Below are 144,179 nucleotides of genomic sequence, written 5' to 3'. Positions count from 1 at the left end.
AGGCGTAACTTAAATCCAATCCATATATATATATATATATAAAATTTGGAATTTAGATTCTTCAGTTTTTGCACCTAATAATTCATTTGTAATAAAAAATTAAAAAATTATATAGGACACGTGGTACAAAATTGAATTTTTGCACGAAATCTAATTTAAAATATAATTGAATTTAGACTTTTTAATTTTTGCACCTAATAATTCATTTGACACAAAAATTTTAAAATTAGATGGGGTACATGGAGCAAAATTAGACTCCAATTTAGAATCTAATTGAATTCTCTACTTTGGCTTTAAATATATATATATATATATATATATATATATATATATATATATATTTGATAGGGTGCATTGACTCTTGGGTTTTTGCATCTAATAATTCAATTGTCACAAAAATTAAAAAATTAGATCGAACACGAGGCACAAAATTGAACTCCAATTGAAATTCAATTTAGAATTTAATTGAATTTAGACTATTTAATTTTTGCATCTAATAATTCACTTGACACAGAAATTTTAAAATTAAATGGGACACATGGCGCAAAATTAAACTTCAATTTAGAATTTAATTTGATTTTCTCTATGCTTTGGCTTTAAATAAACTAGCTTGTAACCCTATACATATGCATAAATTTACTTAAAAGATATATATTAAGATGTATAATATAATTCTTACGTATATAATTTATATATTATAGATAGTCATTTATATTTATATATATATATATATATATTTTTTTTTAACTCTTTAAAAAGTCTTGTAAGAATATTATTAGGTAGAAAATATAAATTATACATTTAAATTTTTTTTTTTTATGTTCATTAATTCTAGACTCTTTGGTTTTTGTATGCAATAACTCACTTGGATGGATATTTATGATGTAGTCCCTTATTTGATTTTAAAATTAAGAAATAAAACTCTTTCGAAAAATAAATGATTTAGGATACATGGCGCAAAATTGAACTTCAATTGTAGAATCTATATGGGTAAAATTTAAGTATATTACTTAGCTGCTGTTCCTTAGGTTCCCCTTTTAAGATTTTGCCAAATAGTTTTTTTATCACGGGACAAATCTTAAGAGAATCTATATAGTTTTTTTATCACGGGACAAAAGTATATTTTATAGGGTGCATTCTTCTTTAAAAAAAAAATTGATATGATGCACAAGTATAAAGATATTTAATTAATCTCAAATGGTCTAAAAGATTAAAAACAAAAAGGCAACCATGAGTCGCACTTTTTGATTGTTCAGTCACAATGGTATATAACAAATAATATATTGTTTCTTTCAAATATAATCAAACACAAAGTGTTGGCATAAGTGATTCTCAAACTAAAAAAAGAAAAAAGGGTGTTGGCATTAGCTTCGTTGCTCTGCTTGTCAATATCTCATCGATGTACTTTATAATTATGCCAAAAAAGCTAATATTCTATTTCTTTCTAATGTAGGTATTGGCATAAGCTTCATAGTTGTGCTTGTTTGTAGCTCTTGGTTGTATTTGATAGTTAAGAAAAGACAGTTGATCAAGCTTAAACAAAGGTTCTTTGAACAGAATGGGGGTTTAATTTTACAACAGAAACTCTCTAAACAAGAAAATTCAGCTAAAACAACCAAAATCTTCACCATGAAAGAGCTGAAAAAGGCTACCAACAATTATGATGAAACTCTAATCATTGGCTGGGGGGGGGGGGGGGTTTGGTACAGTTTATAAAGGAATGTTACCAAATAATATGATTGTGGCCATCAAGAAGTCAAAAATAGGAGATGAAAGCCAAATTGAGCAATTCATCAATGAGGTAGTTGTACTTTCCCAAATAAATCATAGGAATGTGGTTAAATTATTAGGCTGTTGTTTGGAGACACAAGTTCCTTTACTAGTTTATGAATTCATACCCAATGGTACTCTCTTTGAGCACATTTATCATGAAAGTAAGGTGTCCACCATATCATGAGAAACTCGTCTTAGGATAGTTGTAGAAACAACAGAAGCACTATCATATTTGCACTCTGTAGCCTCTCCACCTATAATCCATAGAAATGTCAAGTCTTCAAACATATTGTTGGATAGCACATACACAACAAAAGTATTAGATTTTGGAGCTTCAAAATTGGTTCCACTAGACCAAACACAATTAGCTACAATGGTGCGAGGAACTTTGGGACACTTGGATCCTGAATACATGCAAACAAGTCAATTGACAAAAAAGAGTGATGTTTATAGCTTTGGAGTGGTCCTCATAGAGCTATTAACTAGAAAAAAAAAAAAAGCTCTTTCATTTGATAGGCTTGAGGAAGAGAGAAGTCTAGCCACATATTTTCTCTCATTTTCCAAGGATAATGGATTGTTTGAAGTTCTTGAAAAACATATAGCAAATGGAGAAAATGTTGAGCAACTAAAGGAAGCTGCAAATCTTGCAAAGATGTGCTTAAGATTGAAAGGGGAGGATAGGCCTACTATGAAGGAAGTAGCAACAAAATTGGAGGATTTAAGAAAGATGGAGAAGCATTTCAGAGACAATGCTGATTCTAACTTAGAAGAAATTAAATTCTTGCACACCAAGACATCAGATTCTCACAATTATGATGTTGATAATCAAAGTGCTGATGTGAATGATATCGTGAGGGATGTAGCATTATTGGATTTTAACGATGGGAGATAATCTTATCTTGATAGCATATCCTTGGTAGATATAACACAATGTGGTTATTGTATACTTTCTTGTATTTGCATCCGAAATGTTTTTAGGAGCTTGATCCTAAATCAAAACTTCTGCCAATAATAATGAAGGTTACAAATAAATGTCATGCTTATTTCTTTCATATTTTCCCTTATATTTTGTTTTTTCATTTATGAATATAAATTAGATTTACATTTTACGGAACAGTGGATAACAACCCCCCCCCCCCCTTTAATAAAAAAATGTAGCTATTGTACTGTAACTCTCCACTTAAGAATCTCTATGCTTGTGTTCACCGCAGGATTGAGATCACTTGATGCTATAACTATCAAGGGTTGAGATTGAGAATTAAAAACATAACTTTCAATCTCAGCCCTTAAATAAAAAAAAATGAAAAAAGTAACAAAAAAAAATTGTGTGGTGAGAGTTGAGGTGAATTGCACTTGGTACACTCGATCCAAATCCATTCGCCTCATCCCATTCATATTATTATTATTATTACAAGCAAATGGTTGTCTGAAGGACTAATCATAGATTTATTTAGATAATAGTCATCTCATAGCCGTGATGGTGATTATGTACAGTGACGTTTTGCATTTTGGGGTTTATGCTAGTTGTAAATTTCATAGGGGTTTGTGTTTGGTGGCAGTGGTCATGGACGTGGAGTCATTCATGGACTTGGGGGCAATGACCCCTTTTTTATTTTATTTTTTATTTAAAGAATTGAAGTGTGTGTGTGTGTGTGTATAGGTACTATTTTGTTCAATAAAATTATATTTTTCGCCCTAAATAATATCATTGATCATTATAAGAGAAATGCTACAACTATAAACTTTTTTACAAACATTGAGGTAGCAAATTCTTACTAGTTTGCATCTTGGCTTACTACTTACATCACTATTTTACTTACTAATAACCACTCATCACAACAACAATTTGTAAAAAAGCTTGTAGATCTAGTATTTTCCTCCTTTTAAAGGCCATAAAACAATTTATAAATCTAAAATCTAAAACAAAATATATGAGCCCAAAAAATTAGCAAAATAACAAAAATTACCGATAGCAAATCTAAAAAAATTAAGACCAATCAACCAATTTTACCAAAAACAAACAACTTGGACCTTTAAAAAATTTTAAACAAAATAATTTTGTCCTTACCAACAAAAGCCACACTCTACACACACATAAAAATAATAATTATAAAAGAAAAATCTTGTCGGCTAAGCAGTAGAGCCGAAAACCAAGCCATCACATGCATCCAACAACAGAGCCGCCCTCCTAACTACAAGTCTTGGATTCGTCCTTGGTAGTGGTAGTTTAAAAGCTTTTATAGTTGTAGTGCTAAAAAATTTAGTTTTTAATAACTTAAAAGATACTTTATCTATTTATACATACGACTTTGCAATACACTCAACATCAAATGTTTTTTTTTTTATCACTTCATTTATAATACACCTATTTCATTGTGTGTGCGTGTGAGAGAGAGAGAGAGAGAGGGAGGAGACATTTTTTAATTAGAAAAAGTCACCACCACCAAACAAACAATAATTTTTTTAGGGAAGTGTTTTGCTATATATAGGGTTATGTGGCAGCAAAAAAAAAAAAAGAAAAAAAGAAAAAAGAAAAAAGCAACATGTGCCTAAGGGTCATGTGCAATGCACATGACTAGGAGGAACCTTAGACACTTGTCACTTTCTTTTTGCTGCCCAAGGATTAAAATAAGCATTGAAGAGTATATTTTAGGCATGTAAAGAATTAAAAGACATGGTAAATATGTGTGTGCTGTGTGATAAACCCTAATCTAAGATCATGTGAACACGTTATCTGAATTGAAACCTTCAACGTGCAAAACTAAGAACAACCTAGATCTCTCATACTAACACTGAAGAATAGATAAAGAACTTGAAATAAAAACATGCTTGTGCTTGAATCTAAATAAACTAAGGCATAATGAAAAGAAGGTTTAGAAACCTTACTTGCATGCACTAGCACTTCTGAGCACTCCAGGCAAAAAAGTTACTCTAAAGAGGGATTCATGAATAGGAAGTTGGTAACTTAAGACTAGGGAGACCAAGCTATCTCTTCTAGTGAGTTGAGACTAGGAGGTCTAAGACACCAAAGACACCATCCTATTACTAACTCTAGAGAGAGAGAGAGAGAGAGAGAGAGAGAGAGAGAGAGAGAGAGAGAGAGAGAGAGAGAGAGAGAGAAATTTCAGGTTTTTCTTTAAAATTTTGGGGTGCTTTCAACTTATACTATAGAGAGGTATTTATATTGAAGGTTAGGTGTGGGCGCAAGCACCCGCGATGAGTAGTTTCGTCATGGGAAGTACGCCTCGGCCAAGTGGACCGGGCGGAGGATGAAAATGGAGTCCCACCTAGACTAGGTCTAGAAACCATATATATAACACCTTTATGTGAAGGATTAATCTTACCAGAACACGTGTTCGAAGTTTAGGTATGGGGATGGGAAGGTGTCAGACACCCAACCCCACCTAACCCGTAGGTTAGCCTTCACTCATTGTGTTTCAAATCCTAATCTCATCAAAAGGTTCTCTAATAGGTCATTCTACACACACATGCACACACACATGCATCTAAACACACAAACATGGCATCTCATTCATAGCATTTATGGCACAAGGTCCAAATAGTCATCTAGCATGGCATTGACATTATATCAATCCAAAGGCAACAAGTATATCACAAGGCAGCAAGTATATCACAAGGCAGCAACATCAACAAAGTAGTAGCATGTAATCATGCCCACCCGACCCGTAGGTTGACCTCTACTCATTGTGTTTTAAATCCTAATCCTATTAAAAGGTCTTCTTATATGTTATCCTACACACACACACACACACACACACACACACACTAACAAGCATCTAAACACACAAACTTGGCATCTCAATCATTACATTCATGGCACAAGGTCCTAATAGTCATCTAGCATGGCATTGACATTATATCCATTCAAAGGCATCAAGTATATCACAAGGCAACAACATCAACAAAGTAGTAGCATATAATCATTCCCACCCGACTCGTAGGCTAGCCTCCACTCATTGTGTTCAAAATCCTAATTCCATCAAAGGGTCCTCCAATAGGTTATTCTACACACACACACACACACACACACATTAACAAGCATCTAAACACACAAACATGGCATCTCAATCATAACATTCATGGCACAAGGTCCTAATATTCATCTAGCATGGTAGTGACATTATATCCATCCAAAGACAGGAAGTATATCACAAGACAGCAACATCAACAAAACAATAGCATATAATCATGACATTTAATCAAGCATGTTCAATCACTCAAGCATAGCATCATAGCATTCATCAATCAAAGAAACTAACCATTATGTTCAAAAATGCATATTTATATACATGACTTACCTTCACTTACCTCACTACACCATAATACCTTAGCACATATACATCAATGCATGTTCATGTTATTCATCTAAAGCATACAAACCCTAATCCTTAAATGTTAAGTTTTTTTTATTTTTTTTTTATATAATATTTATGTTGGTTGTATTCTAAGACAAATTTTTTCTAATTTCATTAATTTATTTCCTTATATTTTGTGGGATTTAATTGTAATGAGTTTAGTACAGTTGAATTCACGACTAGCTCGCTACTACTTTGGGATTGCAAAACTTGCTAAAGGCCATGTGAGGAGCATATGTGGAAGTTCAAGAGTTAAGATGTCTTGTGAGTAACTTGGGACTTGGACAACCCATGAGACACTCTGACAACTGGGATTTTAAGTATTACTCTCCTATCCTTCACCCACACCATATATACTCTCATTACCTACAAAATTGTAAGTGATTTTTAGAGTCTGTGAGCGCACTGTCTTGCACTACTCACGTGTGGTTCATGTCCCCCATGGGAAGTATACCTCAACTGAATGGATAGGAGGCGGAGATTTAGCAGTTGCCACCTGGTTAGGTCTAGGAACGAAATTGGGCATTTGGGCCCTTACTTACATACATAGGTCTACATACCAGATTATAGGTTTGGAGTTTAGGTACGGCTTAGGAAGGTGTTAGGTACCTAAGACCACCTGGCTTGTGGGCTAGCCTCCATTATGTGTTGATAGACCATATTTAGATAAAAAAAACTATTAAAAGAGCCAAAATCCCTAACCCTAACCCTAAACATACATCATGCACTTAATAAAATAATACACACAACATGTCAAAGATTACATCATAACATATAAAGAAAAAAATAAAATAAAACCACAATTAAATAGATTATATTAAAAAGAAAAACTAACTTCAAAACAAACCTGCAAGGAAAGATATCAAATAAAACATATTATGGCAAAATGACTAAAACAAACATGAAAAAAAAAAATTAAACATAATTAATTAACCTAAAACTGTGCCAAACAGAATCAAACAACATGTCAAAAACAATTCATTAAATAAAAACAAGAAATTTGCCCTAATATGAGTTTGGGGTGCGTACATATACTCAACCATGCGTATGCATGGTCGAAACCTTGCGCATGCATCGTTAATACAGAAATTGCATAAAATCACATTTTTACATATTGAAACAATCATTGAAGATTAACACATAAATCAAATGAACATGTTTGAAACCCTAAGAAAGGGATGGTTTTGTGTTTGAGAGAGAGATGAAAAAGTGCAATGTCATCCATTCTGTAATCATCCACCCACTAGTGGAGTTAGGCAGGGGCCAGCCCTAAGTTTTTAAAATTTCCATTAAAGATGCTAATAAAGCTATATTATTTGTAAATATTTTATAAATATTCTACTGCCCCCCTAGGATTTTGAGAGAGAGAGAGAGAGAGAGAGAGAGAGAGAGAGAGAGAGAGAGAGAGAGAGAAATACTATTAGTTATGTTAATTCTCTCTAAAAACTTGGATTCCCTGAAATTAAATAATTGATTCAAAAAGGCCCCCAAAAAAAAAAAATACGAGCAAAACAAAACATCTAGCCCATTCTTGAGCCCATAACCCCTCCAAATTCAACTAATAAATCCATTTTTAACAACTTCTAGAATTCCCAAATCAACAATTTCAAAATAAATAAAAAAACAAAAAAACAAACAAACGAAGGAGACAATATAATTTGATGTTATTGATTATTTTTTTGATTTAAAGAGTCATCCCATCTCAAACGGCCTTTTAATATATATCTTTGTTGTTTACCAAAAAACATAAACCCCAAATCTCATTAGGGAAAAAAAAAATCCCTTACGTCATTGTAGTCTTCAAAGCTTGGAGTCCTCGATAGTTGGCCCCCACAACTCTCCAGTTCCCCACCCCGAATTTCTCTCTCTTTCTCTCTCTCTCAAGAGTGCAAGTTTCTTTTGTTCCTTGAGAATATGGGAAATCCAAACTGAAAAATGACTAAAATGGTATAATGTTTTAATAAACATGTATTATATCGTAGTATAACTTGCATTTTAATGTTTTAAAAACTTAAATTTTCTATTATTTTATATGTTGAGATTAGACTTGTAAAGGCAACATTTGATACACGGCTCAAAGGATTTGGACAATGGCCTAATAAGCCCACAATAATATATTTGTTAGAGAATGGGTTTGTTACTGAACATTCAGTGAGTTAAATGTTAACCACAATAGGATAGGGGGCAAATGAAATGACTAAGACAAACAAATTTGAAAAGAAAAGCACTCCTCGGTTAAGCCTGAGGAAGGTATGTTCTTATATATATGTGTTTCTTTCTGACTTATATAAATGTTCAAATTCATGGATACAAAGTGGTTTTCTCTCTTTCTTTCTTCCTCCCATGCATATGGATCTTCCTTTTCCTTTTATATCCAGCCATAAATCATCTTAATCTTACACTTGGAGGGCTGAGATTGTACTCTTAGGAATCCTGTCCCATTCGGAACATACTAGTAAGCTTTACCCTGCAATCTTAGCTGTGCTACCACTGTTCATGGTCATTTTCTCATTAATGCGGCCAAAGGAGTAGTTGTCTTGTATTTAATGCAGAGGGGATGGCTTCTATGCCCTTCTTTCTTCATCCTTCTCGTATTTCGATTTGTACCAAGTCTGCTTTCTTTCCTTTGGATGTTTTACTTTATGCGCCTTGCATAACTAGTGCTCGTCCCCGAGGTTCGGGGCTCACATTTCAGCCTTACATAATTCTTATGTGTCTCCTAATTTTCTGATTCGCCTTCCCTAAAATTCCTAGATCGGTAGATCCTCCTTCTCATTCTCTTATTTTTAATCTCCTTTAAATTCCCTCCTCTCTAGAATAATTAGATCTGTGTACATTTGATTACAAGTTCATTAGTAGAAACTTTGGAGAATAGAATTTGTATTTTTTTTTTTCTGAGTTCTAGAGCAGCTCACAACTCAACTTAACTTACCTAAAGCTCAAAACGGCAAAAATCTTATTTATGTGGACATGTTTTGTTCCTTTGGCTTCTTGGGGTTTGTAATTGATATTTAACATTGTATATATTATTAGCTTTTCATTTTGCTAGCAATTTGGGAACTTAATAAGAAACTAAAAATTGATTATCGATTCGTTCATCAATTAGTCTTCTTATTTTATGATTTTCAGTATATATATATATTGTGTGTCATTGACAGGCTATCAATGAATCAAATCTTGTCCGTAATTGGCTTTAATGAAATGATGGAGGCATTCATTGCTTGAACTGGGGATGAAACAGCCTAATGATTATCTTAAGGGCCTGGAGAACTAAAAAAAAAAAAGTAATTAAATTTACTATTTTGGTTGGGAAAGTAATAGCATTTAAAGCTGCTCACTCTTAGTGTTGTACGATGGTTACTCACACCATCAGAGCTCACTCCTGTAAATATTGCACTTGCACGATAGGCTTGTTTTGTTGAATTTTCTGTGTAGTTTCGAGAGATACTTATATGATGATATAGGTTTGATTTTACATTTATGTAATTCAAGAAAGTGGTTTAGGTGGCCTCAAGATTGGTGGTTTGATTTGCATGGTGGAAAATTTGATACGCAAAGTCGAAAACAGAACCACCGTCTGGCATTCATTACCAATCTGAGTGGCTTTGTATTTATCTTCACATGATTGAGAGTTGAGTTATTTGCTTCAAAGTTGGCTATATAATATGCATATGGGTGCATATGGGTGTTAGTGGACGCTAAATTGAAAAAAATTTCTAAGGTTTTGCTTATCCTTCCAAGTAGTTGCAAATCTATGTTTATTCTCTATGTGGTTGAATGCCTTGCTAATCAATTTGCTCAAAATTTTATGAATTTTGGCTAACCATTTGTGGCAACACATCCTCTGGAGATAACAAAGGTATAAATTATATATCTTGATAATCATCTCAGCCATTTTTCTTATTTGTTATTTTTGAATAATTCATCAATATTTTATAGGTTGTTTTATCTATTGAATACATGGTTGTTGATGCTTCTAATTGTATAGTTTATGCTCAGGAATTTTCATTTTTCCTTGGAGGGAAATGCACTTAAGACCATTGAGCTGACATATCAGCTGGCACATGACTTGCAGGAGAAGAATGAGGACTTGTTTGCTCTAGAAAATTGTATGCAGAGTAGCAACAATATTTCCTAGAGAGTGAATTTATAAATTATTGCTTCCTTGCTGGTATTTATCTGGTTTTTCATTGGACAATTTGTTATTGCTATAAGGACTTTATGGCCCTGCTTGCATATGAAGGGTTGAATAAATTCCCAATGGTTCATCTGCTTAGCTTGTACTAGCAAATAGTTGCTGAAATTTTGAATTGGCAATTCTTGGTGGTGATATATACATGCTAGCCGGATAGAAAAACCAAAGATAATAATACATATGTCTTTGTTGAGCTTCCTTGAGCTATGAAACTGAAGCTTTGTATCTCCCCAAAAAACAATCACATAGACGATAGGTAAGTATTTGTATTTGATTATTCATTTCATTGTTCAACTTCTAGCTGCTAAGGTGAAGTTAAATTGGGTGATATACAACTGGATTCATTTGCCTATAAATTAATGTCTTTTATTTGAGGAGGATATATCAGTGTTTCATTTGCATATAGTAAAATTAATCTCTTTTGTTTTTTGAGAATTAATGTCTCTTTTGATTTGACTAGTGTAAATCTCTATGTACTTTAAAAATCAAATGATTTATATCCATGTTTTGTGATATAAATAAAATCTAAAATTATCTTAATTATTACTCTTTTTCCACGGCAAGCCCGTGCCTTGCACGTGCTGCCCTAACTAGTTTACAAATAAAATGTGACGCTCATTTACCTTATCTGTATTTTGACCCCACAGGTAGAATCACAGGAGAAGACAATAAACAACATTCGTGTCTTCCAACATAGCCAAATAGCAGTATCCGTTCATTCATATTTTAAGATTATTAAATATTACAAAAATCTAATTTCACAATGATAGGGTTTAAACTAGGAGTGGCAATTTGTGTTTGCATGTTGGGATTCGTGTCATGTCAACTTATGAGTATCTGACTATATGGGTTAACACTAACCCGACATGTTTATTAAACAGATAAAGATTTTTTAACCAACACGATCTATTTATTAAACAGGTTAGTTGTGTCGACCTGTTTATCATATTTTATCAAAATGAAAAAAAAAATTATGAAGAAATAAACAAATAAATATTTTTAATATAAAATTTAGAACGAATGAGAAACTGCATCACAAATAATCATTCAAAACTAAAAGTATATCTCAATATCATAAATAGTTAATAATATTATGTCAAAGAAAGTAAACTACAACAGCTAATAAGTTTATATACTTAGGGTTTAAAGGGTATATTAGTAAAATGTCATTTATTTAAACGGGTTAAATAAGTCAATCAAGTTTTATAAGTTGAACACTAACCCAACCCGTTTATTAAACGGGTTAGTCATGTCAACCTGAATATGACCCGAACCCATTAAGTCTCAACTCATGACTTACTAATTTCGTGTCGTGTCGGATTTGTGAGTTGTGTCCAATTTTGCCACCCTTAGTTTAAACTAGAGCCAAGTAGTGAATATCACATAGTATTTGTAACAAAAATAAAAACACAGCCATGAAATTCGAACGGTTATTTATCAAAACAAAAAGTAGTAACAGTTTTAAAAATCTGTAATTTTGAAAAGTACTTGGAGAAGAAGTTCGGAAGAGAAAGGGTTGAAGAAGGGGGAAGGCTGATCATCTACTATTACTATTGGTACTGGCGTACTGCCAATAACTACACAGCTGCAACAGCATGCCTCACCAACTACGTCTGGGTTTCTAGTTTATATACTTTTTTTTCCAAATAATAGTAGAATTTTTTTTTTGTTGATAATTTAATGCAAAAAAAAATGACTAATACTATAACAAAAGTGAATTTAGAAGACTGAATTGAATTTTAAACAAAATTAGATGGTGCAATTTGTAAAACCTAATAACTAATTGTTGGAAGGGGCTTGGGGAAGGCATAGAGTCATCGAGAATAAAACTTGAGAAAAGTTTAATTAATAACTTTATCTATTAAAATTGTAACAGAGAAAATAATATCATCACTCTTTTTAAGCCATTAATATGTCAGTCTTGCAACCATAACATCATTAGAAGACTTTAATCCTATGGGTTCGTTTGGATAGAACTTATTGCTGAAAATTGAAAACTGAAAACATTGTAGCAAAATAATTTTTAAATGTGTAAATAGTATCGTGGGACTCATTTTTAATATATTTTTTTCTGAATAAAGTGCTTGTGGGACCCGTAAACAGTGCACTTAGTCTCTTGCACAGTGAATCTATGTGCATAAACAGTGCGGTTACTGTTTATACGCGCTAAAAAAAAAAAAAAAAAACTGAAAACGCGCAAAGAAGAGAAACGCAAATGCAAACATGGATCCAAACAGTCACTATATACCTTTCACCAAGTCTTTCATTACTAATGTTTGGAAATTTTCCAAATACTTGGAAAGTTCAAAGTCTTGGAACGTTTTTTTCTTTGATTGCTATGGTCTTGGAACCATTAAACACGTGGCAATCATGTTATCCAAATCAATTTTATGTCATGCCTTTCTTTTTGCTCAAATTAATTAAAAAAATGATTATGATTGAATATCTACTCTTTTTTTTTTTTTTTTGAGATAAAAGAGAAATAAAATGATCAAGAAAGTTTATTTATATTTAATACATGTTAATTACAAAGAGCACTTAGGAAATATTTGTTCTCGAAAGAGTACTTATGAAATATTTTCAAGTTTGTTTAATCTCAATCTCTGATGATTAGCTTCTTGATATCTTCACCAAGGTACTTCCTTTTTCTCGCTTTTTTGATCATCAATCCAAACTTAGGGCTTATTTCTTCCATCTTCGTTCAAGAGGGGGATGTGTAATTAAACAAGTTATGAGAGGAGCTACAACTGGCTTGATCCCATTATATGATGAGCTAGGCATCTTTTTTGCAAGCTTGGGTTACAATCTTCTATAGGCTACAAGTCGCACTACAGTATGTTCAAGGGTCGAGCTAGGAGTTCAGGGTTTTGTGGGGGGACCTCGACCTAACCCTCTTCCCACCTTTTATTTAAATGATATTTAATGTATATATGTATGTACGTATGTTTGTGTGCAAAATAATGACATCATATCTAATTCTTTCTTTTTTATTGATAATATTTTGAACACTCCTACAATAGTCAAGGAAAAAAATATATTATCTGTACTAGATTCGTAGCCTTATAGTTATAAAATGGAATACTATCCAAACTTCTCAACTAAATGTGCCAAATTTTATATATTGTTGTTTTTATGAATGATTCTACAATGTTATATACTCTAAGGTTTTTTTTTTTTTTTTTTTTTTAAATATTTATTTAAAAAAAAAAATATATTGTAGTGGATCCAAATTGGAATTGATCTTCCTATAATAAATTTATTAATTGAAGGAAAGCTTGGACGGAGCTAGACACTATCTAAGTCTTGCACAAATAAGGATCGGCATCGCATTGGATGACGCTAAGATCCTCCTTGGATTGAGTTGTGACCGTGGACCTATGAACTTAAAATACCAATAAAGAGAAATTCAGCTCTCCATGACCAACCTTGGGGTTGATTGTGGAGGCTTTGATGGCTAAGTTAGTGAACAACATGAAATAATAAGTTCAAATTGTGAAAGAGAGTTGTACGAACAATGGGAGCCGGATGAGCAAAGAGAGAGAGCGAGCTCCCTTTTTCCAAATGGTCTTCCTTTTGTTTATAAAGAAATGAGTTGTACATGCTCAGGAATGTGTAGTCGTAGGTGATTTATTGTTGGACTGAACACCCCTACAACTACAATTGAAGGAGTCAACATTGATATTTTAAAAATGATTTAAAAATACAAAAATTGTACAGTCCAACAAATATGATTATATTAAATCTAACAGGAAATACAAAAAATAAAAATAAAAAAATTATAGCTTACGTTACAATATATTTTCTATGTTGACCAAGTCTTGCTTAATTTCGTTAATTAGTTTTTATTTAAATTAATATTTTTAGAATTATTTTTGTCTTACTTTTATTTTAATCTTGTCTTCTAGAGTAAAATCTGGCTCTGACACTATCTATGTTAAAGTCCTTAGTAAACGACCTATCATTGTACAAAGAATAGCTAAAACAAATTGTAGCACTTGCGTTTCTGTTATGGAAGCTGGTAAGCTAGTTATAGTTGTTAGGGCAGTTAATAATGTATTATGAGAAGTGTTAACAAAGATGAGCAGTTATGCCTAGCTCTTGTATATAAATAAATTCAATGAATCGGAGATTGATTCTCTCTTTTTCATCAAATTTTCTCTTACGCACTTATCTGTTTCTTTTTTCTCTTTTTTGTTTCATTAACTCTCTTAGTTCTCTTTTCATAACGGAGAAGTCTTTTATCTTCAGATTCTTGTTCATTGCTTTCATCAATCTGTATGCCACGTACTAGACAAGACAATCTCTTTTTGGAAACGTATGCGGCAGGTTAATAGTCAAGTCAATAACTTTTCCATGTCTTTGGAAGGTCCGAACAAAGACCAAAGACTTCATGAAAACGCTGGCTCTTTCTGTATGTCATTAATAATTCTGCCAGATTCACTTTGTACCTTGAAGACGTGTGATACGGATTAGAAGACTTTAATGCCTGTTATTGTTTTCACCAAGTCTATGCTAATTGTCTGGAGCTACGTTCCAAAGACATGGAAAATTATAATCTTGAAATTTTCGACTATGACAATTGTTTGATGTAGATTGCAAACTGAATGTGTGGCAATCAACAAACGTGTAGCCCTCCTCAATAAAATTTAAAAAAAAAAAAAAAAAAAACGTGTAGCCATTATATTATTGTGGCCGCTCTATTAAACTAAGTAAGATTGAACGTGTAGCAATTATGTTATTCAAGTCAAGTCAGTTTTATGTCATCTATTTATTTTTCCTCAATTAAATTAGGAAAAAGACTTTTTATGATTACATATCTACTCATTAGTATCCTGCGCATTGAATAAGAAAATTAAATAAAATTTATTTTTATATAATACATATTTATTTAAGTTTAAACTATAAATTATGATGATGCTAAGAAGATCAGTAGGCTGGATGCTTCGGACTTGATAGGACCACTTGCTCTCTCTGCGGCCTGAAGAAAAAAGAGAAGCCAATCAAAGGCGACCGAGGCTGCCGGCCAAAAACCCTCCGATGGTAAAGTCAGTTTTTCTCACTATGTTTTTGGAGTTCCAACTTTTTTGGAGTAAAATTCACATACCTTTGCCTTGTCTGAATCAGTTTTTATATAGTGCCTTCATGAACGGTTATCGAAATTGGGACCTCTCTTGGATTCAAGGAGGATTAAACGTAACTGCTATAACCGTTTAGGAGTTACACTTCTACTTCACAACGGATACATGACGGTTATGCGTGGGATAAGGGATTGTCACATTATATTCGGAGATTCTTCTAAGTATGATCTCCTCGTCCTGTAATTCCTTCATCGAGTGTGCCTGATAATTCCAAGTGTAGCATACTCGTCCACGAAGCTTTATGTGGACGAGTCCTCTCGGGGCGGGCCGCGCGCATCCTCTGGACGAAGGATGTAGCTTCGCTATCATCCTCTGGACGGCCTTGTCCGTTACCCTCGTCCTGAGGATAACTCCTGGACGGCTGCCGAGGTGATGACCGTCCAGGGACGGTCTGAGCGTTTTCATCCCACATCAGTTGCCCCTCGTCCAGGAGTTATGCAACGCATCGACAGATTTCAAAACGCGCTACGTGTCGCACATCCATAGGGGGTTAGTCAACTAGTTTACTTCTTCGAGGCATGCGCCACGTGTCGCCTTCTAATTGGTTCCGTCGTTGCGGTTATCGAGATTTTTCTGCCTATAAATAGTGGTTTCCCTCCCATGCCCCTTTCACTTTTTCAAATTTTCTGCTTTGACACTCTCGTCCGTCGCTTCGTCTAAGAATATCCTCAGCGTCCTTAGTGTCCCTCGTCTAGAGCCAGGTAATCTCTCTACACTTATTCTAGCTTTCCGTTTTAAGTGTTAGGACGTTGTCAATGGCCTCCTGCTCGTCTAGCGACAGTGTGGTCAAGGCCATAGACGAGTATCACGACGACTCTAGTTGTGATACTTCCAGTAATGCCAGTAGTAGTAGTAGTGGTCACACAACTGAGGAATACACATCTGGTGTTCCTGGGATTCCTGCAGAAACCTTTCAGGAGTGTATTAGGACGAGGACAGCCTCTGGGGCTGACACCTCGACGAGCTCCCCGCCGTCCTCCCCTTTGGACGAACGGGAAATCGTATATAGTTGTGCTCTAGAGGTTCCTTCTAGGACGGACGAGAGAAGGTTAGATTCCCTTAGGAGTTGGTTTCAAATCCCTGATGATCTAAACCCTAGGTTAGCTGTCCGAGGTGAATGGTGTTGCCAGCCTCGTTTTGGGATAGGTGTCTATGAAGCTTATCTGTTAGGGGGGCTTAGACTTCCCTTGAATGCCTTTGCTAGGGAATTACTCACTAGGCTGGGCTTGGGAGTGTGTCAGCTTAATTGTCTCCATGCAAGTCTTATGGATGGAGGTGTTTGACGGGGACCGTCCTATCACTGTGGACGAGTTCTTGTATTGCTATAAACCCTCCGAGATAAATCAATCTCGAGGCTTCCATCAGTTCACAGCCAGGAGCAATGACTGTAGACTGATTAAGTCTTTGCCCTCGTCTGACAGAAACTGGAAGACGGAATTTTTCTTTGTCTTTGGTTTCTGGGCGGGGCATCCTGTTGAGATTGGTAGAAACTCGTTTGCTCCTTATACTAGAGACATAGGGAACCTTCGTCCAGAAGGTATGTTATGCTCTTCTTTTTTGTTTCTTTTTTATTGTACTTTTTCTTTGGACGATGGTCTAACCTTAACTTCCTTCTTTCCTTTCCAGCCGTTGGACGACCTTCTTTGAGCAAGTTCCACCGTGATCGCGTCCACAGGGCCCGTCTACATTCTGAACGAGACTTTCACTCGTTAGTGACCCTTAAGCGTCTACACAAGTGGGGACTCGGCCCTGAACCGTCCGTCGACGCCTTAGCACACGAGCTAACTACCCGTAGACGTGAGTGTTCCTCTTTAAGATATGTCTTTTCCATTTTTGTTTTATTATTATTATTTATTTGTATGTATGTGTTCGTACTTTTTCATTTTTTTTTTATTTTTTTATTTTAGGAATGGCAACCATGAAGGGAAACAAGGGGAAGGAAGTGATCGACGAGGTAGCGAGATCTGAACCTCAGCCCCAGCCTCGTCCTGCCTCTGGAGAAAAAAGGAAAAGCTTGTCCAAGCACGTGGACTTGGCTAGCTTGCCAAGCCGTCGGGGGAAGAAAGCTAAGTCTGGGTCGTCCAGGCCTGAAACTGCTAGGCTTGAACTTCCTTCCCAGCCGCCCGTCTTGGTCGTTGATGTTGACTCGTCCACGCCCCTTAGTGCCACTCCGTCCAAGTCTCCTGCTCCTGACTCGTCCCAGCCTCCTCAAGGGATTTCTACTAACTTATTGGAGAACGAGGATCTGGCTTGGGAGCGATTCCAAGAGGCTGTGAAAGGCGAGGACGTAGCCGCGTGCTACAACATGTCCTTGAAAGAGTTCGAGCACTCTGGCGTCCACGATCTCTTCAAGGTGACCATCTTTGCCTCGTCTTGATTTGTCCATGTTTGCCCAATATTATTTCTATCATCTGAACTTCCTATTCTTCTATGTAGGCAATGTCCAAGTTCATAGCTGCGTCCAGGCAGGCCACAGAGATGGACAGGACGAGGATCCTTCTAGAGAAAAGAATAGAAGAGATAAAAAACAACTGTAGGACGTGGGCAGAGGTGGCGAACAAGGCCAAGGACGAGGCTGAGGAGTTCAAGGCTTTGGTGGGGGAGCTGAAGTCCGACACTGCCAAGAAGGACGAGCGTCTTGAACTTCTTCAAAAGGAGAACGACGAGTTGAGTCTACTTTTGAAGAAAGCTAAAGACGAGGCAGTGGAGGAATTCAAAGTGTCCAAAGAGTTCACTGACCTGATGGATACAAACTACGCAGCAGGGTTTGAGGACTTTAGAATGGACGCTATGGACAACTTTCCTGAAGTTGACTTTAGCACCATTAAACTCAACCTTGCTGCTGCTACAAGTTCCCTCGTCCACACAGGCTCAGACGATGTCAACATCGAGGACGACGCTTCCACCAAACCAGCTCAGGACGACCCCAACGTTGATGCCCCTTCCTCTTGAAGAAATTGTTATTGTTGTTTAGCTTTCTTCTTTTCTCCTTTCTCATTTCCTTTTATTTATTTATTTTTATTTAAGATGTATTTAAGAATTTGAAATGTATTCAAGTACAATTACCTCGTCTAGAGTGTTCTGGACGAATTTATGCACAATGCCTTTTAATACTTATTTTATAAGGGTTTTTGGACGGTTGCCGTCTACCCTCTTTAGGCCAAAGAATGTCTTCTTTATTTGTTATATATTGTGTGGACGAGCTTATATGTTATTATTTATGCAATTGTCTTTCAAACAACGCTCTAAGTGTTGGATGATCGTCTATCTTTTTATGGACGACCCACTTAAGACGATGATGATGACTGCATTACTTTTGCTTGTCCTTTAGGCCATTATTACTCGACTTCTCGCAAGAAGTTTGTAATGTTTATGTTTTCTCGTCTTGACGAGTGATCGTCTTTGGAATGCTATACCTTAATGCTTACTCTTCCTTCTTAGATGAGTGGGACTTGGCCTTTTTGCTTTTGCTTTATACTTATTTGAAGGAAAGTCTTAGATGAGCATTTTTTTTTTTTTTTAAGGAAAGCTTTGGACGAGTGTACCTTAGCTTATTTCTCTTCGCTTTATCCTTATTTAAAGGAAAGCTTTGGACGAGTGTGCCTTAGCTTATTTCTCTTTGCTTTATCCTTATTAAAAGGAAAGCTTTGGACGAGTGTGCCTCAGCTTATTTCTCTTTGCTTTATCCTTATTTAAAGGAAAGCTTTGGACGAGTGTTTCTGCGTCCGAGGTTTTCAATTCGTCTTAGGCTTTTGTCCCTCCTGTGGGTATTTATGGAAACTAAATCTATGCATCAAATACATAAGAAATTCAAACCATATTATTACATGAACATTATTCACAAACGTGGCACATGCCTATAAGCTAGTGCCTTATTAAGATACTTAAGTACATAGCCTCGTCTTTTGTAAGCTAGTCTGTAAGTAGTGCCAAAGTTTAAGAACTAATGCACTTTTATTCGTAACACACCATAATAGTAGTAAAAACACAGCAGTAAATATAAGCAAACACACAAATCATAGCTGTAACTTTGCAACTGACTTCCCTCGTCCCTGCTTATCACTGATAGTACCTCCTCAGATGTTCCACGTTCCAGGGATGTTCTAACTTCCGCCCGTCCAGGGCTTCCAGGTAGTAAGACCCTTGCCTCTTGCAATTGATTACCCTGTAGGGTCCTTCCCAATTGGGTCCCAGTTTTCCATGAGCTGGATTCCTAGTCGCCAGGGAGACCCTTTTGAGAACAAGGTCCCCCACACCAAACCGTCTGGGTTTTACCATGGCATCATGCTGTCTGGCCATAAGATTCTTGTACCTTGCCGTTCTTTGCTCCGCATTCATTCTTACCTCGTCAACAAGATCGAGGTCAAGGCGAAGTTGTTCCCCATTGTCTTTCTCCCGGTACTCCATCACTCGATGACTTGCCATATGAACCTCCGCTGGTATGACAGCTTCACTTCCATAGGCTAGTTTAAAAGGGGTCTCTCCTGTCGGAGTTCGTGCAGTCGTCCTATAGGCCCAAAGAACACCTGGTAGCTCGTCTGGCCATATCCCTTTTGCCCCCGCCAGCCGAGTCTTGATGATTTTCAGCAGGGATCGGTTTGCTACTTCTGCTTGTCCATTTGCCTGTGGATGGGAGGGTGAGGAATAGTGATTCTGGATCCCGAAATGATTGCAAAAATCCCTGAAGGGTTCGTTGTCAAATTGGCGTCCGTTGTCGGATACTAACACCCTAGGTACCCCGAACTTGTATAGAATATTCTTCCACACAAAATTTTTCACATTCTGCTGAGTGATTGCTGCAAGAGGCTCGGCTTCTACCCACTTGGTAAAGTAATCGATTCCCACCACCAAAAACTTCATTTGCCGGATTCCCACAGGAAAAGGGCCTAGGATATCCAGTCCCCACTGTGCGAAGGGTCATGGGGCCGTCATTGGGGTTTGGTATTCTGACGGCTGTCTAGGCACGTTGCTGTAGCGCTGGCATTGGTCACATACCTTGACATAAGCTTTAGCGTCCGCCTGCATTGTAGGCCAATAGTAGCCGGCACGGACGATTTTATGGACTAGCGACCTTGCTCCTGAATGATTTCCACACGATCCTTCATGAACTTCCCTTAGAACATAATTTGACTCGTCGGGAGCCAAGCATCTTAAGTAAGGTTGGGAAAAACCTCGCTTATACAACACTTCATTTATGAGGACATACTTGGCTGACCTGACCCTTAACTTTCTCGCTTCATCATTGTCTTCTGGAAGCCTTCCATCTTTGAGATAAATCATTATCGGACTCATCCAATTCTCCCCTCCTCCTATCTGCTGTATGTCAGGAATGTCTATGCTCGGCATATATTGGATGTCATCGCACTCGTCTATGACCCCTGCCGAAGCGGCTTTTGCCAAGGCGTCTGCTTTCGCATTTTCCTCCTTGGGAAGTTGAATAAAACTTATGGTTGAAAATTTTCGTGCAAGGCGTTTCACTTTACTGAGGTATTTCTTCATTCGATCTTTCTTAGCATCACACATCCCATTCACTTGGTTAATGACCAGTTGAGAGTCTCCTCTGATTGTTAACGACTCTGCCCCTAAGGACTTGGCTAATTCCAATCCCTTGAGTAGAGCCTCGTATTCAGCCTCATTGTTGGTAGTTTGATACTGTAGACGGGCTGCATACTCCAGCCTGTCACCCTCAGGGGACTTCAGTACAATTCCAATCCCTCCTGCATACAGTGTGGACGATTCGTCTACATTAATCACCCACATTTCATTTCCTTCGCCCTTGTTCAGGTCGTCCTGGCTGGGGGTGAATTCCGCGATGAAATCTACCAACGCCTGCGCCTTTATCGTACTCCTTGGGATGTATCTGACGTCAAACTCGCTAAGCTCAACGGCCCACTGTACTAGCCGTCCAGCAGCTTCCAACTTGCTCATCGCCTTTTTTATGGGATGGTCTGTTAGGACGTTGATGACGTGTGCCTGAAAATAATGTCTCAGCTTCTTGGAAGCCGTTATTAATGCGAAGGCTAGTTTCTCCATCATCGGGTATCATCCTTCTGCCCCTCTCATCGCGTGGCTTGTGTAATAGACCGGCTTTTGGACTCTCCCCTCTTCTCTGACTAACGCTAAGCTTACTGCGTGTGGGGACACTGCTAAGTACAAGTACAACTCTTCCCCAGGTACAGACGGACTCAACAGTGGTGCCGTCATTAGATACGTCTTCAAATCTTGGAAGGCCTTTTGACACTCGTCCGTCCATTCAAAAGCCTTCCTAAGGACTTTAAAGAATGGTAAACATTTGTCAGTAGCTTTCGATACAAACCTGTTGAGGGCGGCGACTCGTCCAGTAAGAGACTGGACTTCCTTGATATTTTTCGGTGGTTCCATGTTCAGTATCGCCTGGATTTTATCCGGATTTGCCTCAATTCCCCTGTGCGACACCATAAACCCCAAAAATTTACCTGATGAAACCCTGAAAGCACACTTGCTCGGATTTAATTTCATGTGGTACCGTCGCAATGTATCAAAAGTCTCTTGAAGGTCGTCCAGATGTTTATCCTCGTCCTGGCTCTTCACCAGCATGTCGTCCACATAAACCTCCACATTTCGCCCGATTTGAGGACGGAACATATGGTTAACCAGCCTTTGGTAGGTTGCCCCCGCGTTCTTCAAACCGAAGGGCATTACCTTGTAGCAATACAAACCTTGGCTCGTGATGAATGAGGTCTTCTCCTGATCCGCTTCATTCATCTGAATCTGGTTATACCCTGAGAAAGCGTCCATGAAGCTAAGTAGCCTGTGACCTGCCGTCGAGTCCACTAACTGGTCAATGCGCGGCAATGGGTAGCTATCCTTAGGGCAAGCTTTGTTTAGATCAGTGAAGTCCACGCACATCCGCCATTTACCATTGGCTTTCTTGACCATGACTACGTTTGCCAACCAGTCTGGGTAATGCACTTCTCGGATGAACTTCGCAGTGACCAACTTCTGCACCTCTTCTTTAATGGCATTGTCTCGCTCGGGAGCAAAAACCCTTCTCTTCTGACGCACTGGTTTCGAATGGGGACACACGTTCAGGCTATGGGTAATGACGCTCGGATCAATGCCGGGCATGTCCTCATGACTCCATGCAAAGACATCGAGGTTTTTCTTTAGAAACCGAATCAAAGCGTGCTTAACCCCCTTTTCCATGCTCGCCCCAACTCTAGTAGACTTCTCGGGCTGGTTATCGTCCAAAGAGACGTCCTCTAATGCTTCAGTGGGCTCAGCCACGACCCTTCTTCCGTCTATACTCATCGCCTGCATGTGCTCGTCCATGGCCAGCATAGCTAAGTAGCATTCTCTGGCAGCCAGCTGGTCTCTTTGTACCTGGCCTACTCCGTGCTCGGTTGGGAATTTGATGGACAGGTGGTAGGTAGAGGTTACCGTTTTCCAGCTATTCAAAGTTGGCCTTCCAATAATTGCATTATATGACGATGCACAATCAACAACAAGGAAATTTACCTCCTTGGCTATCTGCTGCGGATACGTTCCGACGACCACTGGCAACGTGATGGTGCCCACAGGTTGCACTTTCATTCCTCCGAATCCCACCAACGGCGAGTTCACTGGTCGAAGCTGATCTCGTCCTAGCCTCATTTGTTGAAATGCGGGGTAGTAGAGAATGTCTGCAGAGCTGCCATTGTCTATCAATACCCTCCTGGTCATGTAGTCAGAGATGAGTAGGGTGATGACTATCGCGTCATCGTGTGGGTGGTGAAGTCGTCCTGCCTCCTCGTCCGTGACAGCCTGTTGGTCTACTTCCCTCGTCCTAGGAGGTCGTCCAGACAGTTGGATGTTCTGCACCACCTTCAGGTATGTCTTCCTTGACTTGGACGACTGCGCCATCGAGTTTCCTCCTACAATTACCCTTATCTCTCCTAGTGGGGGGCATGATGATTCTTCCACCTTGGCCTTCATTTTCTCATCTCTCTGGTCTCGTCCAAGGAAGTTCCTCAATTTTCCCTGTCTAATGAGATTTTCTATCTGCTGCTTCAAGTCAAAGCACTCGTCCGTATCATGCCCATGGTCCCTGTGAAAACGGCAGTACTTGCTCCTATTACGCTTGTTGGGGTCTCCCTTCATTTTGTCCGGCCACTTCAAGGACGGATCATCCTTGATCTGCATAAGAACCTGCTCTAGTGGCATAGTCAGGGGCGTGTATTGCTGATTCCTCGCGGAGGAACTGGCCTTCTTACCATCCTTATCTTTCCTCTCGTCTACCCGAGCTTTCTTTGGACGAGGTCCTTGATCTGAATAACGGTGGTGACTCGCTTCCGAACGTTCTGCCCTTTTCCTTTTCTTGGCTATGATAGCGTCCTCAGCGTTCATAAAATTCTGGGCCGAATGGACGAGATCGGCCATGGTTTGCGGCTCCTGCTCATAGAGCTTATGAATGAACAAGTCAGAATTGACCCCATTGTGAAAAGCGGCCAGTAATAGCTTGTCATCCATCTCGTCCACCGTCAGGGCCTCCCTATTAAAACGGGTGATGAAGGATCGCAAACTCTCATTTTCCCCTTGCTCTATGGTCAGTAGGCTGGAGGAGGAACGCTTGTGACGCTGTCCTCCAATGAAATTGTTGACAAACAACTTACTCAACTCTTCAAAGGATCCTACCGAGTTTGGGGGTATCTTACCGAACCACACTCGCGCTGGTCCTTTAAGTGTGGTGGGAAAAGCTCTGCACATAATCTCGTCTGGGACTCCTTGTAGGTGCATGGTCGTCTTGAAAGTTGCAATATGATCGCAAGGGTCGCGGCTTCCATCATATGAGTCCAGAGAAGGCATTTTGAACTTCGGAGGTAGGGGGTGACTGCTGATGGAAGCCGTGAAGGGGGAGTCCGTTCGGTGAACCATATCATCCACTGGGTTCCCTCGCCTCATGTTTTCCCTCATTTCATTCATGGCTTTTCGCATCTGGTCCATCTCTTTTTCCAAGTGTGGCACCCTTCTTGAAGCGGTACCTCTTGTTTGATCTTCGGACTCGACATTTTCTCCTCCACCTTCCTGACTCGGTGCCCGTCTATCCGCATGCCCATCTTGGCGCTGCCTCCTGAGGTTGATCTCCCTATTCAACTCCTAGTTTTGACGTGTCAGTTCCGCCATAGCGGCGGCCATGGATTGTATATGCTGAATGGAGGGTGGTTGCACGACAGGCGCTGATTTGCGATCACGAAGGGGGTTGCTAGAAGCATCCCTACTCTCCTGGTGGCCTGGGCTTGTAGCCCTTGATCTCGTTCGAACCATTCAGCCCTTTTTCTGGGAAAGACTAATTGTTGAAAATAGAACAAACAACCGAACGAAAAGAACACTAAAATTCCCCACAGACGGCGCCAACTGATGATGCTAAGAAGATCAGTAGGCTGGATGCTTCGGACTTGATAGGACCACTTGCTCTCTCTGCGGCTTGAAGAAAAAAGAGAAGCCAATCAAAGGCGATCGGGGCTGCCGGCCAAAAACCCTCCGATGGTAAAGTCAGTTTTTCTCACTATGTTTTTGGAGTTCCAACTTTTTTGGAGTAAAATTCACATACCTTTGCCTTGTCTGAGTCAGTCTTTATATAGTGCCTTCATGAACGGTTATCGAAATTGGGACCTCTCCTGGATTCAAGGAGGATTAAACGTAACTGCTATAACCGTTTAGGAGTTACACTTCTACTTCACAACGGATACATGACGGTTATGCGTGGGATAAGGGATTGTCACATTATATTCAGAGATTCTTCTAAGTATGATCTCCTCGTCCTGTAATTCCTTCATCGAGTGTGCCTGATAATTCCAAGTGTAGCATACTCGTCCACGAAGCTTTATGTGGACGAGTCCTCTCGGGGCAGGCATCCCCTGGACGAAGGATGCAGCTTCGCTATCATCCTCTGGACGGCCTTGTCCGTTACCCTCATCCTGAGGATAACTCCTGGACGGTTGCCGAGGTGATGACCGTCCAGGGACGGTCTGAGCATTTTCATCCCACATCAAATTACATTCTTTAACTATATAACATATTTTCAAATCAATCATTTAAGTTCCATTTTCTCCATTTCAATCCTTCAATTTTGTCCAATCCCACCGTTAGTTTTAGATGGTTCACTTCACAAAACAATGTCATTTAAGTGAATTCAAAGAGGTGGATCAAATGGGAAAATTAAATTGAAAACGAATTAAAGTTAAATTACTGAAAGGAAAAAAAAAAAAGTGAAACTAAAAGAAGTGAGTTGAAAACATATCAAAATCTGAGAGTGTAATTTGTGATTTAGCCTTTATTTAATAAGTGTTAATCAATAAAATTTAATTAGAGAATTTGTAGAAAAGGATATACCTTAACTAGTTAAAATTTATTTATAGAAAGCCAAACCCAATTTAATTCAAACTTTATGTTGAGTTATCTAATGTTGGGTTATAAGCTGGCCCCAATTCAATTAACTAATTACACAAGTTGATTAATTAATTTAATTACATGTAAAGTCCAATAAAAAACATAACCATATCACCAATCTAGAGTTCAATGTGCGTAGTAGAAAATAATGGGGAAAACGTTCACAAGAAAAACCCCCAATGAGTGATTATGTAGGTCACTAATTCTGAAGAATCCACTAATCAAATTGAGGTTATAATTATAGAGATCTTACTCAATCCCAAATATCAATACGTACCTACAATAGATCTCCTAACGATGTAGGTAACGGTTGCACGGATCTCCAATCAACGTGATTGGCTCTCCATAGCAATCCAAAATAGTTGTAGTTGTTGGTGCAAAGTTCTTCTCAACAATAAACTTCCATAATGAATCCAAAGTAGCTTAGAATTACAAAATCCTAAGCACACAAAAGTCGCAACAACTCTTTGGAACCCTAGTGTACAAATCCCAAAGTTGCCATGTCATCAAAAATAGAACTGAGAATTCTATTAATTTGAGGCTTGATCGATCAACTATTATCAAGCTAGTTGTTGAGGTATGAATTCCCTCGATGGATCGACTGCTCCCGAGCTATCCGTCGAGACAACAGTTGCAGTATTGATTTGAGTAAACCTTGAGTAGTTTTGATTAAATTGATCTTCCTTGAACGCTTTCTAGACACTCTAAATTACGACTCAAATACATAAAAATTAAGTTTTTACTCGAATTTGCCAATTTACAAAAAATATGACCCTAACATCTAAAAAGACAATAAATTCTAATTGGTTCAAATTAACACAATTTACCACTAGTTGTAACTCCAAAAAGGTGGAGTTAGACCCTATTCTTTCTTTGAAGAGAGGACAGTATCATTAATCTTTGCTCCGATGATGGTGTTGATGGATGGAATGAATCCTAAAACTACTTGGGTTGGTGTTTATGAATGATTCCTATATACTCTAAAGTGTTGTGTGTCTGCTTTGAAAGGGTGATGAAAACATGCAAAAAATGAAAGTGAATTTTGTGGCTATGGGTGGGGGGTTGGTAACCTAAGCTTTAGGTTTCTAGCAAGGTTTTAAATTCCATTCTATTCCAGTCAGAAATTTTCATTTAGGTTATTCTGGTGCTTAATTCGGTGCACTTACCTATTCTGTTTTGGTCTAAGTTTTGGTCTATTCCAAACTGTTTTGATGTTTCAGATGAATTCTAGATATTTTGGTCTCTCAGTTCCAGACTATTTCGGGTTGTTCCAAATTGTGTTGAACTTTTAAAACGTTGAAGCCCAAATTTGTTACTTGACTAAATTTATTCCCATATCATATATAAAATTTTGTCTCGGTTAATTAGATATAATGAAATATTAAGTTACACACACACACACACACACACACACACACACACACACAGAGTCTGTAATCTCCAAATGGTGCATTGGTGCCAGAATATTGCGTTTCCTGTAGTCAAATGTTTGTGCAATTGGTGGTATAATCTCATGCTCATCTTCCATAAAATGTGAGAGAGAGAGAGAGAGAGAGAGAGAGAGAGAGAGAGAGAGAGAGAGAGAGAGAGAGAGAATCTAATCAACAATCTATATATATATAAAAGTAGAGATTTCATGTGAGAGTGCATGAGGTTCTATCAAGTGGTGTATTGTATGACATTCTTTTTATTTAGGCTTCTACCTCAACTAAATTTAACATTTATGTCAAACTATTAAGCAATTGTAGATGCATTTATTTCAATGTATTAATAAAATTCAAAGAATTCATACATTTATAACTTTAAATGCTTTGAATTGATACAGATGGATCTAAAAAGTCATGGGAAAGGTAGGAAGTAAGAAAACTTTTCAATTTCTGGCATAAGACTAACTTCAATGCAGATTTGCAAGAGTCAGATTCAATGAATTAGATAATATGATATGATTATTTGTCTCTACATTTGTTCAATATAAATCCCCATTGTCCACATTTGTCCAATATAATTTCTCTCACAATATCTTTGGTTCCTTTTTTGAGAGGTATGTTAATTTTCAAAATATTATGTTCATCTTAAACATTTTGTTTAGATTTATGAATACATTTTTACTGATGTAGCATTGTAATGTGTTTAGGCGGTTTTTTCATATTATGTGTCAATTTAGATTTTTGGTTTTTCGTATGATGCATATACTTGGTATGGATTTGTATTATTTTTGGTGTTTTGGCTGCTTTTAGGAAGGTTAAATTGTGATATTACTAAGTCACTATGGCATTATTGTTTTCGTTGTTGTATCATGAAATTATAATAGTTTTTATAGCTAATTGATTAAGATATCATTCTTTCAATTTTCACCCTATTATAATTATGACCTTAAAAATCAAAATTTTCTTCAATTAAAATGTTAATGTGCCTTAATTTTATTAATCACGCTAATTCTGAAACTAAATAAAAGCTATTTGCAATGACATAAAAATTATAGGTGTTGATATAGTGGAGATAGAGACTCTAGTGGTATAACAATGTAGAAATTAACACCATAGAATCTATATATAAAGCATAAATCATACAAGAAAGACACCTATGAACCAACAAATTTGTAGGTGACAATGTTAATTGTAAGTTTATGTGACTAATAATAATAGTATTTGATGGGGTATGATAAAATACAACGCCAGCATCGTCCATAGAGGTCGTCCAAGACAAGACCAGGAAAACAAATGATGTAAGAACCTCGTCTATAAAAAGATCGTTTATGCAGGAGGATGCTTGGATGAGGTTCGCATTGTCAAGTGTTACAAAACTTCACCATCTCATCCAAGGGAGCCATCAACCTCGTCTTGGATAAGGTCGTCCATAGGGGAACGACCTTCCTGGGAAGCAAGGTACGCTCGACAAGAGGACCCCTGGACGAGCCTTTGGCACTTAGGAAAAATTCCTGAGTGTGTACTATGACTTCTTATTACACGCATAACTTTCAGTGACCGTTATGTGAGAAAAACGTAACTCCTAAGTAGTTGTAGAAGTTATCCCTGAACCCTCATGCCTCCTCAAATCCAAGGGAGGTTATGAGTTTGATAACTGTCTTTAGGACACTATATAAACGCTCATTCAGACCAAACAAAGGTACGTTTTTACTTTTCCTAAAAAGTTAGAACTCCAAGATTATAGAGAGAAAACTAACTTTGCCATCGGAGGATTCTTGGTCGGCAACCCCGGTCACCTTTGATCACTTTTTTTTCTTCTTCAGACCATAACATAGCAAGTAGTCCTTTCAAGTCTGAAGCATCCAGCCTATTGATTTTCTTCACATCATCAGTATTCATGAAATTAATAAATCATAAATAATTTCTTACAAATTTTTTTAAATGCACTGCACATCGCTAGGGATATCAGCTACTACATGAAAATTTCTGTACTTTGGGACTAGAGTGTTGATCAACACTTAGGCCTCCATATTGACACTTTGGTTCCCTATTGGAGTGCTGATCGGCCCAATGGGTCTTACTTTCTGGAATTTCCAATCTACTATGTTTAGAAAATCATTTAAAATTTTAGCTTGTGAATTCTATTTTAATTATTTTTTTTCATCATGCAAACTCTAATTAATTAAAATAATTTATTATCTAATAAGATAAGTACATTTATTTTGAAATTAGTTAAAAAGATAAATTGTTCATATGGAATTATGTAGTGTTTGCATGTCTATCATAATTAAAATTATGAATGATAGGATTTTTTCTTTCAATTAAATTTCAATTAATCTTTTTATGAACCAATTAATTTTCAAGCTATTTGTGATACAAAATTATACCAATTAATTTTGAGTGATACAAAATTATACTTCGAAAATGTTTATGTATATCTTAAGATTCATGTTTTTTTTTTTTTTTTTTTTTTTTAACATAGGACAAATATTTGAGACTTATAACATTTTGTTTTTTACTATCTAGTTAAGACATTCTTCTTCTTCTCAAAAAAAAAAAAAAAAAAAAGTTAAAGACACCAAGATTCACCCGAGGTCCCTCTATATCTATACTACTACTTAATGGACTTTCCCTATTTAGACTGAACATTTCGTAAGTTCAAAAATACTCACACACCCTACATTTAAGTAGAGGAAAAACTTGAGGACAATCTGGTAAAAATACATTTCTTACAAAACAAACACTCTCTTATTGGTTTTCAAATTGCTTTATCTACTTATAAATAATTGAGAGAGAGTGAAGTGGTGGTTTTAACCTATGCTGGTGGATCTATGTTGATATTTTGTCTCTAAAGAGAAGCAGAAGTAGAATATGAATGTGGATGTGAAGAACCCAGCGATTTCAGGCCCTTCCTCTCTAGGTACTTCTCTTTTCCCAGTTTGGTTTCCCAAAATATTACAATATATTCTTTTCACGGTAGATGTGTGCCACATTCATGAACTGAGCGGCGTGAAATACATTTAACAGTAGATGGAACGAATGGTTAGTAAAATAATATCTTTATAGAATTTCAGTGACAAAATACCGTATTGTGATAGGCAAGAATGTGTATTTAATTTAGTGATTGGTGGATAAGGAATGGCTGATCATACATGTTTCAGAAGGTGTTAGTTAAAACTTGAAACTTTGTGATAGCTTTTTGTGTTGAAACTTTTGTGCTGCGTGTGGCATATAATTTAAAGGTATTTTTTTGGCTCATTTTTGAATAATTATTAATTTTTTGTTTGGTATATTAGAGATACATCACATGCAAAACACTCATGGATGAAAAAATTATTTTACCCGAGCAAAACACTCGTCACAACTCTAGGTATTTTTGTAGTTGGAAAATGTAATAAACAAGATAATTTTTATTATATCAATATTGTAAAATAGAAAGAAGAAGCAAACCCAACCAATATATATATCAACAAAAAAAAAATTCAAAAGTCTTGAAACTCACACAAATATAATCATAAAATTTGAGGTGGACCCCACAAAAAATTGTTAAATTATATTGCTTTGTTTTTTTCATTTGTTTTCTATAATCTACAAGTGGAGTTGGAGGTTAATATTAAAAATTATCATAATTTTTTTGGTTGCAATTTTTATAACAAATGATAATGGGAAGTTGTGAGAATAACACATACATGATAATTGATAAGTAGTTTGTGAGTTTTGTGAGTGAAATAATTTTTTCATCACACCCCTAGATATTAATCTTTACCTAAATTATAATGAGTGCAAATTATTAATCTTTACCCCAAAAATAGAAGAGTTTCTAGTACTATCTATAAGATGATTTTCTAAGCCTTACGTTTAACCGGAAAAAACTTGAAAACAACCTAGTAAAAATATACCTCCAATTTCACTTAAAATACATACAAAGTAAGATATTTTTCTATTAATCCATATCTTCAAAACAAACTTATCCAAATTTATAAAAAGAAAAAAAGAAAAATAAAGACACTAGACCAAACATATATATATATATATATATATATATATATATATATATATATATATCACCCAAGTCTTTATTGTATTATCAAGAACATTGAAAAAAAAAAAAAAAGAACATTATCCTATTGTGCTAATTAAAATCCACCACAAACTGCGTTTTTGAATGCAAGTTATGCTTTCGGCACCTATAAAAGCAGCATGTATGGAATGTTTTCCATGCACAAACATGGTGCTCTCTTACCCCTCTTCTAGGAAAAATACCGAATAGTGGGGATATGGGTTTCCTTGGGATTCTTATACAAGTCACTTGGGTTGCTGTGATGTTATCTGAATTGGCAGCCGCGGCAATAGCATTTCCAATAGCGCTGCCCAACTGCCCCGACAAGTGTGGAGATGTGGAAAGTCCCTATCCATTTGGCCTAACAGAAGGTTGCTCCAAAAATCAAAACTTTCTCGTCAATTGTACCAACTCGTTAGGCCCAACTCAACCAATTCTGGGAAACTTAACGGTTACAAACTTTTCCCTCGAAGGTCAGGCTCACGTCTTGGTGTATATAGCCAAGGACTGTTATAAACAGGGTGTGCGGGATCCTAGTACGTCGAACGTAGTGTGGCTCTAATCGGGCCTCAATTTCACCATCTCTAACACTCAAAACAGGTTCATTGTCCGTTGACTGTGACACTTATGCATACCTTTATTTCCAGCAAGATGATAAAAATTTCTCAACAGGCTGCGTTTCCGTTTGTGGAAGCAGTAGGTACATAGTCAATGGGTCTTGCTCTGGTGTTGGGTGTTGCGAGGTAGATATTCCTAATGGGTTGCATTATGTTGCTATGGAATCCCGCAGTTTCAAAAATCACACAGAAGTAGGGGCTCTCAATCCTTGTGGCTATGCATTTATTAGCCAACAAACCATGTTCAATTTCTCCATCGATTCCCTTCACAGTCTACAACACAAAAAAATGACGCCCGTAGTTCTTGATTGGGCGATCGGTATTGAGACATGTAAAGATGTCGTGAACAAATCAAGTTACACATGTGGAGGTAATAGCGCTTGCATCGATTCTGACAACGGGTCTGGGTACCGTTGTAAGTGCAAGGAAGGCTACCATGGGAATCCATACCTTCAACACGGTTGCCAAGGTATTAATTTATGGATCTACACTAAATTTTCAAAACAAATTTTAAAAGAAAAAAAAAAAAAAAACCTAAATGACAAATTATTCCTTCTAATTTTAACATATTTTTTTGACAAATTAGATAGAGTTTCAACCTATAGTTCACTCCATCATAATTGCTCTTAACCCTATTTTTAGGATGTAAAATATTTTTAGCCACATCTAATTTACTTTGTCTCATAGAGGATTTTCTCACCTCAAAAAAGTGACTAGATAGTAAGGAGTTTTGCTCACCTCACTTTACTCCTAATTGTGTATACATAATTTTTATTTAAGCTATTTATTCATATGATTTAATTTTTTTAATAAATATCATATATATATATATATATATATATATATATATTTTAAATGATACGTACATATTCGATCTATTACCATTTAAAAAAAGAAAACTTGTTTTCTCTTAGTGCTTTCACAATCATCTTTGTCCACCTTTCTTTTCCATCTCTACGTTGTCAATTTCAAGACCACCTGATTATGAAGAACAAGATACCTCTCCATCCATCTAGAACCTATCATGCTCTAACCTTGCTCACTTCGTGTGCGTTTGACATTGGTTTAAAAAGTTAGTTTTTTGTTTTGTTTACTATTTAGTTTACTTTTGCTGTTATTTATGGATCTCATTGCACTTTTTCGTACTATATGAGTTTCATTGTACTATTTTAGCTACTTTTTAACTTTATCTACGGTACTTTCAATAAAAAAAATTTCACTCTCATAAAAGGGGAAGTGATGGGGACGGGGCATGCCTAATCTAACCTAGCCTTGCTTTATTTCCATTCCTACATATTTTGAATCGAGTCTTTCTTTCCTCTTCAATTTCAATCGAATTCACGTATAGGAATTTTGTTGTCTAGTGTCTACCTCCATAAAAACAACGTATTTTGAAAAGTGGAAAGCGTTAAAAACAATGGAAATATTGCACATAATTAAAAAGAGGGTTTGAATTGAAAAGAGATTAAAGTTCAAGGACTGAAATGGAAAAATAAAAACAATTGAATTGAAAAATTGTCAAAATTAGAGGATATAATTTATCAATTAAAAAAGAAAATAGGAATTGAAACTCTTTTAAACTTCTTATATTTAATACTCTTCCATTTCATTTTAATAATATGTCATTTCTTTTCTCCAAGCAAGAAGAATAAACACACTTATGACTTTAAAAAAAAAAAAAAATTCTTGGTCATTAATATATGATTGCTTTTGATTAACTAAAGTTCTTTTTAAGTTAATGATGAGTTTTACATCTACAGACATAAACGAATGTGAAAACCCCAATCATTGCAAGCTCCCGGGACAAAAGTGTATTAATGGACTAGGGAATTTTACTTGTTCTTGCATCAAGGGGTACCATTTGGACGTAAGTGCAGGAATCTGTGTTCCCAATCAATCATCACGACTCGTTACCCTCTTAGTTGGTAAGTATACTTACTGTATTGCACCCTAGCACTTGATGATATGCCTCTGGAATTTGCATTTGATTGTGTGTGGATGAAACTTCTCATTATTTTTGGAGGATCAGATCCTCATATTTGATGGTAATTGATTATTTATATCTATACTATATATAAGATGATTCACCTCTTTCAACTGGACTTTTATGTATCATGGTTTTTTAGTAGAGTTGTGGTGTGCTTTTGTGTTAGAACTATTTTCCTCTCCCTTGTGTGTGTATGTGTTTGTTTCTCAAAAAAAAAAAAAAAACTAGACTTTTATGTGGTTCAAAAATATCCTCAATAATGAAGGGTAACTTTATTTAGAAATAGGGCTATAAATGTCAAATAAAAATTTTCATTTTTAATTCAAAAAAAGAACTCCTACATTTAAGATTTTTTTCCCTTTACGTTCAAAAAAGAAATTACAATTATTGCTTATCTTTAAAGTTTATCCATACTATTATTTAAGAGGTTCCTCCTATTTGGGATCCTCATTTTTTTGGTTCAAAAATGCCCATACACGGCCTATCTTTAAGTAGAGACAAAACTAAAAGACAATCCAGTAAAAATACAACTCTAACTCCCACCAAAACATTGCCTAAAAAATAGGGTCACTCTTTTGTTGAATTTCAAATTGTTTTATCCACTTAAGCGCGTGCAATGAGGCTAGTCCTTTTTATTTTTTTGAAAAATAAAAAAATTTCTAAATTATAATAGATGCAAATTATTAATCTTTACCCAAAAAATAAAAGAGCCTTTGAGCATGCACTCAAAGGCTAGTTATCTATACGAGGATTCCTCTCTTTGAATTGAATTTTTATGTGGTTCAAAAATACCTTCATTAATGAAGGGTAATATCTCTTAGAAATAGAGTCATAAATATCAAATAACAAATTTCATTTCGAATTCAAAAACAAAACTCCTAAAATTTAGGATTTTTTCCTTTCACATTCATCTTTTTATTCCTTAAAATCTAGGGTTTTTTTATATTTCTTTTTCAACCGAATAAATGTAAAAAACCCCAATTTAAAAAATAAAAAACTAAGAGAACTCCTAAATTTTAGCCTTCTTTTCTCTCACGTTCATCTTATTTTTCCTACCCAAACTTTTCTCTATATCACTACACCACTTTCAAACACACGTTTAAAAAAGAAATTACAGTTGTTGTTTATCTCTAAAGTTTATCATTTTTATTTTTTTGAAAAGCAAAAAAAAAAATTCCAAATTATAATAGATACAAATTATTAATTTTAGAAGAGTTTCTGAGCACCCGCAACACGTGTGTTTAGAGGCTAGTATTTAATGGGTTTTTTGATGATCTGACCTTAGGACAATAGTAAGTGTTTCAAAAATTTTAAGTGAGTTTGGATAGAAAATTTTAGACTAGTTAGGATTTATGTTTGAGTTTTATACCTTAGGTATTTTAACAACAGCAAAACCTTAGTCCCAAAATTTTGAGATTAAAAAATTTAGCTAAGGTTGACCACATGTATTCTTACAATGATTTTCAAAATCTTATATTGAATTTTTAAGAGTTTTTTTTTTTTTTGTTGATACAAGATAGAATTTCTACTCTACCCTAATCTAAGTGTATATGCGTGTGAAGCTCCCTCCTGGAGACTTGAATCCCGACCCTTACTCCCCACACCCCACAAGCATTTATACTTATGGAGTGACCAACACACCAAGGGTGTGCGGTGGTATTTTCAAGAGTTTTTATAGTGGCATAAATATAATGAATTATTATGGATCTGGAGTATTTAGGATGCATGATAATTATTGGATTATACGGTAAATAAAGTTTAATTTAATCTACAAAAATTACTAAATTTAGTTGAAATAATTTATATTTTCAAAGTTAGGTTTTTTAGTTTTTTTTTTCTTTATAAAAATGATAAAATTTGAAATTTAAGTTGATTCAACTAGTTCCATCTAGTTTGATTCAAAACAAATGTATGTTTTTGGGATTTTCTAAATTCAAATGAGATGCATACGGAATAAAACTGTGGGTACTTAGGATTTTCACCTCGGACCAAGGGCTGGCCTTGTAATCTCGTAGGCTTGACACCTTTGTGTCCCACATTGAAGAGAATTTCTCCCACTTTCTGCCTTATAAGCTTTGAAGCGAAGGAGTAGTGTACCATCAGCTACTTAAGTGGGGGAAGTTCTCTTCGATGTGGGACACAAAGGTGTCAAGCCTACGAGATTACAAGGCCAGCCCTTGGTCCGAGGTGAAAATCCTAAGTACCCACAAAAACTTTTAAATTTTTAATTGGGTTTGAGACAAGTGCGTAAAAGGAGAAAGTATAGGGCATAATAAAAGAGAAATACTCTGTCCACAATTTTTTTACAATACTTTTGTTCTTAGTTGTAGTGGATCCCAGCATAATCTTATTTTATTTTATTAGTTGCTAACCAATGCAATGCATTGGATAGTTAACGATTGTTAAATATTTTTACTATGTTCAATGCTACAATTAGTTAAAAATGAATGAAATTAATATTTATAATACCAAACAAAGATATACATATTTTGAAAAAAAAAAATGATCATATTTTGACTTTTTTATAAGATGAAACAAAGGCAGACTATAATTTTTCTACCATGTTTAAACTTTTGTGAAACATCGAACAAAAATCATGCTTCAAACAATGTAACAAGCTGTACCTGATTGCAACACATCAGGGATTGATAGAATTCCAGATACATTAATAAGAAGGTTCAAAGAACCAAATCTTTCTCTAATAGACTTTGCAGACGCCTGAAATGTGACATAATATCAGGGTAAAGAACAAATACTAAATTTGTTGGTGATATGTGGGAATTCTATAATCTTAACTAATAATGTACCATATCATTGACAAGACCCAAAAAAAAGGAAGCAAAAGTTGCAAATCTTCCTTTTTATTTTATTTTATTTTTTGACAAAATTAAACTAAACAACCTTTCAACACCCATATCAATAAACCTCCAATTTTTCTATACTTAGTTTGCATTTCTACCAAAGGCCTAACAATTTTCCAAGTAATCTCAAAAGTGCAAAACCAATATCATTGACCTCAAATAATGCTTGTAGGAAAAGAAAAATTCTTAATTGCATCAGTCTACTGAATCAAGATTAATAGATTTAGATAGTTGAAAGGTACCGAACTGAAAAAGTACAAAAATCATCTTGGAAAGATGAAAAGTTTTCCTTTTGATTAAGTGGTCATATAACCTCTATGGTGTTTTCAATGGTCAGATCCAATGGTAGAATGCTAAGTCTTTCAGCAAATCTATTTTTCAGATGTAGAAGCCCTGATGCCACATTAGGATTACGGCAAGTAGCAACAACATGCCCTTTCTCATTCTTCTCCAGCAGCTGCTTAACCTATATGAGGCAGAAAATAAGTCACATGATTACAAGGATTTACTTGAACTAATGCTTCATTGATTTAATTCCTATCTCTTAATGGTCCATTAGAGTCAATCTCAATTTAATGCAGACAAACTCTAAAATCAAAATGAGACTTCTGTGACCTCGTTGCACCAGAAGAATTCACTTAATTCAAGAATAGAAGTACTGGACCAGAGCACAAGCATAAAAAAACTTGTCACAAGCATCTACAGATTATGGTAGAAACAATGCAACTCAAATACCTAGAAATCTAATTTAATGATTATTGACAACGTCACAACGGTACTGATGCTCCATAAAGTTCAGACTCTGCACACTCAAAATGAAGCAGCATCTGACACAAAAGAGAGTGAGGATGCAACCCAGTAGAAATTAGAAATGCTAAAAAGTACAGGTTCATAAGATCATGGAAGAGCCATGAGGATAATCATCAGTAACTGTAGACGTTCAACTTTGGCACCCTTAAACAACTTATCTCCCTTCATAAAAACAACTTGAAAATTAAATTTTAGTAACTATTACTTCATAAACTCATGAGGTAGCCATAAAAATTATACAGTGGAAGATTTTTTATTCATCTGAAAAATTAGAGAATCACTTAGCAACCGTTATACCTATATACCCTTAATGGTGGCCTCCAAAAGACATCTAAAACTCTTGTCTAATCATGACCAGCAATTTTGCAGCAGACTTATTGGAAGAGCAGAAAACCAACCAAAGCACGCCAAACCAGAGTTCAGAATGTAACTTCCCAAAATCATAAGCAATAAAGTTCTATTTAATCCGAAAAATCCATAAAAATATTGAATAAAAGAATCTAGCAACCTAAAAATTTCATCACAAATGTCAGAGCTCTAAATCCACCAAAAATTAAAAACATCCTTAAAATAATTCTCCAGTACAATGTTTAATACCATAAAAATAAAAATAAAATCTTTAGTCCCACAAATACTTCGTAACTATTGACTCCTAGTAATCTCTACTCCAATAATCCTTCTAATGTATCTGTAAGGGGAAATAAAGGGGGGTGAGATAACTCAATAAGTGGAATTCACTCACATTAGGGTGTGGGAATAACCTTAAAAAAATAATTCTTACAAACAATTCATTACTCATACCTCATCAATATTTTATCATCAAATATTTCATATAAAAGAAATAATAATTTTTATATAGTGAGCCATCATAGTGTGTGTGTGTGTGTATATATATATATATATATATCAATACCATCACAAACACAATTTCCTAGGCTTTACTCGTGGTCAACGTTTACGTCCCGTTGACAGGGTTGTGCTATTCCTTTTTTTTTTTGGACTAGAACTTCATTTTCATTCCTTTTCTTAAGGTTGGTTCCTTTGGAATCTAAAGGTGCACTCCCTTACTAAGGAGTTTCCTTTTTGGATCCTCAATAGTATACTCCCTTGCTAAGGAGTTACCAAATGTGCACTGTCCCCTTTTCTGGGACCGTCCCTTGCTAAGGACTGGCTGCAGTATGATTGTCCCTTGCTAAGGACTAACACAATACTGAGCTTTTTAATCACGACTTGCCATAGGTTTTCAAAACATATTCAAGATGCTCACATAAATAATCCATTCATAATTCTCAAAATATAAATACATATTCACACATACAAGTTTAAATAAATTTAGGTTGTCCCACATGTTTTTCATAAAATGAATATTCAACGTGCACATCAAGCATTTATAAAGTATCAATTTGTATATAATATCAACATATTTATTTAATATAGAATAGTTTAATAATCAAACGTTGTTTTGGAAAAGCCTCCAAAATTAGCAAACACCACTTACCTTTTAGTTGCTCAATAAAAGAAATCAACCTCCCTTGAATCACAATAGATCAGTAGAATTATAACCTAGCAACACCAAAGATAGGTCCATCAATACACAATTTCCTTCTCAAAAACCTATTCTTACGGTTAAACAATTTTATCCTAGACAATACTAATATATCCAAAAATTTTCATTTATTCACTTAAAAAAATATTGCTGCCAAAACTTTTTTTTTTTTTTTTTCCATTGATATAGTCATGAATATTCAAGACTTCAAAATGGCCGAATAAGGGAAATCTCATCAATCTACAATTCACATCCTTTCTTGTCATGTAGATATATCCATCACTCCTAGTTTAATCTATATCTATATCTATATCTATCTATATCTATATCTATATCTATATCTATATCTTCTATATATCTATATATATATAATAGACGAAGCTGAGAGAAAGTTAGTTCCTGCATTTAAGGATGTGTTGACAAATCGGATAACTGCCTATTTAAAATTTAGACACGTATACAGTTTTTAAAAAATACAGCCGCACATTACAACGCTTGGCTTTTTAAACTCTGCCATGTCTTCAACTAAAAAGCAAAAGCGTTTTGCCACAATTAAGGAGGCGTTGACACGTAAGAAAAAATACCGTACGGTGCGTCTGGAGACTTGCCGTGTGATAACTTAACACACCGTGTGAGAGCCTCTCAGTATAAAATGAAATAACCGGTTAAAATGCTCCAATATTCTAAAAAAAACGCAGATACAGAGTGGGAAGGAGAGAGTTCTCCATATCTATATCTTCTATATATTTTATATATAATAGACGAAGCTGAGAGAAAGTTGATTCCTACATTTAAGGACGTGTTGACAAATAGGATAACTGCCTATTTAAAATTCAGACATGTATACAATTTTTAAAAAAATAATTGTATGTTACAATGCTTGACTTTTTAGACCCTGCCACGTTTGCAAATAAAAAAAGTGTCTATCTAAAATTCAGACACGCCTTAAAAAGTGATATATTACATTTTTTGGTAATGCTACAGCACCGTTTAAAAACTACAAATTATAATTTTTCACTGCGTTAAAACACATTTTGGGAGCCCGGTATAAAAGGAAACTAACCGCTTAAAAAAAAAAAAAACAAAAAAACTTGCTCCACGGTGATAGAAATAGATAGGTGATGAGACCTGGAGAAAGAAATAGAGAAAGAGGCAGAGTTAGAGACCTCTCAGGCCAGTACCACCATCGGACTTTGACCACCAAAATTCTTGCTTCCCTCGACTGGTGATGCACTGTTACAGAGTGAGTTTTCTTTTTTTGCTTTCTTTGTTTTTCGATTTTTTTATTATAAATTTTTACAAGTAAAAACCTAAATCTGCGATAACTATAATTTATGTTTACTGCAATTTGGGTTGCTCACCAGACTTAGACCGCCGGAACTGCAAGCACACAAAAAGAAACCGTTAAGCCATACATCTGCCACCCAGATCGTCGAAACCGGCTCTGGTCTTTTTTCTTTCCATTTTTTAGATTTGGGTATGAAATGTTACTTTAATTGATTTTTTTTTTTTTTTTGTTGAATGGGTTTAGATTTGATTCGTTTTTGTTTTGGGATTTTGGGTTTTCTATCAAAATGTTTGTTTCCTCAATTTTAGATATTTGCTTTTGTTTTGTTTTTTGTTTTCTGTTTCATTGAGATTACTGAAACTCTTCCCCTGTTCGTTCTCTGGCCGTTTCGTTTCTGCAACTTCATACACACAAGGTCAGTATAGCTTTGTTAATTTTACTGTTTCGGATACTAAATCTGTGTAGTTTACCAAATTTGGCCCACTTTCGTTCCATTTGTGTTTTCCGTTTCAAAACAACAGACATAGGGAATAGAAAATCCAAAATCACAAACCAATTTTGCCTCTTCAAAAATTGAAAAGAACCCTTTTCTTTTATCAAGGAACAATAGCACCTCTTACAATCTGACCCATTTTATAACTGTCAAATTCTCCCATTTGATCAGACACACATGGATAAACCCTTTTCTCCTTCAAATTCCTTACGCATATTTATTCCTTATTAATTGTTGTTGCTCTCTATCAATTGGTAAGCCCTATATCTTCTCTAAATTTCATTGACTTCCTATGCATTTCATGCATCAAAGTAAGGTATTTCCATGCTCATGCATAATGATTAATTTAGCATTAGTCAAAAACTTGGGTTAGCAGATTTTCATATGAATGTTAGGATTGTGAAAGGGAAGTTTGTCCTACCCATTGCATTTGGGTGTAAAAATTTGAGGAGTGAGATCAATGAAGATGTCTTTATTTGCTGTTTTTGATTAGATAGAAATAAGACTGTGAAACTAAATCCACGCAAGCTGCTGTTATGTAGTATTTTAGGAAGTGAAATTCTAGCATGTCATGCACTGTGAAACTAATACATTACATGTAGAGTATAAGACTGATGCAAGAGTCTCATGCAATACATGGAAGATGCAAGAGTCTAATGCAATACACAGAAGATGTTGACATGGCACAAGGGAGTGACATGGCACATGGCCAGCCAAGCTTCAGGGCTGTATTTCATATGTCTCATGTGATTATTGTAGCTATATTCAAATGTGCCAAGTTGGAGGGAAAATTGGTTGGAGGCATATGCACAAGCTAGATTTTAGAAGTTGTTAAGTCCAGCCCATGAAAGAATAAGTTTGGAGGTTTTTAAGTTGGTTTTGGAATTCTATTTAGCTAGAAGAATAATAAGGAGGAGCTCAAAGAATAAATGAGGAGCAGTAGGCCTTATAAATAGAGTCGTGGTGTAGCCTGTTGTTGTGTGCGTAAGAGTTAATTAGAAGACAGTCTATTATGAAAGCATCTTTAGGTGTATTAAGGATTTGGGTTAGTTTATATTTGTGAGGGTTATGAGAGTTTATGATTGGTTTTTATGACTGGTGGTAATTATCATTGATAGTGGAGATTTTTGTCTGGTGTTGCCGGCTGTAGACATAGAGTTTGCCAAATCATGTCAAAATATGTATTGTTTTGCTTTCCATTTATTATTCTACACATTCTTCACAAGGAAAATCCATTGAAAGTGAGCTATTTTCTGCCAAGCTAAAGAATGAGTCATTTCTAAATTTGGTACAATCCAGTAATACTTTAATACAAAGACCAAAGAGCATTGGTACGAGTTTCTGTCCAAATCTTGACCCACTTATTTCATTATCAAATGCTTCTGGATTGACCAGATTCTGATGCATATATTATCAATTAAATAACATATCAAAATGCAATATTTTTTCTGAAGTAAAGGTGAAAAAATTCTGAACTAACCATTGTCCCCTTAACTTGAGTGATTACATAACTGCTTTCATTGTCAGCCATTGGCACATGCACAAGCTAGATTTTAGGAAGTTGTTAGAAGTAGAAGCCATGTGCTGTATTAAATATAGAATGTGATTAATATGCATTCCCAAATTCGAACTAGCCTAAACAGAAGCACATCACAGTCCCTGCATCAAAATACTGACTTCAGCACAATTATGTATATTTATACACTTAAGTCAAAAACTTAGTGCTTAGAGTTGAGTATGGTGCCTTCATGTCTCATAATCCATGGTTTGGGTTTGGGAGAAGAACCATCTTCAGATTGCAATCTTAAAGATTAAGAAGTGGGTTCTACTATTTTATATTGTGTTCTGTTGTCAATTGGTCTCAATACTTAAGTTTGTAATAGATTTACAAGCTAGCAAAAGAAAATCTTTGTTTGGTTGAAGTACTCAATATTCTTCTATTGTTCAGAGAGTTCAATTAAAACCAAATGATGATACTATCAAACTCAAATTTATCTAAATGAAACAGTGAATTATTTCTCCTTGAAATTGTAGCCTTGGGTTTGTTTTTTCCTGATAGTGTCATAGTAATTTAAAAGTTCATAGTCAGCTTCAATTTTGAACATAAGACCATTTTGCACTTTGTTGAGAAAATGAGTTTCTTTTCCGGTAACTTTATTTGTTTGCTTTTCTTTTTTCCCCTGGATTGAGATATCATGCAAGTTGAGAATTAGACTACAAATATTGGTTCATTGAGAATATTCCATAGCGGTTATCTTAAAATTTCAACTGTGTAAAAAGATGCAGGATCTTACAAATGTAGGTAATTGTTTATCCAAAGGGCATATTATTGAAGCGGCTTATCTGGTCCCAGTTAGACATTTGTTTCAACCTGTCCCATTTAATTATAAGTGATCAGCCAGTTGTTCAGAATTTCTCATTCCACATATCCTTGATTCAACTGGGTCCCTTTTTGGTTTCTCTGCCAGAAAATCTTGGCCAAAACATGTTCTAACAAATATTAAGTAGACACTACTCACTACCAAGTTCTTGGTTATTAGTTGAAAGACAGGTCCATGTGATCCTTCAAATGCTCATGTCTCTCACCAATTCCCGCCCAAATTCCTCTACACCTCTCACTTCAAATTTCAGAGATCTTCACATACACCATGCACCTACATATACACATACATATCATTCCACAGCCACAAGTCTTCACATCCTCTGGTATCAAATCCTTACTTCTTCCTCCTCCTCATCTATGATCTTTGCCATTTTTCAGGCAATAATAGAGACAGATAGCAATGGCTATTTGTTTGCTTGGTATTATACATGCTATGCACATTCTCCGCCGATCAAACTCATTTTCAAAACATGCAGCTTCAAAATCTTTAGATGTTCCAAAAGACTACCTTGCAGTATATGTTGGAGAAGGTGAAAAGAAGTGATTTGTGATTCCTATTTCGTTCTTGAACAAGCCCACATTTCAACAATTGCTAAACAAGGCCAAGGAAGGGTTATTGTACGTCATTTTCATTATACATATTGTCATGAATTTTAGTGAAGGGTTATGAATTGGTTTAGTTTTAGAATTTGAGCTTCCCATCTACTATTGATAATGTATTTTATATGTGACAGGTGGAATTTTGTATTGATTATATATTGTGGGTTGAGGGTGGTTGTTTTCTTTTTAGATTTTATGTGTATGATTGCAGCTTTTTTGGAATTATGGATTTGGGATGCACTATAGCTTTTTCTTTTTTCTTTTACGATTAAAAAGTTGGATTCAATGTCCCTTTTAAGGGTTATGTATTGTTTTGGCTTCAGAATTTGAAATTCCCATGTACTATTTACTATGCATTATTATTTGACTAATATTTTCCTGACTTGCTATTTGAAATTGTCATGTAAGTTTTAATTGTTTAAAGCCAGATTCACAATGGGTTCATGTCTTGCCGCAATTGGCATAGTGCTAAGTTACACACCTCTATTCTTCATTGGTGTTTTGAACTACTACTTACAGACAGGGCAAACAGAGTCGACACATGGTTGTACCATACAGAATTCAGGCATACAAAGAATTCAACCTGAACTCTTTGGAACCAAACACTTTGCCTTGCCACAATTTATTCTTAGTTTTAAATCCATGAGTTTTTGCTTGGTCAATACCAACAACAGCATTCTCAAATTACCCCTACATCATGGATGGTCGCTCAACCTTGGGAAGAGCCTCATCAGCTGGTTGTGGCATCAATACTACTCTACACAATTGAATCTTACAAAAAATAAGCGAAATAAAGAGAATATCATTAGTTAGTTAGCCATTATTTTCTTTTAAACATTTTGGTTGTAAAATTGAAATTGTCTTGCAAGATTTAGTTCGGTGTGATTCATTGTGGTTCTTAGGAATAGCAGATTTGCTATTTGAAATTGTCAAGTAAATTTTAATTGCTTAAAATCAGTTTTTTTTTTTTTTTTTAGTCCCTCATAGCAAGGAAGTACACACAAGAAGTGATGTGAAAAAAATATTTTTTAAAATTTTTAGGGGACATTGGACACTATATGCTTAAATATACCACGTTATTAAAACAAAGCTCATTAATATGTAAAACGACCCCGCGCAATGCGCGGGTTAAACACTAGTATAATAATAATCATAGGACATCATTTTCCATGATATAAGGATAAATGGGGGTTGATGAGATCAGAATGTATGCCTAAAAGTCCTTCTTCATTTAATATATTGATAGGTTAGATTTTATGAAGTCATGCCTATTGTCCTATTAGCTACTAAAGCAATTTCAAGCACTATTCCTCCTTGAAAACGTGGGATGATTCTCTAGCCATATGTTACATATCTCAGATCATCTAATAAATGACTCATAACTCTTGATGCTGCAAGACATAAAGGACGTTGCTGGGTATATATTGGACAATGATAAGAGTGTAGGTGCATGACAAATGGTGGAGGAATTAACAAGGCTATATACAATTTTAAAATAACCATAGAGTAGCCCTATTATTCTATCAGGTACACCAGTAAGAGATGCCTCCTATAAGAGTGGGAACAAACCATATCTGTAGACTCCAATCTCAGGGCCACAGTGAAGAAAAGCAAAGCTCAACAGTCGGCTGAAGCAAAAGGATGCCCCATCAGCAAAATACACGTGTGACTAAAGAGAAAGAAAGCTAGAGTTTTATTTATTTAATTATTTTTTTTAAGGCTTAACAAGGCCCATATATATTTACTTATGTCACCTCACTTGGGCTTCGTATTCCATAGTATATATCTCATTTTTAATATCTTAGGCCCAAATCAATTTAATTTATTTAATTGTAGGCCTCTTTTATAATTTACGTATAATAATTAAATTGGTATAAAAAATATGAGGTGTTACACAGAACATGCTTCAAGGTTTATACCAGAGTAGCAAAGACAATGACTGTGGATTGACCACCCACATTAGAGTAGGCCAAAAAAGGACAAGAAGGCAGTTTGTGAACAAGGCAATTTTTTCCACATCTTGACAGGGTGGAAAATTTCCACTACTTGATGACAAGTAAAGCCTCCTCTTAAAATTATTACTTTCGAAAATATTTAAATCAATACACCAATGCATAAAAGTCTAAATTTAAAATATTAAACACAACATTACTAAAAAAGTTCATTCTTCCCCCAAAGGTCGTAAAGGCCATTGACTAAAACTTCTGTGCTTTCTTGTGACAGGGAGCTTCAGATAAAGCTTTTGGGGCTAAGCTTAGTTGGAATATATATTTTTTATATTATCAAAATATGGAGAATGATTTAGGTTTTAGAAAAAATGGTGATTGGAAAAAAGACTTAGTAATGAGAAGTATAATATTCTCCTTATTCACTCTATCTTGATATCCATGGGTTGCTTGAATTAAAAACCTATGTTTTGAGTTGCAATTAGCTTTATGATTGTCTCCTCAACCTTTTCAATGCTCTTAAACTTTAAAGGATACAACAAGGCATTTTCTTAAGCACCAGATTGGAAATGGGGATAATACTTCTCTTTGGTGAGATAAATGGCACTTTGCAGGGCCCTTGGTATTGAGTTTGCTGCAACTTGCAATGCCAATGAAATTAGGCGTCCTAACTCTATGTCGTAAGACCAAGCTTTTAAAAAGTTTTAGAACAATGATTAAGTGATTAACTCATATTTCCTAACAACTTAAGCTTTTGGGACAACTATTAATTTATCATTATTATCAGATTAAGTATTTTCGAGATCAAATTTGTCCCCGCTTTATCTCTCATTTAAAAAGTAAAAAAATCCCACATGTTGGTAATAGGACAACTGCTAATTTTGACAAAACAAACCCCTAATTAGCAAAGATCCTTGTAGCTAAAATGACACCTCCTAGTGTATCCAACAAAAACATACACCTAAAATGACACCTCTTGGTGTATCCAACAAAAACATACAGGTTTAAATCCCGTCTCACTTATTGTAACTATCGAATTAAAAAAAAAAAAAAAAAAAGGTTGGTTATTTCCACTTTTTTATATCTTGAACTTTAACCCTTGACTTTAATTTTGGTAACTGGAGTTGGAAATCAGTATCACAAAACATGCACACGCTTGTTAGTAATTGACTTAAATTAACTCTAAATTGGGAACAAGCTTTAATTTTCATCTTTTTCTTTGATTAGCTTTGGCAGGATGCAACATTAACAGAATGTCACGAAAATTTAACATTTCACTTGAGCAATCAATGTTAAAATTGTAAGTAAACTTTTTATAGAGAAATGTTGTACTCCAATAAAGAAGAAAAGGAAAGAGGAAGTAAAGAAAGCTCACAAATTCAAGGCCAATTCCTCTGGAAGCTCCTTGCACCATGGAAACCCCACCTTCCCGTTTCACAACGCAAACAAGCCTTGCGGCCTATAAATCTCAGCCCCAGCGGTGATGCCATTACTGTGAAAGCGCGCTGGTTCACAACCAAAAGCTTCATTCATGCATGAAATATACCAATAGATGGAGACAGATCTCTGTTCTATGTATCTATATGTACCTACGTGTACAAGATTCTGGAAGGTGTTAAGTTAGTTAACTACTCCAAACTAGTAGTGTGTGTGTGTATGAGTTTAAATTATATATCGTGTAAGTTACAACTTACACCTTTTTTAAGTCATGAATTTTTAAGTTATGGGTTCAAGTTACACTTAATGTAGTTATAAGTAATGTTATACTACCCAATAACTTGTTATAATATTCATATTTTGAAAATCCTACCATTAAATTACATGTTCTATATGTTCTTGACATTTATGCTAATTTTCATGTTAATTGTATGTTATTTACTATTTGATCCATAAACTCATTTTTCATGCATTATTTTAAACTACAAAAACTTAAATTTAATCAATTGATTGATGACATGACTATAAATCTTTGATCACATTGGACTATAAATCTTTGATCACATTAAAATTTTGTAAGAATGGAAAATATACGAAGATAATGTAATTTAACAGTAGATTTGCTAAAATTCGCATCCAGTTAAAAAATATTAAGTGATTTAATATTGCTTAAAATTATACTAGGTATAACTTAAACCCAGCTCATATATATATATATATATATATATATATATGATTTAAAATCTAGACTCTTCGGTTTTTGTACCTAATAATTCATTTATCACAAAAATTAAAAAATTATATAGGACACGAGGTATAAAATTGAATTTTTGCATGAAATCCAATTTAGAATATAATTGAATTTAGACTTTTTTATTTTTGCACCTAATAATTCATTTGACACAAAAATTTTAAAATTAGATGGGCACATGGAGCAAAATTAGACTCCAATTTAGAATCTAATTGAATTCTCTACTTTGGCTTTAAATGAATATATATATATATATATATATATATATATATATATATATATATATGATTTAGAATCTAGACTCTTCAGTTTTTGTACCCAATAAATCATTTGTCACAAAAATTAAACAATTATATAGGACACGTCGTACAAAATTGAATTTTTGCATGAAATCCAATTTACAATATAATTGAATTTAGACTTTTTGATTTTTGCACCTAATAATTCATTTGACACAAAAATTTTAAAATTAGATAGGGCACATGGAGCAAAATTAGACTTCAATTTAGAATCTAATTGAATTCTCTACTTTGGATATATATATATAGGGTGCATTGACTCTTGGGTTTTTGCATCTAATAATTCAATTTTCACAAAAATTAAAAAATTAGATGGAACACGAGGCACAAAATTAAACTCCAATTGAAATTCAATTTAGAATTTAATTAAATTTAGACTATTTAATTTTTGCATCTAATAATTCACTTGACACAGAAATTTTAAAATTAGATAGGACACATGGTGCAAAATTAGACTCCAATTTAGAATTTAATTTGATTTTCTCTATGCTTTGGCTTTAAATAAACTAGCTTGTAACCCTATACATATGCATAAATATACTTAAAAGATATATATTAAGATGTATAATATAATTCTTACGTATATAATTTAAATATTATTGATAGTCATTTATATATATATATATATATATATATTTTAACTCTTTAAAAAGCCTTGTAAGAATATTATTAGGTAGAAAATATAAATTACACATTTTTAATTTTTTTTAAATTTTTTTATGTTCATTAATTCTAGAGTCTTTGGTTTTTGTATGCAATAACTCACTTGGATGGATATTTATGATGTAGTCCCATATTTGATTCTAAAATTAATAAATAAAACTCTCTTTAGAAATAAATGATTTAGGATACATGACACAAAATTAAACTTCAATTACAGAATCTATATGGGTAAAACTTAAGTATATTACTTAGATGTTGTTCCTTAAGTTCTCCTTTTAAGATTCTGCCAAATAGTTTTTTTATCACATGATAAAAGTATATTTTTTAGTTAAGTAACCACATGATAGAATCTTAAGAGAAGAACTTAAAAAACAGCATCTACGGTAGTGTATGTAAGTTTTTTCCTATATATAGATTAATTAATTTTATAGGGTGCATTCTTCTAAAAAAATTTGATATGATGCACAAGTATAAAGATATTTAATTAATCTCACATGGTCTAAAAGATTAAAAGGAAAAAGGCAACCATGAGTCGCACTTTCTGATTGTCCAGTCACAATGGTAAATAATATCATGTTTCTTTCAAATATAATCAAACACCAAGTGTTGGCATAAGTGATTCTCAAAAAAAAAAAAAAAAAAAAAGAAAAAAAAAAAAAAGGGTGTTGGCATTAGCTTCGTTGCTCTGCTTGTCAGTATCTCTTCGATGTACTTTATAATTATGCCAAAAAAGCTAATATTCTATTTCTTTCTAATGTAGGTATTGGCATAAGCTTCATAGTTGTGCTTGTTTGTAGCTCTTGGTTGTATTTGATAGTTAAGAAAAGATAGTTGATCAAGCTTAAACAAAGGTTCTTTGAACAGAATGGGGGTTTAATTTTACAACAAAAACTCTCTAAACAAGAAAATTCAGCTGAAACAACCAAAATCTTCACCATGAAAGAGTTGAAAAAGGCTACCAACAATTATGATGAAACTTTAATCATAGGCCGAGGAGGGTTTGGTATAGTTTATAAAGTTTATAAAGAAATTTTACCAAATAATATGATTATGGCCGTCAAGAAGTCAAAAATAGGAGATGAAAGCCAAATTGAGCAATTCATCAATGAGGTAGTTGTACTTTCCCAAATTAATCATAGGAATGTGGTTAAATTATTAGGCTGTTGTTTGGAGACACAAGTTCCTTTACTAGTTTATGAATTCATACCCAATGGTACTCTCTTTGAGCACATTCATCATGAAAGTAAGGTGTCCACCATATCATGGGAAACTCGTCTTAGGATAGCCGCAGAAACAGCAGAAGCACTATCATATTTGCACTCTGCAGCTTCTCCACCTATAATCCATAGAGATGTCAAGTCTTCAAACATATTGTTGGATAACACTTACACAGCAAAGGTATCAGATTTTGGAACTTCAAAATTGGTTCCACTAGACCAAACACAATTAGCTACAATGGTGCGAGGAACTTTGGGATACTTGGATCCGAATACATGCAAACAAGTCAATTGATAGAAAAGAGTGATGTTTATAGCTTTGGAGTGGTCCTCGTAGGGCTATTAACTGGAAAAAAGCTCTTTCATTTGATAGGCCTGAGGAAGAGAGAGATCTAGCCACATATTTTCTCTCATTTTCCAAGAATAATAGATTGTTTGAAGTTCTTGAAAAACATATAGCATATGAAGAAAATGTAGACCAACTAAAGGAAGCTGCAAATCTTGCAAAGATGTGCTTAAGATTGAAAAGGGAGGATAGGCCTACTATGAAGGAAGTAGCAACAAAATTGGAGGATTTAAGAAAGATGGAGAAGCATTCCAGAGACAATGTTGATTCTAACTCAAAAATAAATAAATTCTTGCACACCAAGACATTAGATTCTCACAATTATGATGTTGATAATCAAAGTGCTGATGTGAATGATACTGTGAGGGACCATGTAGCATTATTGGGTTTTGACGATGGGAGATAATCTTATCTTGATAGCATATCCTTGGTAGATATAATACAATGTGGTTATTGTATGTATTTGCATCCAAAATGTTTTTAGAGCTTTATCCTAAATCAAAACTTCTGCCAATAATAATGAAGGTTACAAATAAATATCATACTTATTTCTTTCATATTTTCTCTTATATTTTTTTTTTCATCTATGAATATAAATTAGATTTCCATTTTATGGAACGGTGGATAAAACTCTATCGTACTGTAACTCTCCACTTAAGAAACTCTATGCTTGTGTTCATCGCAGGATTGAGATCAAATGATGCTATAACTATCAAGGGTTGAGATTGAGCATTAAAAAATATAACTTTCAATCTCCGCCCTTAAATAAAAAAAAAATGAAAAAGTAATTAAAAAAAAATTGTGTGGTGAGAGTTGAGGTGAATTGCACTTGGTACACTCAATCCAAATCCGTTTGCCTCATCCCATTCATATTATTATTATTACAAGAAAATGGTTCTTTGAAGGACTAATCATAGATTTATATAATAGTCGTCTCATAGCCAGGATGGTGATTATGTACAGTGACGTTTTTGCATTTTGGGGTCTATGCTAGTTGTAAATTTCATAGGGGTTTTTGTTTGGTGGCAGTGGTCATGGACGTGGAGTCATTCATGGACTTGGGGGCAATGACCCCCCCCCCCCTTTTTTATTTAAAGAATTGAAGTGTGTGTGTGTGTGTGTGTGTACAAGTACTACTTTGTTCAATAAAATTATTTTTTTCCCTTAATCAATATAAGAGAAATGCTACAACTACAAACTTTTTTACAAATATTGAGGTAACTCTATCTTTTATCTCAAAAAAAAAATTTGAGGTAGCAAATTCTTATTGGTTTGCATCTTGGCCCACAACTTATATCACTATTTTACTTACTAATAACCACTCATCACAACAACAATTTGTAAAAAAGTTTGTAGATCTAGTATTTTCTTCATTTTAAAGGTAATAAAAAAATTTATAAATCTAAAATCTAAAACAAAATATATAAGCCCAAAAAAATTAGCACAACAAAAATTATCGATAGCAAAGCTAAAAAAATTAAGACCAATCAATCAATTTTAAAAAAACCAAACAACTTGGTTCTTTAAAAAATTTTAAACAAAATAATTTTGTCCTTGCCAGCAAAAGACACACTTTACACACACATAAAAAAATAATAATAAAAGAGAACTCTTGCCAGCTAAGCAACAAAGCCAAAAACAAAAGCCATCGCATGCATCCAACAACAGAGCCGCCCTTCTAACTCCAAGTCCTGGCTTCCTTCTTGGCAGTGGTAGTTTAAAAGCATTTATATTTGTGGTGTTAAAAAATTTAGTTTTTAATAACTTAAAAAATACTTTATCTATTTATACACACCATTTTACAATACACTCAATATCAAATGTTCTATTTTTTTTATCACTTCATTTATAATACACCCATTTCATTGAGAGAGAGAGAGAGAGAGAGAGAGAGAGAGACATTTGTTAATGAGAAAAAGTCACCAACACCTAAAAAACAATAATTTTTTTAGGGAAATGTTTTGTTATATATAGGGTTATGTGGCAGCAAAAAAAAAAAAAAGTAACATGTGCCCAAGGGTCATGTGCAATGCACATGACTAGGAGGAATCTTACACACTTGTCGCTTTCTTTTTGCTGCCCAAAGATTAAAACAAGCATTGAAGAGTATATTTTAGGCATGCAAAGAATTAAAAGACATGGTAAATATGTGTGTGTCTGTGTGATAAACCTTAATCTAAGATCATGTGAACATGTTATTTGAATTGAAACCCTAGAACATGCAAAACTAAGAACAACCTAGTTCTATCATACTAACAATGAAGAACAAATGAAGAACTTGAAATAAAAACATGCTTGTGCTTGAATCTAAATAAGCTAAGGCATAATGAAAAGAAGGTTTAGAAATCTTACTTGCATGCACTAGCACTTCTGAGCACTCCAAGCAAAAAAGTTTCTCTAGAGAGGGATTTGTGAATAGGAAATTGGTAACTTAAGACTAGGAGGACCAAGCTATCCCTTTTAGTGAGTTGAGACTAGGAGGTCCAAGACACCAAAGGCACCTTCCTATTACTAACTCTAGAGAGAGAGAGAGAGAGAGAGAGAGAGAGAGAGAGAGAGAGAGAGAGAGAGAGAGAGAGAGAGAGAGAGAGATTTCAGGTTTTTCTTTAAAACTTTGGGTTGCTTTCAACTTATACTGGAGAGAGGTATTTATATAGAAGGTTGGGTGTGGGTGCAAGTGCTCGCGATGAGTGGTTTCGTCATGGGAAGTACGTCTTAGCAAAGTGGACCGAGCAAAGGGTGAAAATGGAGTCCCACCTAGACTAGGTCTAGGAACCATATGTATAGCGCATTTATGTGAATGATTAATCTTACCAAAACACATGTTCGAAGTTTAGGTATAGGTATGGGAAGGTGTTAGACATCCAACCCCACTCGACCCATAGGTTAGCCCCCACTCATTATGTTCCAAATCCTAATCCCATCAAAGGGTCCTCTAATAGGTTATTCTACACACACACACACACACACACTCACACACACATACTAACATGCATCTAAACACACAAAGATGGCATCTCAATCATAGCATTCATGGCACAAAGTCCTAATAGTCATCTAGCATGGCATTGACATTATATCCATCCAAAGGCAGCAAGTATATCACAGGGTAGCAACATCAACAAAGTAGTAGCGTATAATCATGCCCACCCGACCTGTAGGTTGGCCTCTACTCATTGTGTTCCAAATCCTAATCCCATTAAAGGGTCCTCTAATAGGTTATTCTACACACACACACACACACACACACACACACACACACACACACACACACACACACTAACAAGCATATAAACACATAAACATGGCATCTCAATCATAGCATTCATGGCACAAGGTCCTAATATTCATCTAGCATGGCATTGACATTATATCCATCCAAAGGCAGCAAGTATATCACAAGGCAGCAACATCAACAAAGCAATAGCATATAATCATGACATTTAATCAAGCATGTTCAATCACTCAAGCATAGCATCATAGCATTCGTCAATCAAAGAAACCAACCATTATGTTCAAAGATGCATATTTATATACATGACTTACCTTCACTTACCTCAGCACCTATGCATCAATGCATGTTCATGTTGTTCATCTAAAGCATACAAACCCTAATCCTTAATGTTAAGTTATGTTTTTTTTTACATAATATTTATGATGGTTGTATTCCATGACAAAATTGTTGTAATTTTATTAATTTATTTCCTTGTATTTTGTGGATTTAATTGTAATGGGTTTAGTGTTAGGTTGGTGAAGATTGCTCAAGACATGTTGAATTCGCGACTAGCTCACTACTGGTTTGTGAGTAACTTGGGACTTGGACAACCCACAAGACACTTTAACGACTAGGATTTTAAGTATTACTATTCTATCCTTCACCCACATTATATATACTCTCATTATCTACAAAATTGTAAGGAGGCTATCAGATAGAAAACCCTAGGGATTCAGGTTTTCACTACACCCACCTTTTAGAGAGAGCTACTCATTCTCAAGAGAGAAATCCTTGTAGTCTCTTCTCCTTTCCTCTCCCATTGTCATACCTTGAGAGACAATTTTACCCAAATGCGAGCCATACTCATTCAGAGAGTAGAGAGTGTTTTGGAGCTTGAGAAGTATTAGGTCTTTGCCAAATTAAGCTGGTAAGGCTTGGCAGTGCAATTGGGAGGGCATTGCGGGATTCGAGAAGCTAGTGAAGACAAGACTCCAAGAAGTATGATAGTAGCTGGAGCTTGGAGAGCCCAAGTACTTTGGGTAGATTAGGTTTGAATGGGTCTTTTTGGTATTCTCATACTCCCTCCAACTTATTCACTAGTGGATCATTTCAGCTTTGAGGGCCATAGAGAGGTTTTTACGTTGAGTTCTTTAGTTTTCCTCTTCAATAAAACATCGTGGTGTTATCTTAGGTTTCATATTCTTTAACTTACTGCCCTTTACATTTAAGCATTGCATCCTCATGTTCATCCATACAATTTTTGAATGCATTGGTTAATTAATTGGCTAATTACTTATATTTTGCTTTAACTATGTTTAGCCTAAAATTAATCTAGCTGTAATTAAAAATTGGGGGTCTAAACTAGATCTAGTATTTATACTAGTGAGCTTTCACTTAATCTAACAATCCAAGTAATAATACATTGTATTCTACTGACCCTAGACCTAAACATGTGAAAACGAAACTAACAGAAGCTAAATATGTAATTAAAAACGAAGCAAAAAAGGGAAAGTAGCAAAAACCCTAAATCTAGGTTTCTATGCACGACTATGCGTGCACATATATGAAGTATGCGTACGAATGTCTTGTACGCAAGCATGAAGCATGCATATGTATACATGCCCAGAAACACAGTTTTAAAGCAGCAACAAACCAATAATTTAAATACAATCTAGCATGCTAGTCTCTCTCATTCTTGTTTGTTTATTACTATGTTTTCTACCTTAATACTTTTGTTGTTAGTGTAGGTTTATAGCTTTTGTATTAGAAGCATGCAAGTAATAAATACAATCTAGCATGGTTTTAATACGAAAGCTATAAACCTACACTAACAACAGAAGTATTAAGGTAGAAAACATAGTAATAAACAAACAAGAATGAGAGAGAGAATGTTAGACCCTTATCTTAGACATAAGAACTCTTTTGAGCTTTAATTTGACCGTTCCCCTCAGTCAATCTAATCAAGATAAAACCAGAATGTTAGTAAGTTTAAAACTTGAAGGTCAAGACCAAAATAAGTCCCACCCAAGTAAATTCCAACTTGAGGATGTTTTAGAATAAAAACTCTCTCTTTAATTCATTATTTTCCAGTGAATTCATAGTGTTTTAGGAAAAGAGCATTTGAGGCCTTTTATAGTGATCATAGAGGGGAGTGGGGTGGCTCCCAACTGATGTGAGATTCACTTTACATGATCTTACATAAAAAACTTTCCATACAGGTATTCAAAAACCCTACATGCGTGTGCGTGCTTCAAGTATGCATATGCATGCTTACAATATGCGTATACTTAGGGTTCCTATAGGCTTTTCTTTTACCAAAACATCCTTCCAAATAAAGATATACCAACTTGATCCCTAAGCGAAACCTGAGCCTCCGAATGATGCTGTCATTGGGAAACAAGGGATCAAGTTGTGTGATAAATCTTAAGTAGAAGACTATCTTGTGTGTGCACCGTGTATGTCTTCTATGTGTTTCATAATTTGTCTCTTTTAGATTCTATATTACATATCATGCTTAACCATAGTATTTGCCAGTGGGTTACAATTAGCTTAATTGGTAAATCGTACTACTCCACTATTTAGTTCTAAGAATCATGTGGTATACTAGAGGGAAAAACTCAAACAGTTATTAATTACTGTAGTATTTTTTTTTAAAATGTAGACAGTGTGATAACATTTACACCTTTCTTATAATAACAAATTTTTAAGATTTAAAGAAAAAATCCAATATCAGAATTCATTTAAAAAATCTAGAGGATGTTAATAATTGAATTTGTGTTTCCTAATTTTTAGTGGGAGCTTAAAAATGAACATCTGAGTTTTATAAAGTGGTCCAAAATGATACCCTGAGGGTTGTTAGGTTATCTTGTTTCCTTTCTTGAAAACAAGTTTTAAGATAAGACCTTTTTCTTATAGATAAGAAACCATTTTTTTGTAAGGTTAAATTATTAGCAAGAGGCTAGATAAACTAATATTCCAACAAAAAATAAACAAAATTCATTAAATTGATGATGCATCATGCTCAACAAACTATCGTATAAAATTAACAAACGAACAATAGCTCAATACCTCTATTGAGCTATTATTCATCAACAAGACTAAATAAATTATTATTATTATTATTATTGTTGTTGTTGTTGTTGTTGAGGATTTGATTAGGGATTTTTAGATTTACAGATGTGATTGCATAAAGAAATAGAAAGAAAATAATATTTAATTGGAACATTGATATAGTATTGAGGCTGATGTAGGTGTACGTAAAAAAAATAGAAAACTAAACTAGAAAAAGTGGAGTTTTTTGAGATATCTTGCCAATGATGTGTAGAGTTTGATGTGAATGTTCTTATGTATGAATAAATGGGCCCCTTCATCAATGACCTAACTTAGTCCCCCTATGGTATTTTAATGGAATAGGTTTTCCTCCCGTTGAATCTTCTAATTTTCTCTCATTTTTATAGATGCAAGACATGTGACATTAAAAATAAATAAATGCAATATACCCATGTAAATGGGAGAGAAAGAGATTAAGATGTTAATGAATGTGGTGAAATTCGATAAATTTACATTAGTCTTGTCCCCCCTAGGTTCAAAGTCAGGCTTTGTCCCTATTATCATTGCTCATGTTGTATTGTTCCTAGCTCATGGTACTCTTTTATATCTATATCTATATCTATATATTATCTATATATATATATATATATATATATATATATATATATATATATAAAACCGAAGCCTCTGCTTTCTCCACAATTTTACATGTCAGCATTATTAAAAAAGAAAAAAAATATATTTTCAACTAAAAAATAATAATAAAGAAGCTAAAATCCTAAAACGTATACTCTAACGCTTCTACTTCTCATTCAAACCCGAAAATCAAACCCTATAACTATTCTCTCCAACTCTGAAAATCAAAAACTCAAAACGCATCTCTTCTCTACTCTTCTCCTTCCCCCAAATTGCAAAATCTCTTCTCTCCCCATCCTTCCACCCCCAGACTAGACAAGCTTCTATGGTTACCGAACCCCAATGGACAATTTTCCATTAAATCTACCTACCATCTTGCAACCCAACTCACTGATACGCCAACCACAAACTGATGTTAGCTGGAAAAAGTTTTGGAAGCTCAAAGTCCCTGAAAGGATTAAGAGAATTACCTCCTCAGCTGCTTTGCTCATACCGAAGAGGTATAACTCTGTAAATTTCTGTCTTTGTGTGTGAGTTAAGTTTTGTTTGGTTTGGGTTTTTGAATTTTTCTCTTCAATTGAAAATCTGTTTGCCCAGTTATTACTTCCTATATGTTGTTCTCTCTCTACTTCAATTGTTCATGGAATTAAAAGGGTTCTAAAAAGGCCCCTGAATGGTTGGCCTTTGATTTGCCGGCATTAAAAGGGTTTTTTTTTAGATTCTGGCGATTTAAGGTGGAAAATTTATTTTTCCATCTCGGTTTTGAACCAAAATATGGGTTTGGATAGTTTGGGTTGTTGTCTTTGACTCAATTAATGAAGTAGCTACTGTTGCATGGGAAGTTAGGTATTTAGGTTCCTTTCTACTTTGAAGGCCTTGATTTTGGGATTTTGAATTTGATCTTATTATTGATGATAAATTGATAATGTGTGTTCTGTGGTAAAAAATATATATATATATATACACACACACACACACACACACACACACACACATTAATACCTGATGAATGTCAACTTTGGTGTTAGTTTGCATCTTGGTTCTTTTACAAAAAGGCCATCAATTTTGGTTTGTTTACTACTATTTACTTCCTACTTCTTAGAATGGTCCTCAGCCACATGGTAAGGTTGTTTTTGCTCACTTGATAGGGACTTAAACCTATTAAATGCTTTACATATAGAAGGCCTATGGTAATCGTCTAAGAGTGTTGATTATTTATTAATGGATTGCCTACAATGTGTTTGATTATAATTTTCAATAACTCTCACGTTGTTCTATTTCAAAATAAATCCTCTTGAAGCAATCAAAGTTTAGAAGATGGGACTTCTATTGCAAGGAATTGGTGGACAAAGGTACTGCTATTGATAATGCTTCTTTCTACATTTAGATTGATGTTCCATTCCTCAATATATTTGTCTCTTTCAATATATGTTGTCAATGTTGATCTCAAGGTTAGCATTTGTGGTTTTTGGAATAAAATAACTCTAAAAAACCTTTATCTGGTATATGTAATTGTAGGCCATCTTGACATCGGTATAATACTTAGATTAAAGGCATTTTTAATGTCTATATTACTATATATATGCATTGTTATTGTTGTGCAGCCCTATCATGGTTTATGAGAGAAATAATGATTGGCTGGCACCCAGTAAAGGCTGATGGGGATCATTTGTTTTCATGTACCTTGGTAAAATTATTGATTAAACTAACTAGACACTTCCAAAAAAAAAAACTTAACACTTGAAGCAGAGGAATCAATACTTTTTCTTGATTTGCTTTGTAGGTAGAACAAAAAATGATGGTGGAATAGACATGAATACCAAAAAGAAATACAACATTTATGGGAAGTTTGGATTAGTTGAAGTCTCCCTTCAAATGACATTATTTGCTGTCCATGAATTGATTCTTACCAAAAACTTATCGATTACAGGGCTGCATTCTTATCGCCTATAGCTTCAAACAATTTGATAAACTAGATTTGGTTTGTTATCTATTTATACTTTTGACAATAATTGATTTATGAAAATTGTGGCTATTTAAGAATTGTGATTTGCTTTTTATAATTTAACATAAAAGCCCAGTTTGAAAATTTTAATGCTTTTGTTCTCACGCTGATTTTGATTGTTTGAGATTATTGTAGTGATTGTAAACACCTTCAGGTAAGTAATTATTTGATGAGTTTATAATCAAATCTTTGATAATGAGTAAACCCCAAGGGATACCAGAGTTTGTTGGGAACCCTCTTGAAGTGAGGTTAGGAGTTTATTGCAATTATGATATAGGCTTATTTGAGTTGACTAATGGTTGCTTTGTTCTTTTAGGTGTTGAATTTTTTTATGCATGTTGAGGTTGTTCCATTTTGTTAGACATCTCCAGCCAAGAGGCCTTAGGCTTTACTTGAGGACTTGTGTTGTGTTGGTAATCTTTGTTTTTGTTCTGTGTTTGTTTAAATTTTTTAGTGAATAAAATTTGTTCTGCACTATTTTCCTGCATAAATCTGTGTTTTACATCTAAAATCTGCACTTTTTTACAACCAAAATATGCACTACTCCACTGTTTCAAATTTTTGCACTACACTATTTCTCTTCTATTATTGTTTCTTAAATGTTGGTTGGAAATTGGCTTCTTATTGTTTTGCAGATAAGGATTTGGCATTTTGTTATCTAGGTTATTTGGAACTATGGATCTTTATCTGTGTAGGACTCTTAATACAAGATGAGAACAATCAGGTATTTACGAGTCTTCTCCTTTATTCTATACTGTTTCTTGCATATTTATTGGTAATATGTTTCTAGAAAGAATTTGAAATTGGAATGTGATTGCATATTTAAGTTTCTTGGTTATCTCAAACTTGGTTTTGTGTACAAATTTGATATTTAACTTGTATATATTGTAACAGCAATTTATTAAGTGAACAAGGTGGTGATTCTACAAAGTTTCAAAAAGTTGATGTTGAAAGTAATGTACAACTCACACCAACATCTGTAATCAAGGAAAACAAAAGGAGTTGTTCAGGGACTTCTACGAAGCAACAGGGAAGAAGATTAATTTAAAGTTGTTTTTCAATTTATTTGAAATATTGATTAATTAGTTCTTTAAATTTTTGTTTCATACATTTAATGGATAATTGATGATGTTAAGGATTGTAAGCCAAATTTTAACTTTAATTTAAGTTTGATTTCTAATTTTCATTACGTAATTTAATTTTTCATATCAAGGATAGGAAACTTTGAGACTGAAATCTTAATGTACAATTAAAGATGAAAAGACAAAATTATTTACATCTTCATACACAATAGATTTCCCGTGCATCGTACGAGTTAGCGACTAGTATATATAATAGTAGAAGCTGAGAGAAAGTGGGTTCCTACATTTAAGGAGGTGTTGACAAATAGGAAAAAAGACCACTTAAAATTCTGCCACGTATACAACTTTTAAGTAAAACAGCCGTACATTACAATGTTTGGCCTTCAAAAACTCTGCCACGCTTGCAAAAAAAACATCGTTTCACTCCTTTTCATTAGACTAGGCATCTCTTTTCATTAGACTACGCTTAACATCTTCTCTCTCTAAAAGAAAATGCCTACCATTACTGCAACACAGAGAAAGGGAAGGAAAGATTAAAAAAAAAACTTGCGATCTGGTGGAGATTCGTATGGCCAGCCCTATGTGATTTGCTGCTCTGCCTCATCTCTCCTCTGCAACCAAATTTCTCTAAAGGTCATTGTACTCTTTGCTTCTTCAAATACTATTTTGGTTTTTTGAGTCTCTTATATGTATATGTTTTTAGTTTAACACCAGATGTTTATACTATAAGAATTATCATCTTCCTTTTCTATATTTCTGTACTTCAAAATTTTTTCATATTGAATTGTCTAGGGTTCTTCTTCCATTCCTTTTGAAATATAGATGGGTTTGTTTCTTTTTGTATGAAAAAATTATAATTTCCGGTTTTAAGTACTGGTAAAAAAAGGGATTTTGCCCTTGATTTTAATAGCCAAGTTTCAACTTGGATGTTTATAAGTTTGAAAAAAGCTTAATACACGATACAACTTGGTTTGTAGGGGCGTAGCTAGGAATAATTACTTGGATGGGTCGGGTTGTAGGAGAGATATACTAAAATATAATTCAACCAATTTTCATGTGATTCAAACCACGAAAATTGAAAACTATGACAATAAATTTTCGGTCCTTTGTATGGATACTCTATATTTCTAGGTAGATATGGACATGTTATGAGATAAGCAGGTCGAATTTTATATTGTTCGTTGATAGGGAATTCATATATTTATTTATGTGATCCTGGATCATGGTTTATCCCTTTAGATTGAATTCTTAAACATTTGGAGGGACGCTTATCAGACATTGAAGTATCAACATTTGTTTCTATAGATTACCTAAGTTTTGAATGACATACAACTTTTTTCTTAAAAAATACATTAATTGTTTGTCATTTGCTCATTATTTGGCACCTAATTTCAATCCCCCAAAAAAGAAATCAATTCAAAAAATGATAAACTAACTTGGAAGAGAGATATAAGAAATTATCATATAAAATTCATTCTTACACATTCTCATGGCACTCACCCCACCCAGACCCACTCAAGAGACAAACAATACAAAAGCCAAAAAGGCTGAGTCATAGAGTCAGTGGGTTAAGAATAAAGACTCCAATAACAATAAATATAAAAAGATAAAGTAAAATAAATATAAATTGCTTTACTGGCAAAAGATATCACATACACATACTTGATATTTCTATTAAACTGTTTAGTATTTAGTTCAGTTCTAGAGAAAAAGAGAGAGAACTGATATGAGAATGACTGAATGAGATACCTTGAGGAATTAAGGTGAGGGCTTTAGGATTTGAGGTTGAGCAATGAACGCTAGTGGAGCTACAAATTAGTCACGGCGAACTGGAGAGGCATGACTGGATGATGTGAGGACTGGGAATTTAGGCAGCATGAACTAAGGTTTTCAAGTAGAGCGCAGAGGTGTGACTACATGAAGACTAGGAATTTAGGCAAAAGCGTGAGGTGGTGACTGAAGAGTTTGTTTTGTTTGATTAGGATTAAAGATTTCAGATTTAGGGATGGGCTGGGCTGGAAGTGCCTTTAGGTTAGAGGAAAAGAATTTTGTATGATTAAGGATTTTGGGCTGGCTGGTTGGGCTGAATGTGGAAAAATATTTCTGTTTTATTTGAAGTTGTATTGGATTGGTTGTTGAAAATAATTTAGGGGGGCCAGATTTAATTCTTGGAGGGGCCTAGGTCTTTTTTTTTATATACTCTATGGGAAAATTTAAAAATTTTGGGGGGACCATGGCCTCCCCAAGGAGCTAAGTAGCTCCGCCCCTGTTGGTTTGATTTGTTACGATTTAGGTTTTTTGGTTAGGAGAAGTTTTGTTTAATTTATGTAAATAGACGGGTTAGCTTTGGTTTAATCTCTTACCCTATTGTCTTCTTTGGGTTTGCTGTCAATTTAGGTATTCAAGATACGAAGATAGAGATCGGCGCAACTTGGTGACCAGGATAATCAGAATTAAACACAGATCGATGAAAGGTAAGTATCAATTCTCTGTGTTCAATTTTGAATTGAAATTCGAATGTTCATTCTCTTTCTTTAGATGCTTTGTTGTGAATATAAATTCTTACGCCATGGACAAGAATGGCAGAACCCTAGAATTGTGAATTGTATTCTTTCATTATTTACTGCTTTCTTTGAAGTAGAAATTTAGAAATAATACTAAACAAAGGTGCACAATGTCATCAGGGACAACTTAACCCATTAGATGATCTGCATTCACAAATGCATAAAAAAATCATGATTTGCACGACTTTTCAAGCCCTTTGAATTGCTGCTTCTCCTCTCTCTTTACTTTTTGTACTAAAAAATCATGTTCCCCATTTGATTGTGAATGTATATTTGTTTTAACGAATCAGTGAATTTCTTTTTACAGTAAATTATGTTTTTATTTTTCCCTTATTGTATTTGATTAAATAGCCAATATATTGTTTAAAATTATGTCGTTGAATATTTAGTTATTAATTCCTAAAGACTGTTGTGTGGTTTACACATTAATGTTTCGATTAGTTTTTAATATTTAGAATAAAGCTTTTTATTTTAAAAGCAAAAAAAATATTAGCATAGATGAGAAAACTTGGCTAATCTTGAAGCGAAGTTCATTATGAAAATGGTTTTTTTTTTTGGTGACGGTTTGCTCTCTATGTTCAGCCAGGAAACAAAGAGATTAGGATGTAATTGATGTTATTTTGGTTCTTGGATTATATTTTGACTAACTGAAACCAAAATCCTAAACCTTTATTTTTTAGAACTTTGTTTTGTCTGTGTAATGCTGCCAAATCTTTCTTTGTTTTGTATGTGTAACGTTTTTATGTACATATATTGTTCTCTTGCCGCCGACAAATCCAAAGAATCTGCAACTAAAGCCATCTTTCTCTGAAGTGCAAAATCCGAACCCCAAGTAAGAATTTTGATACGCATTCAACTGAAAACCTACCTACCCTGTTATTATTTACTTTTGGTGTTTTAGGTTGCTACGGTTTAATGGTTGGCCTTTAGTTTGTTGGCCTTAAAAGGGTTTTCCAAAAAAAAAATTAATTATGTTCATTTTAGGGGCTATGGTTTCTTCTGTTTTATATGTTATTGTGGTAGAAGTGGAACATTTTAGTGGGTTTTCAAACTTGGGCTTCTTCCTCTAGAGGGGGAAGATTCTTTTTTTGATTTGCTCTTAGGAAGTTAAATTATGTAAAATTTTGTTAGTGGTGTTGCTTTTGTTGGTGTCATCAACCCAAAAGATATAAGGTACAGTGATTGATAATCTCCATCAAGTTAAAATATGTCTGAATAGACACAAAGCATCCAAAAACAAGTGAAGTTCATAGAGCTTGCCACATAGGATTAGATTAGATAGTTGCAGATAGTTTCTGTAGCTGTTTTGGACCTCTTGGTGTCTGTACAATGTTGTTTGCTTCTACTTATATTGATCCACTAATTCACTAATTGTCTTCGATTAATGTTTTTGATTTGTCCATGGATTTTTATTATTATAGTTTGCGCTTGAATGTTGATTTCCTTTAATTTATCTCATACTTTGTTTTACATTTTGATCATTTACTCTATTCGAGTTTCAATTGACTTTGATTTGCATGTTTTAAATTAAAATCTAGATGTTTATTCTCTCTTTCAATGTTTTGGTCTCAGATTATTATCTTTGTTCTTCCTACTTTACTAACATTGTAATTTTTTCCAAGTTGGAATTATTATTATTTTTTGTTTATTTTACTGCCTTCTTTGAAGTAGAAAATTAGAGATAATACTAAACAAAGGTGCACAATGTTAATATGACACCCATTCTGTTTCGCTTCTTTTCTGCAGCACCTATACCCAAGGTCAGCATTTTGTTACTTGATGTGTTATACTCTTTATTTTGATGTTTTCTTCTTGATTAATCATAATCCTGTTTTTTTTTTTTTTTTGGGTGGCATCATGGGGTTTAGCCCTTGAATATGTGTACAAAAAAACATGTTCGTCATTCAATAATGGTTGATTTCTTAGCATTTTATATTTTTCAATGTTTGTGGGTTTTGCTGTTTTGGGCTATTCTGAATAAGTACATGATTCATAAAGTATTTCATGTTCACATAATTTTTTTTATGTTCGTGCATCCATCCTTTGGTGTTAGTTCTTGAGTTTTTATTGAAAATTTTGCTTCGCAATCCAATGAAGATATAAAAAGAAGGTAGTGGCCTGATTTTCTATTGATGAGTAATGGAATCTTAGGGATGTGCTTTAGCAATACAACATTTTGAATCAAAAGGAGGAGTCACATATTAGGTTTTTCTTTCTTTGCTAACAGAGGTTATATTTATTATTTGTGTCCATTAAGGGTTCATTTTCTTAATAGGTTGTAGCTTTCTTTTAAGCCTTTGTTAAATACTGTTTTGCTGCAATCAAGGTTTAAGGTTTAGTTACCTTTTTCCCTAACTTCCTTTCTTTTTATTTTTTCCAATTTCCTGGGTTCTGTTTTATTTAGTTCTGTAGAGTGTAGAGTGTAGAGTGTAGAGTGACATGATTTGGAGGTAATAATAGATGAAGCTGTGCCTTTTTTGTTTTCCTTCTTGATATTTGATGTTACTATTATTTTTTTTATAGATATATGTCTCTGATTTACTAGAATGCTTATTTTGTTTTTGTTTTATTTTTTAGGAGCATCTTACACTTTCCATTTGCATTAATAATAGTTTCTCATATATTTCAAAATTGTTCTATTAAACTTTGTTTCTTCTAATTTTAGTACTGCTCAGTCTAATAGGCTCAATTTATCGTCAGGTTTTCTTTAATGTTGTTGTGGTTAGCTTTGTTTATTTTCTTAATTTCATTTGGTTTAATTGTGTACGTCTTAGCATTTTGGATTGAGTGCTTATAGATGTTTTAATTTTATTCATTTATTTTATTGTGTATAATCTAATTTATCTCTATGTAATTTTAAAGCAAATCCTAAAAAATTTGAGGAACTTCAATGTAATTGATCTTGATTCTTGCTGTCTTATTGAGTGCTTATGTTTAGGTGCTTTTGTTTCTTTATGATTTGGCTTTCATGAAAGTGTTAAGAAACAGTTCTAAAGGAAGGATTATTCGATTAAATCAAGGGTTTGTACTAGCCAAACCATGATCCATATAAAACTTAATTTGTGTGTGCAGCAGCCAATGTGGCATGACCACAATGCTGAAGCTGCAAAGCGGTATCAAACATTTGCAGTGTTAATTACTTTTTAATCAACATTTAGTTTTAGTATGAAACTTCATAAATTAACTGTGACTATGATTACCAATTGAAAATCAGTCTTTTAAAGAAAGATTGGCTATGTTAATGATGTATATTAGTACTTATTAATTTGTTTTAGATACGATCAAACATACTTGCAAATTGGGACAACATTGTTTATATATGTATTTTGGTCTCTTGTTTTTTTCTTCACCAGTGTTTGTTTGGTGTTGATACAAAATTTGTAATGTTTCATTTATATAAACCTGCCATGTTTTCTGAATTTTAAATAATTACAATTGATTATATAACACACAACCACATGTTCTTTAGGAATTCAGTTTGTAGCAGCTCATTTATATTGACTCTTATTAGAAACTTTGTATTTATAATGACATTTTTCCTCCCACATGTTAATTCAGATCAGACATTTATGACTTATAAAAAAAATGGAAAATGCAAGACAAGCACGTCTAAAAAGATGGATGCTAATGTTTGAGAGATGATCCAAAAGAAAATGGCATGAAAGGGAAAATAGTTTACAAAATAAACTTACCCAGGCTATGAGTCTTATGTATATACTACCTTACTCTATGAGTCTTTATGTATTTCATAGTAATATTTTATTTATTTATTTTTTTTTAGAAGAGTAAACTGAATGTATTGTAAAGTTACTGTGACGGCCATATTTCCTTTACGAATTATCACATTAAATCACCAATATACATATGTTGTTAGTAAGATTAGTAAAGGGCAGATTCTTGAAAGCCAAAACTATACTGCAGAGAGTACTACACAAGCCATATTCCAGGTATAAATTTAATAAATGTGTGTGTGTGTGTGTGTGTGTTTAAAATGTTCTAATATTACAGATTCATATCACAATGAAGTGCAAAACTTTGAAGCAGATATCAGTGAATGTGAGATGTCGTTAACATAGCAAACAACCATGATCTAATCAATATTGCTATGATTTCAAACTTTGCTTCACACTACTTTTTTTTTTCTTCCCAAACCTCATCTTGCTTGACAAACCTTACAATTATCTATTTTACATTGATTCTATAATTCATTTTAACATTTTTATAGGTTTATTGATTTTTAATGTATATAAGGTTGTTCTATACAACTTTTTTAGAATTGTTTTAAAATATTGTTCCCGTAATTAAAGTCTAATAGTTGAAGCATAGAATTTAGGACCTATTTAGTTAAGAGGAAAAAAGAAATGGTGCTTTCAGTTTTGATTTTAAGTTTTTTGTGGGACCCACTACCAAAAATTTTGGTTTGGTTGTGTTTTTATACTTCATTTTCAGTTTAAAAAAATGAATTTGAATACAAAAAATGAATACAACTTTTGGCCGTTTTCATTTTCAGTGAAAATGAATATAGTGGCATTCTTGTAAAAACATCAAGTTGGTGGGGCCCAAATAATTAATGAAGACTTCATATATATCTCTCTCACTTTGGGTTCATTTGGATACAGCTGAAAACTGAAAACTGAAAATACTGTAGTAAAATAATTTTTAAATGTGTGAATAGTACTTAAAGAATTTTTTGAGAAATTCTATCTCACCTTGAGATAGAGAGAGAGCTGGTATTTCATTTATATAGAAACTATTACATTTTGTATATTGCCCATTTAGATGGATATGTACAGAGGAGAAAGAATAGGGAGCAAATCATGTGTAACAGCCGAAAGAAATAATGACAGCCAGCTGTGGTATTTTGCTAGCTGTCTACCTTCTACAATTTAGGTGATCTTGGTATATTTTCCTCCTGATTTTCAGCTGCACTGTCCTCCTGATTTTCAGCTGCATTTTCTGCTGCATTGTCCTGATTTTTAGCTGCATTTTCTGCTGCACTGTCTTGATTTTCAGCTGCACTTTTACTCCCCCTCAAATTTGGCCATGGATCAGGACAGAGGCCAAGTTTGTTTCGTAATTCCCGAAAGGCAACCTTGGAGAGGGGCTTGGTGAGAATATCAGCTAGTTGATAGTTGGATGGAACAAAGCGGGTTTCAAGAGAACCAAGAGCCACCTTTTCACGAACATAGTGATAATCTAGTTCAATGTGTTTTGTCCTCCCATGAAAGACAGGATTCACTGTCATATACAAAGCACTCAAGTTATCACAATGTAGTATTGGAGGGCGAGGAAGGGCAATACCAAGATCACGAAGTAAGAAGGACAGCCATCTGAGTTCAGCTGCAGTGGATGCCATGGAGCGATATTCAGCCTCAACACTAGATCGAGACACAGTTGATTGCTTTTTGGCACTCCAAGAGATGCAATTACTGCCTAAAAAAGTGCAGAACCCTATGGTAGACCGTCGGCTAATAGAGCAACCTGCCCAATCAGCATCAGAAAACCCATACAAATCAAGAGTACTTGAGGCCAAAATTTGTAACCCAAAGTGAGCAGTCCCATGGACATAGCGCAAAATGCGTTTGACAAGCTGGTAATGAGCCATTGTAGGAGCATGCATAAATTGACACACAAAATTGACACTATAGGAAAGGTCTGGTCTAGTGAAGGTAAGATATTGTAGTCCTCCAACTAGGCTACGATAATGTGTGGGGTCAGGATAAAGAGCATTATTGATGGGAAGTTGCCGACCTTTTGATAGCATGGGTGTCGAAATTGGTTTGCTTGATGTCATGGCAGCACGATCTAGAAGTTCCAAAGCATAACGTGTTTGTGAAAGGAAAAGACCTTGGGTACTTTGATGGACTTCAATGCCAAGGAAATGATGGAGAAAACCCAAATCTTTAATGGAGAATTCACGAGCCAATTGAGAGATAAGCCATTGAATCCTAGTTGGGTCATCACCAGTGACTATCATATCATCAACGTAGAGTAGTAAAATAAGAACTCCATGAGAAGATTGACAAATGAACAAACTTGGGTAAGATATGCTACAATAAAAGCCAAGTTGAAGAAGAAAGTCACTAAGCCGATCAAACCAAGCGCGAAGGGCTTGTTTGAGGCCATATAGGGCACGACTTAGTTGGCAAACATGAGTAGGGTGTACTGGATCAACATAGCCCGGTGGTTGATGCATGTAAACAGGAGTAGATAGAAAGCCATGAAGGAACGCATTTTTGACGTCAAGTTGGCGAATCTCCCATCCTTTGACAACTGCTATTGTGAGGGTCAGTCGAATACTAGCAGGTTTGATAACAGGAGAGAAGGTTTCTGAGAAATCTATGCCATCAACTTGATGAAACCCTTTGGCAACTAATCGTGCTTTGAGTCGCTCTAAGGAGCCGTCGGGTTTAAGTTTAGCTTTATAAACCCATTTACATCCCACCACATTCATCTCAGGTTTGGACGGAACAAGGATCCATGTTTTGTTTGTAGCAAGGGCATCCATCTCCTCATCCATGGCAACTACCCAACCTGGGTGACTTTTAGCATTTTGAATGGATCGGGGTTCAGTTGGGATATCATGCTTTATGCGAGCTACATGGAGATTAGCATACTTGGGGTTGGGCTTATGTACACCAACCTTGGAACGAGTGAGCATGGGGTGCTAAGTTGGGTTTGTTTCAGGAGGAATAGGAGTGATCTCTACTAGTGGATTTGAGGAAGATGCTTGACATGGCTCAGGCAAAGAAGAGCCTGATGTGGTCACTGTAGGAGGCTTAACTGAGGAGGAATTGTGATGCATTTGATGGTGCAGGTGGCTAGTGATGTCTTGAGATTCAGGCGGTGCAAAGGCTGAAAGAGGTGTAGAGTAAGGTGGAGGAGAATCATTTGGTGGATCAATCTCCCATTCTGAGAAGATGCAAAGCTCCCCCTCAAGAGGATCACTCTTGTACAAGCTTGTAGGCGTGGAATAAGGAAAGATGGATTCATCAAAGACCACATGGCGTGAGATATAAACTCGCCCAGTCGGTGGATACAAACATTTGTACCCCTTATGCTTCATGCTATAGCCAATAAAAACACAAGGAAGGGACTTTGGATCAAGCTTATGTGATCTATACTCACCAAGGTAAGGAAAGCACTTTGAGCCCAATACTCGTAATGAAGAATAGTCCAGATTTCTTCCATAGAGTCTGAAAAAAGGAGATTCCATGTTGAGGTGTGGGGATGGTAGACGGTTGATTAGGAACACTGCTGTGGAAAAGCAATCTGTCCAAAATCTTGGTGGTAGATGTGCATGGAACATCATGGTGAGTCCCAATTCAGTGATATTTTGATGTTTTCTCTCAGCCTTGCCATTTTGCTCAAGTGTTTTTGGACAAGCAGATTGATGGTGAATACCTTTCGTGGCTAGAAACTGCAAGAACTCACAATCTGCAAATTCTCCACCTTCATCACTTTGAAAGACACAAATTTTTGCATTAAACTGACATTCCACATATTTATAGAATAGATCAAAGCAACTAAAAAATTCTGACTTCTTTTTCATAGGAAAAAACCAAGTAAAATTGGTAAACTCATCAACAAATATTGTGTAGTAGCGAAACTTTTCTCTAGAAGACACAGGGGCTGGCCCCCATAGATCACAATGAATTTTATAAAATGGGAGTTTTATTTCATTTTCTCTAGGCAAGAATGGAAGCCTACACGATTTCCCCATTTGACAACTAGTACAAATTGAAGAAGACTTTGATGCTGAAGCAGAAGAAATGAAATTTTTTGAGTGCAAGTGATCGATGATCCTTTGGTGTGCATGATCGAGACGATAGTGCCAACAATCTCTAGCAACCCGCTTGAATCGATGGGAGAATAGGGATGTTGGACCTCTATCAAAGGCATAAAGACCACCTCGTTTACTCCCTTTCGCTACTGTTTTGTTGGTTTTCCTGTCCTTTATCACAAAACCATGTCCATCAAACTCAAAGATGAGTGGATAATCAGTAGTAAGTTTACTAACAGAGAGCAGATCTTTCTTAATATCAGGAACTAGTAGCACATCTTTTAAGTGAATAGGAGAAGAACTAGTACCAAGAGTAGTTTCACCAATGTGTGTGATAGGTAAAGTATGACCATTGCCAACCATAACACCATCGGATCCATGATAAGGAGTTAAGGAATGAAGATTACCTGGGTTACTAGTAATATGGTCACTAGCTCCTGTGTCTGGGAACCACTCAGAATCTTGACTCTCAGCAATGGTTATAGCTGCTAATGCTTGTGGAATGTTGTCTGTTGTGAATGAGTGATTGAATCGATTAAAGCATTTGAGGGCAGTGTGGTTCCTTTTGTTGCAAATCTGACAGATAATTGCTTCATCTATGTTTTTGGCTGCGATGATTGGTGAATTTTCTGGCAGATTTCGTGTAGGATGGCTGGAATTCTTTAGTGCAGATTGAGAACCTTGAACAAACCCACGTCCCTTAGAATTAAAGGACCCTTGACCACCATTGCTTCTTTTATTTTTATTGTTGCGTTGGCCATAGAAAGCCATTTGAGGAGTGGGTTGAGCATCAAGCTTATGCCTTTCAGCATAACTCTCCAGTGAAGTGACAATTTCAGAGTATGGAAGGACTGGTGGTCTCAACATGGTAGTAGTGAACACCTCATATTCTTTGCCAAGCCCATTGAGTAGCCACCATGATTTCTTGTGATCTGGAACTGGCTTCCCAATGGCTGCAAGATCATCGCACACAGCTTTGAACCGACGGAGATAAACAGCTAAGGTATCGGTACCTCGAGTTATAGAGGTAAGCCGCTGCTTAAGCGCAAGGCTTCGATCTGATGAGACACGAGCAAATGCATGAACCAATGCATTCCAGACCTCAAAGGCAGTATTGAGGCCTACAACAATGCCAAGAACTTCCTCGGAAAGAGTGGCTGTCAACCAACCTTTAACAAGACGATCAGTTTTGCGCCACTTCACAAATGTAGGATTAGTTTGTGTGCCAGTGTCAGCATTATTGATGAACTGGGGTGGTGGTTGAACTTCACCATTGATAAAGCCTTGGAGGTTATAGCTCTCAAGGATATTGAGCATTTGTGTTTTCCAGAGAAGGAAGTTGGTAGAGGAGAGACGAAGTGACACAAAATTTGCAATATTCTGTGTCACAGGATATGGATAGTCATCAAATTGAGTGAGGGTAGGGGAAGAGCTCGATGTGGTTGACATAGTGGGTTGACAATTTGTTTCTCTCTCTATCTCACGGTTGGCTCTGATACCATAAAGAATTTTTTGAGAAATTCTATCTCACCTTGAGATAGAGAGAGAGCTGGTATTTCATTTATATAGAAACTATTACATTTTGTATATTGCCCATTTAGATGGATATGTACAGAGGAGAAAGAATAGTGAGCAAATCATGTGTAATAGCCGAAAGAAATAATGACAGCCAGCTGTGGTATTTTGCTAGCTGTCTACCTTCTACAATTTAGGTGATCTTGGTATATTTTCCTCCTGATTTTCAGCTGCACTATCCTCCTGATTTTCAGCTGCATTTTCTGCTGCACTGTCCTGATTTTCAGCTGCATTTTCTACTACACTGTCCTCCTGATTTTCTACTGCATTTTCTGCTGCACTGTCTTGATTTTCAGCTGCACTTTTAGTACTGCGAGACCCATTTTTAATATAAAGTTACTGAAAAGTGTGTGCACAGTACATGCACAGTGTGCGCATAGTGCGTGCACAGTGTGCACACAGTAACTTTGCCTGAAAGTCTAAAATGCGCAGTAGAAAAAAAAGAAAAAAGAAAATGAAAACGCTGAATGCAGACGCGTTCAGCGCAATCCAAATAGATACTTTATCTTTTTCTCTCCCTCACAAGTCATAGAACCGATTTCTCTCTATTTCCTCTGTTCTGATTCTCTCCCTCTCTCCTTTAACGAGTTCTTCATTGATGAATTGACACAAGGTAGCTTCGATGTTCTTCAGAGACTGGAAGTAAGCCACATGTTGGCACAAGGCAACGCTATTTTGATGTAAGATTGTTCTATCTCTCTCCTCAACAAGATCAATTTCTCTCTCTCTCTCTCTCTCTCTCTCTCGCGTAGTTTTTTTCTTTCTTTTTGGTGGGTTTATAATTCTTTCATGCATCTCCAATGTAGGGTAATGTAGAGTAGCAACAATTAAAAAAGAGAGTAGCAACAAACTATTGTAAAAAATGTGATTATTCTCTCTGCTTTGCTACATATGTATGTGTATGGGTGTGGGTGTGTGTGTGTATTCTTTTGGTGGAATTTTAGTTCAATCTTGCATCTTCATTTTAAGTTGTTCTAATTTGGTTGTGGTTTTAAACTGCTATCTTTTTTTTTCTTTGATTGTTAGATGTGGTCCTATTTTATTATAAATATATTATATAAAGATATAATGTTATTCTATTACATAGCATGACTTGGATAATTTGGTGTTTACAACTATATCTTTTAATTTGAATATTTTTCTCATTATCTTTTATTCTATAAATTTGTTATTCTCTCCCCAAAATAAGTGATATACTCTCTTTCTTGCAACTCTTGATATGTTTTTGGTGTTGTGTTTTTTGAGTTCGCATACAAGTCCTCTCACTCCCTCTTATAGTTTTGGTTTGATACTCATTTGAGTTAATCCTTAGTTAGGAAGTGAGAATTTGAGTTTATATCAAATCACAATCTACATGACTACGAATTTAAATATGCCTATAAATTATTTGAATAATATCAATTGTAATTATGTGATAAGTTTTGATTATTTAAATGTGCCTATAAATTATTTTTTGGTTTCAACAAAATGATAATGAAATTGGTCTATTTTTCTATCCTAATATTTCTCCAAAAACATGAGAGAAAAGCAAGGATTCTTGGAATTTTGGGTGATTTGTTTAACTAGGTGCTACATTCCATAATTCATTTAAAGGTCTTTTCAATAATTTATGTTTGCAAATTTATATGTTCAATTCTGTTAGTTAGTTTGTAATTTGTTCATTGCCTAGAAAATGGTAGAGGACTTTTTTTTCTCTAACCAAAAATTTGCTTCAAAAGCTTTCACACCGTTACATATGGAACACCCTCAACCTTTTCATCTATGACAGCATTCAAAACCAACTTTCTCAATTATTAGAGGAGGAGGTACGACTATTGAGAGACTTTCACCAAGCCAATGCATCCAACACACCTCTTCAATAGCAAAAGGTTCAGCCATATCAAGTGGTACTTGTGTGAATACCAAAACACCCAGGTCTCCTTTGTTAGAAATGTAGAGTGTAAAGCCAAGGGGTTATCTTAGTGGTTCCCAATGTGTTATGATATTTCTCTCGCCAACATTTTGGGACCACTCTTATGCGATTCCATCTTGTAATAACCTAGTGTGTGTGGGATGAAAGGACTGCATACACTTGAGGGAATAGTCAGATACTCGAAGAGGTCTAAATATTATCGTTTGTAATAAAAAAGAAAAAAATAATAAAAGAAAAGAAATGCAAAGTGTAAAAGTTTTATTTTTGATAAATTTTTGTAATGTTCTTGGTATCTGATAAGGGAAACTCTGTTCAAAAAGTTAGTCATTCTGCATACTTTTTTTTTTAATTTTTTTAATTTTTATTATGGCACTAAACAAAAAAAAAAAAAAAAAAAGCATGTGTTTCGCACGTGTGATGAGGCTAGTTGGTCTCTAAACTTTAAAAAATGAATGTTATTTGTTTCTTTGTTAACTTCCGTTAGTTTTGATTCTCAAAAAAAAAAAAAAAAAAACTTCCGTTAGTTTTCTTGCCCAAGTATTTAATGAAATAATGATATGTCAATTTTTAAGTAATGTGCCATTTTTTTTTTATGGAAATGTTATATTTATTATATTTTCACAACAAATTCTAAATGGAAAGTTGTTATTAGTGGCAAAAAAGTAATTCTAGTGGTTGTTTCAAATTAAAACTAGTGACAATTTACCACCTAGGATTTGTTGGGAAAGTATTGTAAAAATGTTGTTGATGTAGCATTTCTCTTTTTTTTTTTTTAGTAATGCTACAATTACAAACTATTCTACAACTTTAAAAACTATTTTACAATTTTTTATTAATGCTATGGGTCTAAATGATGAAGTTGATCCATTCTTCGGTAACAATGAAGCTAAGGAGTTGATGCTTATGGGTAAAAATAGTTTGATAATTTAGATTGTGAGTTGATGCTTATGTGTATTTTTTTTTTAATAAAATAAAAAATTTTCAATAAGCAAGAAATGGAAATTAACGAAGAGACCAACAAAGCTCATTTTTTAAACTTCATGGATTAATAGTGCTCATTTGAAACTTTATGAACCAATAGCACTCATTAGGTAAACTTTAGGGACTAGAGCATTCACATCAGCTTGTGAATTTTTTTTTTTTTTTTTTGTTTATATATTTTAGCATAAGAACTTACTTTTTTTATTTTACACAATAACTTTTCAAAATAGTCCACACCAAATTATCTTTTTACACTACATTTCATTTGAATATTATTTCTTTATTAATTTTTTGTATTATTATCCCAAATCAAATATAATTCTCTCTCTTATTTTTTATTATTTCTTTATCAATTTACATAGCTATAGTAGCCTTATACTATAGCAAGTAGCAACAACCAAACTTTCACAATTTTAACTTAACTAATATGAGTGAGTTTTAGAGTTTGTGAGTGCACTGTCTCGTACTACTCACGTGTGGTTCATGTCCCCCATGGGAAGTACATCTCAGTTGAATGGACTGGAGGCGGAGATTTGGGAGTCGCCACTTGGTTTAGGTCTAGGAATCAAATTGGGTCTTTTGGGCACCTTACTTACATCCAGAGGTCTACATACTAGATTATACTAGATTATGAGTTTGGAATTTGGGTACGGCTTAGGAAGGTGTTAGGTACCTAAGACCGCCTGGCTTGTGGGCTGGACTCCATTATGTGTTGATAGATCATATTTAGATAAAGAAACTATTAAAAGAGCCAAAATCCCTAACCATAAACATACATCATGCACTTAATAAAATAACGCACACAATATGTCAAAGATTACATCATAACATATAAAGAAAAAAATAAAATAAAACCACAATTAAATAGATTATATTAAAAAGGAAAAATAACATATAAAAACAAAACATGCAAGGAAAGATATCAGATAAAACATATTATGGCAAAATGACTAAAACAAACACGAAAAACAATTAAACATAATTAATTAACCTAAAATAGAGTCAAACAGAATCAAACAACATGTCAAAAACAATTCATTATAAAAACAAGAAATTTTCCCCAATATGGGTTTGGAGTGCGTACATATACTCAACCATGCGTATACATGGTCGAAACCTTGCGCATGCATTGTTAATACAGAAATTGCATAAAATCACATTTTTATAGACTGAAACAATTACAGAAGATTAACACATAAATCAAATGAACATGTTTGAAACCCTATACAAAACAAAGCATCGACATAAACAAATAACCATGAAACAAATCAACTAGTAAATAAACTAACGTCAAATACACAATCATGTCAAACATACGTAAAACTAAAATAATAAAACAAGGACTACAAAACAGATTATAATCAGCCCAAAATCAAATTAATACACATCAAAAGAATTAAAAATATCAAATAAATCAAATATAACAATATAATGAAACTATATCAAGAACTCATGTGAATCATATTAAATACAGGAGGAGTTTATGGAAAGAATACTCACCTTGCTTAGGATCACAAATTTGAGGTTATTTAATTGACCCCTCAGTGCCTACAATACTGAGATTATATTGATAAAACAAGAGAATTAATGAAAACAATAGAACAAGATAATTACAACTCAAGAAAAAAAATAGTTTTAAAAAGATTTAGAAAAAAACTTTGAAAACAAGTTTTTGCCTTAAGAGATTGCTAAAAAGAGGTTTTAAGTCTATAAAAAAAGTGCTTAGGTGTTGTGTGGGTGTTTAGGAATTTGAACTAGGGTTTTAAAAAACATGGAGGCAAAAAATAAACTCTCTCTAGTTAGGGTTTAGATTAGAGACACAAGGTAAGTATTTTTACTTGTAAACTAGGGTTTTCAGGGCCTTTTAGAGGGTTTTGGACGTTCCTAAAGGTTTATATAGGGGCCAGACTCCCATCAAAGAATAAAGGTATGGGCCCTTAAAATTGAATTTCTAAGGTTGTAGAATTCACCATGCGCTTGCATGGTCGAGTATGTGTGTGCATGCTTACAAACATGAGTGCACAGAACCCTAAATTCGACTACATTGCTGGCCGGACTTAAAACAGTCACAATTCACTTATTTTGAATCTAAATTATGCAAAAATTATATTTAAATTAAAGCCCAAGATGTCTAATTTCTAATGAAACAAACCTCACACAAATATTATTGGTAGATCAAAAGGTATGTTCAAAATTGTGAGAAAATGTCATTTTTCAACATCATTTTCAAAGCGATTTGAGTACTTTTAAGTTGTGATTACCTCCGAACTATTGAAAACTATATAATTACCATTGGTTGATGTATGTCAAGCTTATCATTAGGGCTGAGGACCAAAGGTTATTAACGGGTACAAAATGAGATATCTATAGAGTTGGATGTGTAAAATCGATCCCTTATGCTATTTTACATTGACTAATGAGTAATAATGTGTTTTCGTTAAACAAAATTCTTTTGGTAGTGTAAGGGGTTGGACTATTTACAAAATTCCCATGATCTCAATGCCCATGGGAATGGAATAAAGTAGAGGCCTATGTCCAGCCTAGGATAGTTGCCAAAAAGGCTAGTTAAGTGTTGGGAAAGGAAGAAGTCAAAGCTTTCATTGGACCGCAGAGCATAGCCTAGCATTAATCCTTGTTCTAGATTGGAACATGGCCAAGGAATATAATGATCTCGGCTCATGACCAAGGGTACAAAAAAATCATGGAAGGACTAATGGATATCTAAAGTCTTACAGATAGTACAATCGACAAATTAGGGAAGGTAGCGTCGAGGGTACCAACAAATCGCGGAAGAACTAATGGATATCTAAAGTCTCACAAATAGTACAATCAACGAATTAGGGAAAGTAGCACCTAGATCTCACAAACAGTCACTTTAAATGAATGTACCCACCTACCAAAGGATGCATTTATTACTGAATGACCTCCCCCCTCTAATTGAGAGGAAGGCACTACCAGTATGAATAGGGCCCTCCCCATTTAAGAAAGGGATGGTTTTGTTTTTGAGAGAGAGAGAGAGAGAGAGAGAGAGAGAGAGAGAGATGAAAAAGTGCAATGTCTTCCATTCTGTAATCATGCACCCACTGGTGGAGCTAGGGAGGGCCAGCCCTAAGTTTTTAAAATTTCTATTAAAGATGCTAATAAAATGCTATATTATTTGTAAATATGCTATAAATTTTCTATTCGCCCCCCCCCCCCCAGGATTTTGAGAGAGAGAGAAAATACTATTAGTTTTGTTAATTATCTCTAAAAACTTGGATTCCCTAGAATTATATAATTTATTCAAAAAGGCCCAAAAAAAAAAAAAATACAAAGAGCAAAACAAAACATCTAGCCCATTCCTGAGCCCATAATCCCTCCAAATTCAAATAACAAATCTATTTTTAACAACTTCTAGAATTCCCAAATCAACAATTTCATAAACAAAAACAAAATAAACAAACATAGGAGACAATATACTTTGATTTTATTGATTATTTTTATTTATTTAAAGAGTCATCCCATCTCAAACGGCCTTTTAATATATATCTTTGTTGTTTACCAAAAAACATAAACCCCACATCTCATTACGTCATCATAGTCTTCAAAGCTTGGAGTCCTCGATAGTTGGCCCCAACTCTCCAGTTCGCCACCCCGAATTGCTCTCTCTCTCTCTCTCTCTCTCTCTCTCTCTCTCTCTCTCTCTCTCTCTCTCTCTCTCTCTCTCGTGCAAGTTTCTTTTGTTCCTTGAGTATATGGGAAATCCAAACTGAAAAGTGACCAAAATGGTATAATGTTCTAATAAACATGTATTGTACTGTAGTATAACTTGCATTTTAGGTGGTGTTTGGTATAAGAGTTTAAACACATATTTTCAGTTTTTAAATAACATTACACGCATTTCTACATAATTTTTCACCTATACGTATTTTTAAAAAATACAAATAACATTACTAGAACAACATTACCAAACTGTCTTAATGTTTTGAAAACTTAAATTTTCTATTATTTTATATGTTGAGACTAGACTAGCTAGAGCTTGTTACAGTTATCTATTTTGTTTTTTTATGATGTGTATATGGAGAAAGTATCTGTGGGGCTCACATTTCAGCCTTACATAATTCTTATATGCCAGACGTATACAAGATTTTTTTCATGTATATTATATGAGGTTTACATCTCGCATCTTTAGAATTTAATGTTTCTCATTATCTAATCTAATCTAATCTAATCTAATCTAATACTATATATAAAAGTAGAAGCCTTTAAGGAGGAGCTGCTACGTTAGGAAAAAATGCTATCTAAAAAACAAACACGCAATACGGAAAAAATGCTATCTAAAAATATATATATTTTTAGATTAGGAGCGCGGTCAAGACCCAGACCCAGAGTGAAGACAAGACCATACAGCAGAATCGAGAAACTTTGCTGAGTTGGCTCAGTGAGTCACAAGTCACGACCCGGTGCGGTGAGTCTCATTATGGGATTTGTATATTAAACCTAAACGGTCCGCTCCATCCATCGTTTTTTGGTATGTCAGTCAGTATGTGTTTAATTTATTTATTCATTTTGGGTGCAAACCGTATTCAAAATTGATTATAACACAAAAGTTACCAATTGTCTTTACAATAACATTTTCCTTTTTTTTTTTTTTTTTTTTTTTGAGAAATACATACATATAGGGAAAGAGAATAAGATAAGGGAATACACTTACATGTCAACACCAAAACTGCATGCGGCAGTTAGTGTCACGGAGCAAGTGATAAACCTCTTCTCAATATCACCCCTTACCGATGTGAACATTTTTCATATTTTTAAAATAATGGATGAAATTTCTATTCCTAGACCTTTGACAATACATACAAAATTCTTTGGATGGAACAAGTGAAAATTTAAGGATTGAGATTAGTAGGCATTGCACCTGATACAATAGTTATTAAGGATCAAAATTGTGAGTTGAAAAAAACAGCTTTTAATCTCAGCTGTTGAATAAATATAGTATAAAATTAAAATTACAAAAAAAAAGTAAAAATGTTTGTGTACGGGAAGGGATGAATTGCACTGGGTGCAATATCTACCCTATCCAAATCTAAAATTTGTGGGTCTTTGACATTGGTGAGCGTTAACCATTCATCATGATGCAGAACTTGCTTTTACCCTTCTATCATTGATTGAAAATTCATACAAAAATTCATACAAAAGAGCGATAAATTATGTTGTTTCTCACTGTTAACACCGTATGGTGGTCTCTGTGTATATATATATATATATATATATATATATATAAACCAGTTAAAGCAAAAAAAAAAAAAAAAGGCTTGCGACTTAAAAAAAAAAAAAAAAAAAAACTAGCAATACGGAGCTTGGGACACATAGAGAAATAGAGAAAGAGGCGATGAGGAGAGACATCTCAGGCCGCCGCTGCCGCCACCGCCGTTTGTCTCTATTTTTTTTTTACCGAAGGTCAGCATACTCCTTTTCCAATACTGTTTTTGTTGTTTGAAAGACTGAAACTTCGATTGATGTATATCCACAGTTTGCAGTAAAAAAAAAAAAAAAAAAATTCTATCAAGGGTCTCTCTTCCTCTCAAAAACCCTTCGTTCCAGGAAAAAAAAAATGCAAAGGATGGAAGATGAGTCCCTCTTCCTATTAACAATGTCTCCGACGGGATTCCTATCCATTCTCTGACCCTTTTTTTTTTTTTTTTTTTTTTCTAATTCGTGGTATATTCCTAACTTTTACAATTATAGTTGGGTTTGGTTCTAGAAATTGGGGTTAAGGAAATTGAAATTCTGATATGTCACTATCTTTATTAAATATTTTTGGTAATGGGTTTGTTTGAATTTTTCTCTTTCAGATTTAAATCATTCAATTTCTTTCTTTGCAGAGATGAAGCGGAATCTTTGTTCAATCTAGAGTATCTAAATTCATCAAAGCAAAGGTAACAATTTCTTTTCCTAATATTCTCTTCCCTTTGCCTCTCTATTTGTTTAATTTAGGGAAAACCTCCACAAAATGAAAGCCTTCAAATTCTTTAAACTAAATCATTTCACTTTAATTTTTAGGTTTTGTTTGGGATTGAAATTGTGGCTTTCGAAATCTAATAATATAATGTTATTTTATTTATACAATGATGATTTTAGTCGATAGTTTTTTAAAAGATACTTTTAAGTCATGATTTTGTTATTTTTTATGGTGGGATTTCTGGGTTTTGCATGTTATAATTTGTGAAAACTGAAAGTATAATGTTCTTTGTACAAAATTGATTACTTTGTAGGTTATGGCAGAGATTTTTTTTTTTTAGAGATTCCTAAGTGTTGGTTTTGGTGTTTACCGTTTACAATATTTGGTTTTTTGGGTTTTTCATGTTGCATGCCATTCTTGAAAATTCGTTGAGAATCTTTTTGGTACTAAGAAAAAAAATGAAACAACAGTAAAAGGAATTGCAACCAGTTCTGAAGGTTTTTTTTTTTTTGGTTTAAATTATATTATTTAGTTTATTTTGCTAATGTATGAATTGTGGTGATAAGTAGAGAATTGCAACCAGTTCTGATATTTAATACCAATGAAACAATAGTAAAAGGAATTGTAACCAGTTCTAAAGGTGTTTTTTTTTTTTTTTTTTTTGTCTAAATTACATTTGTTAGTTTTACTTTGCTAATCTATGAATTGGTGAAATTTCAGCAAATTGAGATGATAAGTAGATAATTTGTCATGCAATCACATGAGAAAAAAAAAAAAAAAAAAAAAAACCTAGATATTTTCTTTGGTCTTTTATTCCATTTTTTCCCTGCCCTTTGATCTGATTTTTGTTGTTAACACTGTTCTGTTTGTGTTAAAACCAAAAAAACAGATTTGTTCTAAATAAAATTTCCTTTTTTTGTTTTTCCCCTGCCTTTTGATCTGATTTTTTGTTGTTCATGCTGTTTTTGTGTTTTATTAATATTGAAATGGTTTAAAACCAAACGGTAGACCCTTTGGTAAAACAGTATTTAAACCATGTGATTTAATTGTTTTATGGGTATTTTGGTTGGACTGTTTTCAAAGGTTTGTGGGTTATATTTTGGTTTGCATTTGGGTTAGAATTGGTTTTGTTTGCATATTTGGAATTAATGTTTTTTATTTCCTCATCTCCATTAGAATTTAGTAGTTGCAATGGAGATTTGGTTTAAAATAAAATTACAAGTTGTTTTGATATTTTCTTTTGGCCATAACTTGATTTTAGTGCTAAAATCATGGCCATTGTAGAAACTTGAATCCTGCGCATTAGCTTTATGTTCATTATTTACTCTAAGAATGGCACTGTGTTTCGCTATTGGCTGAATTGTTGCATTAAATTATATTATATATCCTGTTATTAACTGTTTTTTAAGGCAGTTTACTACTTGACACCAGTAACATCTATATTATAGTCGGATACTATTTCTTCTGTCGTTGAATATATTTAATGTAACACTATTATCAATTTAGGTTCTGGTTTGGGTATTTTGGTTGGATTTTTTTTAAGCTAGGTTTGGGGTTAGATTTTATTTATATTAAGGGATTTGGGTTGGAATTGGTTTTGTTTTGTATTGGGACAGGAATAAAAAAAAATTGAGTTTTAAATTCGCATCTTCTTTTTGTGAGTGAGTTTATCTGTTAAAGTATATTTGAAGTTTATGTTTTGTATTTCTATTGTCCCATAGGTTCAGTGGATCAGGTTTTACTTCAAAACTCTTAACACTATTTGATCATGATTGCAATTATATTAAATTAAAGGCTAATTTGATAGGCTCCAAGTGATTGTGAAACGGCAAGTCTATTTTATTTCGAAGTAATTTTTTTTTCTCCTATACTTCAAACTCTCGAAATGAAGCACCTTTAGGATGCCAGTTACCATGCCAAAGTACAGTTCTTACTCCATTACCTATAGAATGGCTAAACGGAGGTTTAACCATCTCTTTAAGCTTTAGTATCTTCCTGCAATCCCATGAGCAAATTGGGTATGTGGACATACCAAAAGCTTTTTCCTTTTAAGAGATTGGTGTGTACCCTTGCAACCCACAAGGAACCTGCCTGTATAAAGAGATTCGATCCATGCTTAGTAACATCAACCTTATTCCAATCCAAGAGATTTTTAAGCCCCCCACAAGGAACCTGCCTGTTTAAAGAGATTCCATCCGTGCTTAGTAACATCAATCTTATTCCAATCCTAGAGATTTTTAAGCCCCAATCCTCCTTTTGATTTAGAATAGTAAACCACATCCCGTGCACTATACCTGCCTCTAGAGACCATAGAATCAGCACCCGTTGACAAAACTCTGTTGAAGCACCTCTCTATCTCTTTGATCACTTTAACTGGAAGAATGATGATATTAGTCCAGTAAACTTGAATACCATAGAGCACGGATCATATGAGTTGTAACCCCTTGCAAAAGAAAGCGTTCTGTCACACTAGGAATTTAAAGGCGTGCAGTCACTACTAGACAGTTTTCTAGATATCAAATGCAAGCCTAAATATCTAAGTGGCAGTTGGCCTCCAACAAACTTCAAGAAAGATAATATCCGGGCCATTGTACCTTCACTCTTGCTGGTGTTTGTTTGAAGACATGAAAGAATTTTGAATTCATCTAACGCATTTTCTATGATGCTAACAGAGCCTAGGTGAGTGAATATCACCCTTGATTAATGTTTGATGCTTTCGAATCTGAAAGTTTAGAGTGTAGAATTTTAAAAACACCTAATTATTCATATAGGCAATTGCAATGTTTTAAAATTTTAGAAGACTACCAATACAGTCCCTTTTTAAAAAAAAAAAATTCTTTTAAAAATTTGTGGATTAAATATACTTTAGATTTGGTTCTTTTGGTTGGATTGTTTTTCATTTGGGTATTTGGGTAAGATCTTTGGGTTATATGTGGCTTTGATTAAGGTATTTGCATTATGATGGTGGTGTATAAAATAAAACACATGGGAATGGAATTAAAGTCAGTGTCGTGACTAGCACAAGAAGCAGGTACGCTCTGCACCACTTAGCAGTGGCGCATCCCAAGTGGAAACTACATCACCTCTCTTTGACTCATTGAACCCACCCTTCATCAAAGCCCCGCTGACTGCAATGCTTAATAGAGAACATTTTTAGCTAAAGTCCAGTATTTCTTCTTTTCTTGGTTTGGATGGAATCGGATTTTTTTGGTTGCCTAAGTTTAAGATAACCTTTAAAAAAAAAAAAAAAAGGAATTACAGACTCTTTTAGACAAAGATACATATATTTATTGAAGTTGGTACGATCTCCAATAATAGTTGTGACTCCTATTTTGGTAGTAAACTTGGGACTGTTTTCAATTGACAAGTAGAATATTAACAAATTTGTTATTTGTTCTTTATGAGATGTATTTGATTGTGATTTTTATGTTGCAAAAGCCATTAAGAGTAGGAAAGAACCCTCAAAATTGCTTCTAATATTGCTGCATTTGGATGATTTAAAAGTTATATAGGCATGGCTTTATGCATAAACTTGTGATGTTTTATTGCTGGTTTTGCGTGTTTAAGCTTTTGACATCTGATTTTTGGAGTGAATGATCTATGGGATTTTTCTCCTCAGTCTATGTGTGTTTAATTGTAATATATGTGTTCCAGTTTTGGTATTATTTAATTCTAATAAATGGGTGTTGCATTGTATTAACCTTATAGGAGTTAACACTAATCATCTTGAATGCTATTTGATTTTTTGGTACATGTTAATCTATTGCTTAAATATTTTCGTATTTTCAGCTTCTATTGAGAGATGTTGTCTTTAGGAAATGTCTTTGAAATTCTTATCCACAATCTATCTTTTTCTGAGTTAGATATTTTTTAAAGATGATACTTATTCCTAAATCAGTTTATGATTCTTGATATGCAGATTATTTACAAATAGAATGTGCTTTTAATATTAATATATATATATATATATATATATATATATTATTCCAAATGCTTACTCAACATTGAATTTACGTTTTAAATTAATTTAGTCTTGGTCCCATGAGCATTCAACATTACAGGCATTTTTTTTGCTTATACCCAAAATTTTGTACATGCATGTGTTTGCTGCACCCATACCCAGTTAGTGACAAATATATTGAATGATTTATGATAACAATAATCCTTTGAAGTTTGTAGAGTGCAACATAGTGCACCATTTTCTAATTTATGTTAATGTTACTTTGTTAGGTCTTAATTGCTATTAAGAGTCGAAGAGTAGTTGAGAAACTACGAGACAAATAAGAAAATGACTATTAATGACATTGAGAAGAGGACAAAAGTTGTCAATATCCTTATGCACCAAGAAATTTATGGAAAAGGATTGCGCTAAAAAGCACCAAGTAGATGTACATGGCTTAAGAAAGGAATCAGGTAGCTGCAGATTTCTCTCTGAGATTTCATGAATGTAACTTTGATATACTGCTATTATCTTTTTTTTTTTTTTTTTATAGAGCAGTTCAGTGATTGGTATTAATAAAACTCTACAATATAATTTTTTCAACAGTTTTGGTTTTTTTTTTCCCCTGCCCTAAGATATATCTTTTGTCCGGTTTTTGTATTCTTGAAATTAATTGTCCTGTGTAGTCTAAATTGGATAGTTATAGTAAGAATCCTGTAATTGTGATAAACATAGATTGTATAATTGAGGTTTTCTGTATTTCCCTATTCAATATGTCTTCATTTGACCATATTTAAGGGAGTTTCTCATCATCTGAAATAGGGAAGGTTTTTTTTTTTTTTTCTTTAAAAAACTCAGTATATTTCTTTTAATTGTCTATGGAGTTATCATAATATTTTTATGATATCATGATAATGTTTGATTGGCCAATGGAGTTAGCACAAAATTTTTGTATCAAGATTACGTTATTAGAGTTTGATAGACAATTAGTGAAAGAACTAATGTTCTACTGATAGAATATTATTATAATTTTACATATTTATTCGTGAATGATAAATAAAAGTAGCCTGCGCATTGCATGGGTCATGCACTAGTATATATAAAAACCAAAGTCTCTACTAATACCACAATTTTTCAAATCAACACAATACAATATTTAAAAAATAACAAATAGAATTAAAAAACTTATCTTTTTTTTATTTTTATTTATATATATATATATATATATATATATATATATATATATAAAATCTGATACTTATCTTTAAAAATAAACAAAACTCAATAGACACAAACACAAACTCAATAGACAGCATGGAAGTTTGCTCCTCTCTTCACGCTGCCCCTCAATGTTGGGCTTTTTTGGGTTTTGTATGTAATGCTATTCTAAAAATTTTTGTTGATAATCTACTTGAGTGATGAGGGGAAAAATCAAACATCTTGATTTGAATTATATGGTGTAGAAAGTATGGTTAAGCTATATATAGGTAAATCATTCCAAATTTTTGTAGCATTCCCTGTTATAATGTTTTGAAGATAAAATGTTAAGGACAGTATTTTTCTTTAAAAAAAAGAAAATATTATGCAGAGGGTTGTAATTTAGTGCTTGAGTTTTTTAATCACATTTATGATGAGTATTTTTGCTATATGTTATGTATGTTAAGCAAGTTTAGGGGTGATATTGTCAAATTTACATCTTCAGAACTTTGAAATCTTTGTGAACAAGTAATTTTTTTTTGTTCTGCCTCCTATCCATGGCTGTGGCGTGTTCTTTTTGATATCAGGGTAAGGATTCTACAGATTTCTTATAGCAATGCAGGATTGAGGTTGTCTAATCTTGGCTTTTGAGTAAAATTTGATTGTCAAAATTGCACCATATTTGTTTCAATTAAAAAAGATATATGTTGCAACTAACAATGGCAAAATTGCTGATTTATGTGCAATCATTAAATTGTTGAATTTTGATTAAAAGGTTGATATAAACCTAATTTTTAGCATTTTTCACAATTTTAAGTGAATACATGTAAATTTGTTCAAATGTTAATTTTTTTGCCTTACAGGGCTTTGAGGAGTACATAAATTTGATTATGAATGATGCTGGAAAAGTCAACATCAAGAGGAAGAGCAAAAAACTTTAGGTGGGTTCATTTTCTCATTTTCCTTTACTGTTATCCTCCCAAATGTGCATACTCTAAATGCGGTACATCTATTTTGTTATGGGTCAATTACATATCAAAAAAAAATGTACAAGGTATATTCTTTTTAAGAGATGCAACACAACAACCACCTCTCTCTCTCTCTCTCTCTCAATAGTGGAAAGTGATGATTTCATCAATTGTGTAAATTGGCATTAGATTGCCTTTTCAATCCCATTGAGGTCTAGCATCTTTGTACTGTCAATGTTAGAATTTCGATGCATCTTGGACATCAAGAATGATTAATGTAATTTATGAAAGATATTTGATTGAATGCATATGGAATTAACCATATTTATGTAATTAATTGTATTGAATCAGTTATATATTTTTTAATTATGATCTCAAGCTCTCGGTTATCACGATATCTCATTGTATGTGATATATTTTATTACTTTGTAAGTGATAAGTTTTATTAGTTTGGTATATAATTTATACTATGATATTGAATTTTTTTTTTTCATATTAGGGAAGTTATCAATAGCTTTCTCGTGCATTGTATGGGTTAGCGACTAGTTTTATTTTAAATTCATTAATTAGTTTTGATTCGATAAGGTAGTGATTTGTTATTTGATATTTATATTACAATTTTTAACTTAAGAATTATTTTTATATAAAGTTTGGCCACTTTGAATAAAATTTCTGGCGTTATCACTGCATCCACCTCAGTCCATCTAGAGAGAATAGAAAGAGCTTGTTCATTTTCCTTTTTAGTTTCAGTTTTGACTATTATAGTTCTATTTACTTGGTTTATAGTCTAGTTCTCCTCTTGTAAACCATTTCCCCCCTAATTTACAAATAAAATGTGACACTCATTTACCTTATCTATATTGACCCCACAGGAAGAATCATAGTAGAAGACAATAAGCAAAGAGAACAGTCATGTCTTCCAACATAGCCAAATAGAAGTATTGTTCATTCATATTTTAAGATTATTAAATATTACGAAAATCTAATTTCACAATGATAAAGGTTTAAACTAGGGGTGACAATTTGTGTTTATGTGTCAGGATTTGACTATATGGGTCAACATTAACCGACATGTTTATTAAACAGATAAAGATTTCTCAACCCTAATACGACTCATTTATTAAACTGTTAGTTATGTCGACCTGTTTATCAGATTTTTATCATAATGAAAAATAAAATTATGAAAAAACGAACAAATAAATTTTTTTAATATAAAATTTAGAACTAATGAGTAACTGCATCATAAATAATCATTCAAAACTAAAAGCATATCTCAATATCATTAATAATCAATCACATTATGTCAAAGAAAGTAAACCACAACAACTAATAAGTTTATATACCTAGGGTTTAAAGGATATATTAGTAAAATGTCATTTACTTAATTGGGTCAAACAAGTCAATCGGGTTTCATAGGTTGAACACTAATCCAACCCGTTTATTAAACAGGTTAGTCATGTCAACCCGAATATGGCACGGACCTATTAAGCCTCAACCCAAAACCTACTAATTTCGTATCGTGTCGGGTTCATTGGTCGTGTCCAATTCTAGAGCCAAGTAGTGAATATCACATAGTATTTGTAACAAAAATAAAAACCCATAGTCATGAAATTCAAAAGGTTATTTATCAAAAATAAAAAGTAGTAACAGTTTTAAAAATCTGTATTTTCGAAAATTACTTGGAGAAGAAGTTTGGAAGAGAAAGGGTTGAAGAAGGGGGAAAGGTTGATCTTCTACTACCACTACTTGTATTGGCGTACTGCAAATAACTGCACAGTTGCAACAGGATGCCTCACCAACTACGTCTTGGTTTTTGGTTTATGTATTTTTTTTTCCCAAATAATAATAGAATTTTTTTTTTATAATTTAATGCAAAAAAAATACTAATTCTACAACGAAAGTGAAATTAAAAGACTAAATTGAATTTTAAACAAAATTAGATGGTGCAATTTGTAAAACCTAATAACTAATTGTTGGAAGGGGCTTGGGGAAGGCATAGAGTCATCGAGAATAACACTTGAGAAAAGTTAAATTAATAACTTTATCTCTTAAAATTGTAATGGAGAAAATAATATCACCACTCTTTTTAAGCCATTAATATGCCAGTCTTTCAACCGTGGCATCATTAGAAGACTTTAATCCTATTTACCTTTCACCAAGTCTTTCGTTATTAATGTTTGGAATTTCCAAATACTTGGAAAATTCAAAGTCTTGGAACGATTTTTTCTTTGATTGCTATGGTCTTGGAACCATTAAACATGTGGCAATCATGTTATATATCCAAATCAATTTTATGTCATGCCTTTCTTTTTCCTCAAATTAATTAAAAAATGATTATGATTAAATATCTACTCTCTTTTTTTTAGATAAAAGAGAAATAAAATGATCAAGAAATTAAGTTTATATATATTTAACACATGTTAATTACAAAGAGCACTTAGGAAATAGTTGTTCTCGAAAGAGTACTTACGAAATATTTTCAAGTTCGTTTAATCTCAATCTCTTATTAGCTTCCGGATATCTTCACCAAGGCACTTCCTTTTCCTCGCTCTCTTGATCATCAATCCAAACTTAGGGCTTATTTCTTACATCTTCGTTTAAGAGGGGGATGTGTAACTAGACAAGTTATGAGACGAGCTACAACTGGTTTGATCCCATTATATGATGAGCTAGGCATCTTTTTTGCAAGCTACTAGTTGCCATGGGTTACAATCTTCTATAAGCTACAAGTCGCACTACAGTATGTTCAAGGGTCGAGCTAGGAGTTCAGGTTTTTTTGGGGGGTCCTCATCCTAACCCTCTTCCCACCTTTTATTTAAATGCTATTTAATGTATATATGTATGTATGTTTGTGTGCAAACTAATACTAACATCATATCTAATTCTTTTTTTTTTTATTGATAATATTTTGAACTCTCCTACAATAGTCAAGGAAAAAAAATTATTATTTGTACTATATACGTAGCCTTATAGTTATAAAATGGAATACTATCCAAACATCCCAACTAAATGTGCCAAATTTTATATAATGTTGTTTTTATGAATAATTCTAAAATGCTATATAAGATTTTTTTTTTTTTTTTTTAAATATTGAAAAAAGATCTATTGTAGTGGGTCCAAATTGGAATTGATCTTCCTACAATAAATTTATTAATTAAAGGAAAGCTCGGATGAAGCTAGACACTATCTAAGTCCTACACAAATAAGGATTAGCATCGCATTGGATGACGCTAAGTTCCTCCTTGGATTGAGTTGTGACCGTGGGCCTATGAACTTGAAATACCAATAAACAGAAACTCATCTCTCCATGACCAACCTTGGGGTTGATTGCGGAGGCTTTGAAGGCTAAGTTAGTGAACAACATGAAATAATAAGTTCAAATTGTGAAAGAGAGTTGTACGAACAAAGGGAGCCGGATGGGCAAAGAGAGAGAGAGAGAGCTCCATTTTTTGTTTTTTATACAAGATAGAATTTCTACTCTAGCTTAATCTAAGTGTATATGTGTGTGAAGCTCCTTCTAGAGACTTGAACCCCGGCCTTTGCCCCCCACACTCCACAAGCATTTATACTTGTGGAGTGACCACCGCACCAAGGGTGCGCGGTGGTAGAGCTCCATTTTTCCAAATGGTCTTCCTTTTGTTTATAAAGAAATGAGTAGTTGTACATGCTCAGAAATGTGTAGTGGGTGATTTATTGTTGGACTAAACGCCCCCTACAACTACAATAGAAGGAATCAACATTGATATTTTAAAAATACAAAAATTGTACAATCCAACAAAAATGATTATATTAAATCTAGGCAAAAATGCAAAACTGACCCTCTAACTTTCAGCTTTTGACATTTCAGTCCTTTAACTTTCAGTTTTGTCATTTAAATTCCCTAACTTTCAATTTTTGTCAATGTAGTATTCTGTTAAACCTCAGTTACTTGTTGTTGTTAAGTGAGCCAAAACGACGCCTTTCTTTTTTGGGAATTAAAAGAAACTTAAAATAAAAAAATAAAAAAAAACATTGAAGGGGAACGACTTCATTCCCCTTCCCCTAAAACCAAAACCAAAACACACGATGAATTTATAATTTTGAGGAAAACTGGGTCGGTTTGAGAGAGACCGAGTCACTGGAGGTGAGGTCGGTACTGCGAGTTCATTCGCCCCAAAGATTGGTCTGTGGTGAAGCTGACTGTGCATAATCGTGAGGCCAAGGTGTCGGTGGTGCCATCGGCGGCAGCTCTGGTCATCAAGGCACTGAAGGAGCCGAAGCGTGACCAGAAGAAGACAAAGAATATGAAGCACCATGGGAATATCTCCCTCGACGACATCGTTGAGACCACCAAGGTTACTTGCCCTAGATCCATGGCGAAAGACCTCAGTGGGACCGTCAAGGAGATTCTTGGCACGTGCGTCTTTGTGGGTTGCACAGTCGATGGGAAAGACCCTAAGGATTTGCAATAGGAGATCTCTGATGGTGACATGGAAGTCCCTCTGGACTGAGTGAGAGAGATAAAGAGAGGGATAGAGGTTCTTCTATTTTAATTTTGAAAAAAAAAAAATCAGATATTTTGGTGAATTTTGAGATATTTCAAGGTAATTAGATGATATGGATGGATAATTATTTAGTTTTTCTTATTTTGAATTATGGCGATTGTGTTTGATTCAATGATTTTTGTGGTTAATTTTGCTTTCGTGATTGTTTGTATTGTTTGGTTTGATGTGTGGCTGTTAGCTCTGTGTGGAAGACTGAGCTGAGAATTTTTTGGCTTGATAGTATGATCAGATAATGTTCTTTGCATGCTGGTGAAGTGACCTTAGAGGATAGTTCCATCTGCAAACACCTTGGTCTTTCAAGGCCTTAACTGCACCAATACTTGCTGCCACCATCCAAGAAGCTTTACTTGTTGCACCCATACTTCTTTCTTGCTTTAAATTAGAACTGAAATAAATGGGAATTTGGAAGTTCGGAAGATGAAACATAGACTTTGGGTTTTGAATTTTGATTTCAGGGAAAGGGGAAAGATGTCGTCCCCTTAAATGTTTTTTTTTTTCTTTTAATTTTGAATATTAAAAAAAAAAGTCACTTTAACAGCAGCCAGTAACTTAGGGTTAACGGAATACTACATTGACAAAAATTAAAACTTAAAGGATTGAAATAACAAAATTGAAAGTTAGAGTACTGAAATGACAAAAGTTGAAAGCTAGAGGGTCAATTTTGCATTTTTACCTTAAATCTAACAGGAAGTACAATATATATATATATATATATATATATATATATATATATATATATATATATAGCTTACGTTATAGTATATTTTCTATGTTGACCAAGTCTTGCTTAATTTCGTTAATTAGTTTTTATTTATATTAATATTTTTGGAATTTTTTTTGTCTTTTATTTTAATCTTGCCTTCTAAAGTAAAATCTGGCTCTGACACTATTTGTGTTAAAGTCCTTAGTAAATGACCTATCGTTGTACAAAGAATGGCCACAACAAATTGTAGCACTTGCGTTTTTGTTATGGAAGTTGTTAAGTTAGTTATGGTTGTTAGGGCAGTTAATAATATGTTATGAAAAATGGTAACAAAGATGAGCAGTTATGCCTAGCTCTTGTATATAAATAAATTAAGGATTTTGTTAATGTGTGCTCCAAAGGCACACAATAATTTATCATTTTTTAAAATATTTTCTCGAAAATTGAAAAAGTATTGACAGCTTTTTCAATTCCCGAGAAAATGTTTTAAAAAATGGATGGCACACATTAATCGGACCCATAAATTAATTCAATGAATTGGAGATTGATTCTCTATTTTTCATCAAATTTTCTCTTACGTACTTATTGTTGGGGACAAATCCTAAATCCCCTCTATGTCTATGTGTGAATTAAAGTGTATAACTATCAAGCAATAATAATATTTTGGCTAAAAAAAAAAAGCAATAGCAATATTATGGAAACAAAAAGTTTCAGCAAGCACAACATAAACACAACCACACAAGAACACCAAATCTTACGTGGGGCAACTCCAAAAAATATTCACTATGAAATAGAGATTACAACTATCAAGTTTATGCTAAACTTGAGTCCACAATAAATTGGATATACAACAAATAAATCTCAAGAAGTAAATACATAAAATCTCACCACAAAACCAGTAGCAAAATCTTCCTTTGAATTCTCCAACTCTCCTGGTTATAGCACTCAAAAACTCCATGAGAACTCCACCAATTTATCTTCCTTGTGTGTAACTTGAGCAAAGAAAAATGTCTCCTTTTTCTTTTTCACTCTCTCATTGTGTTTCTCTCTATCTCTTCACACGAACTGCACCTTCCAAGCTGAAGCTCTCTCTTTTTATGTGTCTTGCACTCTCTGGAACTCACACCAAAAATGGCTGAATGTGGCTCTCTCTTGCTTCAGCTCTTCTCACAAGGCCGAATGACCTTAATTTTCTTTCTTTTTATCTTTTTTCTTTTCCTTCAGGGTGTCCAACACGCTTAAGAGCACTTGTAGCAGTGGAGCTAAATAGCTATATAGCTATTTTAGCTCCACCAAAACACAAAAAACCACCATCCAGTAGTGGAGCTAAAGCTATTTTTTTTTAAGCTTCATTGCTACAGTGCACATCTATAGATGTGCACTATAGCTGAGAGCTTAAAAAAAACAATTTTTTATTCAGCCTCGGATTAAAATAATATAGGTTGGTTTATTTTTTTTCATTCTTTTATTCTCATGCCTCTCTCTCAGTGTCACTCTCATCTCATCTGAAGCTCTCAAACTCTCTCAACATCACTGACCCATTCTCTCAAACTCTCACTTCTCTGTTTCACTGCTGTCCCAAGCCGCCGATCAGCTCAGACTCACCGCTGATCAACTCTCTCAACCTTAGACCCACACCGTCCCAAGCTCTCAAACTCTCTCAATGTCACCGACCCACTCTCTCAAACTCTCACCTCTCTGTTTCACCGTCGTCCCACGCCGCCGATCAGCTCAGACCCATGCCGCTGATTCGCTTCAGACCCACTTCTCTTTCGCCGATCCACTTCAAGTCAGTTGTCTCTGTCTTCTTCATTTGGATGCTTGGGATTTTTGATTTGGGTATAACATCAAAGAATGTGGTCAATGATTTCTTTTTCTTGTTCTTTCAATTTGTTATTTTAGATGCAATAATTTTTTTGCTGTTCTTGCTCAATGAAAAGTTCTGTCATTTGATATCAGAGCATCCATTCGTTTTAATTGTTGCAGCTGTAGGGGCAGCAGTAGCAGTTGTGGGTGGTTGTTTATTGTAATGGATATATTATTTTATTGTAGTAGATATATTATTTTGTTGTGATGTTTCTATTATTTTATTCACCATATTGACAGAGAAATGATCACAATATATTGATTATACATTACACAAAGGCAATAAATAACAATACAATACGAACCTGTGGGTCATTGGCAATGAGAGTAACGGGGTAATTAAAAATTGAGTCATAGAAAATGTATTATGTAATTTTATTTGCCAAGCATTTTATGGCTTACAGGACGACGACAAGGACGCTGATAGGAGAGACTCCATTTTAACTAGCATACGGAAGCGAGGCAGTCATCCCGGCTGAGGTCGGACTCACAAGCTATAGAGTTCAAAACCATGATGAGAGTAGGAATGATGAAGCTATGCGCCTTCAGCTTGATTTGGTAGATGAGGTCAGGGCAACGACTGAGTAGAGGTTAGCGTTGTACCAGGACCTCATGGCCAAGCACTATAACTCCAAAGTCAGATACAATGACTTCCAAGTTGGAGATCTCGTCTTGAGCAAGGTGACAGGCACCGCAAGAAATCCTGCCCAGGGAAAGCTAGAACCTAATTGGGAAGGACCCTACAAGATCGCGTCATGACAAAGAAGAGGCACCTACCACTTGGAAATGCTAGAAGGACAAAAGTTGCATCACCTATGGAACACGGAGCACTTGAAGAAATATTACCAGTAGACGACTGCAAAAACAACAACACTCCTCATTTCCAGTTTATTTCCTTTTAATTATTTTTTACTATTTGCAATACTTTTTAAGCTCGAAGGGCAGTTTTTTTATTCTTTGAGAATAGTTTCTACATGCATATTTATCACAATAAGAGGTGTTATTTAGATATGTCATGTGTATGTCTACAGAAATAATTATTAAGTCCATAAGGACCTAATTGGGAAGGACCCTACAAGTGGACGGGTTCATCCCAAAGGATGATTTGAATCTATGAAGTCCACAAGTGGACGGGTTCATCCTAAGGGATGACTTACATTTATGAAGTCCACAAGTGGATAGATTCATCCCAAGGGATGATTTAAATTTATGAAGTATACAAGTGGACGGGTTCATCCCAAAGGATGATTCGAATCTATGAAGTCCACAAGTGGACAAGTTCATCCTAAGGGATGACTTACATTTATGAAGTCCACAAGTGGACAGGTTCATCCCAATGGATGATTTAAATCTATAAAGTATGTATTTTGTGCATTTACTTACATATGAGATGCACCATGTGGAAAGCAATAGCACTTCCATGCATTGTATGTAGAACACTAATGTGGCACAATAACCCTAATAAGAAACTCTTTCCGATTTTCTCCATGAAAATAAGGTGAAAAATTGCTATATATTTGCCATTGTGAACACCTAGACCTAGTGAACCAACAATGGCAACTAGTGAGTGAGTGTGTGAGAGATCAAGATAATTGACACTCCGTTTGTTTTGACGTAAAATATTTTCAGAAAAATATTTTCCTATTTTACCGTGTTTGTTTTGCAGTAAAATATTTAGTCAACAATAAAATAATTTCAGTTAACCAAATCAACAAGGCAAATTTATGTAAAATATTTTACACTTAAAATTTTGGTAAAATATTTTACATTTGTTCTCAAGCTCTCACCCTCATAGTCTCTCTCTCTAATACACTAGTCCCTTCCACGCTTTCTCCCAAGTTCTCCCTCCCCACAAACCAGAGCCACCAAGTTACTCTTAGGTTCATCAGCGCCATTCGTCTTCATCAGCTCTCATCACCTACTCCACCTCTGCCATCGTTGGCTCTACACCAATGGTTAATTACACCTTAATATTATTACCTACTAGTTGTTTTCTTAATACTCTTATCACTTAAAACTTTATTTTAAGCATAGCACTAACTAATGATTATTTTAACTTTAAAAACAAACGCATTAACTTCCTTAATCTATAGTTAGATAGTTACCTATTTACAACCTTAACCACTTAATTAAATAGCATATAATACTTTGTACATACTTAATATACAATCATAATACAATTAGCCATTCAATTATTTATATTCTTTACAACTTTGATTCAATGTCATTATAAAATAATATGTTCATTAAATACTCTTCTATTAATTATAGAAAATAAGTGGCTCAAAATAATAATTAACCACTCAAACACATAGTTAACAATAAAGTTGGGTCGGGATATTACATAAACTCTCTAAGTTTTCCCAGTGGAATCGCCAGTCTGTCAATGCATCACAGCGGTTGACCACCCATTGCGGCGATGCTCGTGCCTAATTTTCAAAACGCTTCAGCTCGGGTGCTATGAAATGAGGGTGAAAGAACCTCTGGTGTGTGACTGAATTAAGTCAATGTTAACCTATTATTGACCAAAGGTTAGTGAAGTCACCACCAATCATTGCATTTTTTCTAAGGTGTGATTGGTCATCTAACTCTATTTGATTTTATTACCAATCCTAGGCAAAGAAAAGTGATTTTTTTCCTAATCTAATGTGGATGGCAAAAAGACTTAATTCTTGAGTTCAGAAATCTGGTTACATGTGAGGAAGGTGTTAGGCACCCTACAATGCCTGTCCGAAGATGGTCCTTTGTTTTGGTAAAATCTTAATTTTCAAACATTGGCAAGTGAAAACAAGCTATTGGTGTTAGCTTTTAGGGCTTTAAAAGAATTGGGTTTTGAGGTTTGATTTTGGAAGGGGTGTAGCCTTTATCAACGATTTGCTAGCACATTTGGAATTGTTGCCAAATTTTCACGAGGAAAATCTGGCAGCATCTCGCCTTATTTTCTTTGCGAAATATCAGCAACATTTTGCTTCAGGTGCGTCATAGTACACAAAACACTATTCTTACCAAGCTTTCGTGGTGAGAATACGGCAACAAAGGTGCCCCATTTTCCCGATAAAAATCCAGCAGAGTTTTGCGTTTGGTGCGCTATGGCACACTAGCAGGGTTTCGCACTTGTGTATATAGCATGCGTCAGTATGTTCATACTAATGTGAGTCGAAGCTCATCAAAGCGTCAAACATGTTGATGCATGTTGTTTACTTGGGGAAACCAATGTCACGAGCTGACATGGATCGAGACAATCATATCGTGATGATCATGCACACAACATAGCATGAATATGCACCTACAACAGTTGCCTTTAGTGCATACCCATACTTCAAGGTTAGGAGCACCCATGATCATAATAGAGTTTCTCTCCTAACCATGTGAGTCCATCATACAAAGTGCATGACCATCTACAAGCAAGCAAGTATATATATAGCATGCACAATGCAAACACACAGAGCAAGAAAGTAAACTAGACATTGCTAACGTTCTAGAGGTATGGCCCAGCAAGGTACAGAAAAAGTAAACCAGAAATTGCCATACCAAGGAATGCAACCCAAGCAAGGTACAGGAAAGATAAAAACAAGCATCGCCTACATCCCAAGGGTATGGCCTAACAAGGTACAGGAAATGTAAAACAGACATTGTCATACCCTAGGAATGCGGCCCAAGCAAGATACGAAGAAAGAAGCCCTAATGTAGATACATGGTTTTGAAGAAAAGGCTAAGAGAGACTAAGAAAACCACTTGAGGAGGCTAAACCTTCTATCTACTGAACATTGCCCTTTTTAGGCTTGCGTCTTCTTGCTTGCATTCTTGCCCTTTTTATCTTGCATTTTGGAAGTTCCACCCTTGCTCCAAGCGTGTACATGAAACAAGAAAAAAAAAACACAAAACCAGCAAACAAGCAAAAGAGGTAACAAAGAAGCAAAGAAAGTTATGGCCTCGAGAAGCGAACTAACGCGCCTGGCACAGTTTTCATGATATCTCAACCATTTTAACGCCAATTTTGACCCATGAATAGTCGTTGGAAAGGGAATTCAATAATCTTCATAATGACGTTAGTTCCAATCTGTTCCAATGGTTGGATCAAAATTAGGCTTTCTAGTGCCCCTGAGAGTCAACTTAGGCACAAAGTTGGTCAAAGTTGACAAAAATCTTCGAATAGCTCGGGTTTAATGTTAGAACATGAAAAATGTAGTTTTAGTGTGATTTTGACCAACTTTGAGTTTTGGTCAGCTTAGGGTTGTCTAGGGCATTTTGGTTAATTTGACCTAAAAAGGCACTTTGAGTACCCCGATGCCCAAATGGGTCATGGCATGTCAATCTAGATGTTTCTGTGGTCCCCTGATGAGAAGTTAATATTTTTGGAATTTTCAGGGTCTAGCATGCAAATCGAGGACAGACAAAATACGGTATCTACACTTATCTTGAAAAATTCCTTTCTTGAAAAAAAATTTTATTTACAAAAAAGTTTTTGCTAAAAATTCTTCTCCTTAAAAAATTTTATTTTCTTGAATTCATTTTCTTTGCAAAAGATTTTTTTTTTTTTTGAAAATTCCTCTTCTTAAAAAAAATTTATTTACCCAAATTTTTTTTTGAAAACTTTCTTTTCTGCAAAAGATTTATTTCTTTTTGAAAATTTTCTTTTAGGTTAAAGCAAACAAAGATCAAACACATGCACTTGGGCTTCCCTATGAATTGGATCTAGGGTTACACTATGTGTGGGTAAGCTTCTTAAAGCTAAAGGGATAGATCAATAGGTTACTCGCAACTAGGTGGACCATTATTTCAACCTTGGGCCTACATGGATTGTAATGGATTGGAGGCAAACCATTAATCTACTCAAAGACCATCATAGGCAATGACACAAATAGGGAGTTGGTGGAATGAACTTCGAAAAGTCTTAGTCCTAGATGGAGCCTCAACTTTCCCACTCATCACTAACCATGGCAATCCATATTAAAAAAGCCTTTGTTAGGATTAGGAAATGGAACACATAGGAGGCAAACTTCTCCCTGCCCAATAGAGTCGCCATTATGGGCGCAAGTGCTTGTGACGAGTTTTAGTTCTCCTCATGGGAAGTATGCCTTGGTCTAGGGTGGACTATGACAGAGGGTGTAAATGGAGTCGCCACTTAGATTAGGTCTAGGAACCATAAGTGTAGTGCCCTTGTGGAAGGATTGATCTTTATTAGAGCATGTGTCCAAAGTTTAGGTATGGGGATGAAAAGGTGTTAGGCACCTAACCCCACCCGACCTATAGGTCGGCCTCCACTTATTGTGTTCCAAATCCCAATACTAACAAAGAGTCCTCTATTATGTTAAAACAGTGAGTAAATGTCATTTTTTTAGCATTGTTTTCAAAGTGATTTGAACACTTTTGAATTGTGATTACTTCCAAACAATCAAAATAACTTCAACTACTTTTTGTAGACATGTCAAGCTCATCATTAGGACCAGGGATTAAAGTTTGTTAACCATGTACAAAATGAGGTGTCTACAATTGTACCATTTTTTTATTCTTATAAGTTTGTTACTTATTTAATGCTTCAAAAACCAAGCCTTTATTGATCTTGACCCTTGGATTCTTTTGGCTGCATGATTAGCTGACTAGTTTTAATATCCAACAAGAGAAAAATTCACGTAATGAGATTATTTCAGAGAAATCTTTTAACCTCACATATTTACATGTAATTAAATATAAAATTGATGTAATATCACCTATAAAAACTAAGATAACAGAAAAAAGCTTAAGCAGCTATCATAAGCTTTCTAATAAGAGAAGGTAACGAGCTCGTACGGGGAAAGGGGAGTTTATGCTTCCTCTAAGTGGTTTAAACTCCTAAACCAAGAAGATGTAGATGTTACAATTTAATATTTTTGTAGTGTCCTATATATTTTCAATTTTTGTTATTTTCTTCATGTAATCTAGTTGGGTGCATGTTATAAGTGGAACAAAAATTCTTTGTGGCAATTTTTGTGTTTCACTAATCAAAACTTGCCATGTGGTTGATTATTCTTTTTCTTTTTTCTTTTTTAACTTTGGTTATTTTATAAGGAAAGTTAAATGAATACACAACAAATAGTGATTAATGATGTACAAAATGAAACAAAAAAAGTGGGACAGAAATTGGAATTGCCCATATTGTTCGATAATTGTTGATGTTCCACCAAAAAGAAACATGATTTTCGATGGTAAAATCTTAAAAAGGCCCATCAAAATTCTTATCCCCTCCAATTTTAAAGTCCACTACAGATAGCTAACTTGTGTTGATAACCACATTGATGTTGAGTAATTATTTGAACCAAAATATGTCCAGCTTGTCACTTCAATTTGTTCCTCAAAAAAGAAAAAAACACACCCAAAAATTTTGCTCTAATCAAGGTAAACCTCACAAACTAACCCCTCTTTCCCTCTCAATTCATAAAAAATAAAAATGTTAAGGTAGTTTTTCAAACGCTTCGCCGTAGAAAATATTGACATGGCACTTCTCTTCTATAAATAGCCTTCTGAAAATTGTATAAATCATGTCATAAGTCGTCTTCACCGGAACCCAACAATAGAGAAAGCCTTGTAGTTATTAAATCTAACAAAAACCATGGTTTTCAAGGACTGCACCTTTTTGTCTTATGTCTTTTTAGCGATAGCCGTCATCCTCTTCACTGGCCACACTCATGGCGCTGGCCTATGCGACAATTCTCCTAATGAGCAAGTCTGTTATTCAATTGTCCATAATCAGACTAACCCTCGTGATGCCACGGTTGCAGCCTGTCACAAATTGATTGACGAGACCAAAGTTGCAACGGTGGTGGCTCAAAGGCAAGCCAAGTCCCTTGAAATTGATATGTGCATAACAGAATTTAACGGTGTCATTTACAACGTCAACCGTGCTTTGAATGGCCTCGAGGCCGGTAACTACCTTATCCTGAGGGCCTACATCAATTCCACCCAGTCAAGCTGCGATAATTGCGATAAATTGTTCGAGAATTATGGCAAGACCAATCCCATTGCCAAATCTACTAAGCACTTAAAGGACATTGCTAAAGTCGGTTCATATCTAGCAAATTTTTTAATTAAATGAAAAAGAGTTTGTGCGTTGTATGCGAATAAATAAAGGTGGTCTCAAGAAAGGAAAATTCTTAGGTAGTCCCGGAATATAGTGAAATGGTGCTCCCTCCTCTCACATTCATGGTAGACCCCACCATGAATTTAATGAGCGGACCCCACCATGAATGTGAAAGGAAGGAGCACCATTTTCCGTACTCCGGGAGTACCTAAGAATTACTCCTCAAGAAATTGTTATAAAAACGTTTTTGGATTTTTTTTTCTTTTTTTTTTTTTCATTTTGATAAAAATTTATGGGGGAGGTCATGTTTGATGTATTTGTCTTGTAGAGCTCTTTCTTGTGCCATTGTGATATGAGAAAATCTATTTTTCTTAAAAAATATTTTAAATAAATATCTTGACATGAATCTGTACAAAATAATATAGTACTAGATTGGATTAGCTTTTCAAATGATTTTTCGCTACTCTTTTCATCATGATTCCTTTCCATTACCGTATAATAATACAATCATATACCTCTTGCTAATAATTTTTTCTAGGCTGGTCCGTAAGAAACCTAATTATATACAAAATCTAATAAAATATAGATGAAAATACAATTTTCGTCCCTACATTTTAGGGCCGCAATCAATTTGATCCCTACATTTTGGTTGTAGTCAATTTAGTCTTTGTTATTTTCAACATGTAGTTAATCTGGTCTCTACCATTAACTCACTAATAGAATTGCCTAATTGGCAAATAGCTTACATAGCTGATAGCATACATGGCTAGTAAAACAATAAATATACATTTATTTATTATTAAAAAATGCCACGAATTAAAAAAAATCACATCTAAAAAATAAAACAAAATAATTGAAGGGTGTGAACTAAAAAATTTCTCTAGACTTTCTTACACTTTCTTTGCAACCAAACACAACCTAGGTTTCAAACCTAAATTTAAAACCAAACACAATAGGGTGGATCTCTCTCTCTCTCTCTCTCTCTCTCTCGGGTTCGTGAGTTTAGCCATGGCTTGTCTCTCTACGAGACCCACCATAACAAACAACGATCTCACGATGGCGCCGCCATCACCAGCTGTAGCCATCACTCCTTATCTCCCTCTACTTTTCTTTCTTATTTTCCTTTTATTTAATTTATTTTTAATTTTTTCCTCTTGTTTTTCTTATCTATGACTGAAACTCATTTTGTATTTCATTTTGCTTTTTAATATAAATTTCTCCATTTTGGTTGATATAATGGGTTGGTTTTGTTTTAGTTGTGAGAAATCTTTGATTTTTGCTCAGGTTTACGAAGTGGGGTTTTGGCCTCTGGGTCACTGTTAGTATTTGAGTTTGCTTCTTCCTCTCCTTCTTTGTTTGACCTTCTATGTTGTTGGAGATGTTGAGTTCTTGGGTTCACTTGGTATTCTTTGAGCATATGGATGGTTTGGGTTTTTTGTTTGAATGACTATTTCAGTGGGTTTTCTTATTTCTTTGATGTGGGTTTACAAATGAAATTTGTGGTGAAGAGAGCTTCAATGTATGAGTTGAATTTCTGGGTTTCGGCTAGGTACGGTTTGCAGAGAAGGTAATATGAGTGTTCTTGGTTGTGATTTCGAAGCATAATTTTCTTTCTTTAAAAATAAAAATAACTGATAAATTAATTTTTTGTTGTTTTTAATTTAGATACTGACGTGATATTTTAATTATAATTTTAGTAGCCATGTCATCATCAACTTTGCCACCTGTGTAAGCCGTACGTTTGTCACGTAGGTACTTCTGTTATTGAGTTAACGGTAGGGATCAAATTGACTGTATGTTGAAAATAACAAGGATTAAATTGACTGCTACCAAGATGTAGGGACCAAATTGACTGTGACTCCAAAATGTAGACCAAAATGGTGTTTTCGCATAAAATATAATTTGAATATATGGACATAAAAAAAAAAAAAAAGATGCAAAGAACAACAAATGATACTAGTTGCGAGTGCAAGTCAAGCCACTGAGAAAAGTAGAGTTGTTGCTTCTACATAGTTAGGATAAGAGCAAAGTTGTTGGTGCAGTCAAGGAAAACTCATGATCATAGTATCTCTCTTAGTAATTTTTTTAGAAAAATGAAATTAAGCTGTTACTAATTCTAATTAAGACACAATAATTACATTATTGTTTTACCTACTAATAATAGCTTGTCTTGTAAGATTTATTGTGAAAATGTCGTGAATATAATATTACTCCAAAAATAATTTTGGCCCCAAAACATAATCCTTAACCCCTTGAAAAAAAAATTAAATAACAAAAAATAATAATTTAAAAACCCAAAAAAATAAAAAGACTAGATCAAATAACAACAAACTAACAAATTATCAAACAAATAGCCTATTCAAAACAAAAAAAAATTAAAAATCCCTAATAATTCAAATTTGTAACTAGTTCAACGCACCACATAAAAATAATATCTAATTTCATTTTTCCTTAAAAAAACGATATCAAGATAAATACCATGGTAGTCCGTTCTTCTTTTCGGTATTGGCAATTATATTCTCTTTTGTTTTGCAGTCAACAATTTTGCATGCTCTTCTTAATGATTTGGCTCGCAATTGTAGCAACTCTCTCTCTCTCTCTCTCTCTCTAAAATGTAAATTGCACCCAAAAAAATTTGATTGAAATTCGTTTAAATCCTTTACTTTTATTCAATTGAATTTTCTAAATTTCAAATTTATTCAATTAAGACTTTTAGTCTAATTCGATTAAAAAAATTTCGTTAACAATAAAATTAACTAATGAAAAAATAAATCTCACATAAAAATATAAAATCATTTTTATTAAAATTTTTTTTTCATGTGATAAAAAAAATTTTAACAGAAATTTTTTAACTAAATGCCTAATTTGAATAAATTTAAAATTTAAAGGACTCAATATAATTTGTATTTTTGCTATAAAAAAGAAAAAAGAAGAAAAAGAAAAAAGAAGTTACGTCATACCATGAGAGGTTGTTGCAAAAGAGTCTTTACAAAGCCAGCTACTTGCCTCATCTCCATCTCCAAGTTAATTTCCAACTCAACAGAAGAGTCTTTCACATTATTTCCTATATATCATTTGCATTTTTTCTATACCGTCTAATATAAGCAGAAATTAAACAGAACCACTTGGAAGAGAAGAGACCCACACGCATGCCATAGCATTTCTGCACATGGTTAAATGTGAGACATTCTTGTCCAAATCCACGCCATTTTCTCACCTTTTAATTCTCATTTATAGTCAAGCTTTAGAGCATTTGCAAAATATCAGGTAAGTTTACGAAGAATAAACTGATTTATATGATAGTAGTACGATCATGCACTTGGCAAATAAGGGTCACTACCATCTCCAGCAAAACGAAGGAAATCAAGTCGAAGGCATGCTAAAGATGATTCGCTCTCTAGCTAGAGGTACTGCATTGCATTGGCTACCATTTGGTAATTATTTCCATTTCATTTTGACAATTGGGTCAACAATTTTACTACCATTCATAGTTAAGCATGATTAAAACCAAAATTGCACAATTTGACAAACTTTTCGTCTGACACAAGGAAGGCAGGCCTTATATTCATTTTTCCTCACTTTTAATTTGAAAAGGATTAATTGGCACTTTAACTGCAATCTCGAAATATGTTTCCTCACTTCTCTAGAAAGATCCGTGCAAGTTTTTGAAGAAAATGATTCAAAAAATGGTTAGGGTTTTGTCATGAAGATTGAAGCTCATCATGACAAAGTTAATATAAAACTTCTGTTGAGGGTCGCTTTTTCACGTTTTACACCTAGCCATGTGTCTTGCATCTATTAGACATCTTTTAGCCTAGGCCTTTTTTCTAAGAAGGAAGTAGGGCCTAACACTTTCGCGGAATGGGCTTAAGGGTCCCATTCTATTGCTACCAGTCTGTGCACAAACATTAAGTTCAGTCCAAGGAGTGCTGATGTGATATGGACTTATTCTCCTTTTCTACTACCACTGAAGGGCCTATTCTCCACTTTCTGCAGAAGGAACATTATTCTGCTATATAATGAGATTTACTCTATAAAATGAGTTTTTCTCTAATTTCTGCAGATTGATCATTAATTTGCTTCTTCTACTATTATAAGTCCTACATAAAAAATACTAAAGCCCAAAGAAAGTATTCACCAAGCAAATGTTAGTTATAACATTTTAGCCTACATTTTCCCATAAATATATATATATATATATATATATATATATTTGTATATATACTGATACGCATTTACGCTTATACGTACAAAATACATTCTGTAGAACAAATCGGGCCAAAAAGAGTTCAACTCCAACTCACATAGTCATATTGCCTAGAGTTGGCACAAATCTATGAGGTTTGGAATATGAGTCAAATTGGCCATATTAAGTGTGCGTTTGGATACTGCTTATTTTGCTGAAAACTGAAAACAATAAAATAATAATAATAAAGTTACTATTTGAGCTTTGGTTACTGTTCATATGCCTGATTGCACTATTCATGTCCCATAAACAGTGCAACAGGCGCTGGACTTAAAAAAAAAAAAAGGGCAAAAAACGCAGCTTGACAAATGCAGATGCCCAATACAAACGGACCCTAAGATGAATATTGAGAAAATCAAGAGAGATGAGTCTCGTGGGAGAGAGGAAGTTTTCTTAGTGGTGCATGTCAATGATACTATTCTGTAGTGATCTCTCTCGAGGAGTATTCTGTAAAAGGGTGTAAGTACGCTACTAGGTATGAATTCTCCACCTCTTCTCCACTATTTTTCTCTCATTCTATCTATTATATTCTCTCATTCTTTTTCTCTCTTTTTATTTTCTCTTTTTCTCTCTTCTTCCTTCTCTGTTCTCCCTCCATGTAAACTCCCTTTGGTGATATCACCCCCTTTGAAATTGTGTGGGTCTATTACCCATTTTGCTTTTCTTTTAATTTTACGAGCCCCATGTCTGCCTATTCTTGTTGGCTCTCCTTCTCTCTTTTGGATTACAACAACAAATGAATTCTTTGGGTGGTTTTTGTGTGTGTGTGTGTGTGTGTGTGTGGGTTTATGGTTAAACTTGGTTTCTATCTAACGTAAATGGTGGAAGACCATTAATGCTATTTGGCTTGGTGTGATCCGACCCTATTGCATGCACCTCATGATAATCCACAATTTTTTCCTCCTTTGGTATGAGTGTAGGCACAAGCGCCCACAATGGTGCATTTGGGTTTCCCCAAATTTGTGGGAAGTATGCCTTGGCCTAGGATGAACCATGGAAAAGGGTGTAAATGGAGTCTCCACCTAGTTTAGGTCTAGGAATCATAAATGTAGCGCCCTAGTTGAAGGACTGATCTTTACCAGAGCACGTGTCCGGAGTTTACATATGAAGATGAAATGGTTTTAGGCTCCCAACCCCACCCGTAGATCGACCTTCACTTATTGTGTTCCAAATTCTAATCCCATCAAAGGGTCCTCTAATATGTTACTCTAAACTCACACACACTAACATACATCTAACATCCAAACATGGAAAATGTCCCACACTCATCCATAGGCATAAAAACCCTACCATTCATCTAACGAAATATATCTAAAGGCAGCAAGCACATCACAAAACAACAACATCAACAAGGCATTAACATCAAGCAGATCCCAAACATCCAAGCATAGCATCATGGCATCAACCAAACATATTCATCATGTTCATAAACCATATCATGCTCATCATCCAAATCAAATGCATGCTCAAGTAATTATACATGACATACCTCACAGCACCTATGCATTAATGCATGTTCATGTTCATATTGTTCATGCAAGATATAAACCCTTGTTATCAAATCAACAAATAAAGCATGTGAAACATGTTATTCTACTAACCTTAATGATAACCATGGGAGAACTAGACTCAACAAGACCTAAACATGTGATTAAAACTAAGCAAAACAAATAAAATAGTAAGAATCCTAAATCTGGGTTTCTGGGCATAAGTATGCATGCGCATACATGAAGAATGAGTATGCATGCTCGAAGCATGCGCATGTCTACATGCCCAGAAAAACAATTTTAAAGCATCAACAAAACAACAGTCAAACAAAACCTAGCATGCTTCTAATACAAAACTAAACAACCTAAACTAACAACAAAGATAAGCAAAACAAAATCTATTCCTAAACATGCATTGGATCTAATAACAAACAAGAGCAACTCTTAAGACATCATAACATGTTCATAAATATATCCAATTATTCAACTCTTCAATCAAGATATGGTGAGACACAATAAATCAAATAAAATATCTAAGCATGTATAAGACATAAATAAAATTAAGAACAACAAGAACATAAGTTGTAAAAACCCAAATTAAGGAAAAGTCATGGGGAGAGACTCACCTTGCTAATGGATCACAACTTGGTGCAGATTTAACCGGCCCCTCAGTGCCTACACAACAAGATTTAATGAGATTCAAAGGAAAATAGAAGTTTTCAATAGTTCTTAGTCATCATAACTCAAAATAAAAATGATTCTTGAAAAGGTTTTGATCCAATGATTTGAAAAACTTAGTTTATGCTTGAATGAACACTAGAGAGAGGTTTTAAAGATGTGCTAATGGATGTGTGTTCAGAGGGTTTTTGGAAGAATGTGTTTTTGGAAGAATGTAGGTGAAGAATCAACTCTCTCTAGCTAGGGTTTGAGTTTGGAGGCATAAGGTTGTATTTATATGTCTAAACTAGGGTTTTTATACTCATTTAGAGGGTTTTGGATGTTCCAAAGGGTTTAGGGGCCGGGTCCTATCAAAGAAGGGGGCTTTAGGCCCTAAAAAAATGAAGTTCTGGGCTTTTGGAAAGCAGCATGCGTGCGCATGGTTGGGGCATGCACATGCATGCATGTTTCATGCGCTTGCATGCGTCCCCAAAATCCTAATTTGATAGCACTGATGGCCCAAACTCAAATGGTCATAACTTACTTAATTTAAGTCCAAATTAGGAAAAATCTGCTTTTTAAATTAAAGACCAGGATGTCTAATTTCTAATGAAATAAACCACACTTAAAAATTTGTTGGCAATCAAAAGTTATGGGCAAACCAGTGAGCAAAGGTTATTTTTTAGCATCGTTTTCAAAACGATTTGAGCACTTTTGAGTTGTGATTATTTCCAAACTATCAAAATAACTTCAATTAACTTTTGTAGACATATAAAAGCTCATCATTAGGACCAAGGACTAAAGTTTTCCTTCTTTTTGTTGGAAAAATACATGTTTATATCGCATACAAAACATATACAATTGAAAATTAACGGATCTACTTCATTCGTAATTGATAACATGTACTATGTAAGTTTCAAAATTCAAGAACAAGAAAGCATACCTTGGTGCGGTGAAATTCAAAACAAAAGATCAGAAGTGCTTGGGAACACTTTTAATCTTCACTCCAATTCCACTTTATGCCCAAGAAGTGTGGTCTTTTAATCAGTTTCCAAAAGGAGAATAAGAGAGTGTCTCACACTCACATACATTTTCACAATTATGTTTCTCTTATAAAATTCTATATGTTTCTCCCTTTGTATCAAACTAATTATTTAATTGGGCTGGCCTTTTGGGCCTTTCCAATTAGGCTTTAGTGTGTGGCTTGGGGTGGAACCAAAAGGAAACAAATAAGACTTTAGCTCCAATGGGTCTTGGGTTTTTCTGTTAACTCTTAACAAGTCCAAAATTACCATTAATTATATTTTATACCACTATATAAATATAATTGCATTCTAGGCCTTATTAATAAATTATATCTCAAGACTTTATTGTACATGCAACCCCTTCATAAAATATTTGTAGCAATACAAAGTCATAAATATAGACTGCTACTTTGAAGATTACTACATCTTAATCCTTGAGTAACCGATTTAATCCCTTATGTTATTCATCATATATTTATGAAATCCAATTTCATAAATATGTACTTTAGTAACTCCTTACTAAAGTGGTTAGGTCTAACACTCTGAATAACCAAACTCATTAAACTTATCTCAAGGAAATATTTTATATCTCCATTAAGAGATTATGAATTTCATCTTGAGAATATATGTTCTATCAATACTAAATGTGGCTGCCCAACATACTGAGGTTTTAATCTTGACTTTAGATCTCACTCCTGATATATCAAAGCAACTTACACCTCATGATCAAGTCCATTATTCTCTCAGGATTAAGAGTTCATGCAAATAAAAGTCGTGAGATTTATTATTCATTTGACAGTCGTTAGAAGAATAATAAATCTCACAGTGGTCTAGTTCAATATGTCTTAACTCTTAAAACATATCAACACATCAACTAGAAGTCTTCATTTCCATGATCAAGACAAATCATCTTAGTTGATATGTTATAGTCTTTGCAGATGAAATGCCCAATTTTATCACCGACTATGAACTATAATTTTGAGTTTACAAAGAACTTGTGATCTATATCTTCTGTAACTAAATCACATAAATCATATACTATGCATCTCATACACTATATGATAATGTCCAAATATTCATGTTACCAATATTTTAGATAATAATAAAACAACTTTATTAATCACAACATTAAGTCATATATAATGTTATACATAGTATCATACAATAGGATTTAAGGGTACTAATTCTAACACTTTTGGCTATACTTGCTCTACAAGTGTAATCGAAAGCCTAAAGAGATGAATCATTTTATAGGTTAATAAACTGTTAGTCCCCACACACACACACAACACAAACACACAAACAAGCAAGCAAACAAACAAACATGGGGCGTGGGTACAAAATCCAATCACTGGATTCTACGAGTCCCTATTCTCCTAGGTTTGTTATCTTGAACCTTGGGTAAAGGGAACAACAACAAAAGGGGCTACTACCCCAAGCCAAAAAGAAAACTCATCACATCATCATTCCATGTTATCATCACATCAATAACATATCATGAACACAACAAAAATGGCTACTATCCTAAGCCAACAGGATTACATCAACACATCATAAACATAACCTCAATCATCAAAGAGACTAAGTTTGCTATCCTGAACCTAGAATCAAAGGCACACAACAAGAATGGTTACCACCCTAAGCCAAAACCACACATCACACATCATGTTATCAACACATCATCATAATATCAAAAACACATCAATACAACATCATAAACATATGTACATCATCATAACCACATCAACACGACATCATATTATCCTAGAAGGTTCAAGAGACTCAACATCACACATTAAAGAATTTATCACTCTAGACACACATCATTTTTTCCCCCAAAAAAATTCATTATTTAAAAAATTTGTCATACAAATCCATCCATTTTTGTAAAAAAATTCTTTCATAATTTTCCTTTGAAATCTCTCTTGAATTTTTAAAATTCTTGATTTTCTTCTTAAGTGTCATTCCCTCTCTTGAATTTTGAATTTCTCTTTTGAACTTTGAATTTTTTTTTTTAAGTGACATCTTTCTTGAAGTTTTGGATTTTTCTTTGGAACTTTGAATTTTTTTTGAATCTTTTAAATTTTTCACAACAATTAAGTCACATCAACATAATGGATCACATCAGGTTTGGTCCAAACGTATCAGGACAAAACCAAAGCACAATGGTTCACATTAGGTTAAGTCCAAACACATCAAGACAGAATCAATCACAACGAGTCACATCAGGTTAGGTTCATAAACATCAGAACAGATTCAATCACAACAGGATACATCAAGTTAGGTCCAAACACATCAGGACTAAACCAAGCATAATAAATCACATCAGGTTAGGTCCAAATACATCAGGACTAAACCATAGGCACAACATGTCACATCATTCCTCTTAACCTTCTCTTCATTTTTTGTTCATCTCTTCTTCTTCTTCTTCTTTTATCTTCTCGTCATCTTTTTTCTCATCTTATCATATATTTTTTTAATATCTCTTTCTCATCTTCATCTTTATCCTCTCTTTCTCATCTTCCCATCATTTCTCTCTCTCTCTCTCTCTCTCTCTCTCCTTTTCTTTTATCCTATCTTTTTCTTCTCTCTTTTTTCAATTCCTTATTTTCTTTATGAATATTCATCTTTCATTTATTTTTTTTTTCTTTTTCTTTATTTTCAACATCTCACTTTTTTTTTTTTTTTTTTTAATTTTCAACATCATTCCTCCTAGGATTTGTGAATTAATTTTGAAAAATATTGTGATTTGTGAAATTAGTTATATCCATACACATGGTGAGTTTGATTAGTTTTTTCTTTATCTGACCAAAAAAAGTTTAAAAACAAAAAGTAGAGTGAGACTGGCAATAAGAAAAAAAATACTTGGGATATTGAGAAAATTCATAACGTGGGACCTACATTAATTAATTGCATTGACTTTTTGACAAAAAATAAAATAGTGGGACCCACAAAATATAATCTAATACAACCAAAAAAAAAAAAAACCTCCTTTTGTTGTGTCTCTAAATTTCCCCAATAAAAGATTTTTGTTTTTGGTAGCTTATTTTTATGGGGTTCACTATAATTTTTTTGGCCAAAAAGTCAAAACATTAAATTTAATGCAAGTTCCATGTTATGGTTTTTCTCAAAAAGCCAAGTATGAATCACAAACTCTCTCTTTCATCCTAGGATCACAACAACAAACTCTCTCTCTCAACTCAAAATCTAAAGAACAAATTTTCTCTCTCAACCCAAAATCACAACAACTATCATGCATGGCTCAATCGAAGATCTCAAATCTTAGATTTTGAAATGACATGTGAAGGACAATTCCAATATCTATCTCTCTCTCTCTCTCTCTGTGAGCATTAAAAAAACAAGTGAGTTTTGGACTTTTAGATTAATAGCTCAATTGAAGATCTCTAATCCCAGATTCTAAAACATGTGAAGAACAATTCCAATCTCTATCTCTCTTTGTCAAAGCATTAAAGAAACAATTGGGTTTTGGACTTTTGGATCCAAAAGAAGAGGAATGAAAGGGAAAGAAGGAGATGAAAAAAAAAAGAAAAAAAAGAATAGAGCTTGGGTAAAGTTTTTGGAGAGAAGCAATGCTTTAAAAAATAAATGCAACTTCCACAACATTTTTATAATAATTTCAAAATATATATATATGTGCCAAGCTGTTACTAGCTTTAGTTTATGCTCATTATTAACATCATTGTTTTTACGTAACAGTGACAATTTGTAATGCAAATGTTGTAAATATGGATTTCTTAATATATATATATATATATATATATATATATATTTCCTCTTTTTCTTTTTCACAATACATTAACAATTTGATATATTTGTTGTGAAATTTGTTTGGTTCATAAACTTTCTCTTCTGGAGAGAGGGAAAAGGTGGCAAGATAGGGAGAAAATTTTAGAAAGGGGAGTGATGAACGTGTGATGACTAAGATAAGAAAGAAAGAAGACACAAATGGGATTAGGGTTACGGGGTAGTGGGAGAGGAAGATAAGATTTGGGGAGAGGGAGACAAAAATAAATAAATAAAAAAGATAAAAAATTGAAAGAAATTTTTTTTAAAGGTTTATATTAGTGTCTTAAAAATTTTAACTATTTTTTTTTTTTGTTAGGAATTTTTTTTTTTAACTATTTAAGTGAGAAGAAAAAATCTACTCAAAATTAAAAAAAAAAAAAAAAAAAGTGAGAAGAAAAAAATGTAATTTTTTTTTATATGAACTATGGTTCACTACAAACTAGTTTCATAATAAAGTTGAAACAAAAAACAGAAAGCAATTTTTATTTTTTTACCAACTCACTACTCACCCCATTTTGAATACAAATTCTCAATTCTATTTTATGTTTCACTTTACGCTCCATCTTTCTATTTTCTTTCTTTCTTTCTTTCTTTTTCTTTTCTATTTTAAACTTTAATTATTTTACAAGAAAAATTAAATAATATATGACAAATTGTTATTGATAAAACAAAAAATAAAATACAATAAAAAACTGGTATAAAATATCAAAATTTCTTAATTATATTGTAAAGAAAAACGGGTTGCAGCGCAACCCAGAGAGAGAGAGAGGCACACCTTCAGCAGGATTTGTACGAGTTTGGGTTTTATTTTGAGATTGAGATTGAGCTACTTCCAACAGCTGGCCGAAGAAGCAAGCAGCAAAAGAAGCTAAAGCTATAAGTGGTGGTGATCCCACCATGGCTTTAATCTTCCTAACAATATTGATGAGCGCTGAGATTTCAGAGAGCTAGAGAAAGATGCATGTGTCTCCGTAATTTGCAGAGCCATCTGACCTAATGAAATGCATCTCCTAAATATACAAGTTCCCAAGGCAAGTCCATCCATTTGGAGGTTGAACTTGAACATTGTTTATAAAATTACGTAATAATACCAAATTACTAATCACGGGTCAAGTACTCAATCCAAGCACACATTTTTTTTTTTATAGGGAACAACACCACATTTTTTCGTGTAAGTTTTATACATTTTTGTGTCTTACATGCATCATTCGAATTTTGACTTAATGGAAAAGCTGATACGTCTCTACCAAAAGGGAAAGCTAATACATCGTCTAGTCACACCTCAACATCTTTTATATATTGGGCATGCCTTGCTAATTTGACTTAGAAGATTTGGACATTTTATTTAAAAGATATACATGCAAGCATAATCAATCCGTCGTTATAATCAATCATTGTATTTTAATAAGAATCATTAAAAAAATAATAAATAAAAACCTCTAAATAAGTTGCCAGCTTCACATTACTTGACCAAAAGAGAGAGAGAGCAAAACGGGAAACCAGTAAAACAAATCAACAAACTAACTGATTTTCTAATCTACCAATAACTTTATAACACATGTTATCACTAATTAATAAACTGTTATAGTGCTCACGTGTTTTACATGTACTTCCTTTAAGTCTCTTAAGTCTAAGAAAGTATCTCCAGAGACGGCTTATGCGACCCATGTTAGTGTGTAGAAATAAAAATAAAAGTAAACTAGAAACAACTGCTTTTAACCCATGTTTAAACCATCTTAGATAGCATTATCGCACCAAGAAATGGATGATATGGTATTCTTCATCCGTTTATTATTATTATTTTTTCCATACTGTCATTCGTTGAAGACATCATATTATCTTGCAGTTTTCTATATGTTTGGTTTTATAATTTATGTGAATGTTTTTCCTGGCAGTATACTACGCATTTCCTTTAAATAATCTTCATAGTCAGTAGGAGAGAGAGAGAGAGAGAGAGAGAGAGAGAGAGAGGCACACCTTGAGCAGGGTCTGTACGAGGTTGGGTTTGATTTTGTGTTTCCTAATTTTCAGTGGGAGCTCGAAAAATGAACATCTTTTGAGTTTAAAAAAGTGGTCCAAAACCATACCTTGAGGGTTGTCGTCATCTTAGGTTATCTTTTTTCTTTTGTTTGAGAACAAGTTGCAAAATGTGACCTTTTTCTTATCGGTAAGAAACCAATTTTCTGTCATGTTATATATGAATAAATGGACCCTTTCATAAGTGACTTAACATGAGCTCAGAAGGTTATTGGCTTTTTACTTAGGCCTAAGATCAACTCAAATAATTGAAATTTTCCATATGAAGAGATTTTTTTTTTTTTTTTTGATAGGTAATAATGAAGAGAATATTTCAACGGGATAAGATATCTTTTCATTGAATCCTCTAATTTACTCTTATTTTTATTTAAATGTAAAACATGTGATATTTAAATGCATACCACATGTCCATCTAATGGGGGTGAAAGAGATGACCATCATTACCAGCTCAATAATGTTTTAGTAGTGACAGAAATTGCCCAACAGAAGCCAAGAATCATCTGAAAGGTGTTTCACAACTATAGTAACAGATTTATTTTCAATTAACAAGAAAAATGAGTCCACCAAGCTAGGAACAATATAACATGGACAATGACAACAATCAAAGTTGAATAACCAAATCCTTACCGAGTGAAAAGTTTAACCAAAAAAATCCAATCATAGAATTAAATTCTGATATACGACTATTTTATTTCTCAATTACAAAATTGTCAAATGGGTCATTGGATTTTTTAGCCTACTTATAGCATCCAAGCTTTAATTTTGAAATTGACCCATTACACAATTCTAAAGCATGGTTTTGCATAGAAAGCAAAGAAAAATGAGTCAAACAAGTACAAAGATCTTAGCCACATTACCCTCATATGGACCTTGATCAGCCATAGTAGAAGTTTGCATACGATAGCTGGGCAAAGGAGGCGAATTGTCTGTAAACGAAATGAAAGAGAGGGAGATTAAGAACTGGAGCTTTGGTTTTGCCAAGAAACGTCGGTAAAAAGAAGTGGGTCATGCCATTGATTGCCATCCTCCTCCATTGTTGTTAAAACTTAAAAATGTATTTATGACTGTTTTTTGAATGAGAGCGATAAAAAGAGTTGAGTTGGGTTTTTGAAAAAAGAAAGATAGAAAAATACAAGAGAGAGAAAGAAAGAACTCAAATGCTTTTGAATCTCTACAGAGAGAGAGAGAGAGTAAAAAGGGAAAGTATTGGTTACTTGCTTTTGGAATGCCGTTGATTTCGTTTTGAGGATGAATCTGAGTTATTTGGAATAGATGACCGTTGCCCATTTTGAAATTTGAAAAGTGCATAATGTTAATGGGGCCCAAAAAGGAAAATAGGAGTCCTTTTCCTTTTTGGGCTGAAACAACTTTTCGGCCATGGAGAGGGACATTGGACTTGAAAAAGGGTCACCGAATTCATTAGCCCAAGCTTTAATACAAGCAGGAAAATTTTGTTTCATGACTCATGAGGCATTATATATGACCCATGAGCCACAATGCCACTCTACTGCACATGATGACATGATTGATGTTAGAATAGACCAAAAGTCTCCTAGTTCAATTGACAATTTGACACAATCTAATGATTTCAACCAAGAATGAACATCTTTAAGGTTTAAATCCGTCCACTCCAACTATTGAATTATCGAAAGAGAAAAAAAAAACGCTAAATTACAAATTGCACTTTCTAACTTTATTTAAAATTCAATTATTTCTTCTAACTTTGCTTTGGTTTAAATTACTCCTCCTAGTTTCAAGTTTACTTAATTCAGTCTCCCTGTTAGCCTTTGCCAGAAATGTTCCGTTAATGACTTAAAAACTATGTAGTTTCATTTTTTTTTTTTTAGTAATTTTCTTTACATTAAATCACTGATTTTTTTTTGGATTTCAACCTTAATATAAGATCAATTGGGTAGGCCCTTTCTCTCTATCTCTAATTTCTTGGTTTCAACAAAAATGATAATGAAATTGGTATATTGTTCTTTCCTAATGTTCCTCCAAAAACGTGAGAGAAAAGCAAGGGTTCTTGGAATTTTGGGTGATTTGTCTAACTAGATGCTACATTCCATAATTCATTTAAAGTTCTTTTCATTAATTTTTGTTTGCAAATTTATTATGTTCAATTCTGTTGGTTAGCTTGTAATTTTTTTCATTGCCTTGAAGATGGTAGATGACTTTTTTTCTCTAACCAAAAATATACTCCAAAAGCTTTCACACCGTTACATATGGAACAACCTAAACCTTTTTATCTATGACGGCATCCAAAACCAACTTTCTCAATTATTAGAGGAGGAGGTGTGACTGTTCAGAGACTTTCACCAAGCCAATGCATCCAACACACCTCTTCAATAGCAAAAGGTTCAACCATATCAAGTGGTCCTCGTGTGAATACCAAAACACCCAAGTCTCCTTTGTTAAAAATGTAGAGTGTAAACCCCCAGGGGTTATCTTAGCGGTTCCAAAGGTGTTATGATATTTCTCTCGCCAACATTATGGGAATGGGGCCACTCCTATGAGATTCTTTCCTACAATAACCTGGTGTGTGTGGGATGAGAGGACTGGATACCTTGAGGGAATATTCAGATACTCGAAAAGGTCTAGATATCCTTGTTTATCAAAAAAATGTATATAAAAGAAAAGAAATGCAAAGTGTAAAAGTTTTATTTTTGATAAATTTTTGTAATGTTCTTGGTCATTTGATAAGGGAAACTCTGTTCGAAAAGTCAGTCATTCTGCATACATTTTTTTTTTAATTTAAAATTTTTATTATGGCACTAAACAAAAAAAAAAAAAAAAGCATGCGTTTCACACGTGTGATGAGGCTAGTTGGTCTCTTAACTTTAAAAAATGAATGTTAGTTTCTCTGTTAACTTCCGTTAGTTTTCTTGCCCAAGTATTTAATGAAATAATCATGTCAATCTTTAAGTAATGTGGCATTTTTTATGGAAATGTTATATTCATGATATTTTCACAACAAATTTTAAGTGGAAAAGTTGTTATTAGTGGGCAAAAAAGTAATTCTAGTGGTGGTTTCAAATTAAAACTAGTAACAACTTAACACCTAAGATTTGTTGTGAAAGTATTGTAAAAATGTTGTTGACGTAACACTTCTCATCTTTTTTTGAGTAATGCTACAATTACAAACTATTCTACAACTTTAAAAACTATTTTACAATTTTTTTATTAATGCTATGGGTCTAAATGATGAAGTCGATCCATTCTTCAATAACAATGAAGCTAAGGAGAATTTCAGGGCTTTTGAAGCAAATCCATTATTTTATATAGATTTGAATTTTTTATGTTGCTTGTAGAGGATCGTCATGGGGATGATGTGGCTTTTATTAGTAGTTGTGGAATCCGGCAATGAGATTTAGATTTTGTGATGAAGTCTATGGTGGTTGTGGCTTCATAGTTGATATTGTTCTGGAGGCTAGTATGGAGGTTCTAGTTCGGATTTGGGTTTTTTAGGGATTGGAATAAGTCTAATCTATATAAATAGTTTGATAATTTAGATTGTGAGTTGATGCGTACATGTATTTTTTTTAATAAAATAAAAAATTTGCAATAAGCAAGAAATGGAAATTAACGAAGAGACCAGCAAAGCTCATTTTTTAGACTTCATGGATTAATAGTGCTCATTTGAAACTTTATGGACCAATAGCAATCATTAGGTAAACTTTAGGGACTAGAGCATTCACATCAGCTTGTGATTTTTTTTTTTTTTTTTTTTTATTTTAGCATAAGAACATACTTTTTTCTATTTTACACAATAACTTTTCAATACACTCCATACCAAATTATCTGTTTTACACTACATTTCATTTGAATATTATTTCTTTATTATTTTTTATTATTATTCTCCCAAATAAAATATAATTCTCTCTCTTATTTTTTATTATTTCTTTATCAATTTACATAGCTATAGTAGCCTTATACTATAGCAAGTAGTAACACAACCCAAACTTTCACAATTTTAACTTAACTAATGTAAGTGATTTTTAGAGTTTGTGAGTGCACCGTCTCGTACTACTCACGTGTGGTTCATGTCCCCTGTGGGAAGTACGCCTCAGTTGAATGGACTGGAGGCGAAGGTTTGGGAGTCGCCACTTGGTTTAGGTCTAGGAACCAAATTGGGTCTTTTGGCCCCATTACTTACACACATATGTCTACATACTAGATTATGAGTTTGGAATTTGGGTATGGCTTAGGAAGGTGTTAGGTTTCTAAGACCGTCTGGCTTGTGTGTTAGCCTCCATTATGTGTTGATAGATCATATTTAGATAAAGAAACTATTAAAAGAGCCAAAATCCCTAACCCTAAACATACATCATGCACTTGATAAGCCAAAAACGTATTGACCCCTTGTGATGGATTAAGTTGATTAATTAGCCAAATTATTAATTAATTAAATTAACATGCAAAACGCGTGGTAGCACAAACAAATCACCAATTAAACTAAGTATGCAGCGGAAATTAAATGACGCGGTGATTTGTTTACGAATGGGGAAAACCTACACGGCAAAAACCCCACCGGGTGATTTTAAGGTCACCACTCCCGAAATTCCACTATTATCACAACAAGCGGTTACAAGTAAATGAATCTCAAGTATCTTACCAACCAACAGTTGATCCCTTACCCCAATACCCAATTGGACTTGTTCTGTAGTGAAAATTTCTCCTTTCAATGCACGACTCCCAAGTACGTGACTAACCAATTGCACGGATCCAATTACGCGACTTCAATCACCAACTAGAGAAGATTGTTGGCTGCAAAGTTCTTCAATTCATCCACACGATGATAATCAAGAAGATGCTTGGTTACAAAACTCTACGATGCACATTACACAGCATCTTCTTCACAAGAGAAATGAACTAAGGCAAAAACTTTGTCTCTAGTCACAATTTGCTTGAACAAGGATTTCTCAATGCTTGTACAACTTGTAAACACTTTGACGACCCTTAAAATAATCCTTTTATATGTCTAGGATTAGGAGAAAAGAAGTCCCAAAGACACATCCACGGATTAGAATCAAAATAGAACTCAAAATCTGTTTTTCTTAAACCTCGATAGATAGAGGTGTCGAGATTGCTATCAAGCAGCTGTGGAGCCATGGGGCTGGAACAGCTCTTTAAACCTCGACACATGCTAGCTGTCGAGCTAGCTGTCGACCTTTAATGAACTTGCACTTTTCAGCTTGTTTCTTGAACAGACTTGATGACTTCAACACTTAATCTTGAAACACAGTTTCTTGAATCATAAAACTCATCCTAAATCTACCCAAATACAAGTAAAGTGTGTTTTGTCAAAGGATTAGCTAATTACATAAAAGAATGACATATATTCTAAACAAATGAAACACATATGTCCTAACAGCACTTAATAAAATAACGCACACAATATGTCAAAGATTACATCATAACATATAAAGAAAAAAAAAATAAAACCACAATTAAATAGATTATATTAAAAAGGAAAAATAACATCAAAACAAACATGCAAGGAAAGATATCAAATAAAACATGTTATGGCAAAATGACTAAAACAAACATGAAAAACAATTAAACATAATTAATTAACCTAAAACATAGTCAAATAGAATCAAACAACATGTCAAAAACAAGAAATTTGCCCCAATATGGGTTTGGGGTGCGTACATATACTCAACCATGCATGTACATGGTCGAAACCTTGTGCATGCATCGTTAATACAGAAATTGCATAAAATCACATTTCTACAGATTGAAACAATTACAAAAGATTAACACATAAATCAAATGAACATGTTTGAAACCCTATATAAAACAAAGCATCGACATAAACAAATAACCATGAAACAAATCAACTAGTAAAATAAACTAACGTCAAATAGACAATCGTGTCAAACTTACGTAAAACTAAAATAATAAAACAAGGACTACAAAACAGATTATAATCAACCCAAAATCAGATTAATACATATCAAAAGAATTAAAAATATCAAACGAATCAAATATAACAATTTAAAGAAACTATATCAAGAACTCATGTGAATCATATTAAGTAAAGAAGGAGTTTATGGAAAGAATACTCACCTTGTTTAGGATCACAAATTTGAAGTTATTTAACTAACCCCTCAATGCCTACAATACTAAGATTATATTGATAAAACAAGAGAATTAAAGAAAACAATAGAACAAGATAATTAAAACTCAAGAAAAAGATTAGTTTTGAAAAAGATTTAGAAAATAACTTTGAAAACAAGTTTTTGCCTTAAGAGATTGCTAAAAAGAGGTTTTGAGTCTATAAAAAAAGTGCTTAGGTGTTGTGTGGGTGTTTAGAAATTTGAACTAGGGTTTTAAAAAACATGGAGGCAAAAAATAAACTCTCTCTAGTTAGGGTTTGGATTAGAGACATAAGGTAAGTATTTATACTTGTAAACTAGGGTTTTTGGGGCCTTTTAAAGGGTTTTGGACGTTCCTAAAGGTTTATAAAAGGGCCAAACTCCCATCAAATAATAAAGGTTTGGGCCCTTAAAATTGAATTTCTAAGGTTCTAGAATTTACCATGCGCTTGCATGGTTGAGTATGTGTGTGCATGCTTACAAACATGAGCGCGCAGAACCCTAAATTTGACTACACTGCTGGCCTCACTTAAAACAGTCACAATTCACTTATTTTAAATCTAAATTATGCAAAAATTATATTTAAATTGAAGCCCAGGATGTCTAATTTCTAATGAAACAAACCTCACGCAAATATTATTTATAGATCAAAAGGTATGTTCAAAATTGTGAGAAAATGTAATTTTTCAGCATCATTTTCAAAGCAATTTGAGCACTTTTAAATTGTGATTACCTCCGAACTATTGAAAACTATTTAATTACCATTGGTTGATGTATGACAAGCTTATCATTAGGGCCAGGGACCAAAGGTTATTAACGGATACAAAATGAGATATCTAAAGAGTTAAATGTGTAAAATTGATCCCTTATGCTATTTTACATTGACTAATGAGTAATAATGGGTTTTCGTTAAACAAAATTCGTTTGGTAGTGTAAGGGGTCGGACTATTTGCAAAATTCCCATGATCCCAATGCCCGTGGGAATGGAATAAAGGAAAGGCCTATGTCTAGCCTAGAATAGTTACGAGAAAGGCTAGTTGAGTGTTGGGAAAGGATGAAGTCAAAGCTTTCATTGGGCTACAGAGCACAGCCTAGCATTAATCCTTGTTCTAGATTGGCACATGGCAGAGGAATATCATGGTCTCGGCTCATGACCAATGGTACAAACAAATCGTGGAAGAACTAATGGATATCTAAAGTCTTACAGATAGTTGAATCAACAAATTAAGGAAGGTAGTGCCGAGGGTACCAACAAATCACAGAAGAACTAATGGATATCTAAAGTCTCACAAATAGTACAATCGATGAATTAGGGAAAGTAGCACCTAGATCTCGCAAACAGTCACTTTAAATGAATGTACCCACCTACCAAAGGATGCATTTATTACTAAATGACCTTCCCCCCCCCCCCTCCCTCTAATTGAGCAGAAGGCACTACCAGTATAAATAGGAGCCTCCCCATTCAAGAAAGGGATGGTTTTATTTTTGAGAGAGAGATGAAAAAGTGCAATGTCATCCATTCTGTAATCATCCACCCACTGGTGGAGCTAGGTAGGGGCCAGCCTTGAGTTTTTAAAATTTCCATTAAAGATGCTAATAAAATGTTATATTATTTGTAAATATGCTATAAATATTGTATTGCCCCCCCCCCTAGGATTTTGAGAGAGAGAGAGAGAGAATACTATTAGTTTTGTTAATTCGATCTCTCTAAATACTTGGATTCCCTAAAATTATATAATTGATTCAAAAAGGCCAAAAAAAGAAAAAGAATACAAAGAGCAAAACAAAACATCTAGCCCATTCTTGAGCCCATAACCCCTCCAAATTCAAATAATAAATCCATTTTTAACAACTTCTAGAATTCCCTAATCAACAATTTCAAAAACGAAAACAAAATAAACAAACGTTAGGAGACAAATACTTTGATTTTATTGATTTAAAGAGTCATCCCTTACGTCTTTATAATATATATCTCTAATGTTTACCAAAAAACATAAACCCCACATCTCATTAGGGAAAAAAAAATCCCTTATGTCATCATAGTCTTCAAAGCTTGGAGTCTTTGATAGTTGGCCCCTACAACTCTCCAATTCGCCACCCCAAATTGCTCTCTCTCTCTCTCTCTCTCTCTCTCTCTCTCTCTCTCTCTCTCTCTCTCTCTCTCTCTCTCTCTCTCGTGCAAGTTTCTTTTGTTCCTTGAGTATATGGGAAATCCAAACTGAAAAGTGACCAAAATGGTATAATGTTCTAATAAACATGTATTGTATTGTAGTATAACTTGCATTTTAGGGGGTGTTTGGTATAAGAGTTTAAACATATGTTGTTAGCTTTTAAACAATATTACGCGTATTTTCATACACTTTTTCACCCATACGTATTTTCAAAAAATACAAACAATGTTACTAGAATAACGTTACCAAATGGCCTTAATGTTTTGAAAACTTAAATTTTATATTATTTTATATGTCGAGACTAGACTCACTAGAGCTTGTTATAGTTATCTATTTTGTTTTTTTATGACGTACGTGTATATGGAGAAAGTATATGTGGGGCTCACATTTCAGCCTTACATAATTCTTATATGCTAGACATATACAAGATTTTTTTCATGTATATTATATGAGGTTTACATCTTGCATCTTTAGAATTTAAAGTTTCTCATTTTATTTTAAATTTGTTAATTAGTTTTGATTCGATAAGGTAGTGATTTGTTATTTGATATTTATATTACAATTTTTAACTTAAGAATTTTTTTAATATAAAGTTTGGCTCCTTTGAATAAAATTTCTGGCGTTATCACTGCATCCACCTCAGTCCATCTAGAGAGAATAGAAAAAGCTTGTTCATTTTCCTTTTCAGTTTCAATTGTGACTATTATAGTTCTATTTACTTGGTTTCTAGTCTAGTTCTCCTCTGGTAAACCATTTCCCCTTAATTTACAAATAAAATGTGACGCTCATTTACCTTATCTGTATTTTGACCCCACAGGTAGAATCACAACAGAAGACAATAAGCAAAGAGAACAATCGTGTCTTCCAACATAGCCAAATAGCAATATCCGTTCATTCATATTTTAAGACTATTAAGTATTACGAAAATCTAATTTCACAATGATAAGGTTTAAACTAGGGGTGACAATTCGTGTTTGCGTGTCAGGGTTTGTGTCGTGTCAATTTATGAGTATCTGACTATATAGGTCAACACTAACTGGACATGTTTATTAAATGGATAAAGATTTCTCAACTTTAACACGACCCATTTATTAAACTGGTTAGTTGTGTCAACCTGTTTATCAGATTTTATCAAAATGAAAAAAAAAAGACAAATAAATATTTTTAATATAAAATTTAGAACTAATGAGTAACTGCATCACAAATAATCATTTAAAACTAAAAGCATATCTCAATATCATCAATAATCAATCACATTATGTCAAAGAAAGTAAACCACAACAACTAATAAGTTTATATACCTAGGGTTTAAAGGGTATATTAGTAAAATGTCATTTACTTAAACAGGTCAAACAGGTCAATCGGGTTTCATAGGTTGAACACTAATCCAACCTGTTTATTAAACGGATTAGTCATGTCAACCTGAATATGACACGAACCCATTAAGCCTCAACCCAAAACCTATTAATTTCGTATCGTGTCGGGTTCGTGGGTCATGTCCAATTTTGCCACCCTTAGTTTAAACTAGAGCCAAGTAGTGAATATCACATAGTATTTGTAACAAAAATAAAAACCCATAGTCATGAAATATGAAAGGTTATTTATCAAAAATAAAAAGTAGTAACAGTTTTAAAAATCTGTAATTTCGAAAAGTACTTGGAGAAGAAGTTCGAAAGAGAAAGGGTTGAAGAAGGGGGGGGGGGGGAGGCTGATCTTCTACTACCACTACTGGTACTAGCGTACTGCAAATAATTGCACAGCTGCAACAAGATGCCTCACCAAATATGTCTTGGTTTTTGGTTTATGTACTTTTTTTTCCCAAATAATAGTAGATTTTTTTTATATAATTTAATGCAAAAAAAAAAATCACTAATTCTACAACGAAAGTGAAATTAAAAGACTGGATTGAATTTTAAACAAACTTAGATGGTGCAATTTGTAAAACCTAATAACTAATTGTTGGAAGGGGCTTGGGGAAGGCATAGAGTCATCGAGAATAACACTTGAGAAAAGTTTAATTAATAACTTTATCTCTTAAAATTGTATTGGAGAAAATAATATCACCACTCTTTTTAAGCCATTAATATGCCAGTCTTTCAACCGTGGCATCATTAGAAGACTTTAATCCTATTTACCTTTCACCAAGTCTTTCATTATTAATGTTTGGAATTTCCAAATACTTGGAAAATTCAAAGTCTTGGAACGATTTTTTCTTTGATTGCTATGGTCTTGGAACCATTAAACATGTGGCAATCATGTTATCCAAATCAATTTTATGTCATGCCTTTCTTTTTCCTCAAATTGATTAAAAATGATTATGATTAAATATCTACTCTTTATTTTGAGATAAAAGAGAAATAAAATGATCAAGAAATTAAGTTTATTTATATTTAACACATGTTAATTACAAAGAGCACTTAGGAAATAGTTGTTCTCGAAAGAGTACTTATGAAATATTTTCAAGTTCGTTTAATCTCAATCTCTGATTAGCTTCCTGATATCTTCACCAAGACACTTCCTTTTCCTCGCTTTCTTGATCATCAATCCAAACTTAGGGCTTATTTCTTACATCTTCGTTTAAGAGGGGGATGTGTAACTAAACAAGCTATGAGACAAGCTACAACTAGCTTGATCCCATTATATGATGAGCTAGGCATCTTTTTTGCAAGCTACCAGTTGGCGTGGGTTACAACTTACAATCTTCTATAAGCAACAAGTCGCACTACAGTATGTTCAAGGGTCGAGCTAGGAGTTCAGGTTTTTGTGGGGGGACCTTGTCCTAACCGTCTTCCCACCTTTTATTTAAATGCTATTTAATGTATGTATGTATGTATGTTTGTGTGCAAAATAATAACATCATATCTAATTCTTTTTTTTTTATTATTGATAATATTTTGAACTCTCCTACAATAGTCAAGGGAAAAAAAAAATTATGTGTACTATATACGTAGCGTTATAGTTATAAAATGGAATACTATCCAAACATCTCAACTAAATGTGCCAAATTTTATATATTGTTGTTTTTATGAATAATTCTATAATGCTATATAAGGTTTTTTTTTTTTTATAATATTTATTTGAAAAAAGATCAATTGTAGTGGGTCCAAATTGGAATTGACCTTCCTATAATAAATTTATTAATTGAAGGAAAGCTCGGATGAAGTTAGACATCATCTAAGTCCTGCACAAATAAGGATTGACATCGCATTAGATGACGCTAAGTTCCTCCTTGGATTGAGTTCTGACCGTGGACCTATGAACTTGAAATACCAATAAAGAGAAACTCATCTCTCCATGACCAACCTTGGGGTTGATTGCGGAGGCTTTGATGGCTAAATTAGCGAACAACATGAAATAATAAGTTCAAATTGTGAAAGAGAGTTGTACGAACAAAGGGAGCCGGATGAGTAAAGAGAGACTGGATGAAAAGAGAGAGAGAGATCCCTTTTTCCAAATGGTTTTTCTTTTGTTACTAAAGAAATGAGTAGTTGTACATATATGCTCAGGAATGTGTGGTTGAAGGTAATTTATGGTTGGACTGAACACCCCCATACAACTACAATAGAAGGAATCGACATTGATATTTTAAAATACAAAAATTGTACAATCCAACAAAAATGATTATATTAAATCTAACAGGAAATACAAAAAAAAAAAAAAAAAATTGTAGCTTACGTTACAGTATATTTTTTATGTTGACCGAGTCTTGCTTAATTTTGTTAATTAGTTTTTATTTATATTAATATTTTTGGAATTATTTTTGTCTTACTTTAATTTTAATCTTGTCTTCTAGAGTAAAATCTAGCTCTGACACTATCTGTGTTAAAGTCCTTAGTAAACGATCATCGTTGTACAAAGAATAGCTAAAACAAATTGTAGCACTTGCGATCTGTTATGGAAGCTGGTAAGTTAGTTATGGTTGTTAGGGCAGTTAATAATATGTTATGAAAAATGGTAACAAAGATGAGCAGTTATGCCTAGCTCTTGTATATAAATAAATTAATTCAATGAATCGGAGATTGATTCTCTTTTTCATCAAATTTTCTCTTACGTACTCATCTGTTTCTTTTTTCTCTTTTTGTTTCACTAACTCTCTTAGTTCTCTTTTCATAACGAAGAAGTCTTTTACCTTCAGATTCTTGTTCATTGCTTTCATCAATCTGTATGGAAGAAAAAAATACCACGTACTAGACTTTCTATAAGTTTTAGACCCGCCAAATTCATTCTAAAGTTTGGAAACGTATGCTGCAGGTTAATAGTCAAGACAATAACTTTTCCATGTCTTTGGAAGTTCCGAACAAAGACCAAAGACTACATGAAAACGCATGCTTGGCTCTTTCTGTATGTCGTTAATAAATCTGCCAGTTTCACTTTCATCAACCTTGAAGACGTGTGATATGGATTAGAAGACTTTAATGCCTGTTATTGTTTTCACCAAGTCTTTGCTAATTGTCTGGAACTACGTTCCAAAGACTTGAAAAATTATAATCTTGGAATTTTCAACTATGACAAATGTTTGATGTAGATTGCAAACTGAATGTGTGGCAATCAATAAATGTGTAGCAATCATGTTATTGTGGTCACTCTATTAACTAAGTAAGATTGAACGTGTAGCAATCAGAAAATTGTTAGGTATTCTTGGAATATCATAAATGCGTACTCCCTCCTCTCACATAAATGGTGAGTCTCACAATGAATTTAATTAGTAGAACCTATCATTTATGTGAGAGGAGGGAGTAAGCATTTATGGTACTCCGGGAGTACACAATAATTTTCCGTAGCAATCATGTTATTCAAGTCAGTTTTATGTCATCCATTTAATTTTCCTCAATTATATTAGGAAAAATACTTTTTATAATTACATATCTACTCATTAGAATCCCGTGCAATGATCAAGAAAATTAAATAAATTTATTTTTATATAATATATTTAAGACGTGTGATACGGATTAGAAGACTTTAGTGCCTGTTATTGTTTTCACCAAGTATTTGCTAATTGTTTGGAACTACGATCCAAAGACTTGGAAAATTATAATCTTGGAATTTTCGACTATAACAATTGTTTGATGTAGATTGCAAACTGAATGTATGGCAATCAATAAACGTGAAGCAATCATGTTATTGTGGTCGCTCTATTGTGGTAGCAATCTATTTTTATTGTGGTCGCTCTATTAACCAAGTAAGATTGAACGTGCAGCAATCATGTTATTCAAGTCAATTTTATGTCATCCATTTATTTTTCCTAAATTAAATTAGGAAAAAGACTTTTAATAATTACACATCTACTCATTAGTATCCCGTGCAATGATCGAGAAAATTAAATAAAATTTATTTTTATATAAGACATATTTATTTAAGTTTAAACTATAAATTACATTCTTTAATTATATAACATATTTTCAAATCAATCATTTAAGTTTCATTTTCTCGTTAGCATGTGAGTGTATTCCCTTATCTCATCCCCCTTCCCTATGTGTGTGTGTGTGTGTGTGTGTGTGTGTGTGTGTTTCTCAAAAAAAAAAAAAAAAAAGTTTCATTTTCTCTGTTTCAATCCTTCAATTTTGTCCAATCCCACCGTTAGTTTTAGATTGTTCACTTCCCAAAACAATGTCATTTTAGCGAATTCAAAGAGGCAGATCAAATGGGAAAATTAAATTGAAAACAAATTAAAGTTAAATTACTAAAGGAAAAAAAAGAAGAAGTGAAACTAAAAGAACTGAGTTGAAAACATACCAAAATCTAAGAGTGTAATTTGTGATTTAGTCTTTATTTATAATAACTGTTAATCAATAAAATTTAATTAGAGAATTTGTAGAAAAGGATATACCTTAACTAGTTAAAATTTATTTATAGAAAGCCAAACCCAATTTAATTCAAACTTTATTTAGTGTTTGGTTGCGTTATCTAATGTTGGGTTATAAGTTGACCCCAATTAAATTAACTAATTACACAAGTTGATTAATTAATTTGAATTACATGCAAAGTCCAATAAAAAACATAACCATTTCACCAATCTAGAGTTCAATGTGCGTAGTAGAAAAAAATGGGGAAAACCTTCACAAGGAAAACCCCCAATGAGTGATTATGTAGGTCACTACTCCTGAAGAATCCACTAATCAAATTGAGGTTATAATTATAGAGATCTTACTCAATCCCAAATATCAATACGTACCTACAATAGATCTCCTAACGATGTAGGTAACGGTTGCACGGATCTGCAATCAACGTGACTGGCTCTCCATAGCAATCCAAAATAGTTGTAGTTGTTGGTGCAAAGTTCTTTGCAACAATAAACTTCAATAATGAATATGAAGTAGCTTAGAATTACAAAATCCTAAGCACACACAAGTCGCAAGAACTCGTTGTGAGGCGTATAGGATGATGGCTCTAAAAAATACTATTTAAGTCATCTTGGAACCCTAGTGTACAAATCCCAAAGTTGACATGTCATCAAAAATAGAACTAAGAATTATATTAATTTGAATCTCGATCGATTAACTGTTATCAAGCTAGTTGTTGAGGTATGAATTCCCTCGATGGATCAACTGCTTCTGAGCTATCTGTTGAGACAACAGTTGCAGCATTGATTTGAGTAAACCTTGAGTAGTTTTGATTAAATTGATCTTTCTTGAACACTTTCTAGAGACTCAAAATTAGGACTCAAATACATAAAAAGTGAGTTTTTACTCGAATTTTCCAATTTACAAAAAATATGACCCTAACATCTAAAAAGACAATAAAATCTAATTGGTTCAAATTAACACAATTTACCACTAGTTGTAACTCCAAAAAGGTGGAGTTAGACCCTATTCTTTCTTTAAAGAGAGGAAAGTATCATTAATCTTTGCTTCGATGATGGTGTTGATGGATGGAATAAATCCTAAAACTACTTGGGTTTGTTGGTTAAAAACATGTTTGTATTGCATACAAAATATACGTAGCAAAAAAATAACGGATCTACTTTATTCGCAATTGTTAACATGTACTATGCAAATTTCAGAATTCAATAATAAGAGAGCGTACCTTGGTGCGATTAAATTCAAAACAAAAGATCAAAAATACTCAGAAACACTTTTAATCTTCACACCAATTCCACTTTACACCCAAAAAGTGTGGTCTCTCAATCAATTTTCAAAAGGAGAAAAATAAGAGAGTGTTTCACACTCACATACACACCATTTTTCAATGATGTCACACTCTTTTATAAAATTCTGTATGTTTTTCCTCTTGTATCTAACTGATTATCTAATTGGGTAGCCTTTTGGGCCTTTCCAATTGGGCTTTAATGTGTGGCTTGAAGTGGGACCAAAAGTGACCAATAAGACACTAGCTCCAATGGGCCTTAGGCTTTTCTGTCAACTCTTGACAAGTTCAAAGTTACCATTAACTATATTCAATACCACTATATAAATATAATTGCACTCTAAGCCTTATTTATAAATTATATCTCAAAACTTTATTATTCATGCAACCCCTTCATAAAATATTCGTAATAATACAAAGTCATGAATGTAGACCACTTTGTAAATTACTACATCTTAATCCTTGAGTACTCGATTTAATCCGCTATGTTATTCATCATATATTATGAAATCCAATTTCATAAATATATACTTTAGTAACTTCTTACTAAAGTGGTTAGGCCTAACACTCTAAATAACCAAACCCATTAAACTTAACTCAATGGAATATTTTGTATCTCCGTTAAGAGACTATGAATTTCATCTTGAGAATATATGTTTCATCAACACTAAATGTGGCTGCCCAACATACTGAGGTTTTGATCGTGTCTTTAGACCTTACTCCTAATATATCAAAGCAATCTACATTTCATAGGGTACTGTGTGTATATATATATATATATATATATATATTAATTAATTAATTAATTTTATAGGGTACATTCTTCAAAAATAAAATAAAAAATTGATATGGTGCACAAGAATAAAGATATTTAATTAATCTCACATGGTCTAAATGATTAAAAAGAAAAAAGGCAACTGTGATTCGCACTTTCTGATTGTTCAGTCACAATGGTATATAACAAATAATATCTGGTTTCTTTCAAATATAATCAAACACTATGCGTTGGCATAAGTGATTCTCAAATTTAAAAAAAAAAAAAGTGTTGGCATAAGCTTCGTTGCTATGCTTGTCAGTATCTCTTCAATTTACTTTATAATTATGTCAAAAAAGCTAATATTCTATTCCTTTCTAATGTAGGCATTGGCATAAGCTTCATGGTTGCGCTTGTTTGTAGCTCTTGGTTGTATTTGATATTTAAGAAAAGACAGTTGATCAAGCTTAAACAAAGGTTCCTTGAACAGAACAAGGGTTTAATTTTACAACAGAAACTCTCTAAACAAGAAAATTCAGCTGAAACAACCAAAATCTTCACCATGAAAGAGTTGAAAAAGGCTACCATCAATTATGATGAAGCTCTAATCATTGGCCGGGGAGGGTTTGGTACAGTTTATAAAGGAATTTTATCAAATAATAGGATTGTGGCCATTAAGAAGTCAAAAATTGGACATGAAAGCCAAATTGAGCATTTCATCAATGAGGTAGTTGTATTATCCCAAATTAATCATAGGAATGTGGTTAAATTATTAGGCTGTTGTTTAGAGACACAAGTTCCTTTACTAGTTTATGAATTCATACCCAATGGTACTCTCTTCGAGTACATTCATCATGAAAGTAAGGTGTCCAACATATCATGGGAAACTCGTCTTAGGATAGCCGTAGAAACAACAGAAGCACTATCATATTTGCACTCTGCAGCTTCTCCACCAATAATCCATAGAGATGTCAAGTCTTCAAACATATTGTTGGATAGCACTTACACAGCAAAGGTATCAGATTTTGGAGCTTCAAAATTGGTTCCACTAGACCAAACACAATTGGCTACATTGGTTCAAGGAACTTTGGGATACTTGGATCCTGAATATATGCAAACAAGTCAATTGACGGAAAAAAGTGATGTTTATAGCTTTAGAGTGGTCCTTGTAGAGCTATTAACTGGGAAAAAAGCTTTTTCATTTGATAGGCCTGAGGAAGAGAGAAGTCCAGCCACATATTTTCTCTCATTTTCCAAGGATAATAGATTTTTTGAAGTTCTTGAAAAACATATAGCAAATGAAGAAAATGTTGAGCAACTAAAGGAAGCTACAAATCATGCAAAGATGTGCTTAAGATTGAAAGGGGAGGATAGGCCTACTATGAAGGAAGTAGCAACAAAATTGGAGGATTTAAGAAAGATGGAGAAGCATTCCAGAGACAATGTTGATTCTAACTGAGAAGAAACAATATTCTTGCACACCAAGACATCGGATTCTCACTATTATGATGCTGATAATCAAAATGCTGATGTGAATGATACTGTGAGGGACCATGTAGAATTATTGGATTTTGGTGCTGGGAGATAATCTTATCTTGATAGCATATCCTTGGTAGATATAATACAATGTGATTACTGTATACTTTCTTGTATTTGCATCCGAAATGTTTTTAGGAGCTTTATCCTAAATCAAACTTCTGCCAATAATAATGAAGGTTACAAATAAATGTCATACTTATTTCTTTCATATTTTCCCTTATATTTTGTTTTTTCATCTTTGAATATAAATTAGATTTACATTTTACGGAACGGTGGATAACCCCCCCCCCCCCTCCCCTTTTAATAAAAAAATGTAGCTACCATATTGTAACTGTCCACTTAAGAAACTCTATGCTTTTGTTTGCCACAAGATTGAGATCAACTAATGCTATAATTATCAAGGGTTGAGATTGAGAATTAAAAAACATAACTTTCAATCTCAGCCCTTAAATAAAAAAAAATGAAAAAGTAACAAAAAAAAATTGTGTGGTGAGAGTTGAGGTGAATTGCACTTGGTAAACTCGATCCAAATCCGTTCGCCTCATCCCATTCATATTATTATTATTACAAGCAAATGGTTTATTTGAAGAACTAATCATAGATTTAGATTATAGTAGTCTCATAGCCGATAGTGATTATGTACAGTGACGTTTTTGCATTTTGGGGTCTATGCTAGTTGTAAATTTCATAAAGGTTTGTGTTTGGTGGCAGTGGTCATGGACGTGTAGTCATTCATGGACTTGGGGGCCAATGACCCCTTTATTTATTTATTTATTTTATTTATTTAAAGAATAGAATCATATATATACGTACTACTTTGTTTAATAAAAATATATTTTTTGCCCTTAATAATATCATTGATCATTGTAAGAGAAATGCTACAACTACAAACTTTTTTACAAACATTGAGGTAGCAAATTCTTACTAGTTTGCATCTTGGCCCACTACTTACATCACTATTTTACTTACTAATAACCACTCATCATAACAACAATTTGGAAAAAAGTTTGTAGATTTAGTATTTTTCTCCTTTTAAAGGCCATAAAAAAATTATAAATCTAAAATCTAAAACGAAATATATAAGCCCAAAAAATTAGCACAATAACAAAAATTACTGATAGCAAAGCTAAAAACAATTAACCAATTTTACCAAAAACAAATAACTTGGTCCTTTAAGAAATTTTAAACAAAATAATTTTGTCCATACCAGCAAAAGACACTCTCTACACACACATAAAAAAAATAAAATAAAATAAAACTCTTGTCGGCTAAGCAGCAGAGTTGAAAACCAAGCCATCACATGCATCCAACAACAAAGCCGCCCTCCTAACTCTAAGTTCTGGCTTCGTCCTTGGTAGTGGTAGTTTAAAAGCATTTATATTTGTGATGCTAAAAATTTAGTTTTTAATAACTTAAAAAATATTTTATTTATTTATACACACCACTTTACAATACACTCAATATTAAATGTTCTATTTTTTTTTTCTATCACTTCATTTATAATACACCCATTTCATTGAGAGAGAGAGAGAGAGAGAGAGAGAGAGAGATGAAACATTTTTCAATGAGAAAAAGTCACCACCACCAAACAAACAATAATTTTTTTAGGGAAATGTTTTGCTATATATAGGGTTATGTGGCAGTAAAAAAAAAAAAGCAACATGTGCCTAAGAGTCATGTGCAATGCACATGACTAGGAGGAACCTTAGACACTTGTCACTTTCTTTTTGCTGCCCAAGGATTAAAACAAGCATTGAAGAGTATATTTTAGGCATGTAAAGAATTGAAATACATGGTAAATATGTGTGTGTTGTGTGATAAACCCTAATCTAAGATCATGTGAACATGTTATTTGAATTGAAACCTTAGAGCGTACAAAACTAAGATTGACCTAAATCTATCATACTAACAATGAAGAACAAATAAAGAACTTGAAATAAAAACATGCTTGTACTTGAATCTAAATAAATTAAGGCATAATGAAAAGAAAGTTTAGAAACCTTACTTGCATGCACTGGGACTTTTGAGCACTCCAAGCAAAAAAGTTTCTCTAGAGAGGGATTCGTGAATAGGAAGTTGGCAACTTAAGACTAGGGAGACCAAGCTATCCCTTCTAGTGAGTTAAGACTGGGAGGTCCAAGACACCAAAGGCACCTTCCTATTACTAACTCTAAAGAGAGAGAGAGAGAGAGAGAGAGAGAGAGAGAGAGAGAGAGAGAGAGAGAGAGAGAGAGAGAGAGAGAGAGAGAGAGAGAGAGAGAGAGAAATTTAAGGTTTTTCTTTAAAATTTTGGGGTGCTTTCAACTTATATTGGAGAGAGGTATTTATACTGAAGGTTAGGTGTGGGTGCAAGAGCCTGCGATGAGTGGTTTCGTCATGGAAAGTACGCCTCGGCAAAGTGGACTAGGCAGAGGATGAAAATAGAGTCCCACCTAGACTAGGTCTAGGAACCATATGTATAGTGTCTTTATGTGAAGGATTAATCTTACCAAAACACTTGTTCGAAGTTTAGGTATGAGGATGGGAAGGTGTTAGACACCCAATCCCACCCAGCCTCCACTCATTGTGTTCCAAATCCTAATCTCATCAATGGGTCCTCTAATAGGTTATTCTACACACACATACACACTAACAAGCATCTAAACACACAAACATGGCATCTCAATCATAACATTCATGGCACAAGGTCCTAATAGTCATCTAGCATGGCATTGATAGTATATCCATCCAAAGACAGCAAGTATATCATAAGGCAGCAATATCAATAAAGCAATAGCATATAATCATACCCACCCGGCCCGTAGGCTGACCTCCACTCATTGTGTTCAAAATCCTAATCCCATCAAAGGGTCCTCTAATAGGTTATTCTTCACACACACACTAACAAGCATCTAAACACACAAACATGGCATCTCAATCATAGCATTCATGGCACAAGGTCCTAATATTCATCTAGCATGACATTGACATTATATCCATCCAAAGGCAGCAAGTATATCACAAGGCAGTAACATCAACAAAGTAGTAGCATAAAATCATGACATTTAATCAAGCATGTTCAATCACTCAAGCATAGCATCATAGCATTCATCAATCAAAGAAACCAACCATTATGTTCAAAGATGCATATTTATATACATGACTTACCTCACTACACCATAATACCTTAGCGCCTATACAGTAATGCATGTTTATGTTGTTTATCTAAAGCATACAAACCCTAATCCTTAATGTTAAGTTATGTTTTTTTTAACATAATATTTATGTTGGTTGTATTCCATGACAAAATTGTTGTAATTTCATTAATTTATTTCCTTGTTATTTGTGGGATTTAATTGCAATGAGTTTATTATTAGGTTGGTGAATATTGCTTAAGACAGTTGAATTTGCGACTAGCTTGCTACTGGTTTGGGATTGCAAAACTTTCAAAAGACCATGTGAGAAGCACATGTGGAAGTTCAAGAGTTAGGATGTCTTGTGAGTAACTTGGGACTTGGACAACCCACGAGACACTCTGACAATTAGGATTTTAAGTATTACTCTCCTATCCTTCATCCACACCATATATACTCTTATTACCTACAAAATTGTAAGGAGGATATCAGATAGAAAACCCTAGAGATTTAGGTTTTCACTACACCCACCTTTTAGAGAGAGCTACTCATCCTCAAGAGAGAAATCATTTTAGTCTCTTCTCCTCCCCTCTCCCATTGTCATACCTTGATAGACGATTTCACCCAAACGCAACCTATTCTCATTCAGAGTGTAGAGAGTGTTTTGGAGCTTGAGAAGTATTACGTCTTCACCAAATTAAGCCTGTAAGGCTTGGCAGTGTAATCGGGAGGGCATTGCGGGATCTGAGAAGCTAGTAAAAACAAGACTCCGAGAAGTCCATTAGCAGCTAGAGCTTGGAGAGCTTAAGTACTTTGGGTAGATTAGGCTTGAATGGGTCTTTTTGGTATCCTTATTCTCCCTCCAACTTATTCACAAGTGGATCATTTCAGATTAGAGGGCTGCAGAGAGGTTTTTACGCTGAGTTCTTTAGTTTTTCTCTTCGATAAAGCATCGTGGTGTTATCTTGGGTTTGATATTCTTTACCCTACTGCCCTTTACATTTAAGCATTGCATCCTCATGTTCATCCATGCAATTGTTGAATGCTTCAGTTAATTAATTGGCTAATTATGTATATTTTGCTTTAATTGTGTTTAGCCTAAAATTAATCTAGCTATCATTAAAAATTAGGGGTCTAAACTAGCTCTAGTATTTATAGTAGTGAGCTTTCACTTAATCTAACAATCCAAGTAATAAGACATGGTATTCTACTGACCCTAGACCTAACATGTTAAAATGAAACTAACAGAAGCTAAATATGTAATTAAAAACGAAGCAAAAAAAGGGAAAGCAGCAAAAACCCTAAACCTAGGTTTCTATGCATGACTATGCGTGTGCATACATGAAGTATGCGTACGCATGCCTCGTACGCAAGCATGAAGCATGCACACGCATACACGCCTTGAAACACAGTTTTAAAGCAGTAACAAAACAACAATTTAAATACAATCTAGAATGCTTCTAATACAAAAGCTATAAATCTACACTAACAATAGAAGTATTAAGGGAGAAAACATATTAATAAACATATTAATAAACAAACAAGAATGAGAGAGACAAGGTTAGACCCTTACCTTAGACATAAAAACTCTTTTGAACTTTAATTTGACAGTTCCCCTCAGTCAATCTAATCAAGATAAAACCAGAAGGTTAATAAGCTTAAAACCTGAAGGTCAAGACCAAAATAAGTCTCAACCAAGTAAATTCTAACTTAAGGATGTTTTAGAATAAAAACTCTCTTTTTGATTCATTATTTTTCGGTGAATTCAAAGTGTTTTAGGAAAAGAGCATTTGAGGCCTTTTATAGTGATCATAGAGGGGAGTAGGGTGGCTCCCAGCTGATGTGAGATTCACTTTACACGATTTTACATCAAAAACTTTCCATACAAGTATTCTAAAACCCTACATGCGTGTGCATGCTTCAAGTATGCATATGCATGCTTGCAATATGCGTATATTTAAGGATCTTGCAGGTTTTTCTTTTACCAAAACATCCTTCAAGATAAAGATTTACCAGATTGAACACTAAGCCAAACCTGAGCCTCCGAATGATGTTGTCATTGGGGAATGGGTGCTTGAGTCGTAAGGGGTACAAAATGAGGTATCTACATTGGAGTCAAAAATAAGTCTCTAGGTAATGTGGGACTTAGAAAAACTAGTTTTTTATGAATGAAAAATATAGTGGGCAAAGTCAAGCTGAATAGGGAGCAAGTTGGAGCAAAAAAGGAAGCAAATCTAAGAGATCTTGTCTAACTGCCTATCATCCTCCCAAATCTGTTCTTTTTTGGTTTGGTCTTTTTTGTTTTAGTTTTGATATGACTTTTATAAGAATTTCAACCTTGTTTTTTTCCAGATATTCTTGGTCCTCAAGCTCAGAAAATTAATTTTAAATATGTTTAATTAATTATTTAATTATTTATTTTTACTAATTTTGCAAGGAATCAACAATGCTTTGTCTTGGATTAAATTAGGTGCATGTAACCTTACTGTGAACTATATCCTTAACCAATAGCATTATGACACATCATTTAATTTAAATTAAACTAAAACTAGCCCAATTAGAATTTAGACGTCATAATCACGTATGGTTGGGACCTAATTCATGCAAGTGCACTTTACCATTAAAATTGTTCTTATATATCTTTCAATTTGGTTGTCCAATTAAGGCTCATGAATTGTCGTTTTAATTGTTATGACTTCTAAATTTATATTTTATAGTATGCAATGAATTTAGAAATCATGTGGTCAAAAATTACAATTCTTCCTTGTAATGTGTTATGCAATGGGATGCATGGTGCAATACAAGTAAGGTTAAATGAGAGTTGCAAAATGTGGTGTCTACATAAAGCTCCTAAAGAGGCAATCTTGTTTTTCTCTAAGTTTGTAGTGTAAGCTCAAGTTGTGTGATAAATCTTTAGTAGAAGACCATCTTGCGTGTGCATTGTGTATGTCTTCTATGTGTTTCATAATTTGCCTCTTAGATTCTATATTACATATCATGCTTAACCATAATATTTTTTGGTGGGTTACAATTAGCTTAATTATAAGTAATGTTATACCACCCAATAACTTGTTATAATATTCATATTTTCAAAATCCTACCATTATATTACGTGTTCTATATGTTCTTGACATTTATGCTAATTTTCATGTTAATTGTATGCTATTTACTATCTGATGCATAAACTCATTTTTTATGCATTATTTTAAACTACAAAAACTTAAATTTAATCAATTGATTGATGACATGACTATAAATCTTTGATCACATTAAAATTTTGTAAGAATGAAAAATATACGAAGATAATGTAATTTAACGGTAGATTTGCTAAAATTCGCATCCTGTTAAAAAATATTAAGTGATTTAATATTGTTTAAAATTACACTAGGCGTAACTTGAACCCAGCTTATATATATATATATATATATATATATATATATATATATATAAAATTTAGAATCTAGATTCTTCGGTTTTTGTACCTAATAATTCATTTGTCACAAAAATTAAAAAATTATATAGAACACATAGTACAAAATTGAATTTTTGCATGAAATCCAATTTAGAATATAATTGAATTTAGACTTTTTTATTTTTGCATCTAATAATTCGTTTGACACAAATTTTAAAATTAGATTGGCACATGGAGCAAAATTAGACTCCAATTTAGAATCTAATTGAATTCTCTACTTTGGTTTTAAATATATATATATATATGATTTAGAATTTAGACTCTTCGGTTTTTGTACCCAATAAATCATTTGTCACAAAAATTAAAAAATTATATAGGACACGTGGTACGAAATTGAATTTTTGCACGAAATCCAATTTACAATATAATTGAATTTAGACTTTTTGATTTTTACACCTAATAATTCATTTGACACAAAAATTTTAAAATTAGATAGGGCACATGGAGCAAAATTAGACTCCAATTTAGAATCTAATTGAATTCTCTACTTTGGATTTATATATATATATATATATATATATATATATATATATATATATATATATATATATATATATAGGGTGCATTGACTTTTGGGTTTTTGCATCTAATAATTCAATTGTCACAAAAATTAAAAAATTAGATGGAACATGAGGCACAAAATTGAACTCCAATTAAAATTCAATTTAGAATTTAACAAAATTTAGACTATTTAATTTTTGCATCTAATAATTCACTTGACACAGAAGTTTTAAAATTAGATAGGACACATGGTGCAAAATTAGACTCCAATTTAGAATTTAATTTGATTTTCTCTATGCTTTGGCTTTAAATAAATTAGCTTGTAACCCTATGCATATGCATAAATATACTTAAAAGATATATATTAAAATATATAATATAATTCTTACGTATATAATTTAAATGTTATTGATAGTCATTTATATATATATATATATATATATATATATATATATATATATATATATTAACTCTTTAAAAAGTCTTGTAAGAATAATATTAGGTAGAAAATATAAATTGTCCATTTAAATTTTTTTTATGCTCATTAATTCTATACTCTTTGGTTTTTATATGCAATAACTCATTTGAATGGATATTTATGATGTGGTCCCACATTTGATTCTAAAATTAAGAAATAAAACTCTCTTTAAAAATAAATGATTTAGGATACATGGCACAAAATTGAACTTCAATTATAGAATCTCTATGGGTAAAACTTAAGTATATTACTTAGATGTTGTTCCTTAGATTCTCCTTTTAAGATTCTGCCAAATAGTTTTTTTATCACAGAATAAAAGTATATTTTTTAGTTAAGCAACCACATGACAGAATCTTAAGAGAATAACTTAAAAAACAACATCTACGGTAGTGTATGTAAGTTTTGTCCTATATATATATATATATATATATATATATATATATATATATATATATATATAGATTAATTAATTTTATAGGGTGCATTCTTCCAAAAAAAATTTGATATGATGCACAAGTATAAAGATATTTAATTAATCTCACGTGGTCTAAAAGATTAAAAGGAAAAAGGCAACCATGAGTCGCACTTTCTGATTGCTTAGTCACAATGGTAAATAATATCTTGTTTCTTTCAAATATAATCAAACACTAAGTGTTGGCATAAGTGATTCTCAAACTAAAAAAAAAAGGGTGTTGGCATTAGCTTCGTTGCTCTGCTTGTCAGTATCTCTTCGATGTACTTTATAATTATGCCAAAAAAGCTAATATTCTATTTCTTTCTAATGTAGGTATTGGCATAAGCTTCATAGTTGTGCTTGTTTGTAGCTCTTGGTTGTATTTGATAGTTAAGAAAAGACAGTTGATCAAGCTTAAACAAAGGTTCTTTGAATAGAATGGGGATTTAATTTTACAACAGAAACTCTCTAAACAAGAAAATTCAGCTGAAACAACCAAAATCTTCACCATAAAAGAGTTGAAAAAGGCTACCAACAATTATGATGAAACTCTAATAATTGGCCAGGGAGGGTTTGGTACTGTTTATAAAGTTTATAAAGAAATTTTACCAAATAATACGATTATGGCCATCAAGAAGTCAAAAATACGAGATGAAAGCCAAACTGAGCAATTCATCAATGAGGTAGTTGTACTTTCCCAAATTAATCATAGGAATGTGGTTAAATTATTAAGCTGTTGTTTGGAGACATTATTAGTTTATGAAGTCATACCCAATGGTACTCTCTTTGAGCACATTCATCACGAAAGTAAGGTGTCCACCATATCATGGGAAACTTGTCTTAGAATAGCCGCAGAAACAGCAGAAGCACTATCATATTTGCACTCTGCAGCTTCTCCACCTATAATCCATAGAGATGTCAAGTCTTCAAACATATTGTTGGATAACACTTACACAGCAAAGGTATCAGATTTTGGAGCTTCAAAATTGGTTCAACTAGACCAAACACAATTAGCTACAATGGTGCGAGGAACTTTGGGATACTTGGATCCGAATACATGCAAACAAGTCAATTGACAGAAAAGAGTGATGTTTATAGCTTTGGGGTGGTCCTCGTAGAGCTATTAACTGGAAAAAAAGCTCTTTCATTTGATAGGCCTGAGGAAGAGAGAGATCTAGCCACATATTTTGTCTCATTTTCCAAGGATAATAGATTGTTTGAAGTTCTTGAAAAACATATAGCAAATGAAGAAAATGTAGAGCAACTAAAGGAAGCTGCAAATCTTGCAAAGATGTGTTTAAGATTGAAAAGGGAGGATAGGCCTACTATGAAGGAAGTAGCAACAAAATTGGAGGATTTAAGAAAGATGGAGAAGCATTCTAGAGACAATGTTGATTCTAACTCAAAAGAAACTAAATTCTTGCACACCAAGACATTAGATTCTCACAATTATGATGTTGATAATCAAAGTGTTGATGTGAATGATACTGTGAGGAACCATGTAGCATTATTGGATTTTGACGATGGGAGATAATCTTATCTTGATAGCATATCGTTGGTAGATATAATACAATGTGGTTATTGTATGTATTTGCACCCGAAATGTTTTTAGGAGCTTTATCCTAAATCAAAACTTCTGCCAATAATAATGAAGGTTACAAATAAATATCATACTTATTTCTTTCATATTTTCCCTTATATTTTGTTTTTTCATCTATGAATATAAATTAGATTTACATTTTACGGAAAGGTGGATAAAACCCTACCATACTGTAACTCTCCACTTAAGAAACTCTATGCTTGTGTTCACCATAGGATTGAGATCAAATGATGCTATAACTATCAAGGGTTGAGATTGAGCATTAAAAAGCATAACTTTCAATCTCAGCCCTTAAATAAATAAATAAAAAATGAAAAAGTAACTAAAAAAAAATTGTGTGGTGAGAGTTGAGGTGAATTGCACTTGGTACACTCGATCCAAATCCGTTCGCCTCATCCCATTCATATTATTATTATTACAAGAAAATGGTTCTTTGAAGGACTAATCATAGATTTATATAATAGTCATCTCATAGCCGGGATGATGATTATGTACAGTGACGTTTTTGCATTTTGGGGTCTATGCTAGTTGTAAATTTCATAGGGGTTTGTGTTTGGTGGTAGTGGTCATGGACGTGGAGTCATTCATGGACTTGGGGGCAATGACCCCCCTTTTTTTTTATTTAAAGAATTGAAGTGTGTGTGTGTGTGTATACAGGTACTACTTTGGTCAATAAAATTATTTTTTTTCCCTTAATCATTATAAGAGAAATGCTACAACTACAAACTTTTTTACAAATATTGAGGTAACTCTATCTTTTATCTCAAAAAAAAAAAAATTGAGGTAGCAAATTCTTATTGGTTTGCATCTTGGCCCACTACTTATATCACTATTTTATTTACTAATAACTACTCATCACAACAACAATTTGTAAAAAGGTTTGTAGATCTAGTATTTTCCTCATTTTAAAGGTAATAAATTTTTTAAAAAAAAATTATGAATCTAAAATCTAAAACAAAATATATAAGCCCAAAAAATTAGCACAACAACAAAAATTACCGATAGCAAAACTAAAAAAATTAAGACCAATCAATCAATTTTACCAAAAACAAACAACTTGGTCCTTTAAAAAATTTTAAACAAAATAATTTTGTCCTTGCCAGCAAAAGACACACTTTACACACACATAAAAAAATAATAATAAAAGAAAACTCTTGCCGGCTAAGCAGCAGAGCCGAAAACAAAAGCCATCTCATGCATCCAACAACAGAGCCGCCCTCCTAACTCCAAGTCCTGACTTCCTTCTTGGCAGTGGTAGTTTAACAGCATTTATATTTGTGGTGTTAAAAAATTTAGTTTTTAATAACTTAAAAGATACTTTATCTATTTATACATATCATTTTACAATACACTCAATATCAAATGTTATATTTTTTTTATCACTTCATTTATAATACACCCATTTCATTGAGAGAGAGAGAGACATTTGTTAATGAGAAAAAGTCACCAACACCAAACAAACAATAATTTTTTTAGGGAAATGTTTTGTTATATATAGGGTTATGTGGCAGCAAAAAAAAAAAAGTAACATATGCCCAAGGGTCATGTGCAATGCACATGACTAGGAGGAACCTTTGACACTTGTCACTTTTGTTTTGCTGCCCAAAGATTAAAACAAGCATTGAAGAGTATATTTTAGGCATGCAAAGAATTAAAAGACATGGTAAATATGTGTGTTATGTGTGATAAACCTTAGTCTAAGATCATGTGAACATGTTATTTGAATTGAAATCCTAGAACATGCAAAACTAAGAACAACCTAGTTCTATCATACTAACAATGAACAACAAATGAAGAACTTGAAATAAAAACATGCTTGTGCTTGAATCTAAATAAGCTAAGGCTTAATGAAAATAAGGTTTAGAAATCTTACTTGCATGCACTAGCAATTTTGAGCACTCCAAGCAAAAAAGTTTCTCTAGAGAAGGATTCGTGAATAGGAAGTTGGTAACTTAAGACTAGGAGGACCAAGCTACCCCTTTTAGTGAGTTGAGACTAGGAGGTCCAAGACA

The 144,179-nt window shown here is 33.7% G+C and overlaps 1 protein-coding gene, 2 long non-coding RNA genes and 2 pseudogenes across 4 annotated transcripts; all 5 read left to right on the top strand.

Moving 5' to 3' along the window:
* Nucleotides 1-2,146: 2,146 nt before the first annotated feature.
* LOC142616153 (wall-associated receptor kinase 3) lies at nt 2,147-2,665 on the top strand. Its single transcript, XM_075789028.1, has one exon. The coding sequence runs from the start codon at nt 2,147-2,149 to the stop codon at nt 2,663-2,665; it is 519 nt and encodes a 172-aa protein (XP_075645143.1).
* Nucleotides 2,666-31,593: 28,928 nt separating this feature from the next.
* LOC142614985 (wall-associated receptor kinase 2-like) lies at nt 31,594-132,598 on the top strand (annotated as a pseudogene).
* LOC142614986 (uncharacterized) lies at nt 40,303-44,342 on the top strand. 2 transcript variants are annotated; one of them, XR_012840625.1, is made up of 2 exons: nt 40,303-40,440; nt 43,740-44,342. It is a non-coding gene; the product is annotated as an uncharacterized LOC142614986 (long non-coding RNA). The 2 variants fall into 2 exon arrangements; XR_012840624.1 differs by lacking the exon at nt 40,303-40,440 and adding an exon at nt 40,690-40,900.
* LOC142614988 (uncharacterized) lies at nt 81,110-85,850 on the top strand. Its single transcript, XR_012840626.1, has 3 exons — nt 81,110-81,126; nt 81,291-81,344; nt 85,598-85,850. It is a non-coding gene; the product is annotated as an uncharacterized LOC142614988 (long non-coding RNA).
* Nucleotides 132,599-137,567: 4,969 nt separating the features above from the next.
* LOC142616151 (wall-associated receptor kinase 3-like) lies at nt 137,568-142,101 on the top strand (annotated as a pseudogene).
* The last annotated feature ends 2,078 nt before the right edge of the window (nt 142,102-144,179 follow it).

This window comes from Castanea sativa, chromosome 11 (genome assembly GCF_040712315.1).
Source record: "Castanea sativa cultivar Marrone di Chiusa Pesio chromosome 11, ASM4071231v1".
Taxonomy (NCBI): Eukaryota; Viridiplantae; Streptophyta; class Magnoliopsida; order Fagales; family Fagaceae; genus Castanea; species Castanea sativa.
This window is presented reverse-complemented; position numbering and strand designations above follow the sequence as displayed.

Excerpts from the sequence above, each read along its gene's own strand:
- LOC142616153 (XM_075789028.1), top strand. The coding sequence starts at position 2,147 with ATGGTGCGAGGAACTTTGGGACACTTGGATCCTGAATACATGCAAACA.